At 35.4% G+C, this 128,195-nt stretch overlaps 7 protein-coding genes, 1 long non-coding RNA gene and 3 other non-coding genes across 12 annotated transcripts; 5 read left to right on the top strand and 6 right to left on the bottom strand.

Annotated features, from left to right (window-relative positions):
- Positions 1-24,559: 24,559 nt before the first annotated feature.
- LOC145582704 (uncharacterized) lies at positions 24,560-34,737 on the bottom strand. Its single transcript, XM_081639705.1, has one exon. It carries the CDS (start codon positions 34,715-34,717, stop codon positions 29,402-29,404), a length of 5,316 nt encoding a protein of 1,771 aa, XP_081495831.1. The 5' UTR covers positions 34,718-34,737; the 3' UTR covers positions 24,560-29,401.
- LOC145583693 (small nucleolar RNA R71) lies at positions 34,224-34,330 on the top strand. Its single transcript, XR_014100292.1, has one exon. It is a non-coding gene; the product is annotated as a small nucleolar RNA R71 (small nucleolar RNA).
- A 455-nt stretch (positions 34,738-35,192) lies between the features above and the next one.
- Positions 35,193-48,683, top strand: LOC145582703 (uncharacterized). The gene has a single exon (XM_081639704.1). The coding sequence runs from the start codon at positions 36,979-36,981 to the stop codon at positions 42,448-42,450; it is 5,472 nt and encodes a 1,823-aa protein (XP_081495830.1). The 5' UTR covers positions 35,193-36,978; the 3' UTR covers positions 42,451-48,683.
- On the bottom strand, positions 37,522-37,628 carry LOC145583692 (small nucleolar RNA R71). Its single transcript, XR_014100291.1, has one exon. It is a non-coding gene; the product is annotated as a small nucleolar RNA R71 (small nucleolar RNA).
- A 640-nt stretch (positions 48,684-49,323) lies between the features above and the next one.
- LOC145582705 (uncharacterized) lies at positions 49,324-55,510 on the bottom strand. Its single transcript, XM_081639706.1, has one exon. It carries the CDS (start codon positions 53,747-53,749, stop codon positions 49,484-49,486), a length of 4,266 nt encoding a protein of 1,421 aa, XP_081495832.1. The 5' UTR covers positions 53,750-55,510; the 3' UTR covers positions 49,324-49,483.
- Positions 53,100-53,206, top strand: LOC145583691 (small nucleolar RNA R71). The gene has a single exon (XR_014100290.1). It is a non-coding gene; the product is annotated as a small nucleolar RNA R71 (small nucleolar RNA).
- A 1,714-nt stretch (positions 55,511-57,224) lies between the features above and the next one.
- Positions 57,225-65,360, top strand: LOC145582700 (histidine kinase 3-like). Of its 2 annotated transcripts, XM_081639702.1 has the most exons (12): positions 57,225-57,360; positions 58,052-58,518; positions 59,188-59,469; positions 59,647-59,816; positions 60,761-60,973; positions 61,168-61,354; positions 61,447-61,498; positions 61,586-61,815; positions 61,930-62,028; positions 62,308-63,431; positions 64,032-64,395; positions 64,854-65,360. In XM_081639702.1, exons 2-11 carry the CDS (start codon positions 58,099-58,101, stop codon positions 64,288-64,290), a joined length of 3,036 nt encoding a protein of 1,011 aa, XP_081495828.1. In that variant the 5' UTR covers positions 57,225-57,360; positions 58,052-58,098; the 3' UTR covers positions 64,291-64,395; positions 64,854-65,360. The 2 variants fall into 2 exon arrangements, with proteins under 2 accessions (XP_081495828.1, XP_081495827.1); XM_081639701.1 differs by having other exon boundaries at positions 57,260-58,518.
- A 4,705-nt stretch (positions 65,361-70,065) lies between these two features.
- Positions 70,066-72,880, top strand: LOC145582701 (nuclear transport factor 2B-like). Its single transcript, XM_081639703.1, has 2 exons — positions 70,066-70,492; positions 72,617-72,880. Exons 1-2 carry the CDS (start codon positions 70,199-70,201, stop codon positions 72,689-72,691), a joined length of 369 nt encoding a protein of 122 aa, XP_081495829.1. The 5' UTR covers positions 70,066-70,198; the 3' UTR covers positions 72,692-72,880.
- A 1,583-nt stretch (positions 72,881-74,463) lies between these two features.
- Positions 74,464-77,552, bottom strand: LOC145581618 (uncharacterized). Its single transcript, XM_081638634.1, has 2 exons — positions 77,208-77,552; positions 74,464-75,190 (listed from the first exon to the last, which is right to left on the bottom strand). The coding sequence occupies exons 1-2, from the start codon at positions 77,382-77,384 to the stop codon at positions 74,723-74,725; spliced, it is 645 nt and encodes a 214-aa protein (XP_081494760.1). The 5' UTR covers positions 77,385-77,552; the 3' UTR covers positions 74,464-74,722.
- A 2,017-nt stretch (positions 77,553-79,569) lies between these two features.
- Positions 79,570-100,927, bottom strand: LOC145582699 (calmodulin-binding transcription activator 4-like). Its single transcript, XM_081639700.1, has 13 exons — positions 100,713-100,927; positions 98,638-98,763; positions 98,441-98,556; positions 97,704-97,792; positions 97,236-97,281; positions 94,083-94,515; positions 86,211-86,362; positions 85,382-85,466; positions 85,059-85,261; positions 84,069-84,742; positions 82,199-82,775; positions 81,297-81,593; positions 79,570-80,053 (listed from the first exon to the last, which is right to left on the bottom strand). The coding sequence occupies exons 1-13, from the start codon at positions 100,720-100,722 to the stop codon at positions 79,949-79,951; spliced, it is 2,913 nt and encodes a 970-aa protein (XP_081495826.1). The 5' UTR covers positions 100,723-100,927; the 3' UTR covers positions 79,570-79,948.
- A 14,543-nt stretch (positions 100,928-115,470) lies between these two features.
- On the bottom strand, positions 115,471-118,365 carry LOC145581617 (uncharacterized). The gene is made up of 2 exons (XR_014099651.1): positions 117,579-118,365; positions 115,471-115,876 (listed from the first exon to the last, which is right to left on the bottom strand). It is a non-coding gene; the product is annotated as an uncharacterized LOC145581617 (long non-coding RNA).
- Positions 118,366-128,195: the final 9,830 nt, after the last annotated feature.

Here is a 128,195-nt window from a genome sequence, read left to right as displayed (position 1 = left end):
CTTACCATACACCCGTCTCATAAAACTAATGTCGATTTTTAAGCTTCTTTTAACCCTCCTTAATGGAGATGATATTTTTTTTTTTTTTGGGAACGTGTGGGGCCTGAATAATTAAGTTGGAATTAGTTCTGAAGGCTAATCAATCCCAAAATATTTTTGACAAGCAAAGTAAGTAAGTGGGTCGCAACTCGAAAGCCCATCACCTCATAATTTTGAGGAAAGGTTTGTTTTCCATGGCTTAATGCTATTCTAATGATTGGACTGCTTAGCTGGATTACTACACAACAAGTTCTCTCTTTCTTTCATTATTATTTACACCACATTGATATTTGTATGAAGTTATGAATAATATGACCCCATCAATCACCCACCTCCTTAAGTTTATAATACTTCGATTACGAGGATAAGTACTTCATAGTTCACGAGTTTGAGCCTTACTCTGAAGCGTTGACCTATATGACTGATCTAGCTAATTTGTAAGAGGCGACTTGTTATATTTTTTATTTTATTTTTTTCCATACCAACACAATATGTAGTATATGATATTAATATACAATGATTATATTAATAGTAATATGATACAGTTTACCATCAAAATTGACTACGCTACGAGTTTAATGCTCTTAGGTGTTGAGTCCTTGTACATCTTCGATAGTGGGTCATAATCTCTGGCTTTTACACATGTTTTCTTGAACATACATCCTACCCAAATATTGCTTTCCTATAGTGGCTCGCTTTTTTTTTATTTTTTTTTATTTTTTTGATGGTCTTATGTAATTGATCAAAAAGAAGTTTATAAAGTAATTAGTAGCACTCTTAAAACTCTCATGTTTAGGGGATTGGGGGATAAAGTGTGGTAATGTTTATGGTGTTTTAAAAGCAAGAATGGAGGCAATGGTACTATCGATATCATATTAAAATATATCGGGTATCCTCAAAGAACGGAAGAAGTAATAAAAATTGGTATGGTTTAGATTGAAAAGTGTAAGATGATATTTATATCCCCTAAAATAAAAAAATACACCATTTTAGTCTTTTAGTGATGATCGAATTAACCTACCAAGCCTCACCACAAGTCCGTAACGAAACGTCGGTACAACATCGATACATAATAACATAATTGTTGTGATATGGCCTATACCCCAGTTGGCCAGCTCCACGAAGAAATAGAGTACTTGGTGGCCTATCTAAACATCATTAGACATTAGCCAAATTAGTCAAGATCCATGCTAAACTTTGCGTGAGCAATTTATTGGATAAACCTTATACGTATGTTAAGCGGAATATCATTACTTGATTTATTTTAACTTGTTTGAATGTCATAGTAAATTCCACCATCTAATCAAAGACACATGTTAATTATTATATTAGTTTATAATTAAAATAAAAAGTATACTTTAGTCATCATTAAATTTGCTTATTCCATACTTATATGAAAAAAAAGAGGCTTTGAATTTGATGCTCTAATTAAAATAATATAATTGAAATTTGCTTTTATACCCAACTTATATGAATTTTCAATATTAATATCAAATATCTTATTAATACAACTCTTGGTTGCCACTCATGACTTAACAAAGCACCTAATTGCTTATGTCATATGTAATGTACTTAATTTTTTTTAATTATGTTTGGATTAATCAAATAAATGTCATCTAATAAGTTTGAAACTTTTCAAAAGTGGGTATTGGAGTATGACTCATCTAAGAGAATGATGAGTTACTCAAGTATACATGACATTTTATATGTCCCCATCATCTACTATGGCATGCGGTGCTTAATCGGGTTAGGCAATGTCCAAAGGAGGGCCATCGTTGTCTTTTAACACTTGTTTTCCTTTCTAGCTCAGATAAATCGATAAGTTATTCGTAAATTATATGACAACCTTGATGATATGGTGTTACCTTAAATTACTGATCATTCTGCAGAAGCCTCCTTTTTACGCCTAAGCCTTAACAAAAGCCGATAAGAGCCTCCCTAAATCAAACTAGACACTACTTCTAGCTCGATATCAATTCTCCAGTTCATGAGTGGAACAATTTAAGACACCATTATTACTTCAATACGAAGGATAAAAAAATTAGAGAGTGAGGGATAGTTCAAGTGGTTAGAGCTTCCCTATCGGTTTTAAGAAATCACTAGATTAATACCCGTGCGATGCACGGTAGTATTAATCTTTTTTTCATAATTATTTTGTGATTTAATATAAAAATGAGGCATCTTGAGTGGAATAAACAAATGCAATACATATAAGAAATATGATAATAAGGCAAAAATTATTAAAACTACAACTGAGAAAAAAAAAAATACTCCGTATTATTTTTGATTAGTTGCATTTAAAATATTTAAAATTGTACATTATATTACATTATGATGCATGTAATTCCCAATAAAACTATACAGTGCAGATGTCATATGGCTTTTTTATTTTTTTAGTTAAAAAAATACTATACAATGTACTTCCAAAAAATAAGCTAAGAATAATTTCTTTTTTTAAAAAAAAAAATTTTAACCTGGCGCCATATATTGTATTGCCGAGATTTTTTTTATTGATAGCTTGACATATGTCCAAAAAGATTGATATAAGCATGACATGTTAGTAATAATTAATAGATTTTGAAGGAATAAATATTTATAAGTTAGTAAAATTATTGCAAAAATATTTAACAGAATACTAACTCAATTATATATTTATTATTTCATAAGGTTTCAAATCAACACCATGAATAGAAATATTTTTTATCCCATAGAACCCCACTATAGAACAACTATATAATGGTAATTTAATGTTACTATTGTAATTTTGGCTTTGTTATTTTATACTCTCCAGTCTCCACATATTTCGAACTTCTAAATTATAGCTTATTCTCCCTTAATTAAAAGGTCACAAAATCTTGTGTAACTATTTTACCTAAATAAAATATGAAATAAAAAGGAATACAATTATTATAAGGATACTATTTAAGATTACGAATAATATATTATTATAGTTGTATTATACAAATATTTCGTAAATAAAATATTAAGGGAGGGGGTAGTTTTGGAGGGAATGATAGTTTTATCATACAAATATTCTAAAAACAAAAGATTTTTGCTAAAAAAAAAGAGGAGGGTTTTGGAGAATTGGAGGAAAAAAACAACACCAAGAAGTGACGCGTGTCATTCCTGGTGTCTGTTTTAGTATTATGTTATTGATGGGATTGATTCTCACCCCGTCTTTTGTGGCTCTCTAAACACCCCAAAAAAAAGGATTAAAAAATTATATTTTTTAAAAAAAAAACATCAAAGTGCCTAATTAGGTTTACTTAGATTAAGTACACTTTCGTATATTGTATATCTAATAACCACAGACAAATCGTAAAATTAGTCAAATTCGAACACCTCAAGGTTTCACTTTCCCCTACCCCCTATACCTAATGTACCATACATTATATATTTAAAATTTTGAACATTAATTAATAAACATTAATATATACTTGTACATGTGAGGTACTTGCTAACGTATATGGTATGATAATTTGTTATAAATAATCTATGGAGTAAGTCTAAGGTTTATTTGTTTATTACAACAAAAACAATTTTTACTATTTTAGGCCAAAACCACATATATTTTGAACATGCAAACATATAGTAAGAGTTAAGGAAGTTGTTCTTGAGCCGTAATATTTGAAAATAAAATTAAATAAATAAATAAATAAATAAATATATATATATATATATATATATATATATATATATATATATATATATATATATATATATATATATATATATATAAGGAATGAAATTAGAATACATCAATGAAGGCGAAGTTCCACCAAATATCACGTGGATGAATGTCTTTCACTCTTAATGGGTATGAGCCTACATATACATTATCTATGACCCCACTTATTAATGCATTAATTTAAGCTTAATCATTAAACTAATCCTTACTTGTACATTGCTTGCATTTTACATTTTGCATGTTCTACTTTTTTAATTTTTTGTTTGTTTAACTTCCTCATTAGATCTTTACACGCATAAATCCCATCCAACGGGTTGTACTATAGATGGGCCATCGGTTTTTGTTGGGTTAGTCCCATCTATTTATGCCTATTTTAACTTTTTGAGAGTTTATTTCTCTGTTTTGACTTAAGCCAGGTTTAGTTCACGTTATTTTCACTTATTTTAAAAATAAAAAAAAAGTTCAGGTCAAATCAGAAAAAACATAGTTCAGCTTAGATTAGAGTAAGGACATGTTCTCTTCAGCTCCAATCAGTTCAGTTCAGTTCAGTTCCTAATTTCCTTCTTTCATAAATAATTCATTTCATTTCAGTTCAGTTTAGTTTAGTTCAGCTCCAATCAGTTCAGTTCAGTTCAGTTCAGCTCAATTCAGTGAATCAGAACAGGCCCTAAATAAGTTCAGATCAAATCATCGTTTTATGTACGGTTTTATATCGCTACATATCTTTAATTTCATGATTAAAAAATTATGAAAATTACATATTAATAAAACACACATTTATAAAAATCTAACAAAACCTCACTTGATATATTTATTCTTTATAAATTATCGTACACATAAGGTTAAATAAAGGTCAAATCAGACAATCAGATCAGATCATAACAGATTAGATCATATTGGATAAGCTAAATTAAGGTGAACTACACAAGCCCTTGTTTCATACAAAAACACTGAAATTATTCACTTATATTTTTTTTATTGTCCTATTTGAAAAATCTTCTGGTATTTCGATGGAAATAGAATTATACTCAATCTGTTTCAAAAGATACTATGTATGTCCTATGTTAACCAGATACATATATCAATACAAAATATAATTTAATTTGACCAATGTTAATAATCTATACATGTATAAAATAAATACTCCTGTAAATTATAATGATGTAAATGCTTATTAAAATCGTTTCAATATATAACCTAAAGTACACTAAGAGAAACTGTGCCAAATTTCTACATCCAAATTCCAAAATAAATAACTTCACATAGAATAATATTGAATACACGTAGGAAGAGCATATTCCTTTCTAGACGGAACAAATCAAAATAAAGTATGTTATGATTTGTCCTTGATTCCACTCTAATATGAATTAGTATATTATATTATCGTATGTTTGGTGTACAATGCTCTTAATAAGATCGATCCTTTGACATTTGTACTTCATTTCTAATTTGTAATTAAGATATTGAAAAAGTTCAAGCTAGCCACTTTAATTTCAAAACTTTGTTAACTAATCCTTTATGCATGCATGTACATGTACTTTAACAGATACGGCATACGACATACGAGTAGTCTTCTTAGCTTGAATACTACGTGTATAACGTATGTATAATTGTATATTCTCTTTATCTCTTTTTTTTTTTTTGTCTTATTTGAAAATTGGAAATTCTAATACAAATGGGATATAATATTTTAATGATACATCCTTTTTTAAAAAAAAAAACATATGATACATAGATACGATGCACATGTACCATATATATGAGAACTTTCTTGACTCCATCATTTCATTTTATTTCCTATAATTTTTTATAAGAATTTTATAATACTTAATTACAAATATTTTAACCAAATTAAACATGTTTGATGAAATTGGTGGAAAACTTACCCTGTAACTTTGAGATCGGTCGGTTATAAAATCGAATTCCACCAACTACGAGCCTATTGTGATTTACTTAATTAAGCTGAACCCGAACTGAACTGATTGGAGCTAAACTAAAATGAACTGAAATGAATTGTATATGAGAGAAGGAAATTAAATTAGGAACTGAACTGAACTGATTGGAGCTGAATTGAACTGAACTGAAATTAAGCTGAAGAGAACAGTACATTTGCTTGAGTGTAGGAAGATTCTCTTACCTCCTTCCCTCTTTACTCTCAAACATGACCTGCGAAGCTGAATTAGTTTAACCTGGAAGAGGAAGATAAAAGGACTATTTTTTTTTTTTAGATTCAAATGAGGAAATGGGTATCCAAGAGAAGAAAAAAGAAACAACAAAAAACTACAAGCACACGAAGAAAAAACTACCTATGGAGGGATAAACCGAGGCATAGCCACACCTCTAATATCCTCCTCTAAAATACGACTAAGTTCTACTGGAACATTATTACTAAAGCAATCTAATTGAGAGTCCTGAATTACTCCGCGGTTGGCCAACCAATCCGCCGCTCTATTTCGTTCTCTAAAAATGTGAGCCACCGTGACTTGCCATCGATCATCACATACTAGCTTCAAGCATTGTTGAATATCATACACACATTCACCTCGTCTGGCATCTTTGTTTTGCATAGCTTGGACTACCGCCAGATTATCAATTTGAACTTCAAGCTTGTCGATTTGGAGGTTTTGAGCCAATTCGAGACCTCTGACCAATGATAATACTTCAGCTCTGTATGCCGAACAATACCCATAGTTAGCTGCAAAAGCTAGTACAAAGTTACCCGCATAATCACGAATAATTCCTCCCCCTCCAGCTGGCCCCGGACTGCCTTTAGCCGCACCATCACAATTCAGCACATACCAACCATACGGAGGGGCATGCCATGTAATATTGGCTGGCACTTTGTATCTTCTGTGAGCTTGTTCATCCTTCGAAGAATCCCAGATTGCCCTCTTTGCTTCATCATACCTGACTTGTAGAAATGCTCCAAAATCTAGTGGAATTTCATTCCTTCGATTATATACGAAGCAATTTCTCCATCGCCATATCCACCATACCGTGACACCGAAATAGGTAGCCCAAGATTCATCACCCTTCAAAGTATCCTCCCTTGCATTTTCCGTAATCCATTCTTTGACATTGCCTCTGAAAAATTTGTGCATGATTGAATCATCTACCGTTTTCTTCCAAACCATTCGGGCTGCAGGGCAATCCCTTATGATATGCAGTGTGCTTTCCTCATTAGCCCCACAAATATAGCACCTTGGGCTATCAGTCATCTTCCTCTTGAACAAATTCAAGTTTCCTAGCACTCTATCGTGGCAAGCCAACCACAAGAAGGCTCTAATATGCTGTTGAACAGGTGAGTGCCAAACCCCATCCCAGCACTCTTCATCAAGCACATCAGTTTCGTGCTTCATAATGCTCACCACTGACTTGATCGAGAATTTTCCCTTATCTCCATCCTTCTAGTACACCAAATCCCCTAAAGATGGGTCAGCACGTACAACATAGTTTTGAATCTTTTTTAGTACACTCTGATTAAGATATGGGGCGAAGGTGCTCCATCTCCAACCTTGACCCTCCTCCCACATGTCTTCAACCGAAGCAGCAGTTAATTCAAGAGGAATTGGCTGAATTACCAGTTGGCTAAGGGGCTTGTCTGTTGCCCATTTGTGTGACCAAAAGAGGGTAGACTTTCCATTGCCAATTGCTACTTTGACACCTTCACCTAGCACTTTGGCATTCTCGGTAATCCCACTCCATACATTCGACATGCCTACCTTAGGTTCAAACATGTCTAAGTCACAACGCCCCTTGCAATATTTAGCTCTCAAAACTCTTGTCCACAAAGCGTTGGGTTCGGATAACATACGCCACCCAAGCTTTGTTAAGAACGCAGCGTTAGCCTGTTTAGCCGAGTAAATACCAACCCCTCCTTGATCTTTAGGCCTTTGCAGAACTTCCCAAGAAATAAGATGTACTCCCCGCTTCTCATCATGACCTCCCCAAATAAATTTCCTTGTTTTTCGATCGATGTCTTCACAAATTGATCTCGGGATCTTGGCAGATTGCATTGAGTAACAAGCCATTGTCGACAAGGTAGATTTTGCAAGAGTGATTCTACCCGCAAGAGATAAATATTTCGTCTTCCACCCCGATAGTTTTCTATCAATTTTTTCACACAAGTGGTTAAACGTATCTCTTGTGACTCTGCTAGTAAGGGTAGGCATACCCAAATACATGCCTAAATCTGTCGTGGCTTCCATCTGTAAAGCTGTACTTATTTCCCTTTGCGCTTCATCATTCATATTGGCAGAGAAGTAAACTCTTGATTTCGAGAGACTCACCTTTTGGCCAGATGCTCGACAAAATCTATCCAAACAGCATCGAATATTGTCAGCTTGCTCTACACTAGCCTCCGCAAAAAGGATAATGTCGTCGGAAAAAAAAAAATTGGACAAGAGAGGACCATCCCGGCTTGCTCTAATCGGTTTCCATCTCTTATTAATGATCGATTCCTCAATCACTTGATAAAACCGCTCCATACACATCACAAATAAATACGGAGAAAGAGGGTCACCTTGCCGAACTCCTCTACTAGGCTTGAAGCTTTTTGATGGTTCACCATTCCACAATACTTGCAAAGAGGCTGTGGTTACACACTCCATAATAACTTCAACCATAGTTATAGGAAGGTTCATTTGAATCATAGTATCACGAATGAAAGCCCAACGAAGTCTATCATACGCCTTCTCAAAATCAATCTTGATTGCCATGAACCCTTTAGCTCCTTGTTTCCTTCTCATGGTATGAATCACCTCTTGAACAATAACAATGTTATCCGTTATTTGCCTTCCCGGAACAAAACTAGCTTGAGTATTGGAAATCAACAAAGGGAGGACCTCTTTGAGCCGATTTACTATTACCTTGGTAACAATTTTGTAGGCTACATTACATAGCCCAATCGGACGAAATTGAGAAGCTAGTTCCGGGTTTTCAATTTTCGGAATTAGGGTGATTAAAGTCTCATTAAGCTTTTCAGGAATTCCATTCCCTTCCAAAATCGGCATTATTGTGCTATAAACTGTACTAGCCACAACATCCCAATTTTTTTGATAAAACAAAGCTTGAAAACCATCGGGACCGGGGGCTTTTAGTGAACCCATCTCCTTGCTTACAGTTTCAATTTCCACATTGGAATAAGGTTTAACCAAATTACTCCATTCGTGAGGTGGTAACTCCGGGAAAATATCTTGTGGAACATCGAAGTAAGCAGGACCCTCCTCTTCCGTGAATAAATTGGAAAAGTATTGGACAATGTGATCTTGAATCTCCAGTTTATCACGAAGCCATTCATCATTATTATTTTTTATTGCATCAATCTTGTTCTTCCAGCGACGAATAATGGTGCTAAGGTGAAAGAATGTGGTGTTCCTGTCACCATCCTTCAACCACTCAACACGGGATTTTTGGTACCAAATCGTTTCTTCACGGTCTAGGATCTCATCGAGTTCCCTACAAAGCCTCGATTCCAGTTTGATTAGACCACGATCAGATTTTTCAGCCAATTTCTTCTAAATGCCCCCAATTCGAGCGAGTAAAATTCTTTTCTGTTTGAAAACATTACCAAAAACATCCCGATTCCAGTGTTGCCGGAAGGGCCTATGAAGAGATTGCATTGGAACGAAGCCATTGGGGGAGATGAAGAGGGGGCAGTGATCCGAATGTATAGCTGGAAAATGATTCACCTTTGCTTGCTCAAACCTCATAGCCCACTCAGTGTTACACATAGCTCTATCGAGGCGCCCACTTCGTCTTGTTTCCTCACTATTACCTCTTGACCAAGTATGAGCAGCTCCCATGAATTCAATCTCTATCAAATCCATTTCTTCTACCCATTCATTAAAGAACCTTGAGCGTCTAGTTGTCTCACAGCAGGATTTATTTCGCTCCGAAGGATATCTAGTATCATTCCAGTCCCCAGCCAACAACCACGGTTTATTATTTGATCGAGAAAAATTTTGTAATTCATCCCATAACTCTTTCCTTTTGGAAGGATCTGGACTAGCGTAAATTGCTGTGAAATACCAAGGAGTACCACCTTGTCGAGAGACATCCATGGTAATATACTGATTGTGCTTGTGAATTGGAGATACAGTCACTACTTCAGGTCGCCAATACACCCATATGCCACCACTAAACCCAATCGCATCCACTCTAGAGTGACCTGTATAACCCAAAATCTTAGCAATTTTCTCTGCTTGTTCTCCACCCATGTGGGTTTCAACAAGCACCAACACATTAGGCTGATTCGATTGAACCAAATCTTTTAGAGTAGAGATGAAGTTGCGATTACCCGCACCTTGGACATTCCAAACCAAGCAGGTTATGGGAAGTGTATCAGGGGCAAGATTAGGAAAGTTATCTTCCATAGAAACAAGTAGTAAGGGAAGACTTGACATATAAGCTTGACATAATAAACGCAAAACGCGATTGACTTCATTGGGAAGACCCAACATCATCACTAGCTCTGGAGGGTTTGAGACCGGGGGCATCCATGATTCTATCCTTATCTCCAACATGTGGATCAGGGGGTTCACCATGATCATGTAAGGTTGCTCCAGGGGTTGCGCCACACTTAGTGTTTTGTCTGGTGGAATCACGAGAGTGATCAGGGAGGGAGTCTGGGACATGAGTACAATCAGAAGGTTGGCTGTCGATGACTTAAATTGGCTGCTCGATGGATTTGTTTTGCACTAGATTTGCATTCGAGGTAGCTTGGTAATTAGCTTGGAAGTCAAAAATAGAATTTTCTTTGCCTTGTGTGGCTTTTGAGGGAATCGAAGGATTTTTGGAAAGATTAGGATTGATTTCCGTTAAGGGCACAATAGTATCTTGTGATTGAGAGATCTTTTCTTGATAAAATTTCTCAGCTTTTTTCTTATTTTTGGCAGAATTTTTATTGGTTCCTTGAGTATCTTTTTTGCTAGAATCTTTGCTGAATTTATCCCAATAACAAAAATACTCTCTTTATTTTTGTTAATATTCTGAGAAGATATATTCAAATCAGCAATTTCCTCAAATTGCTCCTTAATAGTTTCAACTTCCATGTCATCATGATCTCCCAAAACAGAAAATCGAGATCCCTTTCCATGATTCTCTCCACCTTCCTTATCTTGATTAGCAACCTTGTCAGCCTGTTGGATCTCACGCGCCGCCCTGTTTGATTCCACACCAATTCCACCACCAGTCTTATCCCCAGCACCACCAGGCTTGTTCTGTCTAGGTGCATACTTCCTAGTGGGATTTCGAACAAGCATCCATGATCCAAAGTCCTCCTTTTCTTCAGGTCTTTCCTCTGTTCTGAATAGAGGATTTTCTTCAATGTGAACATGATTCTGACCTTCTCCATGAGCAATTGGGGTACATTCATCTTCAACATGCCCCAACTTTCCACACCTAAAGCAAACCATCTTAATTCCCTCATATTGAACCCTCCAAATTCGTCCCTTCAACCAGAACTTGGACAATAATGGCTTCGACAAATCAATTTCCACACTAATTCGCGTGAACTGACCTCTTTCAGCTTGGGCAGTGGTCTTATCAACCCTTAGGACTTTACCAATTTTCGAACCAATTTTATTAAGAAAATTGATATCGAAATATTCCACTGGTAAATTCGGGATACGAATCCAGGCAGTAAGGACCTTGATCGGGGATTCATCCGGGACAAAATTTGGTATCCACTTGCGGATAGTAAGATAATTGTCATCTAATAACCATGGTCCCTGAGTTAGAACATAGTTATAATCAGCTTCATTGGTAAATCTCGCAATATAGTAATTGCAGCCAATATCAGTCAGGGTTAAATCACCTCGAATGTTCCATTTTTTCTTCAGTCTCCTCATTAATCCCATGTATCCCAGTTTTCCACTAAACATCTTGATGATGAGTGAAGTTTTCCATGGTTGTCTCAATCTCCTTTTCTCATCCTTAGTAAGTCTGATAACAGGGCATCGAGGGTCATTCGCAATTTCTTCCGGAATATCCTCATCATCCGATACATCCTCATCTTCTACAGCCTCCAAGATATTCAAGGATTGGTGTAGAGGAGATTTGCTTGCGTCTCCCCTCATCAGATCCCTGAAAGAAATCGGAACCCTAGCGTTGTTCCTTGGTTCAGCATTGAATTCAGAGGAGTGGACTTGGTCAATCTCCATCGAACCCTCATTGTTAGCAAATGAGGAATTGATACCAGTACTCATGACTTTGCGTTTTGATTTCTTTATCGATCGATCCAATTGGTCGTGTTCTTCAATTGATTTTCCAGTGTTTCTTAGGTTTTCTCCGTTTTTCTCCATTTTTTAATATCGTGTTTCAATAGATAAAAGGACTACTTAATTTGCAGTATATATTTTATTAGTTTTTTAGATTAGTTATACTATTATAGACATGGTTTCTAGTCTTCTTATTGAATGTCCTCAATTTTACATTTACTTCGTATTTCACATCTATGCATACCTTTTTTTAAATAAGGAAAAAAATAGAGTTTAATTTGCTCATCTTTTATGTCTTATTTGCATGATGACACTAGGGTTTAAGACTAAGTCACTTTATTGATTGTTAAATTAATAAGCAAGTTTGTAACTGTGCATGGCATCATATTTAAAGTCTTGTACGGTTTACCTATACTTAAAATATTGACCAAACCAATATCCAATTGAAAGTTACAGTGCACCTATAATAAAAATATATATATAAATGTGTCTTATAGAATATTTACGTGATACATACACTCTCCTCCATATGTTTATCACCTTTTTTATCATCAATTTATAACAATAATAATAAAAATAAAAAAGTAATTCATAATAATATTAAAGATTCAAACGCATAACCTTCGATTCTATCACAAAATTTCTTACCACCAAGGTGTGTTGATTGTCATACTTTATGCTCTCTTTTAAAAATAAAATATTCTAATGTAGTGAATGGCAATATATTTATATAAAACAAATTTAACTAAGATAATATTGAGTCATAAATAATGTATACTAAATTACTAATAATGGTTAACCTTAAGTTATGACTCAAGGAATTGCTTGGAACTAAATACTAGTAATTTATAAAAAGTATACAATAAAAGTTGTTCATAAATCATAGTGAAAGTTCATCATATATGCCACATAGCTCTCTCTCTCTCTCTCTCTCTCTCTCTCTCTCTCTCTCTCTCTCTCTCTCTCTCTCTCTCTCTCTCTCTCACACACACACACACACACACACATCATCTCATCCAAATGTTGATTGTGGTTTAATGTCATTCATTACACACATAAACATAGTCGATGCTAGCAAGTTTTAAAGGTTTGAACCAGCCATAAAAAAAATAAGAATAAGGAGATTTGAACACCTAACCTATTTAAAGAAGGATGTATGGTTATATAACCATTTAAGTCAATTATCAACCATGTTATAAATATGAAAATAATTGAATACAATTGCAAATCACAAGGACTAATTAAAAAAGAAAAAAAAAAAAAAAAAAAAAAAGACAATATAAATATTACAAGTAACTTTTAAGTACATATAATCACAAGGTGTAATTAGAGTAGCAACCAGTGTAACGCCCGGATCGGACCAGACACTAGTTGAAAATGAAAAACGAAGTGCGTGCATTTAATAACTCAGGAGCATTGACTGACCCAAAACTAGCTTAAACTAGCTTAAACATAATTTCTTATATATATTTTTCTATATATAATTTGAGATAATGTTACTAATACTCTTTAGCTCAATTTCAATAATAACTAGTTTTTGCCTTTTTGGCATGTACAATGCACAAGTAGTCAGTATCAAAATAAATTAAATGTGATGTGATGAAAAAAAATTGGTGTATTCTTATTAATGTCCTTCAATCAAATGTATACATATACTCTATAATTTAATTTTTTTTTTTTTTTTTTTTTTTTTAAGTTAGGAAATATTTATAAAAATACAATACACTACCTTACACTGATCTGATGAAAAAATTGGTGTATTTTTTATAAATGACCTTCAATCAAATGTATATGTATACTGTATACTGTATTATTTTTTTTTAAATTACAACACACTATCTTTCTTTTTTTTTGAAACAACAACACACTATCTTATACGGAGTAATTTATAAGACGGATGGTACGCTAATACGGAGTATAAATTTAAAATAGAATTCAATGAACATATCTTTATATGATTCCCTAGTAAAAGAGTTCTAAGAATTCTGCATTTATACTTGGTACATTTTTTTGGGCGTAGAGCTAGGTCGGCGTATTGATTAAATCATGTACGTATACATTTGTGATGGTGATCTTGAATGATCTGATAGATGGGACAAATGAAGTTTTGTGAGCTCAAACAATGTATTATTCAAAAATAAAAAATAAAAAAGTATTCATCACAAAAATCTCTGCTTTAATAAAACCAGGGAATAAACGGAATGAACTTTAAGTTTTAATAGGGTTCAAAAAAAAAAAAAATAGAAAAAAAAACTTAAGAATACAAGATATAAGTCATATAAATAAGTGGAAGTGTGGAACAAGCATCAATTCTAAAGTTCAAAGTGCTCAACTTAAATTAGTGCACGTTTATTTAATCCTTTTTTTTTTTTTTCAAATGTTTTAGCGTTACTTTTATTTGTAGTAATTTAAGCTACACTTTTCTTCCCACAAACATGAAGCTTAGAGGCTTGCATAATTAATTTAAGCTACACTTTTCTTCCAACAAATTTAGAGGTGTCCAGGTGAAGTTCAATAAATTCGGGTCGGGTCGAGTCTAATTCTGATATGAGACATAAAATTATTGTGTCTAAATAAGTCGAAATCTAATTTTTTTTATTTTTTTTTTCAGTTTGGGTCGGAGTAGGGTTGATTGAGTTGGTTTTTCATACATTTGCTTGTAATGTGTTAATATAGGTTTTACCCGAACGTCTTGCATTGTTCGTTCATTTGTCAATTAATAATCACTTCTTCTCCCTACTTGTTGCCATGTTTCTACAATCTCCTCCTAATTGCTTTAATTCCCATGCAAATAATAAGTAGCAAGAACATTAAGGAACAGATACAATACCATGTGTAATAGTGTATGTATATCAAGTACAAGCATAATATACTCGTTACTACGTACATTCATCTTAGTACACTTTAATTAAGCTACTGTATAAGATTTAGTACAAACCTTAATCATAAGTGGTCTTTTCATCATGATTAGTTAGTTGCATGTATGGCTTATGTTATGTGGGTCCAATTAGTTAAGCTGGCTAGCACTCCACTAATTAGAGTAGTTCTAATATTAATCATGTGTGAGACAGACTCCAAACTATCTTATAGAATAAGCCAATACTCATACAATTAATATCTCAATTAGTTTTTAAAATACTAAATAAATCATTATTTTATTTTATTTTTTGGTTGGTAAGTAAAAAGGCCCTATCGGATCAAAATCCCTCACTGGTCCTCCCAGCCTGGATTAGCGGGCTAGGCACTTTGAAAGCGGGGGAAAAAATAAAGGAATCCTCACTCCAAAATGTCTCTTAGCGGAGTTTGATCCCACAACTTTTTGATTGTGAGATCAAACATTCCCAGATTTGCTTAGTAATAAATCATTAGTTTATATCATTGATACTTTGAGCATTATGCATGTATATACTTCGTATATAGTTGCATATAAACTTGCATGAGTTAAAAAAAATTAAAAAAAAATGCATGATTTACATTAATTAATTAATATAAGAATTCTCTAATTGAAATCATAATTCGACTAATAATAGATGAAGTTTGTAAGAATTGTAACCATTCTCCTTGAACCACGTGGCAAGTAGATTTTTTTTGAATAAATCAACTTGCATAGTTACGTAGCATTTACACAAGCAATTAGGCTCTCCCACTACTTTATTAAACCTTAGTCAATATTGTTGGGATTTAATTAGTATTGGCATATATCGGTTAATTATAGCAAACTCTTTGGATTATATTAGTGCACACAAGCAGCATAGATGTAAGGCTCGAACTTGTGAACTTAAACTTGCAAGAACACAACGAAAAACTATCATTATAATCGTGTATGACCAATTTGTTAAAGGAAAGTTACACTTTAATAATTTCAATTATGGGCGATTTACTTCTAACAATCTCAACTAAGGTTTATTATCTAGTAATCTCAATTATAGGGTCAGTTTGCCTCCAATAGTCTCAACCAGTCAACGACAAGTTGATGACCAGTTATAACAGGTGACCATGATACATGTCAGCATGTAATTGGTCCAAAATATTTAAAAAAAAAAACCTTAAAATTATAGCCACATCCCCTTAACCTCGTTGGAAAACGGCCGGCTAACCCCACTTAACCACCGAAACGATTGGTCGTCCTCTACCAGCTATTGTCGACCCCGAAAGTTCGAAACCACCCTCCCAGTCCACCTCGACCCCAAAGCCTCCATTTTCTCTCTTTTCTTCTTTTCCGTCATTGCTGTGATTTCTATGTTCATCATCGTGAAGAACCTGCAAGACCAGAGCCACAATTCTCTTCAACGCCAGCCTCAATAATCAATAACAACCTGCAAGTTCAGAGCAAATTGCAATCGCCGGCGGTGAAAGGGAATATTGAGGGGTCTGGTTGATAAAGTAGTTAGCCCAGTTGCTGAAATTGTTGACACCGACGATTGAGTTGATTTGCTGTTGTTGCGGTGCTTCTTGGATGTGCGTCGACGGTAATTGGGGTCGGGGAGGCTGGCTGGGTTATTTCGGGGGTTGAGGTTAGGTCAAATCGGGTGGTAGCCGGCCGGCTAGCTAGTTTCGGTGGCTAAGGTGGTGGCCAGCCAATTTCCGGCATGTTTAGGGGTGGGGTTTTTGGTGGTAGGGGAAGGTGGCTGGGAAATTTAATTATTTTTTTTTTTTAAAAATATATATAAGACTAGTTACGTGTTAACACTTGGCTATTAAATCCAAAAAAAAACTCTATTATCATGTTACTAGTCATTGGAACAGTTTTTTTTCGAGAACTAGTCATTGGAACAGTTGAAGGTAAGCTAATCCCTAGTTAGGATTATTATATAATAAACCTTAAGGCCTTGTTTAGTTCGCCTTATTTTTACTTATTTCAAAAAAAATAAGTTCAGATCAAATCAGATTAGAAAAATAAGTTCAGATCAGAACATCGTTTTATGTGCGGTTTTTTATCGCTAAAAATCTTTAATTTCGTATTGAAAAAAATTGTGAAAATTACATATTAATAAGCTACACATTATTACGAATCTAACAAGATCCCACTTGATATATTTTTTCTTTATAGATTATCGTACAAAGTTTGGTCAGATCAGATCAGACCAGACCAAATTAAATCAGCAAAAATAAGGTGAATTAAACAAGACCTAACTAAGATTTTTAGAAGTAAATCGTCCATATTTGAGATTATTAAAATATATTTTTTCTTTTATTTTATTGACCATTGACCAGCCGATGATATTAGGTCCGTCCTCTATCAACGGTCAACACATGGTGTAAATATGGATTACTCGTGAAAGGTAAAAAGGCGATAAGAGGGATATACACGTCGGATTATCCCAATTGAATTTTGACAGAGAACTGGTGCACTGACGTGTGACGTCGCAATCAAAGAAGAAAGGGATACCCCCCCCCCCCCCCCCCCCCCCACCGCAAAAAACAGTACAAATAAGAGGGGTCAGTTCAAGTAAAGCTGTTAAAGCAGTGTAAATGTTTAGTAGTGATGGCTTAATCATGTGTGCTACTTCATACTCCTTAGTCCTTATTACGAGTACTACCTTGCTTCCAACTTTACACAAATTTTTTTCAAATATTTTGCCCTTGCTTAGTTGCTTTATCTTTGGTTTTTATCATTATTATATGTCAACTAATTAAGGAGTACGGATAGTATTTTCCGATATTGATTATATACCATATCTCTAATGGTAATATAGTACTCTTTCTGTCTTTAAAATATTACCCTAATCAGTAGATCTTTGATAATAAGCTACTTTTTTCACTTTGGTCCGTGTTTATTTTGTATATTTTTCCACTATTTGATCTACTCTTGTCTACGACTTAGTCAATCCATGTGCTCAAGCTTTAAGAAAGTGAAAGTTGAAATACATATGGATCCTTTAGTGAACAAAGGGGCACATGAGTTAGCTAGCTTTGGTTTTTGGTTAGGTTTAGCAATGTTATGTGTCATGGTTTTCCAAGCTTGGAGTCGGGGTTAAGTTATGCCTAATTAGTTATAGGTTGAGAGAAATTAAATGAGCTAAATTCAGTCGAATGGATTAGGCATTCTGAGCCTAGGATAAATAGAGGTCGAAAAATTATTTATTCACCAATTTTAACCAAATTTGAATTAAATTAGAATGTTCAGACCAAGCCAAAGATGATCAAATCTAGTTGTAGGGTGAAGGTAGATCAGTATATGATCCATGATTGCCCCAATGTTGTATTATGAGGTTTAGGTTGAAATTTTGGCTCCAATTCAATACTACAAATCAATCCTACACTAGATCCCCTCGAATGTTAATGTTAATTATATGTATGATAATATATATATTGAATAATCTTTGGGTTATTGTAACTTTTAACACCTGTAAAAAACGAAAAATTTGCTTTTACCACCTCCATTAAATTTTTTTTTATTTTACCACCACATAAAAAAATAAAAGTTGACTTTTACCACTAATAACTGTTAACTAACGGATTTCGTCCATAAATCCGTTAGTGGGGCCTACCATGTCCACGTGTCACCATACTATTGGGTAAAAATAAAATTAAAAAAACCAAAAATATAATGACACGTGGACATGGTAAGCCCAAATAACGGATTTATGAACGGAATTCGTTAGTTGACGGTGATTGGTGGTAAAAGTCAATTTTCATTTTTTTATGTGGTGGTAAAATAAAACTTTTTTTTTATTTTTATTTTTTATGGAGGTAGTAAAAGCAAATAAGTGGATTTTTGGAGGTGGTAAAAATCAAAATTTCCTAATCCTTAGTCATCATTTTTTACTCACTTATACCATAAACTTGAGAATTTTAAATAAAAGTTATCATTGAATTGCGGATGACTTCTCTCCCCCTATTAGCTTGAGTCATTTATGAGTTATGACACTAGTAATTTTCATTATTATAAGTTTGTGCATAGTGGATACTCATCTTAGTGCCAACTTATTTTTTTTCATAACAACCGCACAAATTATAATTATAGCTTTTGTTGGTAACAGTATACAATATTTCTTCATTATAATAAGTCAGAAAATTTGTCAATTACAACTGGTAAAAATACCAATTTTACAAGTTACGACCATTTACGTTGTTTTTTGCAAATTATAACTGAAAATAATGTCATCCAACGTCCCAACATATTAAATTACAAACAAAATCCGACTTTCAACCACTTTCACTAGAATATGATTCCAACTATATAGACTAGGGCTTTTTTTTTTATTATATTTCTTTATATATATATATATATATATATATATATATATATATATATATATATATATATATATATATATATATATATATCATTATTATTAATGACGTTATATTCAGATGAAAATGGTTGGATATTGGATTTTGATTGTAGTTTAAAACATTGGGTGGTTTTTCTAATTATAATTTGCAAAAATAAACTTAAATGGTTGTAACCCGCAAAAAAGTTTTTGTTTATTTTACTTTTTTTAAAAGTGCAAAATGGTTAATTATAAAGTATATTACGGGACAAAGGTAGTACTCCCTTCATGTTTTTAGTGCCCCATTGAAGCTTGACACGCATGTCGATGCAAAACTTTGATCATTATTATCGTTAATTATCAATAAGTATAAATTGTAACAATTAAATATTATTGTAATAATCTACTCATTGAGATGATTCAATAAATATACACAGACTATACTCCAAACTTTTTTTCTTGGAAAATGATAAACAAATATAGGCCTAAGGGCTATGAATAAGGAGTCAAAAGTGGTAATATTTGATAAAATCAAGCATTTATTACATTAATTTGCCTGTGATTTTGTCATGAATTCACAATCCATTTTTTTTTTGAAACAATTATTTCCATTTTAGAAAGTATAATAATGTCTTAAAACTTTTCCAAGAATGTAATCAAATTAAATATATAATATTGTTTAATCAATCTTATCTATAATCCTGAAGTATGATCGATATCAAAAAGGAGGCTATTACATATTTTTTGCATAACAATATAACATTGAAAATAAAATAATACGATCTTTCAAAAAAAGAAAATAAAATAATACGGAGTAATATATTAAAAACCAAACAAAATAAAAATAAAAAAATCAAATTGTAGTAGTCGTTTGAAAAATGACTACCACATTATTTGAATGATATATAATATGATTGGTTTATTTTTTCACCATATAAAATGGTCACAATTAGGGCTTGTTCACATTTATTGAACTGAGCTGAACTGAACTGATTGGAGCTGAACTGAACTGAACTGATTGGAGCTAAACTGAACTGAACTGAGTTGAAATGAATATTTTATGAGAGAGGGAAATTAAGAGCTGAACTGAATTGAACTGATTGGAGTTGAACTGAACTAATTAGAGTTGAACTGAACTGAACTGAAATTAAGTAAATGTGAATAGGCTCTTAGTCTTATTATATCTACAATGCATATATATTTTTTGAAATTTTCAATTCAACATAAAATAATTTTTTTGGAGAAACTATAAAATAAGAATAAAAATTACATTAATGAAACTAAAAAATTAATAAATAAAAAAAATGATGATAATACTATTTTATACATAAAGTAAAGTAATATAATTAATTATTTGAAAAAAAATATATCAATTATAAACTATATAATCATGAAAACATTATAGTAATCATATTTCAAATGACTACTGTAAAATTTTCAGCTTTATTAAATGAATTTGGAATTTTCTACCAAATATTAAACTCAATTCAATTCCGTGTTATGCCTAAACTCAAAATGCCAGCTTTTACACAATCAAATCAAAAATAAAAATATAAAAGCCAAAAAGCTAAACACCGGCACCCTAAGGTGGACTTTAGGTTAGATAGGGAGGTGTTTGTTGCAACTACAATTTGCTTCTTTATTCACTTCTTCTTCTTGACCCTTTTTTTTAAAAAAATCATTAGTGGGGTTTAACCTTACATTTTGAGATGACATCTTGGCTTGTCATTCAAAATGGTGCATCATTAAAGTTTAGTTTTAAAGGGTTGATATATGATTTTGTTATTTTTAAATAAAGATGTTCATTAACATCTCACTTATAAATCTGTAATTCTATAACGTGATTTCCTATCTTTTCGTTTCTATTTGTTTGTCTCATTAGATTTGGCGCATTATTCTTTTATTTAAATTATTGATAAGAAAGAAAAAGATAAATAATGTGTTAGTATAGGGTTTATCCATAGAGAAAAACTAAAGTAAGAGAAAAAAAAAACATTCCGTTTCTAAATACTTGCAACACAGCCTTGTGACACGCACTTTGAGGTCAAAATTATATAATCTAAACAACTAAATTAATCAAAAAAAATTTAATAGATGATACTTAACCCTTCTCTAATCCTAGTGTTAAAATTAATTATATTTTAAATAAGTTTGTTTTTCACTAATCACCTGCTAAAATCACATGTCGAAAGATTGTATTGGAAGTAAAAGAAAATGAAGTATATACGAGAACAAACCTTAGGCCCCTGAGGTATATGTAAAAGTAATCAATTAATTATTACATATTCACGTAGTTCATTAAATAAGTTTTCATTTGGATTTGACACCAAAATAAGGATAGTTGCTAAGTTTGAACAAATAATTGATGCCAATTACAGAGATGAAAATCTAAGAAAAGTGTCATATTTGATGTAGAAATAGACTAAAAAGTTTAGGTGAAATTAGGGTTGGGCACTGGTAGGTAGTGCCTAACTTAGAGCACGTTACGGGCGCAAGGTAGTTTTATGCCTAATCACCAACCATGAGTCCATGAGTGGTGGGCTGCTAGTCGTGCGCAAAACTCTACTACAAGGCAAACTACTAAAAATGATTGTAAGCTCAGTCATAATGGTAAAGGTGTCACAACGACACAACCACGTTCGACCCGATCTAATTAAAAATTCGACCTGAAAAATATCTGATTCAGATTTCGACTTGTATAAATACAATAATTTATCATGATTCAAAAAATCTGACCTGACCTGATCCAAACACCTGAATTGACACATTTAGGCCATGTTCTTTGAGCTTCTGGGCAGAGCAGAGCAGAGCAGATTTCATTATTATTATTATTATTATTATTATTATTATTATTATTATTATTATTATTATTATTATTATTATTATTATTATTATTACTACTACTACTACTACTACTATTATTATTATTATTACTATTATTAATATTATCGCATTATTATTATAATCACTAAATATTAATTATTATTATTTATTATTATTATTAAATATTATTTGATTATTATTATTATTAAAAATTAATAATTATTATTTTTATTATTATTATTAAATTAATAATTAGTATTATCTTTAAATATTAGTTATTATCTTTAAATATTAATTTTTATTATAAAAATTCAATTATTATTTTTACTATTATTAATATTATTAATTATTATTATTATTAATATTATTTTCATTATTTTTTTTGAGAAAATATTATTATTATTAAATATTAATTATTATTATTAATATTTTAATTATTAAATATTAAATATTAATTTTTAATATTATTATTATTAAATATTAATTATATTATTATAATTATTATAATAATTCAATATTAATTATTATTATTATTAAATATTAAATATTTATTATTATTGCTAAATATTAATTATTATTATAATAATTTAATATTAAGTATTATTTTTAAGTAGAGCAGAGCAGATTTCAGTAGAGCAGAGTAGAGCAGCTCTAAAGAACGGGACCTTAGCTGCATAGTGGGGCTCGTTGGCCTAACAAGTACAACCGCATGAGCATCCATGAACTTTGATTTATAAAATTCAATTCTATTTAACACAACAATATTTCCATTTCAACCATCTCAGGCCACCTCCAATTGAAAGAAGCTAAGCACGAGAATTTAAATAATGAAGATAGTTGTTCACATCTATATCTATATCTATATCTATACTTAGTATTTAAAAACACAAACCAAAGTTGCAACATGTCCTCCTCCCCATTTACCTTTCTCTAAAATCATTCTCTTTTCTTAGATTTACATAAAACTTTTCCATCTCCCCCAATTTATTTCTCAATAGCTCTTTATATTCTATAACCTCCACTAATTCAACAATTGATTTTATCAACCTTCTCCTCTTCTCCCTCTATCTTTCAATTTTATTTAATCACATTAGTCATTTAACTCATTAACCCTTTATGTTCCCCAATCTCTAATATAAATACAAAATTTCCACTAAATATTTTTTCCCATCACTACCTAAGCTCCAAAAAAAAAAAAAAAAAAAGTATATATCTCTCTAAATTCTATGTAAAATTTTACTATAATGAGGATGACGATTGAAAAGGGAAAAAAAAAAAAATTAAGCTACAGAAATAAGAGACTTGAAATATGTCAAGAGAAACAAAGAGTTTTCTGTAAGACTATTATGAAATTTCATACTATAACATTGCTTGTATGTCATTGAGTTATTTTTTTTAGGATGAATGAGGAGGGTCATTATTTCAACACATATAAAGTGCACTCTAAGAAAAATTGATTAGGTAAAGAGCTTTTTATTTGATTTAAAAATATAAAATTATGACAAGGTTCGATAGTTAGTTTTTTTTTAATACAAATTATTGATTAACTACCCTTCAATAAGATAATTTGATTAAACAGTTTTTAAAGTCAATTTTTCTAATTTGTCAAATGTTGATGAAAATAAAGTAATTCAAGAAATTTGTGAGTTTTAAGTGTAAATGATAACTTATACACAATCCGTGTGTAAAACGGGTCCAAAAACTAGTTTGATGTTAATAAGTGATAGAGCGTCGCCAACCTATCAAATAATAGACCTAACTCGATCCTGCTAAACTAGTAGCAAGGGCAAGAAAGGGTCGAACCCATGAGAGGCGTTGAATCAACCACCAAATGTTAGTGTTTAAACAAGCTAGATTAAGTCGGGTTTTTGGAATTGGTATTATGTCACACCGATCTAATTCAAATCAATTAATTCTAAGAGGTGATTAACGATATTAAGAAGATCTAGGATATGGGTTACACCGCTCAACTTCATCACAAATAACGATTAGCATACATAGCAATGGTAAAATGGGAGATAAATTAGGGGAAGTTACCTAAGGCACCCTACTACTCTCTCAAGCTAGAGGGATTACTTGACATCAAGAACATAACCTACTCTCGTGATTATGGGCAAGAAACAAGTGTTAAAGCATTATCACGGTAACATACAATTCCCTTGACTAGAAGTTCCTATTCTCATGGCAAATCAAGTCAATTAAGCATAAGGAGCCCTCTCAAGTTCATCTCTCGATCCTTCGTTGAAAAAGCTAGATAAATAATTCAAGCAATGGCCAATTACAAGAATTAACAATTAATTCACTTAAACTCAACTAATTAACATCCCACAATTACCAAATTAATACATGCAACAAGCTATTGGTGACTACATTGAGGGTTCACCCAAACCCCAGAAATTAGACTACTCACAATCCATGGAGATTAAAGCAATTAAGTGTTTCAAGTAATTCATGACCAAATTAAAACTAGGAATTAAGTAGAAATTAACAATCTAAGCATGCAAATAACAATTAACAATGAAGAATAATAAGTATTAAAGCAAGAAAGAGGGAAGAGAAAGAGTAAGAAATGGTTACTAGAAGCTTCAACTTGAATAACAATGGTGGAACTTGTTCTACAAAGATTTGGATTGAAATTTCCAAGCAAATAACTAAAATCTACAATTACAAGCTAGTGTTTTTTGGAGTATTTTTGAGCTACCAACTAAGAGAAATAGATTTCTGGAATAATAATGGCCACCCCCTTCAAAAACGTCCAAAGGGGCTATTTAAAGGACCCCCAAAAAGAAAGGACGGAGAAAACAAGAGAAGTCGCAAAACTGACTCTGCACGGACGTGCCAAATTCTGCACGTCCGTGCAGAGGGTGGCAGTAGCTCGATTTCAGACTCAGGCCAGTCTGCACGGCCGTGCAACATCTGCACGTCCGTGCCAAACTATGCACGACCGTGCAGAATGCTGCACGTCTGTGCTGTCTGGGGCAGAAACTCTCCTTCAGTTTTGGCCGTGCTGCACGGCCGTGCTAAGGCATGCACGACCGTGCAGCCCTCCCTCGGGGCTCTAACGACTCCAAAACGCTTCCTCCTTGCCTCGTGGGTCCCGCATGATGCTCCCCTTGCCTTGCACTCGTCGCTCCATCACCAAAGGTGCTCGGATCATCGTCATTTTCACCTGAAAAGTGCATCAAAAACACGAACACCTCGTGAAGCACGTAATACACAAAATTACATAAAAATAAGGTAAGATAGAGCAAGTAAGTGGATAAAGACACGGAAACAAGCCCTAAAAGTACCCTAAAATCATGTTTGATAACAAGTTATCAAATCCCCCCAAGCTAAGCTCTTGCTCGTCCTCGAGCAAACTAACAATAATAAATAGGAGAGGGACTAAATTGTAGCGAAGAGTGAGAGCAAGGACTATGCCAAAATCGGGAAGCAAAAGCACACTAATCCAAACAATCACTTTTAGCAAAAGTGAGAAGCCGTTTAAACCTATAAGTCGCCTAATAGGACGAGTTCATCTCTCGTGAGGGTTTCCAAAGAGAAACACCCACAACTCCAACAACCAAAATATCTATTTACAATCAAAACATGCTTCCAAAGAAAACAAAAGTTTTTAGCCCAAGTCAACCTATCGGGATGTGAACACAAGCAAGAAAAGAGAGCAATTTGCGGAAATCAAATCATACTAGTGTACACATGAGTTAGAGACCAAGAAGCAACTAAACAAGATTGCAAAGGGACGCTAACTTAAACTTTTTACTAGTTCATTAGAACACACTTAGTCACTCCCAAGTCGTGGCACATTTTTATTTTCGGTTATAAAATAGTGGAGTACAAGTCCACCTCCCAAGATACACCAACAAACTCCTTCCACTAAACTCCACTATGAGATTTTTACAAGATGAACTAAAATATATACATAATGTGGGAGGCGTCCACAAATTGACCTCAAAAGAAAAAGAATTTTTATGGTTTTTTTTTTGATAAAGTTCTTGAATTTTGAACTTTATTTATTGCTCCGCCTTTTTTGACTGTTGAGCGGCATTTTTTTTTTTTTTTTTTTTTTTTTTTTTTTTTTAATAATTAATAATTACTAGAGGATAAAAGAGTGGTTTATTTTACCACTTATTTAACAAGCAATAACCTACTAAATCTCAAGTGAAGCTTCGCTTTGGGAAGAGTGGAGGCAAATCAAGGGCACAAGGGACCGCAAACCAACTGAAACATATCCTACTTCAAGTGTGCTTAGACAAGTTCATGAACTAACCGTGCAATTGAACATTCATCGACTTAATTACAAGCATGCACCTAAGCAATCAAGTTTAATAAACTCCTAAATGTACCGAACCCTTGCATACACTTTCTTTTAAGGAAATCTTACTCATCACTCAACGATCAAGCAAGTAATTCACATAGGTATCGTCATATAGGAATCATTCTTGGGCATTTTTTTCTTTTTCATCATTTTTTTTTTTTATTTATTTATTTATTTATTTTTTTTATTATTATTTTTTTAGCATATATACAAAATTAGAGTAAGAGTTAAATTAAACTAAAAGAGGAGAAGATAGAAACTAAATTAAACTAAAAAAAAAGGAGAAGAAAAATTTGGATTTATGGGAAGATTGGATTTTTGGGTTTGGATTAACGGGAAACAAGCAAGGGAACAAATCAAACAAAAACAACACAACCAAATCACAACCAACACAACAAGTTCCAATGAGCACAACCAACTCACAAGATATCCAAATCACAACCCCCCCCCCAAGCTATCACTAACATTGTCCCCAATGTTAAGCATGAAAATCATAAGGAGGGGCAAAGAAGGAGTACCTCATTGGTTGGGATCGTGGGGGCTTGAGCCTCCCGGGTAGAATTGCCGATAGGCGTTCCGGAACTCTCCGAGGTCCCCACGAAGACCTTCAAAACTCTCCCTCATTTGGGTGAAGGCCGTAGTCATTGTTTCATTCGACCTCCTCACCTCCCCGAACTCGGTTTGGAGATTTTGAAAGTTTGTGTTCATCATTTGGAAGTTGGTGTTCATTTGGTGGAAATATTGCTCGTAGGAGAACGAGCTTGTACCAACTTCCGGTTCTCCAAATTGGAATCCTTGTTGTTGTTGGAAAGCCCCTTGGAAGGATTGCTCTCCTTGGAAATGGTGAGGATGTGGTTGCTCCTCTTGATGTTGTCCATGTGGTTGATGGGGGTGTTCTTGATGATGTTGGGCTTGAGGTTGCTCCTCCCCTTCCTCTTCTTCCTCCTCGTCATCTACTCCACCCGGTTGCCAATTGTAATCCGACTCAAAGATCCAGTTGGATGCGTCGTAGATGACGGTGTTCATTGGATTTGGGAGGTCGGCGTATCGGGCACCACTCACGTACCAAATGAGTGTGTTTCCTCTACCCTGCTCCACCCATTGCATGTTTTTGATTGTGGCTAAATCGATCCTTGTTGAACCTGGGAGAGCCTCAAGACCTGAAAAATCAACCTCAAGAAAAGTAGCAATAAAAGTAATCATGCCTCCTATAGCTATCCCTCCCTTCCCCTTGGCCACGTCCTCTAAGTGATCAACCAACCATGCGCCAAGGTCTAGTCTATCATCCCCCTCGCAAAGATGCCATAGAAAAAGCAACTCGCGATTAGACACAACTCCCGCGCTATCTCCTCTAGCGAAGATAGTGTTAGCAATGAGCCTATGGGCGAGTCTAAAGGCGGGGTGAATGATGGCTGTGGCCTTGTCCGATCTAGGGTCTCTTACAAAAAGTCCGGTAATTTTTCTCCAAAAACTACCGGCTTGGTAATTCCTAGATGGCTTGTCTTTAGGGCCAAACCTTTTTCCTACGGGCCACCTAAAGCAACGGTTTACTTGTTCTATTGTCATGCGGTGCTCATGGTCCATAAGCTGGAAGGTCATGTACCTAGGTGCATTGTTGTTATCCCGATGAACGTATAGGGATGAGAGAAATTCTACGGTGAGCCTTTTATAAGTTAATGCATGCATTTCAAGCCAATAAGGGATACCGGTAGAGTAGAAAATTTGTTTCACATCGTTCTCAACCCCTAATCTTTCCGCAATTCCTTCGTCATAGAACTTAGTTGGTTTTAACTTCCTAGTTACTATTGACTCATGTTTAATGCGGTGTTCATTTTTTTGGTAATGGATTCCAAGGGAAGTTGTCATGGGTGGGACATTGCTAGGTTGTCCAACTTCTAATTGCCTAGGTTGCCTAGGTTGCCTAGTTGAGGTGTTTCGGGTAGGGTTTCTCCTAGACATGATTGATTAAATTATCCAAACAAAGTCCACAAAGCACACAATAATCACAACTTACACAACCAAGGCTCTAAGTCACACCTCCTAAAATCAACCAAACAATAGTCCACAACAATTAATACCAACAAGGTCAATTAGTCTCAACCACCAAACAAGAACAACCAAAACCAATCAACAAAATTTTTTTTTTTTTTTTTTTTTTTTTTTTTTTTTTTTTTTTTTTTTTTTTTTGCTCAAAATCACAAATCAACACACCAAATCAACAATTTCAACCAAAAACAACAAAAAACATCAACTAAAATCAACTAAGAACAAGTAGTAAAGAGTGAGAGTTGGAGAGATTATACCCAATGAATCGTGGGTGTAAAACCCGCAAATGAACTCCACTAACGTTCCTTGTTGTTGATTGAAGCTCCTAGAACACCCAATTTGCCCAAAATTTGAAGATTCAAGAAACCCCCAATTTGATTTTTAAGTTAGGGTTTATGGGGTTTTGATGAATTTGTGGGAGTTTTAGGTAGAAAAGGTTAGTAATTTGTTGTTGTTGTTGTTAGAAAGTGAAGGATTTTCAATTTTTGTGGAAATATTTGAAGATTTGATGGAGTTTTGAGGAGATTAGAGAAGGTTTGAAGGGAGGAAGAAGAAGAGTTAGAGAGAGAGAGAGGCGAGAGGAGAGAGAGTGATTTTTTTTTTTTTTTTTTTTGTTTTGAGCCGTGCAAAACTGCACGTAAATGCCTCTTCCTCGACGTGCACGGACGTGCAGAAACAGGCACGGACGTGCAAGACTAAGCACGGACGTGCCAAATTCTGCACGTCCGTGCAAAGGGAGGCAGAAACTTTCCTCGATTTTTCCAGTTCTGCACGGACGTGCCAACTTCCGCACGCCCGTGCAGTCTTCCAGACCTGCACTTCACGATTTTTTTTTTTTTTTTTTTTTTTTTTTTTTTTTTTTTTTTTTTTTTTTTTTTTTTTGAAGAGAAAATAATAGGGATATTGTTATGAGTTCATAATTGGTGAATATGCGTCATAACAAATCCCATTAATTTATTTCTTACTTCTCTCATTCATCAATTTTTCTCAAAAATGCGCGGGTTGCCTCCCGGAAGCGCTCTTTTATTGTCACTAGCTTGACCATATTTCAAAATCAACCATGAGGGACATCAAATTCATCCAAATGAATTACCTTTGTTTCTTCTTGAACAAAACCATCAAAGTATGCCTTCAACCTTTGGCCATTAACCTTGAATGGTTCTCCTCTCTCATTGGAAATCTCAATGGCACCATAGGGGAAAACCTTTGTGACGGTAAAAGGGCCACTCCATCTTGATTTTAACTTACCCGGAAACAACTTCAACCGGGAGTTAAACAACAAGACCTTGTCACCCTCCTTGAACTCTCTTTTGTTGATGTGCTTGTCATGCCATGCTTTGGTTTTCTCCTTGTAAATCTTTGCACTCTTATATGCATCTAACCTCAATTCTTCCAAGGCATGAAGGTCGAGCATCCTTTTTTCACCCGCGGCTTGGATATCAAAATTTAAGGTTTTGATAGCCCAATGAGCACGATGTTCAAGTTCCACCGGTAAATGGCAAGACTTCCCATAGACAAGCTTGTAAGGGGTGGTGCCAATGGGAGTTTTGAAGGCGGTGCGGTAGGCCCATAAAGCATCATCCAATTTTGATGACCAATCCTTCCTTGACCTATCTACCGTCTTCTCTAAGATCACTTTGATCTCCCTATTTGAAATCTCGGCTTGACCACTTGTTTGAGGGTGGTAAGCCAATGACACCTTGTGCCTAACACCGTACTTTTCAAGAAGAGCCTTGAAAGACCGCTTTGCAAAATGCGATCCCCCATCACTTATGACGGCGCGGGGCACTCCAAACCTTGGGAAAATGACTTTTTTGAACAACTTGACCACTACCTTAGCATCATTTGTAGGAGATGCAACCGCTTCCACCCACTTTGACACATAATCAACGGCCACTAAAATGTATTTATTCCCAAAAGAAGAAGGGAAAGGTCCCATAAAGTCAATTCCCCATACATCAAAAATTTCCAACTCAAGAATATTGTTCAATGACATTTCACTTCTCTTTGTCAAATTACCGGTTCTTTGACACCGGTCACAAGCTTTAACGAACCCCCAAACATCTTTGAACATTGAGGGCCAAAAGAATCCACATTGCAAAATTTTCGCCAATGTCTTGTTACTACTCATATGCCCTCCACAAGGTGAGGAGTGACACATAGCAATAACATCATGAATCTCATCATCGGGGACACACCTTCTAAAAAGGCCATCAACACCTTGTTTGAAGAGCAAGGGGTCATCCCAAAAATATTGATGAACATCATGTAAGAACTTCCTCTTTTGTTGATAGGTGAGGTCGGGAGGGAGTATAGAGCAAGACAAATAGTTTGCGATATCCGCAAACCAAGGAGCCGGAGCTTGAATGATTGCAAACAATTGATCATCCGGGAATGAATCATCAATTGGCAAACCCCCAAGTTCTTCATCAAAGACCGGTAGCCGTGAAAGATGATCGGCTACTACATTTTCGGCACCCTTCTTGTCCCGAATCTCAATATCATAGTCTTGTAAGAGCAAGACCCACCTTATCAACCTTGGCTTGGCATCTTTCTTGGACAATAGGTACTTCAAAGCCGAATGGTCGGTGAAGACTATGACTTTGGAACCCACCAAATAAGATCTAAACTTCTCAATAGCATGGACAATGGCTAGAAACTCTTTCTCGGTTGTTGTGTAGTTCCTTTGTGCTTCATCTAATGTTTTGCTAGTGTAGTAGATGGCATGAAGCTTCTTGTCCTTTCTTTGCCCAAGGACGGCTCCAACGGCATAATCCGAAGCATCACACATGAGCTCAAAAGGGAGCTCCCAATTCGGTGGTTGAATGATAGGAGCCGTGATCAAAGCTTCCTTCAACCTATCAAAAGCTAGCAAACAATCGTTAGTAAACACAAAAGGGGCATCTTTTACCAACAATCGAGTGAGCGGCTTAGCGATTTTAGAAAAATCTTTTATGAACCGGCGGTAAAAACCCGCGTGTCCAAGAAAGCTCCTTACCCCCTTCACATTAGTGGGGGGAGGGAGGCGCTCAATGACCTCAATTTTGGCACGATCAACCTCAATGCCCCTACAAGAAACAACATGACCCAACACAATACCTTCTTCTACCATAAAATGACATTTTTCCCAATTAAGCACAAGGTTCACCTCTTGACATCTTTTCAGCACTTTCACCAAGTTTTTAAGGCATATGTCAAAAGATGAACCACAAACCGAAAAGTCATCCATGAATACTTCAATTGATGATTCAAGCATGTCGGAAAAAATAGACATCATACACCTTTGAAATGTAGAAGGTGCATTACATAATCCAAATGGCATCCTTCGATAAGCGAAGGTACCAAAAGGGCATGTGAATGTAGTCTTTTCTTGATCCTCGGGTAGGATTGGGATTTGGAAAAATCCCGAATACCCATCCAAGAAACAATAGTGACTATGTGATGCTAGTCTTTCCAAAATTTGATCAATAAAGGGGAGTGGAAAGTGGTCTTTCCGGGTGGATTTATTTAATTTTCTATAATCAATGCACATTCTCCACCCGGTGACCGACCTTGTAGAAATGGTCTCACCTTTATCATTCTTGACAATGGTCATGCCTCCTTTTTTTGGAACTACTTGAACCGGGCTAACCCACTTACTATCGGAAATAGGGTAGATTATGCCCGCTTCAAGGAGTTTCAAAACCTCTTTTTTAACAACCTCTTTCATATTGGGGTTGAGCCTTCTTTGATGCTCAATAGAGGAAGCATGTTCATCATCAAGTAAAATTTTATGCATGCATATTGTGGGACTTATCCCCTTAATGTCATCAATTGTATAACCAATGACACTTCTATACTCCCTCAATACAACTAGGAGTTTCTCAAGAGAAGTGTCATCAAGCTTGGCATTGACAATAACGGGATAAGTCTCACTATCATCAAGAAAAGCATATTTAAGCAAAGGGGGAAGGGGTTTAAGTTCAACCTTAGGAGGAGGCGTAGTACTCTCCTCTTTTACCTCCACTTCAAGTACTTCAAACTCCTTTGCCTTGCTATGTAGAGGTTGGTCAAGCAACAACTTGTACCCTTTAGCTTCTTCACCATCATCATACAAGTTTCCCGTGAGGGTTGCTTGTAAAGTATCCTTGCTACCATTCACTTTCTTCAATTCTCCTATGTCTCTTTCAAGAGTATCGGTTCTATTGATTTCCTCATACAAAGGCTTCTTCATAGCTTGTGAGAATGAGAATGAAATTTTCTCATCTCCCACATTCAAAGTGAGCTTGCCTTGTTTCATGTCAATCACCACTCCCGCGGTGTTCAAAAATGGTCTTCCCAAAATAAGAGGCACCTTGTCATCCTCTTCCATCTCCATTACTACGAAATCACATGGTACAAAAACTCTTCCAACTTGTACCGGCACATCTTCAAGAATTCCCAATGGTAATCTAACCGAGCGGTCGGCTAGTTGAATGGACATCCTTGTTGGTTTCATCTCACCAACCTTCAAGTTCCTTGCAATAGAAAGGGGCATCAAGCTTACACTTGCCCCAAGATCACACAAAGCATCCATAGCTTCCATATCACCAATCTTCACCGGTATTGCATAGCTACCCGGGTCACCAAGCTTTCGGGGAAGCTTGTTTTGAATGATTGCACTCACCTCCATTGGAAGGGAGATGGTTGCACTCTCTTCAAGCCTACTCTTGTTGGATAAGAGATCCTTTAGAAATTTTGCATAGGTAGGCATTTGTGACATAGCATGAAGAAAGGGGATGTTTACTTGAAGTCCTCTCATAACTTCAAGAAACTTTGAAAACTTCTCATTGAGCTTCTTCTCCACCAACCTATGAGGGAAAGGAATTGGTGGTTTGTACACCCTCATGGGAGGCTTCTCAACCTCAACTTCAACTCCCTCATCTCTCTTTGTGGCTCCCTCACCACTCTTTTCTTTCTCTTTTCTCTCAACTCCTACAACCTCATTCTCAAAGTCACCCTCATCTCTCACTTCAACTCCCTCATTTCTCTTTTGTGGCTCATCTTCACTCATAACCGGGCCTTCATACCCTCTCCCCGATCTCAAGGTGATAGCCTTGATATGCTCCTTTGGGTTCACTACCGTTGAGCTTGGAAAGTGACCACTAGCATTGGAGGTGGAGCTCCCAACTTGTTGAGCAATTTGAGCCAATTGGCTCTCAATTATCTTATTATGCGCTTGAAGTTGTTGAATGTTAGAGCTCATCTCGGCATTGCTCTTCCCTTGTTGATTTATAAAAGATTCAAGAGCGGTTTCAAGGGAAGTCTTTTGAGGTGGAGGAGGTGGTTGATTGAATTGTTGTTGCCTTTGTTGGTTAGGATGGCGGTATGGGGCTTGTTGATTTTGATGTGGAGGGGGTTGGTTGTAGTTGTTTTGAGGAGGATGGTTATAGTTGGATTGATTTTGGTTGGATGGTCTCCACCCTTGGTTTTGCTTCCACCCTTGATTGAATGGTTGGTCATTCCTTTGGTTCATGACCGCAACTTGCTCCGTGGTAGCGTTGCAATATGAGGCCATGTGATCGTTACCCCCACAAGTCTCACAAGACATAACTTGTGGTTGTTGTTGAGAGGTAGAGGGACCGGAAGAAGATGTCGCTTGGTCTAGCTTGTGAGCTAACATATCAAATTTTGAGGCAATAAGATCTATTGCACTCAAGTCATACATACCCTTCTTCTTTGGTTGGTTCTCTCTTCGATCATACCGGTAGGCATAATGCCTAGCAACTTCCTCAATCATACTTTCGGCTTCTTCTACCGGTAGCTTTTTAAGGCTACCTCCCGCTCCATTATCAAGGTTGGTCCTCGAAGTAGGAGTAAGACCGTCGTAGAAGCTTTGAATAATCATCCATGAAGGCAATCCGTGGTGTGGACACTTCCTCTTGTAGTCCTTGAATCTCTCCCATGCTTCACCCAAGGTTTCATCATCCTCTTGAGTGAAGCTTGTGATCTTCCTTCTCAATTCCGCGGTCTTCTCGGGTGGACAATACTTCCCAAGAAAGGCTTTTGTAACCTCTTCCCATGTTGTCAAGGACCCTTCTTTCACGGACCTCAACCAATATTTAGCCTTGTCCCTAAGAGAAAACCGGAACATATGCATCCAAATGAATTCCTCCGTGAGATTGTTTTGCTTGATGGTAGTGCACAACTCAAGGAAATTGTCTAAATGAGCTAGAGGGCACTCATTTACACTCCCCCCGAATTGTTCACTTTGGATCATCCTTATGAGTTGAGGAGAGAACTCATAGTTGTTTGCATTGGTGGTGGGAAGAAGTAAGCCACTCCGAAGTTGGAATGCATCGGGGTGGTCATAGTCTTGTAGAATCGGTTGTGGTTGATTTTGTTCATTCATCTCTTCTTCAATCTCCAATGTATCCTCTCGATCCTTCGTTGAAAAAGCTAGATAAATAATTCAAGCAATGGCCAATTACAAGAATTAACAATTAATTCACTTAAACTCAACTAATTAACATCCCACAATTACCAAATTAATACATGCAACAAGCTATTGGTGACTACATTGAGGGTTCACCCAAACCCCAGAAATTAGACTACTCACAATCCATGGAGATTAAAGCAATTAAGTGTTTCAAGTAATTCATGACCAAATTAAAACTAGGAATTAAGTAGAAATTAACAATCTAAGCATGCAAATAACAATTAACAATGAAGAATAATAAGTATTAAAGCAAGAAAGAGGGAAGAGAAAGAGTAAGAAATGGTTACTAGAAGCTTCAACTTGAATAACAATGGTGGAACTTGTTCTACAAAGATTTGGATTGAAATTTCCAAGCAAATAACTAAAATCTACAATTACAAGCTAGTGTTTTTTGGAGTATTTTTGATTTGATAACTTGTTATCAAACATGATTTTAGGGTACTTTTAGGGCTTGTTTCCGTGTCTTTATCCACTTACTTGCTCTATCTTACCTTATTTTTATGTAATTTTGTGTATTACGTGCTTCACGAGGTGTTCGTGTTTTTGATGCACTTTTCAGGTGAAAATGACGATGATCCGAGCACCTTTGGTGATGGAGCGACGAGTGCAAGGCAAGGGGAGCATCATGCGGGACCCACGAGGCAAGGAGGAAGCGTTTTGGAGTCGTTAGAGCCCCGAGGGAGGGCTGCACGGTCGTGCATGCCTTAGCACGGCCGTGCAGCACGGCCAAAACTGAAGGAGAGTTTCTGCCCCAGACAGCACAGACGTGCAGCATTCTGCACGGTCGTGCATAGTTTGGCACGGACGTGCAGATGTTGCACGGCCGTGCAGACTGGCCTGAGTCTGAAATCGAGCTACTGCCACCCTCTGCACGGACGTGCAGAATTTGGCACGTCCGTGCAGAGTCAGTTTTGCGACTTCTCTTGTTTTCTCCGTCCTTTCTTTTTGGGGGTCCTTTAAATAGCCCCTTTGGACGTTTTTGAAGGGGGTGGCCATTATTATTCCAGAAATCTATTTCTCTTAGTTGGTAGCTCAAAAATACTCCAAAAAACACTAGCTTGTAATTGTAGATTTTAGTTATTTGCTTGGAAATTTCAATCCAAATCTTTGTAGAACAAGTTCCACCATTGTTATTCAAGTTGAAGCTTCTAGTAACCATTTCTTACTCTTTCTCTTCCCTCTTTCTTGCTTTAATACTTATTATTCTTCATTGTTAATTGTTATTTGCATGCTTAGATTGTTAATTTCTACTTAATTCCTAGTTTTAATTTGGTCATGAATTACTTGAAACACTTAATTGCTTTAATCTCCATGGATTGTGAGTAGTCTAATTTCTGGGGTTTGGGTGAACCCTCAATGTAGTCACCAATAGCTTGTTGCATGTATTAATTTGGTAATTGTGGGATGTTAATTAGTTGAGTTTAAGTGAATTAATTGTTAATTCTTGTAATTGGCCATTGCTTGAATTATTTATCTAGCTTTTTCAACGAAGGATCGAGAGATGAACTTGAGAGGGCTCCTTATGCTTAATTGACTTGATTTGCCATGAGAATAGGAACTTCTAGTCAAGGGAATTGTATGTTACCGTGATAATGCTTTAACACTTGTTTCTTGCCCATAATCACGAGAGTAGGTTATGTTCTTGATGTCAAGTAATCCCTCTAGCTTGAGAGAGTAGTAGGGTGCCTTAGGTAACTTCCCCTAATTTATCTCCCATTTTACCATTGCTATGTATGCTAATCGTTATTTGTGATGAAGTTGAGCGGTGTAACCCATATCCTAGATCTTCTTAATATCGTTAATCACCTCTTAGAATTAATTGATTTGAATTAGATCGGTGTGACATAATACCAATTCCAAAAACCCGACTTAATCTAGCTTGTTTAAACACTAACATTTGGTGGTTGATTCAACGCCTCTCATGGGTTCGACCCTTTCTTGCCCTTGCTACTAGTTTAGCAGGATCGAGTTAGGTCTATTATTTGATAGGTTGGCGACGCTCTATCAAGTTTTTGGCGCCGTTGCCGGGGAGGCAAAGTCACATTGAATAAGTTATTGTTGAATGAGTCTAGATATGTGTATATGTGCATAGTTTTCTTGTTTTATTTTTGTTTATGCGTGTTTACTTTGTGATAGTCATTGCTAACGCTTTCTTTAGCTTTGTTTGACTATGCATGACACGGAGGAGTAAGCAATCACCGCTTATCCCCGTAGATCCGGAGTTGAATAGGACTTTAAGGAACGTAAGAAGGCTCTTACAAGGCACGCCGGAGTTTTCATTAGCCTATACGGATTCCGAATCGGAGGATACATTGGAGATTGAAGAAGAGATGAATGAACAAAATCAACCACAACCGATTCTACAAGACTATGACCACCCCGATGCATTCCAACTTCGGAGTGGCTTACTTCTTCCCACCACCAATGCAAACAACTATGAGTTCTCTCCTCAACTCATAAGGATGATCCAAAGTGAACAATTCGGGGGGAGTGTAAATGAGTGCCCTCTAGCTCATTTAGACAATTTCCTTGAGTTGTGCACTACCATCAAGCAAAACAATCTCACGGAGGAATTCATTTGGATGCATATGTTCCGGTTTTCTCTTAGGGACAAGGCTAAATATTGGTTGAGGTCCGTGAAAGAAGGGTCCTTGACAACATGGGAAGAGGTTACAAAAGCCTTTCTTGGGAAGTATTGTCCACCCGAGAAGACCGCGGAATTGAGAAGGAAGATCACAAGCTTCACTCAAGAGGATGATGAAACCTTGGGTGAAGCATGGGAGAGATTCAAGGACTACAAGAGGAAGTGTCCACACCACGGATTGCCTTCATGGATGATTATTCAAAGCTTCTACGACGGTCTTACTCCTACTTCGAGGACCAACCTTGATAATGGAGCGGGAGGTAGCCTTAAAAAGCTACCGGTAGAAGAAGCCGAAAGTATGATTGAGGAAGTTGCTAGGCATTATGCCTACCGGTATGATCGAAGAGAGAACCAACCAAAGAAGAAGGGTATGTATGACTTGAGTGCAATAGATCTTATTGCCTCAAAATTTGATATGTTAGCTCACAAGCTAGACCAAGCGACATCTTCTTCCGGTCCCTCTACCTCTCAACAACAACCACAAGTTATGTCTTGTGAGACTTGTGGGGGTAACGATCACATGGCCTCATATTGCAACGCTACCACGGAGCAAGTTGCGGTCATGAACCAAAGGAATGACCAACCATTCAATCAAGGGTGGAAGCAAAACCAAGGGTGGAGACCATCCAACCAAAATCAATCCAACTATAACCATCCTCCTCAAAACAACTACAACCAACCCCCTCCACATCAAAATCAACAAGCCCCATACCGCCATCCTAACCAACAAAGGCAACAACAATTCAATCAACCACCTCCTCCACCTCAAAAGACTTCCCTTGAAACCGCTCTTGAATCTTTTATAAATCAACAAGGGAAGAGCAATGCCGAGATGAGCTCTAACATTCAACAACTTCAAGCGCATAATAAGATAATTGAGAGCCAATTGGCTCAAATTGCTCAACAAGTTGGGAGCTCCACCTCCAATGCTAGTGGTCACTTTCCAAGCTCAACGGTAGTGAACCCAAAGGAGCATATCAAGGCTATCACCTTGAGATCGGGGAGAGGGTATGAAGGCCCGGTTATGAGTGAAGATGAGCCACAAAAGAGAAATGAGGGAGTTGAAGTGAGAGATGAGGGTGACTTTGAGAATGAGGTTGTAGGAGTTGAGAGAAAAGAGAAAGAAAAGAGTGGTGAGGGAGCCACAAAGAGAGATGAGGGAGTTGAAGTTGAGGTTGAGAAGCCTCCCATGAGGGTGTACAAACCACCAATTCCTTTCCCTCATAGGTTGGTGGAGAAGAAGCTCAATGAGAAGTTTTCAAAGTTTCTTGAAGTTATGAGAGGACTTCAAGTAAACATCCCCTTTCTTCATGCTATGTCACAAATGCCTACCTATGCAAAATTTCTAAAGGATCTCTTATCCAACAAGAGTAGGCTTGAAGAGAGTGCAACCATCTCCCTTCCAATGGAGGTGAGTGCAATCATTCAAAACAAGCTTCCCCGAAAGCTTGGTGACCCGGGTAGCTATGCAATACCGGTGAAGATTGGTGATATGGAAGCTATGGATGCTTTGTGTGATCTTGGGGCAAGTGTAAGCTTGATGCCCCTTTCTATTGCAAGGAACTTGAAGGTTGGTGAGATGAAACCAACAAGGATGTCCATTCAACTAGCCGACCGCTCGGTTAGATTACCATTGGGAATTCTTGAAGATGTGCCGGTACAAGTTGGAAGAGTTTTTGTACCATGTGATTTCGTAGTAATGGAGATGGAAGAGGATGACAAGGTGCCTCTTATTTTGGGAAGACCATTTTTGAACACCGCGGGAGTGGTGATTGACATGAAACAAGGCAAGCTCACTTTGAATGTGGGAGATGAGAAAATTTCATTCTCATTCTCACAAGCTATGAAGAAGCCTTTGTATGAGGAAATCAATAGAACCGATACTCTTGAAAGAGACATAGGAGAATTGAAGAAAGTGAATGGTAGCAAGGATACTTTACAAGCAACCCTCACGGGAAACTTGTATGATGATGGTGAAGAAGCTAAAGGGTACAAGTTGTTGCTTGACCAACCTCTACATAGCAAGGCAAAGGAGTTTGAAGTACTTGAAGTGGAGGTAAAAGAGGAGAGTACTACGCCTCCTCCTAAGGTTGAACTTAAACCCCTTCCCCCTTTGCTTAAATATGCTTTTCTTGATGATAGTGAGACTTATCCCGTTATTGTCAATGCCAAGCTTGATGACACTTCTCTTGAGAAACTCCTAGTTGTATTGAGGGAGTATAGAAGTGTCATTGGTTATACAATTGATGACATTAAGGGGATAAGTCCCACAATATGCATGCATAAAATTTTACTTGATGATGAACATGCTTCCTCTATTGAGCATCAAAGAAGGCTCAACCCCAATATGAAAGAGGTTGTTAAAAAAGAGGTTTTGAAACTCCTTGAAGCGGGCATAATCTACCCTATTTCCGATAGTAAGTGGGTTAGCCCGGTTCAAGTAGTTCCAAAAAAAGGAGGCATGACCATTGTCAAGAATGATAAAGGTGAGACCATTTCTACAAGGTCGGTCACCGGGTGGAGAATGTGCATTGATTATAGAAAATTAAATAAATCCACCCGGAAAGACCACTTTCCACTCCCCTTTATTGATCAAATTTTGGAAAGACTAGCATCACATAGTCACTATTGTTTCTTGGATGGGTATTCGGGATTTTTCCAAATCCCAATCCTACCCGAGGATCAAGAAAAGACTACATTCACATGCCCTTTTGGTACCTTCGCTTATCGAAGGATGCCATTTGGATTATGTAATGCACCTTCTACATTTCAAAGGTGTATGATGTCTATTTTTTCCGACATGCTTGAATCATCAATTGAAGTATTCATGGATGACTTTTCGGTTTGTGGTTCATCTTTTGACATATGCCTTAAAAACTTGGTGAAAGTGCTGAAAAGATGTCAAGAGGTGAACCTTGTGCTTAATTGGGAAAAATGTCATTTTATGGTAGAAGAAGGTATTGTGTTGGGTCATGTTGTTTCTTGTAGGGGCATTGAGGTTGATCGTGCCAAAATTGAGGTCATTGAGCGCCTCCCTCCCCCCACTAATGTGAAGGGGGTAAGGAGCTTTCTTGGACACGCGGGTTTTTACCGCCGGTTCATAAAAGATTTTTCTAAAATCGCTAAGCCGCTCACTCGATTGTTGGTAAAAGATGCCCCTTTTGTGTTTACTAACGATTGTTTGCTAGCTTTTGATAGGTTGAAGGAAGCTTTGATCACGGCTCCTATCATTCAACCACCGAATTGGGAGCTCCCTTTTGAGCTCATGTGTGATGCTTCGGATTATGCCGTTGGAGCCGTCCTTGGGCAAAGAAAGGACAAGAAGCTTCATGCCATCTACTACACTAGCAAAACATTAGATGAAGCACAAAGGAACTACACAACAACCGAGAAAGAGTTTCTAGCCATTGTCCATGCTATTGAGAAGTTTAGATCTTATTTGGTGGGTTCCAAAGTCATAGTCTTCACCGACCATTCGGCTTTGAAGTACCTATTGTCCAAGAAAGATGCCAAGCCAAGGTTGATAAGGTGGGTCTTGCTCTTACAAGACTATGATATTGAGATTCGGGACAAGAAGGGTGCCGAAAATGTAGTAGCCGATCATCTTTCACGGCTACCGGTCTTTGATGAAGAACTTGGGGGTTTGCCAATTGATGATTCATTCCCGGATGATCAATTGTTTGCAATCATTCAAGCTCCGGCTCCTTGGTTTGCGGATATCGCAAACTATTTGTCTTGCTCTATACTCCCTCCCGACCTCACCTATCAACAAAAGAGGAAGTTCTTACATGATGTTCATCAATATTTTTGGGATGACCCCTTGCTCTTCAAACAAGGTGTTGATGGCCTTTTTAGAAGGTGTGTCCCCGATGATGAGATTCATGATGTTATTGCTATGTGTCACTCCTCACCTTGTGGAGGGCATATGAGTAGTAACAAGACATTGGCGAAAATTTTGCAATGTGGATTCTTTTGGCCCTCAATGTTCAAAGATGTTTGGGGGTTCGTTAAAGCTTGTGACCGGTGTCAAAGAACCGGTAATTTGACAAAGAGAAGTGAAATGCCATTGAACAATATTCTTGAGTTGGAAATTTTTGATGTATGGGGAATTGACTTTATGGGACCTTTCCCTTCTTCTTTTGGGAATAAATACATTTTAGTGGCCGTTGATTATGTGTCAAAGTGGGTGGAAGCGGTTGCATCTCCTACAAATGATGCTAAGGTAGTGGTCAAGTTGTTCAAAAAAGTCATTTTCCCAAGGTTTGGAGTGCCCCGCGCCGTCATAAGTGATGGGGGATCGCATTTTGCAAAGCGGTCTTTCAAGGCTCTTCTTGAAAAGTACGGTGTTAGGCACAAGGTGTCATTGGCTTACCACCCTCAAACAAGTGGTCAAGCCGAGATTTCAAATAGGGAGATCAAAGTGATCTTAGAGAAGACGGTAGATAGGTCAAGGAAGGATTGGTCATCAAAATTGGATGATGCTTTATGGGCCTACCGCACCGCCTTCAAAACTCCCATTGGCACCACCCCTTACAAGCTTGTCTATGGGAAGTCTTGCCATTTACCGGTGGAACTTGAACATCGTGCTCATTGGGCTATCAAAACCTTAAATTTTGATATCCAAGCCGCGGGTGAAAAAAGGATGCTCGACCTTCATGCCTTGGAAGAATTGAGGTTAGATGCATATAAGAGTGCAAAGATTTACAAGGAGAAAACCAAAGCATGGCATGACAAGCACATCAACAAAAGAGAGTTCAAGGAGGGTGACAAGGTCTTGTTGTTTAACTCCCGGTTGAAGTTGTTTCCGGGTAAGTTAAAATCAAGATGGAGTGGCCCTTTTACCGTCACAAAGGTTTTCCCCTATGGTGCCATTGAGATTTCCAATGAGAGAGGAGAACCATTCAAGGTTAATGGCCAAAGGTTGAAGGCATACTTTGATGGTTTTGTTCAAGAAGAAACAAAGGTAATTCATTTGGATGAATTTGATGTCCCTCATGGTTGATTTTGAAATATGGTCAAGCTAGTGACAATAAAAGAGCGCTTCCGGGAGGCAACCCGCGCATTTTTGAGAAAAATTGATGAATGAGAGAAGTAAGAAATAAATTAATGGGATTTGTTATGACGCATATTCACCAATTATGAACTCATAACAATATCCCTATTATTTTCTCTTCAAAAAAAAAAAAAAAAAAAAAAAAAAAAAAAAAAAAAAAAAAAAAAAAAAAAAAAAAAAAAAAAAAATCGTGAAGTGCAGGTCTGGAAGACTGCACGGGCGTGCGGAAGTTGGCACGTCCGTGCAGAACTGGAAAAATCGAGGAAAGTTTCTGCCTCCCTTTGCACGGACGTGCAGAATTTGGCACGTCCGTGCTTAGTCTTGCACGTCCGTGCCTGTTTCTGCACGTCCGTGCACGTCGAGGAAGAGGCATTTACGTGCAGTTTTGCACGGCTCAAAACAAAAAAAAAAAAAAAAAAAATCACTCTCTCTCCTCTCGCCTCTCTCTCTCTCTAACTCTTCTTCTTCCTCCCTTCAAACCTTCTCTAATCTCCTCAAAACTCCATCAAATCTTCAAATATTTCCACAAAAATTGAAAATCCTTCACTTTCTAACAACAACAACAACAAATTACTAACCTTTTCTACCTAAAACTCCCACAAATTCATCAAAACCCCATAAACCCTAACTTAAAAATCAAATTGGGGGTTTCTTGAATCTTCAAATTTTGGGCAAATTGGGTGTTCTAGGAGCTTCAATCAACAACAAGGAACGTTAGTGGAGTTCATTTGCGGGTTTTACACCCACGATTCATTGGGTATAATCTCTCCAACTCTCACTCTTTACTACTTGTTCTTAGTTGATTTTAGTTGATGTTTTTTGTTGTTTTTGGTTGAAATTGTTGATTTGGTGTGTTGATTTGTGATTTTGAGCAAAAAAAAAAAAAAAAAAAAAAAAAAAAAAAAAAAAAAAAAAAAAAAAAAAAAATTTGTTGATTGGTTTTGGTTGTTCTTGTTTGGTGGTTGAGACTAATTGACCTTGTTGGTATTAATTGTTGTGGACTATTGTTTGGTTGATTTTAGGAGGTGTGACTTAGAGCCTTGGTTGTGTAAGTTGTGATTATTGTGTGCTTTGTGGACTTTGTTTGGATAATTTAATCAATCATGTCTAGGAGAAACCCTACCCGAAACACCTCAACTAGGCAACCTAGGCAACCTAGGCAATTAGAAGTTGGACAACCTAGCAATGTCCCACCCATGACAACTTCCCTTGGAATCCATTACCAAAAAAATGAACACCGCATTAAACATGAGTCAATAGTAACTAGGAAGTTAAAACCAACTAAGTTCTATGACGAAGGAATTGCGGAAAGATTAGGGGTTGAGAACGATGTGAAACAAATTTTCTACTCTACCGGTATCCCTTATTGGCTTGAAATGCATGCATTAACTTATAAAAGGCTCACCGTAGAATTTCTCTCATGAGCGTCGCAGTTCATAATTGGTGAATATGCGTCATAACAATATCCCTATTATTTTCTCTTCAAAAAAAAAAAAAAAAAAAAAAAAAAAAAAAAAAAAAAAAAAAAAAAAAAAAAAAAAAAAAAAAAAAAAAAAAAAATCGTGAAGTGCAGGTCTGGAAGACTGCACGGGCGTGCGGAAGTTGGCACGTCCGTGCAGAACTGGAAAAATCGAGGAAAGTTTCTGCCTCCCTTTGCACGGACGTGCAGAATTTGGCACGTCCGTGCTTAGTCTTGCACGTCCGTGCCTGTTTCTGCACGTCCGTGCACGTCGAGGAAGAGGCATTTACGTGCAGTTTTGCACGGCTCAAAACAAAAAAAAAAAAAAAAAAAAAAACCCTCTCTCTCCTCTCGCCTCTCTCTCTCTCTAACTCTTCTTCTTCCTCCCTTCAAACCTTCTCTAATCTCCTCAAAACTCCATCAAATCTTCAAATATTTCCACAAAAATTGAAAATCCTTCACTTTCTAACAACAACAACAACAAATTACTAACCTTTTCTACCTAAAACTCCCACAAATTCATCAAAACCCCATAAACCCTAACTTAAAAATCAAATTGGGGGTTTCTTGAATCTTCAAATTTTGGGCAAATTGGGTGTTCTAGGAGCTTCAATCAACAACAAGGAACGTTAGTGGAGTTCATTTGCGGGTTTTACACCCACGATTCATTGGGTATAATCTCTCCAACTCTCACTCTTTACTACTTGTTCTTAGTTGATTTTAGTTGATGTTTTTTGTTGTTTTTGGTTGAAATTGTTGATTTGGTGTGTTGATTTGTGATTTTGAGCAAAAAAAAAAAAAAAAAAAAAAAAAAAAAAAAAAAAAAAAAAAAAAAAAAAAAAAATTTTGTTGATTGGTTTTGGTTGTTCTTGTTTGGTGGTTGAGACTAATTGACCTTGTTGGTATTAATTGTTGTGGACTATTGTTTGGTTGATTTTAGGAGGTGTGACTTAGAGCCTTGGTTGTGTAAGTTGTGATTATTGTGTGCTTTGTGGACTTTGTTTGGATAATTTAATCAATCATGTCTAGGAGAAACCCTACCCGAAACACCTCAACTAGGCAACCTAGGCAACCTAGGCAATTAGAAGTTGGACAACCTAGCAATGTCCCACCCATGACAACTTCCCTTGGAATCCATTACCAAAAAAATGAACACCGCATTAAACATGAGTCAATAGTAACTAGGAAGTTAAAACCAACTAAGTTCTATGACGAAGGAATTGCGGAAAGATTAGGGGTTGAGAACGATGTGAAACAAATTTTCTACTCTACCGGTATCCCTTATTGGCTTGAAATGCATGCATTAACTTATAAAAGGCTCACCGTAGAATTTCTCTCATCCCTATACGTTCATCGGGATAACAACAATGCACCTAGGTACATGACCTTCCAGCTTATGGACCATGAGCACCGCATGACAATAGAACAAGTAAACCGTTGCTTTAGGTGGCCCGTAGGAAAAAGGTTTGGCCCTAAAGACAAGCCATCTAGGAATTACCAAGCCGGTAGTTTTTGGAGAAAAATTACCGGACTTTTTGTAAGAGACCCTAGATCGGACAAGGCCACAGCCATCATTCACCCCGCCTTTAGACTCGCCCATAGGCTCATTGCTAACACTATCTTCGCTAGAGGAGATAGCGCGGGAGTTGTGTCTAATCGCGAGTTGCTTTTTCTATGGCATCTTTGCGAGGGGGATGATAGACTAGACCTTGGCGCATGGTTGGTTGATCACTTAGAGGACGTGGCCAAGGGGAAGGGAGGGATAGCTATAGGAGGCATGATTACTTTTATTGCTACTTTTCTTGAGGTTGATTTTTCAGGTCTTGAGGCTCTCCCAGGTTCAACAAGGATCGATTTAGCCACAATCAAAAACATGCAATGGGTGGAGCAGGGTAGAGGAAACACACTCATTTGGTACGTGAGTGGTGCCCGATACGCCGACCTCCCAAATCCAATGAACACCGTCATCTACGACGCATCCAACTGGATCTTTGAGTCGGATTACAATTGGCAACCGGGTGGAGTAGATGACGAGGAGGAAGAAGAGGAAGGGGAGGAGCAACCTCAAGCCCAACATCATCAAGAACACCCCCATCAACCACATGGACAACATCAAGAGGAGCAACCACATCCTCACCATTTCCAAGGAGAGCAATCCTTCCAAGGGGCTTTCCAACAACAACAAGGATTCCAATTTGGAGAACCGGAAGTTGGTACAAGCTCGTTCTCCTACGAGCAATATTTCCACCAAATGAACACCAACTTCCAAATGATGAACACAAACTTTCAAAATCTCCAAACCGAGTTCGGGGAGGTGAGGAGGTCGAATGAAACAATGACTACGGCCTTCACCCAAATGAGGGAGAGTTTTGAAGGTCTTCGTGGGGACCTCGGAGAGTTCCGGAACGCCTATCGGCAATTCTACCCGGGAGGCTCAAGCCCCCACGATCCCAACCAATGAGGTACTCCTTCTTTGCCCCTCCTTATGATTTTCATGCTTAACATTGGGGACAATGTTAGTGATAGCTTGGGGGGGGGTTGTGATTTGGATATCTTGTGAGTTGGTTGTGCTCATTGGAACTTGTTGTGTTGGTTGTGATTTGGTTGTGTTGTTTTTGTTTGATTTGTTCCCTTGCTTGTTTCCCGTTAATCCAAACCCAAAAATCCAATCTTCCCATAAATCCAAATTTTTCTTCTCCTTTTTTTTTAGTTTAATTTAGTTTCTATCTTCTCCTCTTTTAGTTTAATTTAACTCTTACTCTAATTTTGTATATATGCTAAAAAAATAATAATAAAAAAAATAAATAAATAAATAAATAAAAAAAAAAAATGATGAAAAAGAAAAAAAATGCCCAAGAATGATTCCTATATGACGATACCTATGTGAATTACTTGCTTGATCGTTGAGTGATGAGTAAGATTTCCTTAAAAGAAAGTGTATGCAAGGGTTCGGTACATTTAGGAGTTTATTAAACTTGATTGCTTAGGTGCATGCTTGTAATTAAGTCGATGAATGTTCAATTGCACGGTTAGTTCATGAACTTGTCTAAGCACACTTGAAGTAGGATATGTTTCAGTTGGTTTGCGGTCCCTTGTGCCCTTGATTTGCCTCCACTCTTCCCAAAGCGAAGCTTCACTTGAGATTTAGTAGGTTATTGCTTGTTAAATAAGTGGTAAAATAAACCACTCTTTTATCCTCTAGTAATTATTAATTATTAAAAAAAAAAAAAAAAAAAAAAAAAAAAAAAAAAATGCCGCTCAACAGTCAAAAAAGGCGGAGCAATAAATAAAGTTCAAAATTCAAGAACTTTATCAAAAAAAAAACCATAAAAATTCTTTTTCTTTTGAGGTCAATTTGTGGACGCCTCCCACATTATGTATATATTTTAGTTCATCTTGTAAAAATCTCATAGTGGAGTTTAGTGGAAGGAGTTTGTTGGTGTATCTTGGGAGGTGGACTTGTACTCCACTATTTTATAACCGAAAATAAAAATGTGCCACGACTTGGGAGTGACTAAGTGTGTTCTAATGAACTAGTAAAAAGTTTAAGTTAGCGTCCCTTTGCAATCTTGTTTAGTTGCTTCTTGGTCTCTAACTCATGTGTACACTAGTATGATTTGATTTCCGCAAATTGCTCTCTTTTCTTGCTTGTGTTCACATCCCGATAGGTTGACTTGGGCTAAAAACTTTTGTTTTCTTTGGAAGCATGTTTTGATTGTAAATAGATATTTTGGTTGTTGGAGTTGTGGGTGTTTCTCTTTGGAAACCCTCACGAGAGATGAACTCGTCCTATTAGGCGACTTATAGGTTTAAACGGCTTCTCACTTTTGCTAAAAGTGATTGTTTGGATTAGTGTGCTTTTGCTTCCCGATTTTGGCATAGTCCTTGCTCTCACTCTTCGCTACAATTTAGTCCCTCTCCTATTTATTATTGTTAGTTTGCTCGAGGACGAGCAAGAGCTTAGCTTGGGGGGATTTGATAACTTGTTATCAAACATGATTTTAGGGTACTTTTAGGGCTTGTTTCCGTGTCTTTATCCACTTACTTGCTCTATCTTACCTTATTTTTATGTAATTTTGTGTATTACGTGCTTCACGAGGTGTTCGTGTTTTTGATGCACTTTTCAGGTGAAAATGACGATGATCCGAGCACCTTTGGTGATGGAGCGACGAGTGCAAGGCAAGGGGAGCATCATGCGGGACCCACGAGGCAAGGAGGAAGCGTTTTGGAGTCGTTAGAGCCCCGAGGGAGGGCTGCACGGTCGTGCATGCCTTAGCACGGCCGTGCAGCACGGCCAAAACTGAAGGAGAGTTTCTGCCCCAGACAGCACAGACGTGCAGCATTCTGCACGGTCGTGCATAGTTTGGCACGGACGTGCAGATGTTGCACGGCCGTGCAGACTGGCCTGAGTCTGAAATCGAGCTACTGCCACCCTCTGCACGGACGTGCAGAATTTGGCACGTCCGTGCAGAGTCAGTTTTGCGACTTCTCTTGTTTTCTCCGTCCTTTCTTTTTGGGGGTCCTTTAAATAGCCCCTTTGGACGTTTTTGAAGGGGGTGGCCATTATTATTCCAGAAATCTATTTCTCTTAGTTGGTAGCTCAAAAATACTCCAAAAAACACTAGCTTGTAATTGTAGATTTTAGTTATTTGCTTGGAAATTTCAATCCAAATCTTTGTAGAACAAGTTCCACCATTGTTATTCAAGTTGAAGCTTCTAGTAACCATTTCTTACTCTTTCTCTTCCCTCTTTCTTGCTTTAATACTTATTATTCTTCATTGTTAATTGTTATTTGCATGCTTAGATTGTTAATTTCTACTTAATTCCTAGTTTTAATTTGGTCATGAATTACTTGAAACACTTAATTGCTTTAATCTCCATGGATTGTGAGTAGTCTAATTTCTGGGGTTTGGGTGAACCCTCAATGTAGTCACCAATAGCTTGTTGCATGTATTAATTTGGTAATTGTGGGATGTTAATTAGTTGAGTTTAAGTGAATTAATTGTTAATTCTTGTAATTGGCCATTGCTTGAATTATTTATCTAGCTTTTTCAACGAAGGATCGAGAGATGAACTTGAGAGGGCTCCTTATGCTTAATTGACTTGATTTGCCATGAGAATAGGAACTTCTAGTCAAGGGAATTGTATGTTACCGTGATAATGCTTTAACACTTGTTTCTTGCCCATAATCACGAGAGTAGGTTATGTTCTTGATGTCAAGTAATCCCTCTAGCTTGAGAGAGTAGTAGGGTGCCTTAGGTAACTTCCCCTAATTTATCTCCCATTTTACCATTGCTATGTATGCTAATCGTTATTTGTGATGAAGTTGAGCGGTGTAACCCATATCCTAGATCTTCTTAATATCGTTAATCACCTCTTAGAATTAATTGATTTGAATTAGATCGGTGTGACATAATACCAATTCCAAAAACCCGACTTAATCTAGCTTGTTTAAACACTAACATTTGGTGGTTGATTCAACGCCTCTCATGGGTTCGACCCTTTCTTGCCCTTGCTACTAGTTTAGCAGGATCGAGTTAGGTCTATTATTTGATAGGTGAGGTCGGGAGGGAGTATAGAGCAAGACAAATAGTTTGCGATATCCGCAAACCAAGGAGCCGGAGCTTGAATGATTGCAAACAATTGATCATCCGGGAATGAATCATCAATTGGCAAACCCCCAAGTTCTTCATCAAAGACCGGTAGCCGTGAAAGATGATCGGCTACTACATTTTCGGCACCCTTCTTGTCCCGAATCTCAATATCATAGTCTTGTAAGAGCAAGACCCACCTTATCAACCTTGGCTTGGCATCTTTCTTGGACAATAGGTACTTCAAAGCCGAATGGTCGGTGAAGACTATGACTTTGGAACCCACCAAATAAGATCTAAACTTCTCAATAGCATGGACAATGGCTAGAAACTCTTTCTCGGTTGTTGTGTAGTTCCTTTGTGCTTCATCTAATGTTTTGCTAGTGTAGTAGATGGCATGAAGCTTCTTGTCCTTTCTTTGCCCAAGGACGGCTCCAACGGCATAATCCGAAGCATCACACATGAGCTCAAAAGGGAGCTCCCAATTCGGTGGTTGAATGATAGGAGCCGTGATCAAAGCTTCCTTCAACCTATCAAAAGCTAGCAAACAATCGTTAGTAAACACAAAAGGGGCATCTTTTACCAACAATCGAGTGAGCGGCTTAGCGATTTTAGAAAAATCTTTTATGAACCGGCGGTAAAAACCCGCGTGTCCAAGAAAGCTCCTTACCCCCTTCACATTAGTGGGGGGAGGGAGGCGCTCAATGACCTCAATTTTGGCACGATCAACCTCAATGCCCCTACAAGAAACAACATGACCCAACACAATACCTTCTTCTACCATAAAATGACATTTTTCCCAATTAAGCACAAGGTTCACCTCTTGACATCTTTTCAGCACTTTCACCAAGTTTTTAAGGCATATGTCAAAAGATGAACCACAAACCGAAAAGTCATCCATGAATACTTCAATTGATGATTCAAGCATGTCGGAAAAAATAGACATCATACACCTTTGAAATGTAGAAGGTGCATTACATAATCCAAATGGCATCCTTCGATAAGCGAAGGTACCAAAAGGGCATGTGAATGTAGTCTTTTCTTGATCCTCGGGTAGGATTGGGATTTGGAAAAATCCCGAATACCCATCCAAGAAACAATAGTGACTATGTGATGCTAGTCTTTCCAAAATTTGATCAATAAAGGGGAGTGGAAAGTGGTCTTTCCGGGTGGATTTATTTAATTTTCTATAATCAATGCACATTCTCCACCCGGTGACCGACCTTGTAGAAATGGTCTCACCTTTATCATTCTTGACAATGGTCATGCCTCCTTTTTTTGGAACTACTTGAACCGGGCTAACCCACTTACTATCGGAAATAGGGTAGATTATGCCCGCTTCAAGGAGTTTCAAAACCTCTTTTTTAACAACCTCTTTCATATTGGGGTTGAGCCTTCTTTGATGCTCAATAGAGGAAGCATGTTCATCATCAAGTAAAATTTTATGCATGCATATTGTGGGACTTATCCCCTTAATGTCATCAATTGTATAACCAATGACACTTCTATACTCCCTCAATACAACTAGGAGTTTCTCAAGAGAAGTGTCATCAAGCTTGGCATTGACAATAACGGGATAAGTCTCACTATCATCAAGAAAAGCATATTTAAGCAAAGGGGGAAGGGGTTTAAGTTCAACCTTAGGAGGAGGCGTAGTACTCTCCTCTTTTACCTCCACTTCAAGTACTTCAAACTCCTTTGCCTTGCTATGTAGAGGTTGGTCAAGCAACAACTTGTACCCTTTAGCTTCTTCACCATCATCATACAAGTTTCCCGTGAGGGTTGCTTGTAAAGTATCCTCGCTACCATTCACTTTCTTCAATTCTCCTATGTCTCTTTCAAGAGTATCGGTTCTATTGATTTCCTCATACAAAGGCTTCTTCATAGCTTGTGAGAATGAGAATGAAATTTTCTCATCTCCCACATTCAAAGTGAGCTTGCCTTGTTTCATGTCAATCACCACTCCCGCGGTGTTCAAAAATGGTCTTCCCAAAATAAGAGGCACCTTGTCATCCTCTTCCATCTCCATTACTACGAAATCACATGGTACAAAAACTCTTCCAACTTGTACCGGCACATCTTCAAGAATTCCCAATGGTAATCTAACCGAGCGGTCGGCTAGTTGAATGGACATCCTTGTTGGTTTCATCTCACCAACCTTCAAGTTCCTTGCAATAGAAAGGGGCATCAAGCTTACACTTGCCCCAAGATCACACAAAGCATCCATAGCTTCCATATCACCAATCTTCACCGGTATTGCATAGCTACCCGGGTCACCAAGCTTTCGGGGAAGCTTGTTTTGAATGATTGCACTCACCTCCATTGGAAGGGAGATGGTTGCACTCTCTTCCAGCCTACTCTTGTTGGATAAGAGATCCTTTAGAAATTTTGCATAGGTAGGCATTAGTGACATAGCATGAAGAAAGGGGATGTTTACTTGAAGTCCTCTCATAACTTCAAGAAACTTTGAAAACTTCTCATTGAGCTTCTTCTCCACCAACCTATGAGGGAAAGGAATTGGTGGTTTGTACACCCTCATGGGAGGCTTCTCAACCTCAACTTCAACTCCCTCATCTCTCTTTGTGGCTCCCTCACCACTCTTTTCTTTCTCTTTTCTCTCAACTCCTACAACCTCATTCTCAAAGTCACCCTCATCTCTCACTTCAACTCCCTCATTTCTCTTTTGTGGCTCATCTTCACTCATAACCGGGCCTTCATACCCTCTCCCCGATCTCAAGGTGATAGCCTTGATATGCTCCTTTGGGTTCACTACCGTTGAGCTTGGAAAGTGACCACTAGCATTGGAGGTGGAGCTCCCAACTTGTTGAGCAATTTGAGCCAATTGGCTCTCAATTATCTTATTATGCGCTTGAAGTTGTTGAATGTTAGAGCTCATCTCGGCATTGCTCTTCCCTTGTTGATTTATAAAAGATTCAAGAGCGGTTTCAAGGGAAGTCTTTTGAGGTGGAGGAGGTGGTTGATTGAATTGTTGTTGCCTTTGTTGGTTAGGATGGCGGTATGGGGCTTGTTGATTTTGATGTGGAGGGGGTTGGTTGTAGTTGTTTTGAGGAGGATGGTTATAGTTGGATTGATTTTGGTTGGATGGTCTCCACCCTTGGTTTTGCTTCCACCCTTGATTGAATGGTTGGTCATTCCTTTGGTTCATGACCGCAACTTGCTCCGTGGTAGCGTTGCAATATGAGGCCATGTGATCGTTACCCCCACAAGTCTCACAAGACATAACTTGTGGTTGTTGTTGAGAGGTAGAGGGACCGGAAGAAGATGTCGCTTGGTCTAGCTTGTGAGCTAACATATCAAATTTTGAGGCAATAAGATCTATTGCACTCAAGTCATACATACCCTTCTTCTTTGGTTGGTTCTCTCTTCGATCATACCGGTAGGCATAATGCCTAGCAACTTCCTCAATCATACTTTCGGCTTCTTCTACCGGTAGCTTTTTAAGGCTACCTCCCGCTCCATTATCAAGGTTGGTCCTCGAAGTAGGAGTAAGACCGTCGTAGAAGCTTTGAATAATCATCCATGAAGGCAATCCGTGGTGTGGACACTTCCTCTTGTAGTCCTTGAATCTCTCCCATGCTTCACCCAAGGTTTCATCATCCTCTTGAGTGAAGCTTGTGATCTTCCTTCTCAATTCCGCGGTCTTCTCGGGTGGACAATACTTCCCAAGAAAGGCTTTTGTAACCTCTTCCCATGTTGTCAAGGACCCTTCTTTCACGGACCTCAACCAATATTTAGCCTTGTCCCTAAGAGAAAACCGGAACATATGCATCCAAATGAATTCCTCCGTGAGATTGTTTTGCTTGATGGTAGTGCACAACTCAAGGAAATTGTCTAAATGAGCTAGAGGGCACTCATTTACACTCCCCCCGAATTGTTCACTTTGGATCATCCTTATGAGTTGAGGAGAGAACTCATAGTTGTTTGCATTGGTGGTGGGAAGAAGTAAGCCACTCCGAAGTTGGAATGCATCGGGGTGGTCATAGTCTTGTAGAATCGGTTGTGGTTGATTTTGTTCATTCATCTCTTCTTCAATCTCCAATGTATCCTCCGATTCGGAATCCGTATAGGCTAATGAAAACTCCGGCGTGCCTTGTAAGAGCCTTCTTACGTTCCTTAAAGTCCTATTCAACTCCGGATCTACGGGGATAAGCGGTGATTGCTTACTCCTCCGTGTCATGCATAGTCAAACAAAGCTAAAGAAAGCGTTAGCAATGACTATCACAAAGTAAACACGCATAAACAAAAATAAAACAAGAAAGCTATGCACATATACACATATCTAGACTCATTCAACAATAACTTATTCAATGTGACTTTGCCTCCCCGGCAACGGCGCCAAAAACTTGATAGAGCGTCGCCAACCTATCAAATAATAGACCTAACTCGATCCTGCTAAACTAGTAGCAAGGGCAAGAAAGGGTCGAACCCATGAGAGGCGTTGAATCAACCACCAAATGTTAGTGTTTAAACAAGCTAGATTAAGTCGGGTTTTTGGAATTGGTATTATGTCACACCGATCTAATTCAAATCAATTAATTCTAAGAGGTGATTAACGATATTAAGAAGATCTAGGATATGGGTTACACCGCTCAACTTCATCACAAATAACGATTAGCATACATAGCAATGGTAAAATGGGAGATAAATTAGGGGAAGTTACCTAAGGCACCCTACTACTCTCTCAAGCTAGAGGGATTACTTGACATCAAGAACATAACCTACTCTCGTGATTATGGGCAAGAAACAAGTGTTAAAGCATTATCACGGTAACATACAATTCCCTTGACTAGAAGTTCCTATTCTCATGGCAAATCAAGTCAATTAAGCATAAGGAGCCCTCTCAAGTTCATCTCTCGATCCTTCGTTGAAAAAGCTAGATAAATAATTCAAGCAATGGCCAATTACAAGAATTAACAATTAATTCACTTAAACTCAACTAATTAACATCCCACAATTACCAAATTAATACATGCAACAAGCTATTGGTGACTACATTGAGGGTTCACCCAAACCCCAGAAATTAGACTACTCACAATCCATGGAGATTAAAGCAATTAAGTGTTTCAAGTAATTCATGACCAAATTAAAACTAGGAATTAAGTAGAAATTAACAATCTAAGCATGCAAATAACAATTAACAATGAAGAATAATAAGTATTAAAGCAAGAAAGAGGGAAGAGAAAGAGTAAGAAATGGTTACTAGAAGCTTCAACTTGAATAACAATGGTGGAACTTGTTCTACAAAGATTTGGATTGAAATTTCCAAGCAAATAACTAAAATCTACAATTACAAGCTAGTGTTTTTTGGAGTATTTTTGAGCTACCAACTAAGAGAAATAGATTTCTGGAATAATAATGGCCACCCCCTTCAAAAACGTCCAAAGGGGCTATTTAAAGGACCCCCAAAAAGAAAGGACGGAGAAAACAAGAGAAGTCGCAAAACTGACTCTGCACGGACGTGCCAAATTCTGCACGTCCGTGCAGAGGGTGGCAGTAGCTCGATTTCAGACTCAGGCCAGTCTGCACGGCCGTGCAACATCTGCACGTCCGTGCCAAACTATGCACGACCGTGCAGAATGCTGCACGTCTGTGCTGTCTGGGGCAGAAACTCTCCTTCAGTTTTGGCCGTGCTGCACGGCCGTGCTAAGGCATGCACGACCGTGCAGCCCTCCCTCGGGGCTCTAACGACTCCAAAACGCTTCCTCCTTGCCTCGTGGGTCCCGCATGATGCTCCCCTTGCCTTGCACTCGTCGCTCCATCACCAAAGGTGCTCGGATCATCGTCATTTTCACCTGAAAAGTGCATCAAAAACACGAACACCTCGTGAAGCACGTAATACACAAAATTACATAAAAATAAGGTAAGATAGAGCAAGTAAGTGGATAAAGACACGGAAACAAGCCCTAAAAGTACCCTAAAATCATGTTTGATAACAAGTTATCAATAAGAATAACATATTAATTTGTTGAAGTTAATTAACAAAGAAGGTGGAATTACGGAGTAGCATTTTTTTTTTTTAAGTATTAGTTGACTTTGATTTAAACTTATTTGAACTTTATCTTCTTAAAATAGTAAAGCATTGTGAAGAAAAAACATCCTTAAATTATAGACTACAAAATATTGAAGTCATTCCCATTTGATCTCTCTTGTGGCCAAACTCAATAAAAACTCTAGCTACTGCGGAGTATGATTTAACATTGACCTCGGTATTTCATTATACTACGTACAATAATCTGCATCCGTCTTCCTCATGTTTCCATCACATATGATTAAAACACATTGTAGAAATGTCATCACATATATGCACATAGATTAAAATAAGGATTTTCAAAGATAGGAGTAAGACCCTGTTAACTTTATCATATTTTTGCTAAAGTGAAATTATTTTTAATGAAGTTAAATTATTTTTAGTGAACTTAAATTATTTTATTGAACTAAAATTATTTTTGCTGAACTGAAATTATTTTCACCGATTCTCTATTATATTTCTTCTTTAAAGTTACTGATTTTTACTGAATTGAAATTATTTTGATAAACTGAACTTATTTTTACCGAATATTATTATTTTAAGGTGAAGTGAACACAGCATTAGGATGTGCAATAAGGTAAGCTACTACACGTCCCCTCCAAAATTGAAGGTCTCTCATATTAATCAATCAAGTAGTTGAATTAATAGTGATGAGTGTAAGTGAAAATTAGAAAAATTAAACACACAATAAGGGTCTGTTCTATTCCGTTCTCCTTATTTTCACTTATTTTAGGCCTAATAAGTTCAGATAAATTCAGTTCAGGAAAAATAAATTTAGATAAGTTCAAATGAAGGGAAAAATAAAATTCCAAGGGTTACTCAATATAAATTTTAATAAGTTTATTCAGTTAAATTAAGATAAGTTCAGATAAGTAAAAATTGGGTGAATAAAATACACCCTAAATTACGAAGTAAATAATCAAAGAGGAAAAAAAAAGGAAAAATTTAATGTAATAAGGCCCCGTTCACTTCACCTTATTTTCGTTGAACTAAAATTATTTTTGATGAACTTAAATTATTTTTATGAAACTGAAATTAATTTTACTAAATTGACTATAATTATTTTTATTGATTCTCTATTGTATTTCTTATTTAAAGTTACTTGATTTACAGAATTTATATTATTTTTACTAACTGAAATTATTTTTACTAAATTAAAATTATATTTACTACGAAATACTAATTAAAAAAAAAATTTATTTACTAATGTTTTTTTTTTTTTTTTTAAGTGATGTGAATAGGACCGCCTAAATGGCTAACCCCGGTGAAACACTGAAAACGGGTACACATATGACATTTGCCACCTATTATTCGTCCAACAATCATTATTATTTTTATTTCAACAAAAAAAAATAAAAATATTATCCATGATATTATCTCTCACCCTCAATTTAAAAATAATTTATTTGGACGTAATTGATATCGATAATGGCTTGTTGCTAGCAGACATTTTCACATCCATATTTATTCTTCTATAAATATAAATAATAATAATCCCTTTCATTTTCATTTTTATTTTTACACTATATTATTACTATACAGTACATAATAATTGTACCACTTTTTAATTTTATTTTCATATCATATGCTTAGTTTTTTTTTCTTATACATTTTTTTTGTTCTTTGATTTTGTAGCAGATTCTTCTTCAAACTCTCTCTCTAAATAATAATACTTCCAATTCTTCTTACCTTCCTTATAAGAGAGAAGAGAGAAAGAGAGGGTGGTACCAATGCTTGATCCTTGGACCTAGACTTCAGAGGTTTCATTCTCTTACCTTCCTTACTTTAGCTTGATTTGTGTAGTTTTCTCTAAGTGTCAAAATCTGCAACAACCCACCACATGTTTGATTTATTGCTCCCAATTTTAGTACCTTCTTTAGGATAAGCTTAAGATTTCCTTGTCAGATTCCTACTTTTTTTTTTCATCTAAAATTTTCTAGATTCTGCTTCAATTTGATCAAAACCCTGTCAAATTTATCTGGGGTTAGCTTGAATTTGTTCAAAATTGTGAAATTTTCTGGGGTTTTTCCTCATATCTTGATATGGGTTGTGGTTGGTTGCTATTAGGATAAGCCCAAATTCTGTTTGTTTGGTAAAGGAAATTTGGAATCTTTTGTTTCTGGGATTCCTTATTTTTAATTTTATTTTTGGGTTTAAATTTGATGAAGGATAAGTTAGCATCTTCTTGTATTTTCTGCTATTTTACCAGTTATTTCTGGAAAAAAAAAGTGGGTGGCTAGCTTAATTTTCTTCTTCTTACCCTTTAATTTTTTTTTTAAAAATTTTATTCCTGTCCCTCTTTTTCTGGGCATTTATTCTCTTCAAAATTTGAATTGTTTTTTTTTTAATTTAATCATCTTTCTCTCTCCTACTTTGGGAGCTGAGATTACTAGTAGTTTACTATACAGTGGATGAGTTTGTTACATGTTCTTGGTTTTGGGTTAAAAGCAGGACATGTACTGTTACTGCTATGTTGTTGGATTATCTCTGTGATCCCCATGAATTGGCTGATTAATGGTGGTGTAATGGACGGCAAGCCTTGTTTGCTTGGCGGCGGCGGCAGTGGTGGTGTTGGTGATGGTAAAGTGGTGGGTGATTGGTGGTCGAATATGGTGTCGAATAGCCGTATGATCCACCATTACTATTACCAATATATAGGGTCAATGAAGTTGAGGAAATCATGGTGGAAGAAGCTTTTGGTTGCTTGGGTAGTATTTTGGATCATATTTTGTTTTGGGGTTTTTTGGTTCATGAGTTCATATGCTGTTGAAAAAAGGAAAGAAAGCCTTGCTAGTATGTGTGATGAAAGGGCTAGGATGTTACAAGATCAATTTAATGTTAGTATGAATCATATTCAAGCTATGTCCATATTAATTTCCACTTTTCATCATGGCAAGTATCCATCTGCTATTGATCAGGTATAAATTCCAATGAATTCTATTTTTTTACTAAATATTTGATGATCTTGTTTTGGTTTTGTAGCTCCATGTTTTCCTAAATGATTATGTTATAAGTAGGAAATTAGGAATTATTGGTGTATTTATCATGCATGTGGGCAAATTATTGAGAATTTTTGCAGTGTATTATGATACCTGAAAATTGAATTTTTGATGGGGGGTTGAGGTTTAATTTTTACTCCTGAAATTGTACTTCTGCAGTCAGCAGAGCTAATGGCCTGTGGGTGTTGTGTCCGTTTGTCGGATTTAGCCTGAAATTGCTGGTATTAGGTCATTAGATACTAACTAAGGTGAACTTGGAAGAGAAAACTTTTCACTTGGGTAACCTGGATGAATAGGTAGAATGAGTACACATTCTTGTATGGTTTCAAAGTTAATCGACCAGCATGTTAATCGATCAGTATATGATCTAAAAATTGGAGTATGCAGGTGATTGGGATAGTTTTTGCCTAAGAGTTTGTTATTGTGGTTGTAGAATAGCTCACTCTGCCTCAGAGCTTTTATATTTGTTTTTTGTTTGTTAATTTGTATATGGTCTTTGTTCCTTTAGGTTAAGTCTGATAGTATGATGTTATGGTTTCATTGCTAGTATTAGACACTCAATACTTAACTAAGGTGAACATTGAACAGAAAACTTTTGCAAGATATACAGAAAGAACTGCTTTCGAACGACCTTTAACAAGTGGTGTGGCATATGCTGTGAAAGTGCTCCATTCTGAAAGAGAACAGTTTGAGAAGCAGCATGGCTGGACTATTAAGAGAATGGATACTGTTGAGCAAGAACCTGTTCATAAGGATGATTATGCTGTGGAAAAGCTGGAGCCTTCTCCTGTTCAAGACGAATATGCCCCTGTGATATTTGCACAAGATACCATTTCTCATGTTGTTTCTGTGGATGTGCTTTCGGGGAAGGTTTGCTCTTATTTATTGTCTTTTCATTTTGCTCATAATTATTTGATGTCCATGATACATGTATATCTTGAACTAATGTGGAGTGGCTGATGCTGGTCTTTTAAACCCAAAGGCTTCTAACTTTCTAAGCAACCAACTGTTTGCCTATCTGATCTCAGTTGTTTTGTATTTTGATAGGAGGATCGTGAAAATGTTTTGCGTGCAAGGGCATCTGGAAAGGGAGTTCTCACTGCCCCTTTCCCATTGCTCAAAACTGGCCGCCTTGGAGTTATTTTGACATTTGCAGTTTATAAAAGAGATCTTCCTTCCAATGCTACCCCAGATGAACGAATTCAAGCTGCTGATGGGTATGCCTACAACTAATAATCTCATACGCTAAATGTAGCACCTTCTTTTCAATTTGTGACTTGAATTGAGTTAATATCAGTTTGTTTCATGCATTGTACTACAAACATCAGATGACTATGCACAACCAGAAGTATGAAAGAAAATTATTCCATAGATGTCTCAAGCTGGAAAGATGATAAATGCTAATTTATTGATAAAATTGCATGACAGTTAACCTAAGCTAGTGCAATTTATCCTTATGATACGTTGGTACTTTTGTTGAGTGGAACAAGGAACTTTTCTGACATTACATAAAAAGATTGCTTCAAACAGGTGAAAAAAAAAGAAAAGAATTTTGCTTTCTATTAGAATGGTTAGAAACTAATGAAGCATCAATACTAACACTGCTTAATATTTTGGTAAACTTAAGGCGTGGTTGTGTGATGCCTTCTTGCTCATAGTAATAGAATTGCATTCTTTATGGCGTGGGGGTTTACAGCATGTTGAATTGAGTCATGGTTGCAATTGTGGCAGCGGCCAAGAAACAGATGAAGTCACATTTGGCTGTAATTTCGCTTCGCATCACGAAATGGCCATACCAAAATTTTAACTTGGTCATTCTAACCACCTTTTTTTTTGCATTTTCTTTTCAGAATTGTACTTCTAGTTGTAGTTATTTGTAAAGAAACTAAGAGGCTCTTGCTTCCATAAACAAGCGTAATGGCTACTAACTTACTATTGACAATGGCGGCTTTAACAACCCATGGAGAATGTTGCTGTGTCATTCTGGAAAACATACTATGTGCCAACCTGTCATGTAGCTGCAATGTGAAATTCCATGGTGTATTGGTCTATATTTCAATCAGTGCCAATGAACCATGTAGGCATGAAGTAATTTCGTAGAGTCCTAAGTTGCGAGAGAGTGAGATGTATCATGGATGATAACGTCCTATGTTTGTGGCAGGTATCTTGGAGGGGTCTTCGACATAGAATCATTGGTGGAAAAGTTACTTCAGCAGCTCGCCAGCAAGCAGACAATCCTTGTGAATGTCTATGATATAACTAATCTCTCGCACCCAATCAGCATGTATGGTTCAGATGTATCTGGTGATGAGTTGGAGCACGTCAGCCCGCTAATATTTGGAGATCCTTTTAGACGGCATGAGATGCGCTGTAGGTGAGTATACATGGTTTCTATATTGTTGCTTGTAAAGGTGTGTGTGTATGCCACTGCAGTTTGCATTTTACACAAGGTGCAATTTCTAGGGCTTCAAGCTTACCTTCCTGATTTGTGAGAGAATGTATTGAAACTTTTGCTATTTGGATAAGACTTCAACTCTAGATTTCATTGGTTTTTACATATTTGTGCAGATTTAAACAGAAACCGCCTTGGCCGTGGTTAGCCATTACGACTGCTATTGGGATACTAGTTATTGCGTTGCTTGTTGGTCATATTTTTCATGCAACTCTGAATAGGATTGCCAAAGTGGAGGATGACTATCTTAAGATGACGGAGCTTAAAAAACGAGCTGAGACTGCTGATGTTGCAAAGTCACAGGTACACAGTTCTTTTTTGTGTAACTCGTATACAGAAATTCATAAACAATTTCTATTGTGTTTAGATCTGATCATGTTTTGATTGTCCTGCAGTTTCTTGCTACCGTTTCTCATGAGATCAGAACCCCTATGAATGGTGTTTTAGGTAATTGTTGTCACAAATGTTCTATGTTATCAACATATTATATGAGCATGTGAATGTACAATTTGAGTAACTCATTTCAAATTTCAGGAATGCTTCAAATGCTTATGGACACTGACTTGGATGTGACTCAGCAAGATTATGTAAGGACAGCTCAAGCTAGTGGAAAGGCTCTTGTTTCTCTTATCAATGAAGTTCTTGACCAGGCAAAGATTGAGTCTGGTAAACTTGAGCTAGAGGCGATTACGTTTGATCTGCGAGTAATTCTGGATGATGTGTTGTCCCTCTTTTCGGGGAAATCTCAAGAGAAAGGAATAGAGGTAACCGCTGTTGAGCCTTTCTACCCTTTATTTATCATGTTTGCAGTGCCCATGTGTTCCATTGAAATTTCTTTCGGGACTCAAATTTAACACTCTTCAACTTTGGTATTCTAGCTTGCAGTATATATCTCTGAGAAAGTACCAGATTTGGTTATTGGTGACCCCGGAAGGTTCCGTCAAATTATGACAAATCTAATGGGAAACTCAATTAAAGTAAGTAACAAGTTACAGAACAAGTTTCCTTTTGTTAGTATAACATTCCTAAGAATGTTTGCATATTATTAATAGGCAAAGTATGGAAATTTGATTTTAATTGTAATGAATATTAATAATTAATACTATGCAAATAAATAAATAATAGCAAAGTTAAGTCAATTCCCTGTTAAATCAGACAAATCTCAGGAGTCTCCTTTAGAATTGTTCATTTAGCTAAAAAAAATAGCATAACTTTGATGTATGATTACTTAGCTTGAGTATTTCTTGATTGTGCAGTTCACAGAGAGAGGACACATTTTTGTGACTGTCCATCTCGTGGAAGAGGTGAGAGATTTTATAGAAGTGGAAACCGAGTTATCATTGAGGAACTCTTTGAGTGGCTTGCCTGTTGCAGATAGACGGAGAAGCTGGGCTGGATTCAGAGCTTTCTGTAAAGATATGCCTAGTTCATTATCATTGTCCTCCTCCAACAGTCTTGTCAACCTAATTGTCTCAGTTGAAGATACTGGTTGTGGCATCCCTGATGAAGCGCAGTCTCGTATCTTCACTCCCTTCATGCAAGTAGGTCCTAGAAGTGGAGGCACCGGGATAGGACTGAGTATAAGTAAGTGCTTGGTTAGCTTGATGAACGGGGAAATTGGATTTGCTAGTGTGCCCAAACTTGGTTCTACCTTTACATTCACTGCAGTTTTTAGCAATGCTAACTCAAGTTCAACCAAAAAACAACCGACGAAAAACCAAAATAGTTCAGCATCGGCTGAATTTCAAGGCATGACAGCATTAATTATAGATCCAAGACAAGTTCGAGTGAAGGTGGCTAGATATCATATGCTACGACTTGGTATCAATGTTGAAGCAGCTCCAGATTTGAACCAAGGTTCTGTTATTATCGGTGCCGGAAAGCCATGCATTGATATGGTTTTTATCGAGCTTGAAGTGTGGAACGAATACCTCAAAGATGACTCTTTATCTATCAATAAATTGAGAATTGTCAAGAATGGGACAAGGCTGCCTAAAATTTTTCTTCTAACGAATAGTATCAGCTCCGTAAGAACTTCAAACTCTGGTACTAGTGATGTTGATACTCCTTGTATCATCATGAAGCCCTTGAGGGCAAGCATGGTGGCTGCATCATTGCAACGAGTAATGGGTTTTGGGAAGAAAGGTAATTCCCCTAATGGAGTGTTGCCGACATTGCCACTCCAGCATCTTCTTCGTGGGAGAAAAATTCTTGTAGTAGATGACAATGCTATTAACCTTAAAGTGGCTGCTGGTGCGTTGAAGAAATATGGAGCTGAGGTGGATTGTGTAGATAGTGGGAAAAAAGCCATCGAGAAGCTTTCTCCACCGCATCATTTCGATGCCTGCTTCATGGACATCCAGATGCCAGAAATGGATGGGTATGTATCTTTCTACTGCAACTATGGATGTCTTTCTTTTTGTGTTAAAAAAAATGAATGTCTTTCTTTTTGCCATTTTGTATTTGAAAAACCAAGCCATTGCTCTATAGTCATACTACTTTTTGTTCTAAGATATACTGTAATTTGTTTTACCTAGTTGATTTGATCCCAAGTCATTCTAAAAATCTAAAATGCCGATGTGATTTTATTTGTAACTATGTAATACCTATACAATATTAAATGCCACTTTACAAGATCGATGCAGTTTTAAGTAAATTACATTACTACTTAACATGTAAGCATTTCGATAGATCAATCTATGTTTTGGATAAGATGAAGAATATTAAGAAAGACAAATAATAAAAGTATAATAGCAACACCTCCAATCTATGTTTTGGATGAGTTCATAGGTGCAATTTGAACTTGACTCTATGCTATATAAATTTTCAGTTTTCGAATCTGAAATATTCAAGTAACTAGTACCATAATGTATCCAGAAAGCTGTTCTGTCGGATTTTCTTACTAGTGGTGTTTTATCTACTACATGCAACTGTTTGTCTGATGTCTTTGAGTCTGTCTTTTCTGAATTCCTTTATGCAGATTTGAAGCTACCAGGAAAATCCGTGAAAAAGAGCACCACATTAATGAGCGTATCCATCGTGGTGAAGAAACTGCTGCGGCCTATAAAAACATTTCAAGCTGGCATGTGCCTATCTTGGCCATGACTGCAGATGTTTTTCAAGCAACGCATGAGAAAAGCCTTGAGTGTGGCATGGATGGATATGTCTCAAAACCATTTGAAGCAGAACAACTTTATCGTGAAGTGTCACGCTTTTTCAATAAGAGTTCGGAGCAATGAGTAAGCCTCTTACCTTCACAGGAAGTTCCTCAGATGGCATAAGCGCAAGCTTCTTGTCTCTTGGATGCTTTGGGCTTCATAAGTGGTCTTCTAATTTGCATATAAGTAAGTTTCCCAAAACACGCCTAGGAACTTGTTTAGCATCCTTGTTCATTTTTAGTTTTGAGTTACTCTTGCCATTATCTGACCACTGAACTTTTATATTTCATGTTAACGGTCACCTAGAATATCAGTATACTATTCCTAGAAAAGATTAAAACACCATTGCAATGTTAATGTTAACAACTTCTTAATCTCTGTGCATGACCTTAATAGACACTTATTTGGGAATGGGACGAGTGTGTTCGAAAACTAACATCAAATTGTATTTAGCAGTTTTCAGTTTTTAATTTCTGATTCTTAAAATTCAGAAATCTTTAAAGTAGCAAGTTTTGAACTATATCCATTCTGTAGGGTTGTGACTTGTGACAGTCTTCAGAGTTCAGATGGTATGTATATTCCATCCATTATTGTATTAGTGTTTATTGCATTCACCAACATTTTCTTCTGTTGATAAATTGCAGAAAATGATTGATTTCAAAATGAGGGATGAGATACATACCATACTTGATCGGTGATGTTTGGTTGCTCTTAGAAGCTAAATTCCTGACACATTTGTAAGATTCTTTCCGACGGGAGACAGACGTGTAGGATAAAATCCCCATGTAAGTGAAGAGCCTTTCTTGAGCCTTTTTTTCAGAGTTCATAGCTCCTCACGATGGGCTTTGAAAGAATTTGCCTGACTCGAGTTTGGTGCCACAATCCTCATTTGGACAGTATTTGTTTGTATCATAGATTAGCGTTTGCACATCAACACAGCGTGTAAAGAATGCGCCATGTATAGATTACTCCAAAAATAAGACTTAGAAATCCTGTCATATATCATCACATTTCCTTCACTCACTAATTGTGATGGGAGGGATTATAGTATTATAATCACCATTTGAATGTAAATTATTGAACGTGTACGCTGAGTATAGTTTGTGAGTTGTATATAATCGACTTTTATACTCTGGTGATTTTCTTCTTCATGTGGTATCAACTGCGTGCATGAATGAGAGATTTGATTCTCAGCTTCTTCGCTGTTAAAATTTACATAATCAAAGATACGAATTCTGAAGGGTTGAAGGATCAAGGTTCTCGACGAAAACTGTCTTGAATGTTGAATGAGTCCTGCATGAATTGATGAACATATGTGCAGCTAAAGAAATTACTGTGGAATATGTTGAGGTCTGTTGAAATTTAAAATCTTAAGGCTACAGTCTTCTTTTCCATTTCTGACTTCTGAGTTCATGGGAGTGTAGAATAGTTGGGCTCGGTCCACGTCTAAGCCCATCAATGGTTTCCTTATTTATTTATTTTTTTAAAAAAAAGTCTCTTTAATCAAATTTAAATGCTCATTTCTAATCGGAAAAATGAAAATAAATAATCCCACTTTTATTCGGTTTGACAATAATAATCCCACCTTTAATTATTACGAGGTTAACCTTTACACCATTACCTTCCTAAACCCTTTTCTTCTCCAACGAATTTTCTTAGACCTCCATTTATACCCCCATCCATAGCCACCACCACATCACAGCCCTCACACCACCCAAACCACCACCCCTAAGACGAAAATGTGTCCTCTCTTTTTTCTTTCCCCAGCAACCACCTGCATCTCCTTGCAAACCCAGCCCCACGAACGGCGGTGGCTTGACCGCTTGAGCCCACCCAGAAACTCCCCTCGCCCTGAAAAACCCTCCCCTAAATATCCCCTTCCCCCGGCCTGAACAACCTTGGCTTCAGCTTTAACTTGTATCGCTGCCATTGATTTCACCACCAGCGTCAACACGACAATGTCAGAACTAGCCAACATTTTCCAGCTCTGACACTCATAATAATAAAATGAACAACTTCAATTAATCCAACAAATTAACTTCAAACTTCTATTAATCCAATAACTTAAGTTCAAACTTCAAAATATTTTCTAGAAAAATGGAATTGAAGGTGAATCTGAACTGGAGAAAAATGATGAAATTAGGAGAGAGAAAATGTCAATGGAACTTGGCTTGTGATTTAACAGGTTTTATGGAATCAACATAAGCTCTAATGGAGAAAGGGGGGATCCATGTGCGAGATAAGCTCCGGTGGGAGGAGATCAGGAGAGTGGAGGGAAGGTGAAGTTGGCTGTTTTTTTAGGGGGTTGTTATTCGACGCCCGCAAATTACTCAAATCGCCCGCAAATTATGAATGAATTTACGTTATTACCCCCAATCTCTAACTTAACCTCTTTCTCTCTCCTCACTTAAAATCACCACCACCACCACCCAACACCACCACCGCCACTGCCACCAACGTAAAACAACATCCACCACTTTAAATCACCACCACCACCGCTTTATTTTTTTTCGCCGGAAAAGTAGACGAACCGTCCTGTCTAGGCGGTTCAACCATGGTCAAACAGCCTAGGGAAAACGGTTTGACCGTGGTCAAACCGCCCAGGCTAGGCGGTTCGACCGTGGTCAAACCGCCCAGGCTAGGCGGTTCAACCATGGTCAAACCGTATTGCCTAGGCGGTTTGACCGTGGTCTAACCGCCAAAAAAAAAAAACGGTTTGACCACGGTCAAACCGCCTAGGCAATACGGTTTGACCATGGTTGAACCGCCTAGCCTGGGCGGTTTGACCACGGTCAAACCGTATTGCCTGAGCGGTTTGACCATGGTCAAATCGCTTTTTTAGGGCGGTTGGAGCATTTTCCGGCAAAAAAAAATTATTTAGTCATCCGCAGTGGAGATGCGACATTTGGGGGGTGGTTATTGGGCGGCGGTGGACTGTGGTGGGGGTGGTTGTTGGGTGGTGGTGGACAGTGGTGAGGGTGGTTATTAGGCGGAGGTGGGCAGTAGTGGCGGTTGTTTGGCGGTTTGGCACTAGGGGTAACATTGTAATTTCATTCATTAAATGCGGGCGATGTGATAAATTTGTGGGCGTCGTTTAGCGATTCACTTTTTTATTACTTTTTTTTTTTTTTTAATTTTTTTTTATTTTTTTTTTTTTTTATTTTTTATAATTTGTAAAATAGAGACCAATTAAAAAACGACACATGTCAAGTGACCTCCCCCAACAGGTTACCAACCTAACAAAACCTGTCAAAAGTGGGATTGTTTTGGAATACATTGAAGGTAGGATTGTTATTATCAGACCGAGTAAAGGTGGGATTATTTATTTCATTTTTCCTTTCTAATAATCAAAACTAGTTTATTATTATTATTATACATAAATATTTTGCAACTCATTTAATACTTGAATTATATATTAATGAGATGACAGAGATATCATGGGTTGCCAAAGTTATTACTGCTATATGGGTTTTCCTATAAGCTTTTTGTGCAATTTTATGGTATGGGCATTCAAGGTTAATCAAAGCAAAGCCTATGCAAAATTGCAAAAAACCATTTACGCGAGTATTTTTGAAGGCTACACAAGAATGCCCACGATGTTAGCTAAAATAACCTCCTTAACTTGTATGTTTTGTTTTCGCCTTATTGAGTAGAGACTAGCCACAGAGCTAGGGAAGGGCATGATATAGTCATTGTGGGCCAATAACAAGGATGGGAAATTGATCATACAGAGATAATGGGTATACCAGAATTGCACATAAGGCTATGATCTCACAAGTTTTAGGCTAGATAGGGCTACTCATGACTAGCTTATTTGATCTCGAGAATGTAATATCATGTGATGATTTCAATTAGGGTTGGTTCAGATTCGAGCTTTAGGTGTATGTTAATTTCTATTGAGTCAAGGATGAATCATGTCAATATATTATCATATTAGAGCTGATCAACATAATAATTAGAGGAGTAAAAAAACTGACATGATGCAACTAAATCCAACCTAACTCGAAAGTGAATTGTTCCATGATTTTACTTGCATGGGCACAATAGTTTGTTATTTTGTATGACTCAAACCGATTCCATTGAACCCGACCTAATAACCCAAATTGTCAAATTAGCACCTCTAGAATATTTCGTATTACAAGATGAGTTAAAAACATACCTCTATCTATATCTTCTTCTTTTTAAATGTATGAGAAAACACTTATGAATAGTGTGAGTACAATTATATCCTTAATTAAAATATTTGTTTGCCTATATGCCCTTATTGATATGATGTTAACTACATCTAAACTTTTCCTTGTGATTTAATGTTTGAACTGGTGTTTGGCCCGGGCGTTGCTCCGGGTGTTACTTTGAGTATTTTTATCATTATTATTATTAAAGAGCTTGAAAGAATTTTTTTATTGTCGAAAATTATAATATTACAATAACAATAATAAATAGTTTTGAATAATTTTGCTTTTATTTCTAATATGTATTTATATATTTATATGCATAGATAGAGCAACATTAGCTTATAGCTTGGATGGTAATAAGTTGGTCTTCATTTAATGAGGTCTTGTGTTCAAACCTTATTAGATGCATTTTTGGTTAACCATGACATGAAACAAAAATGTGCTAAAAATACACATGGCATATTGAATGATGATGTGGCATTATGCTGGTGCAAGAATGAGATACACGTGGCACATTGACATTTTTAAGAACGCTTTTTAATATAGAAGTATAGATATAGATTCTTATGAAAAGTGTTTGGATAATTTTACCATCTAAATGTTTATCTACTTATTTGTTGGAACTCTTAAGAACGGCGTCCAAATGTTTATACCACTAAACATATTTGTTTACATTTAATTTATTAATTTCTTATTAGTGTTGTTAACAATTGAAAATACTTTCTAAACATGACTAGATATGGCACGCATACTCGTCAACTACTCTAGTTATATTCAACCCATATATCCTTAGGGGTCGTTTAATTTGGGGGTATTCATCAAAGGGATTGAGAATCAACTACTCTCATTCCTTTTATTGTTATTTGTTAGGCCATTTTTCCCATTCCCTTTACCCTCTTCATTCCCCTAAATCCTTCCAAGTTGATTCTTCACCCCCTAGGTATTTCCATTCCCTAACCACCCCAACAACACCATAGCACCATCTTACTACCTACCCAAACCATCGAAAAACCCAGCCACCGCACCGTCATTCGTCCCCCCCACCCTTGGCCACACCTCCCCTACCCCTTGACACCGCTCCCTGCGCCCGCACATCTCTCCTCTTCCCGGAAAAAACCTCCCCCAGCACCACAAAACCCTAGAAACAATTCCCTCTCCCCGTAAAACCGTCGGCCGACTCTCCCACCACCCAAAAGCTAGGGTTTTGAGGGTGGTGGGAGAATCGGTCGACGGTTTTACGGGGAGAGGGAATTGTTTTTAGGGTTTTGCGGGGCTGGGGGAGGTTTTTTCGGGGGAGGGGAGAGTTGTGCGGGCGCGGGGAGCGGCGCAAGGGGCGAGGGATGTGCTGCAAAAGGCGCTGAGTGGTAGGGGAGGTACGACGAGTGGTGGGGTGGTTGGAAAAGGTGGGAAGTGAAGCAATTAGGTAGTTATGTGGTGGTTGGATTGGTGGCAGTGTTTCCCTTTGTTTTTAAAACTAATAACATAGAAAATTTAAGGTAATTTCATTCCATTTCCTTTATTTATCCCATTCCATTTACCTCGTGTGAGCCAAACGACCCTTTAATCCTTTTAAAAGCTTGAAATATAATTTTGTCGAACAAACCCTTAAAAAAAACGCGTTGTTTATTTCGCCCCTCATCCGCGCCTGATTTGCCCCCTTTTTCCAGTGGCGTAAATCTGAGGCTACCCACACCAAATAAAAGATCCTTCACTCCCAAATCACACCCTTCGTGATCTTCATTTTTTCTGAGAGAAGAGGAGAGAGAAAAACAACCACAACTCCACTACTCCAGAACCAAAATTAGGGCACAAAAATGGATCCAGATGCAGTAGCAAAGGCATTCGTTGAGCACTACTACTCCACATTCGATTCTAATCGTCCAGGATTAGCGAATTTGTACCAGGATTCATCCATGTTGTCCTTCGAAGGCCAGAAGATTCAAGGTACTCAAGCCATTACTGCTAAGCTTACTGGCCTTCCTTTTCAGCAGTGTCAACACTCCATCTCTACCGTCGATTGTCAGCCTTCCGGCACCGGCGGCATGCTTGTTTTCGTCTCTGGTAACCTCCAACTCGCCGGCGAACAACACGTTCTCAAATTCAGTCAGGTAATTCTAATTCTTTATCAATTTTGTTTATGATACGCTTTTTTTGTTTGTTTGATTGTTGATGATTGCGATTATTCGATTAATTAGGGTTTTCTGCATGTTTTCGTGATTCTTTTTGGTTATATTTACTCATTTTGTGATGGTTTGTGTTTTTTTTATGTTTGATCTGTGTGTTTGATGTTGATTTTCTGAGATTTTGCTGTTATTGTTACGGTAATTGGATGATCAATTGATTACGCTTTGGATATTAGGGTTTTTAGCTGTTCGAGACTTATTTGGAGGTTGTTAGAGCAATCTTAGGGTTATTTTGTACCTGGAATCGATTGGTAGTGTATTGGATTGTGGTTGTGTAGAGCATGTGCTGCACTGTTGGTGTAAATAGGTTCATTATGGGCAAGGTTGAAGAGGAAGGACGAAGGAGAGGGCCGAGGCATTTGTAATAATTGAAAATTTTAAATCAACTAGTTTACTTCATTAATATTTTCCTTCTCATTTGGCTTGAATATAGTAAAGATTGTGTACTTGGAATTGATTGTTAGTGTTTTAGATTGTGGATGTATAGAGCATATGCTGTACAATTGGTGTAAATAGGTTTATTAGGGGCAAGGTCGAAGAGGAAGGACGAAGGAGAGGGCCAAGGCGTATGCATGAATTGACCATTTTGAATCAACTAATTTACTTCAATGATATTTTCTTTCTCATTTTGCTTGAATAGAGTTTTAATGTTCTGTTGTATTTAGGACTGTCCCCTGCAATTTTAAGGTTTAAGGTTTTTTGAACCTTCAAATTGGAACGTTAATGGTGTGACTGTTTCTGCTTATCAAATGTGGAGGATACAATTGGCGTAATTAGGTGTACAGAATTAATTATTTAATTTTGTTGTCTATCTGCACAAATGACTAGGACGCTTTGATGGTCTTTTATCTATTTGGACAACTATAAGCATTTGATCAGTTATTTGTAGTATTTTGCATAATTTCAAGGAATTTTTAACAATTATCACCTACAATTGTTGTTATTTTAGCAATTACCACCTATATATATATATATATATATTTTTTTTTTTTTGAATTTTACCACCAACTATTTTTTAAAATATCAAAACTTCTTGCCTACTTGGCTCTCAACTCAAATGTGACGTCATGTGGGTCCCACTAACTACCTTCACACCCATTTTTCCTCCCTTTCTTTCTTTCTCACTCTATTTTTCATTCCCCCTGTGTTGTACTTCTCTCAAAATTGGAAAAAAACTTCAATTCGTCAAATAATTAACATGAAACGTAATTTAATTTGAAGTTTTTCCCCAATTTTGAGAGGAATACACCTATAGGGGAATGAGAATTTGAGAGAAAAGGAGGGAAATAGGGTGGGTGAGAAGCTAGTTAGTGGGCCTCACATGACATCACGTTTCATTGTCAAAATTTCCTAATTTCAATGTTGTTTACTATTTAAACTACGCGTCCTCTTCTATTGTCGATCAGAGAATCTCATGAAGCAGTGGCTTCCTATTGTACTACTGCATGCCTTTTTACTTAACCAGTTTCTAGAATTATCATCAAGGGTTTTTTATTTTGAAAAGGCTCTAAGATATTCAATAATATATGAGTTCATTGGCTGTAAAAGAAATGGTGTTGTTCTCACCTGCTATTGTTAAGCTTTCTTTGGCTTGGAATTTATATCTGATAAATGATAATCCATCAATCAGAAACACCATTCAAATATTTCAATGTTTCTGTTTTATGAGTTGAAACTCCAATGTGTCCATGGTTTACCAGTTTCTTGATTATTTTATCTGAGTTCTACATTAAGTTAAATTTGTTGAATCTTAAATAGCTAATCAAATCTGTTTTCATAAAGGGCTTCTTTTACTTCCGGAATCTCTGCAAATATGATTGCTGTCACTGAGAGAATCTTGTCTGCTGACTCTTTTTTCTTTGGCTTCTGATTTTTTTTCTTAGTAGTGTTTTGAATTGTTTTTCTATGGGTAACAAGGAGATTGTATAACCTTCACTTGAGATCATTGAAGCCTTGTTTGTTCTCACTATCATTCATGGTTATAACCGTCACTTTGAGGTCATTGAAATCCTGTTTGTTCTCATATCGTTCATGTTTTTTTTCTTCTAGATGTTCCATTTGATGCCAACACCACAGGGAAGCTTTTACGTGCAGAATGACATATTCCGGTTGAACTATGCTTAGATACAGTGATAAGGCTCAGTTTGTCAACAAGGGTCGAAGAAATGTGTGGTCTTTGATTGTCCAAGATTGGTGATTACTATGTTGTAGTTCCATAACTCTTTGGAAACTGGAATTATTTTTGGCTGGTCATGTTTAATCATTGTCTGAATTTGCTTGTTACATTTGTCTTTAAAAATTTGGATTCTGGCATTTGTATGGGCAGTCTTTGGATGTTACGCTGAACGAACACCTCCATTCTTCAAAATTACATATACCAGAGCTATTTTTTTAAATTGTTTTCCTTCAGTCTCTGTTTGTCTATCTCTCTGATAACACATTCGTGTGCTTGTGCCCATACTTGTGCTTTGGCAGGAGCCAAGAGGGGTTGTTGGTATTCTGGTATTGTTTTGTGGATACGGTTGTAGCAGGATGAGCAATGTTGTACGTGCACACACACTGAGAGAGAGAGAGAATTTTTTTTGAGATATTAGAGGATGCATTCTAAGATGTTGTAATGTTTGAAATCATATACGTCTAATATTTGGTCACATAAATAGCTTGTCACATAAATTGTTTCTATCATCTAAATAGCTTCTTGAGGCAGTGTTGGGTTTGTGGGAAGCATTGTGACCTTTTTCTTTTCCGGGTTTGAAAAAATCGAAAATTGTTTTCAAAATTGAGATGAACCATGTTTCGGGCCAATGTTGGTAATTTTTCGAAATTAAAGTGTATGTGTGAGGTTTCTCCTAGGGGTTAGGGTTATATAAGTTGGTTTGGAACAATGGTATGCTTACCAATAGGTTTATAGGTGTATAATGTCTTGAGAATGTGGTTTAGATATGTGGACATGTGACTATTTTAGAAATAAATATGTTACCACTAATAGTGAGATCGAGTTGCTAGAGATGGTTCCAAATTTCCAATGATCAAATTTGGCATCTTGGAAAATTACTAATTTGTCGGCAATCCTTCATCTAAATTTGTGCCGTTGATCATTCCTAAATTCATTACATAAGGTGGTTATATTATCCTACTCTTTTCTTTTCATAATAATCACAATAGTTTGACTAACATGTGTCAATAAACTTTGACCATGAATGTACATAATCATATATTAGTACGAAGCATAAAAAGTTAATATTTTAGGTATATACATAAAGATTAGTGCAAAAATATTTTACTGTGTATGTAACAACATTTGTTTTTTAATATACTGGTAAACAACACAATCAAAGTATAGGACAGTGTAAAAGTCAAACTATTGTAATTATTCTAAAATATCAAATAGAGGTAGTATTATACTATATTGATGGTGTTTCATAATGAAATAAATAAATGGAAGAGAAGTCTTTCTATCTCAATATGGAATAGTATACATAACTTCATAATGGAATAGAACCTAATCTTAAAACCCCAAATTATTTTTTTGTTTGAGACTAGACTGAAGAATAATCATTATTGATATGGAAAATCATCAATATATAAATAAGGGTTAAGAAAAAGTACTATATTCTACTTTATGTGAGCTCTGTTCTTTTTAATTTGACCTGTTTCTTTTATCACGCTTGCTAATGCAAAACTTTAACGATCAATGACTTTAATTCTTCTTAAGTGAAAATTAAAAGTTATATATTATAATAGTACTTATTGTGACAAATTTAAAAAGACCCCACATGAATATATTTTTCCTTACGTATTATTCACAAAAGACGGACAAAGGAGAGGTGATAAACAATGTAAAAGTCAAAGCGGGTTAAGTAAAAAACAACGGAGAAACTATTACGTAAGGACCATATCTAATGTGCACAAACAATCCTTCCTTTCCTCAATCACCTTATTCCCGCGTCAAAGCAACCCCCAAACCTCAAAAAATGCTCAAAACTGGCACTCCCTATAAAAATATTGAAGTGAACTATTGATCATCAAAATTTAAAAAGCATACAACAGTTTCTTTTGAGCAAACTAAGTTTGATGTTTTCGTAACTCAATTCACAGTGAAAAGCTTTACACTTAATCAATGCGAGAAAATTAAAAAAAGGAAATGCAAAACTGTCATTCACCGTCCCCATTTATCAATCCTGCAATATCCATGCTGGGAAGTTTAAGAGGGTTCTCAGACGTCTCTCTCCCATTTACCTTAGCAAGTACAGAACTTTCATCTGCTTCTTCCTCTTGAAATGCGCGGCGTTTAACCATTCCGGTAAACATTTTCCCAAGAGATTTAAATGGATTAGAAAAGCCAGACTTTAGCTTTAGTAACAGGGAGACCTCAGAGACTTGCCAAGCAATAGTGAGAACAATAAGAGCTGAAAGTAACCAATGTGTAGTTCTGTTCTGTTTATTTAATTTTTTCAATTCTTTAACTACATCTTCTGCTTCAACCGCTGTGTTTTTCTTAGAAGCCTCACTTTCATCACGGCTCTTTGGTTCTTCTTCACTGGCTCTACCTGAAGGTACCTCCTTTGGCTCAACTGATAGCTCATTTTGGTTGGTAATTTCATCTTCTTTCATGGTTTCCAACTGTTCATATAAAACAAATAATTAAAATTGCCTCTGAATTTTTTTGACAGAAGTTATCATTATATGTAGTAGTATGCAAAATCTTCCAAATACAAGAACGTAGACTGATATGTTCTCGAGAATCAGCAATATTTGCAGATTACAATTACCTGAAGCCTCTTAAGTACTACTAGAGTTATTTGAATAACTATCACAATAATGTACCACCACAGGACCACAGCAATCTAAAAGTACCATCATATAAGAATGTACGACCACAAGATTTTAGAAACACTAGCACAAATTCACTGCACCACCAAAAACATGGAATTGGACTGGTTCCGTTGATCCCAGAGATAAACTTGAAGTTCTGCACAATTATAGTAGCCGCACACATTTCTTACATTTAGGTAGCCTATTTATCTCCTACCACCAATGGATCATCCAGATTTTGCAAGCTTAACAGCTTATTGAGCATACATAGTAAGACTATCATCTATCACTAGGTTCATGACAGACAAGAAGCATTGATCTATGGTTTTTCAGAAAAGAAGCCTCAACAATCTACATTGGATGTGCAACTATGTTCACTCCCTGGACCTCAGACTATTATACAAGCTCGTATTAAATGGCAGAAGTTAAACAATTCATACACAGAAACCAATTATACCATATGTCCACTAGATATACACAGTATAATTCTATTTCATGTCCCACCCTACTTCAAGTCTGGAGCAAATCAGTTTTCTATTCCATTATGTGTCTCATTGGCTATCCCAAATATTTGTCGTCCTGCTAAATCACAAACTTACAAAAACAATGGATGAAATGGATGCATCATAAGGAATGTGGTACATTAACACACAAAATAGGGCAATATATAGGTTATATGATCTGAATTTTAATCAATTCTAAGCCATCATTTAGATATCCCAGCTTGCTAAGCGCACTTACAGGCTTACAGCAGACAGATCATGCAAAAACAGTTAATAATATGCACAGTTCAGTAGTCAGACTACCACATAAAACCTATATTCAGCTGTATAACTGATGAATTCAGAGAATTTTAGCTCAGGCACTTTCTAGTACAAATACATAGTCATAGTTTTGCGGTCACACATCATCCAAACCACATCACAATCCTAGCTTTTGTAAAGAACTTCACTACTGTGTAGCAGCCAAGTGGCCGCTGCTGACTCAACTGTCCTTGACTAACACCAATCAACCTAAACATAGAAGCATAAGAACAAAAATGGAAAGTATTGCTAGGTAAAAAAAACAAATTAACACCTTGTTTTAACGTTAGCTATCGTTTGACTAACTAATACTCCTCTGTCCAAACTTAACAGTCTAGTCTCAGTCACACATAGGTTATTTATCACACTATCACAAAACAAATTACGAAGTAGTTGTATAATCCTCTCTCCACCACTCCATTCGTGAAATGGTATGTTCGATAATAATAAGCTAATTAAAAACTATTTTAGGAAATGTAATAACTTTTTTGTAACATGTTATGTGAGTATATGACAATTAATTCCGGACCAAGGGAGTAATTATGTCACTAATGGATCTTCAAACGAGTAAAAACTATTTTACATACTCCGTACTTCATACTTCCTCTGTTTCTTATCAGCCGACACGTTTTTATAGTCACGTTTATAATTACACAAATTCAATTATTAATATCTTTAATTACCGATAAGCAAAAATTATAAAAAATTGATATTTTGAAAATATATATTGAATCTCACCCGACTATATTTTTCTTCACATATAAATCACAAAACATGGTCAAATAAAAATGTATAAATAGTGCTAAAGTCAAAACGTGTTAACTAATAAAAAGCGGAGGTCATACCATTCATTTCACACACATAATTCTAATCTAACTGCACTTTATCAATCCAGATTTATGAAAAATTGCATATTCACATATATATCAGAAAACCTATAATTCATATAAATTACACTCCATAAATATAATACAATATAGCAAATTATATAAAATATCAACAATAATCCGAATTGTTGGTACCTGAGAAAGCAGTTTTACGAGGAGCTGGCGTTCGCCATCACTGTCGTTTCCCATGGAAGTTTCTGTAGCTGATGATTGTTTGGATTCAATAAATTGGTGAATAGTTTTCTGAATTTCATCAATATTTTTGCTGGTAATTGCTGAACTTTCCATTTTTAGTAAGGATTGATTTATCATGTAATGGGAGCATTTGAGAATTTTGAGGATATTTTAATTAATTGGGAGGATTTCTAAGTATCTTTTGTGACTAAAAATTGACAGATTTCATACATTTCGGATGTAATTTGACTACTTCTTTCTTTCCCAATTATTCAATTAGACAAGAGAACAAGACAATGCCATTTTTGGTATTTTATTTAGATTATTATTAATCATTACGAAATTGAGATATACTCGCAACTGTTTAGTTATGTATTGCCTCAATGCCTTGTGACACATTTCGATTAAAAAAAAAAAAAAACACTAAACTTTAATTGTATATAAAAAGATAAGATTGGCGATCTTAAAGGGCATGTTCTAATTTACTGAACTGAACTGATTAGACTTGAATTGAACTGAAATGAATTGATTGGAGCTGAACTGAAATTAAGCCGAAGAGAGCAGGCCGTTTGTCATACATGTTTAGATTATTACTCCCTCCGTCTCCAAATGATAGTACCCTATGGCAAATTTTAGTCCCAAAATGTTCACCCCATTTGCTTTTTCCAACAACCATTAATACTACCTTTGTTTCTTATTATGTGCAACAAAGGAATATTTAATGTCTCACAAATAATACCCCTTTATTGCACATAATAGAAAACGGAGGTAGTATTAATTTTTTACCAAAATTCCCTCCAATTTGCAACAATATTTGTGCATATTTAACTTTCCCATATACTTTTATTACTTTTTCTCTCTACTTTTTTACATACCCAATGTTAATTTACTTTTTTAATGTACTTTTACTATTCTTATTCATGTTTATTAATTCCCGTGAAAAATGCCCATAAGAAAATATTAAAAGGAGAGGGAGAGATTAATAATTTAACCAATATATTTAATAATTATATATTTATATGCGGTTGTTATTTTTAAACGAAGATAGATTTTGTTATGAAATAAATAAATAATAGTATAAATGTAACAATATACAACAAATTTTTAAAAAGTCACAAAGGACAAATGATGAATACCTTATATAGGTTGGATACCTTCCATACTTTAATCATCTAATTTTGTTACACTCCGCATGAGATTGAATTTAATGGAGAGTTGTCAGATTTTTTTTTTTAAAAAAAAGGCTTTCATGGCCACCTGTTTTTTTTTTCTTCAAATTTCTAAAGTTTCTTGTTTCTAGGATAGAACACATATTCTATTTAAAAAAATAAATAAATAAATAAATAAAAGGATAGAACACATATTGTAAAGTTGAATTCTCTAAAGTTTTAAATTCAAAATAAAGTTTTTAAAAAGCTTTTTACTAATCTTAATCGCGGCATCATTTTGTTTTTGTAAAAAAAATAAAAATAAATCGTGGCATCATTTTCATCGGTGAATGGGGATGATGATGTTTTTATTGCATGCTTGTGTTTGTTTTTTTATACTGTTTTGTCGATATTCGAATAATAAAAAGTTTAAAGGATATTCCCTTTCCTTGCCCGGAGTAGGAAACTTCTCATATGAACGAAAGACTGTGGACTTCTCCGGTTGCTTGCGGAGTAGGAAACTTCCCAAAGAGGAATACAGGTCAAGTAAAAGAAAACGAAGGAAGCACTTGTATATAGAAATCTATTCCGTATTTGCTTAGCTAACTTTCTGATGTCTTGAACTTGGTTCGCCTGCCATTGGGTGTGTTTCCAGTTCAATATCGCTCTTGCTGGTTCGTTGTCTAAGCAGCCTCTCTTGAGGATCATATTGCGTTCTCTTGCATTGGCCAATTCGTCCATCCAATTCATATAACTCTATGCCTGCATCACGGTATTGGCAAAAAATCGGCTTCCCCCCTCAGGATGAAGGCCTACCCTGCATTTCTGCTGCACATGAAATAGCAACTCTCCATTCACCCGGCTTTCTTGTATTAGGATCCTTCCATACTGGGGAGATGAAGCCACAAGAGTTTGCCTGAGGACCAAGTATGTGACGTGATTTCTGGAATGAGTTGCACTTTGACCCATTTTTGAGACGGAAGTGTACCTTTATTTTATCTATTCTAAACAAACAACTTTTTTTTTTTTTTTTTTTACAAGGAAAAGGCAAACAAATAATTTGAAGTGGCATTCGATTGTACAAGCCAGTAATGTCATAAAACAGAGTTCGTATTATGAAATGCAAGTGCTATGGTAAGATAATCAACATGATCAGATTCGACAAGGTATAGAGATGAACAGAAAGCTCTGGAGCACATGTTACAGCACTCTTTCAAACTGTCATGCAAACTCAGTTCACTAGCCAATGTCAGGTGAATGAGAATGCACTTGGTTAAATATTATTAGACCCACAATATCATATTATTTACAAACATTTACATCAACTTATGAATATCCCGACTTCCTGAGCAGTAATAACCCATATACTGAAAATTGGTAGCTGTAAAATTTAGTATATATAATTGATATCTAGATGACTAGAAACAGCGCACAACACAACACAACGGCTATCTATTCAATATATATACCTTGACGAGACCAAAGTAAAGTAATACTGAATCCAAACCAATCTAGTAGCTTGAGTTAGACCAATCTTGTACCTACAAATGTGAATCAACCAGAACTTTCAAGGAAGGTGAGGATATCATCATTGTCCATGCTGGAAACACCATCTTGGGAACCTGAAGCCCCTGAGCTTGTTAGGAGTTGGACCTCAGCCTGCAATAAAATGAATAGACATTCAGAGCCATATACAAGTTGGACCAGTGGACCTTTGGAAGCTCTTTTCAGATACAGAGTCCTCGTAAAATATAGAAAACTGCAATTACTGAATAATAGGAAAATAGTAGTAAGGTAAACTACATTAAATATTGCTCCATCCATAATTTTGAACAGTTTATGTGCAAGAAACCAAAAAGAATAAGTTTTAAGCTCACTTAACGCCTGCTTGAGCACCAAAAGTGTTTGCAGGACAGAAGCTTGGTGTGCAGACAAACAGCTAGTCAGACAGTGAGGTCACACCTTAGAACATAGTTGCTCAAAGAAGTCAGAGGAACATACATGTTAATTGGGGAATTTTAGAGTGAGGAAAATTGTGAACCGTGAATGGTTCTCCACTTCTCCAGTAATAGTTTTAGTGGAGGGGTAATATAAGCCATATATCAAGCTAAACGGTTGAGATGTGTTTTTAGTTTTCACGATAAGCCATAAGGCTTGTTTTCAGTACAACCTTCCCATATAAAGTATAGCATTTAAAGTAACAAAAAAGGCTTATATTGCATATAAGATAAAAATAAAATAAAATAAAAAAAACTCAAATTGAATAATTCAAAGTATAAATTAATGTAATCCAAATGAGCTCAAGCTCAAACTACACATCCACATCTAAACTGCTCAACCTCAACCTAATGGCTAGGCCCCGAGTACATGATCAATTTTGAAAAGCAAAATTCAGATCCAACTAACTGAGCTGAGACTCCCCCCCCCCCCCACCCTCTCCCCTCCTACCCTCTCCACGTTTCAAATTTCACCTCCTTTCTAATCTTTTTTTTTTTTTTTTTTTTTTTTTTTTTTTTTTTTTTTGACAAATGCTTTCTAATCTATGTTATGTCTCACTAAACTTCATCAGATGCTCATTCTCTAATTGGATATTTTACTAGTTTTTCCAAGCCTAGCATTGGTTCCCCCATAGGCCCATAGTACTTCAAAAAGGATCAATAGCTAATAATGAGATTTGGAATTTGGGAGTACAGGAGCAATCACATAAAATTAAATCATCCGCAAGAACCTAGGCAAAAGTATAAGAAATGCCTTCATTTTGATGGTAGGCTACTAGGCTAAGGAAGCAAGGGATAAAAAAACTATCTCGGAAAATGAGGCCATAATGACAGCAACTAATTTTCACAGATTATATATGTGAGAATACATTGGACATCAATATGATATTCAGCAGTATTATTACCATGGCTTCTTGAGATCTTCCAAGCATGCGAAGATACTGTTGGCGGGCTTCTGGAGATTCAACCATGGATAGCACTCTTGTGACAGCCTCATCAATAGCAACATTGACCTTTTCTTTCCGGAATACCTTAATAATGTCATCATCTTCTTCGTCTTCGTCAACACAATCCGACTCAGGTCTAAATCCTCGCAAACCAACTCCTTTGCGGCGCCAACGCAGTATAACCTTGTCTAGAATACCAACTGCCCAACATATAACCTTGTACTTCTTTCGAACCTGATAACCTCTCACATGTGCCTGCCAATAGCAGAAAATAACAGGATATAATAATTCTCAAGGCATAGACATTAGAATAAATTGTAAATGTAGTTCCAGCTCTAACCAAGTAAGATTGATGAAAATGGTGGAGAACTCATCTTGTGACTTTGAGGTCACAAGTTGAGCCTCAACATCTACTTGTATTTGGAACTGGGGTTTCCCTTACCTTCTCCCTACTTTCAAGTGTTGCCTATGAGAGGTATCAGTTCAGTCAGATCCTTCTTACCCAAAAAAAAGTTCTTCCCTTCCCTCTGACCCCAACCCAAATCAAAAGAAAAGTATAAACATATTGGACGTGACATGGTTATCACATACTGAAAAAACCATAAAAATATTGAATATATAGATTTCTCTCCCAAGAAGGCAAAAGATATTCTAGGATAGTATGAAAAGAAGGGTTGAGAAAGAATGAGAGCAAGAATAAAGATGTGGAGAAATGGTGAAGGGACTGTTCAGGAAAGACAGTATTAGCAGCATAACAAATCACTATTTCTACAGAATTATACAGTTGGTTTTCCATATAGATGACAGTGTAGAAAGGAAGTGCTGAAATCTCATGTCATGAAGTGAAAGCAGATGTGTACCTGTATCTTCACAACTTTTTGGCGCAAAGTCAGAAAGTCTTTCCGGCCTTTCCAACCCCGATAGTTCTTCTGAATAGATAATGCAGCTTTTTGATGGTCATGCAAATTGTGAAATGCCAATTTTGAAAGACCTTGAATGTCATTTATAGTGAAACCATACTCATCAACATCAGCAGCAACTTCCGAGCTAGGCCTATGTTGCCTTTTTTTGAAGGAATGGGCACGAAAAGCTGCTTGGATGCGTGCAGCAGCCTGAGCTGCATTCCTAACTGCTGCCAAGGTGTGTTTTAGTGAAAGTTGATCCTGATCAGTTGAGTTAATGTTGTCCTCTGAAAGGTTATTAATATTTAATTCAGCCTCAACATCAGCAGAGCCTTTGGAGAGTTCACTTTCTTCCAGGTTGAGGGACGAGAGATGGCTAGTTAGCGCCAATTCTGATAAATAACCAGCAAGTCCCTTGTGCCCACTTGCCGCAGCAATGTATGCAGCATTTCTACCAGTTGGATCATGTGTACTTGGATCAGTCAATGCCACAGCCGATGCTCCCAAAGCAACAAGAGCAGCAACCATTTTTTCTCTGTCATGGAAACAAATTGTCTAATGTCATTGCACAATATTCGAAAGTATCAATCCAACAGTTAGGGATTGTAAGCATAAAAAAATATAAAATAGAAGTGAAAGCTTCCAATCCTTAATTCTCATATAATGTTCCACAATAACATTACTCACAAGAGGCTCCTTTATGAGATTATTAGAGAAATAAATTCCAGATCGATGCATGGGCGCATGGCAACCTGGCCTTGAAAAATTAAAAGTGGCATACACATCTTGACCACCAGTGAGAATCTAACCTATTCTATAACCAAAAGGCAGAAAAAGATATGAAAGCTATCTGTAGATTTAAGGACTTTATCTCAGACCCTACTCAAGCATATGGTGACAACATTACTTCTCCTTAAACCTACAGCATCATAAGAAAGGTTAGGAGAGAAGATTTGACTATTTCTTTTCATAACTTGAAAAGCTTACCCTGGAGGGTTCACCAACTTGCGTCAGTCATCTCACAAAATTAGTAAAGATATTCATAGTGGTATGAAGTTTTCAACAAGCACTTTGAAAGTAGCTTGGTCAAAGAAGCTTCTGACCTCATAAGAGTTTAAGTAGTCAAGCCTTTCAGCTTAGGATTCTGTGTATTATTAAAGTACCAATTCCTAGTTCTCGTTAAAAAAAAATAAAAGATAAAAAATAAAAAAGATAACAATTCCTAGTGGAAGCACAAATATTAACACATAAACCTGCGGCTAGAATTCTAATTACCTGATCAAATTCTAAGGTACTGATACAGTCCACAACCAAAAAAAAAAAAAAAAAAAAGAAAAGAAAAAGAAAAAGAGGAAAGTAAGAAAGACTTCGCTAATATTATTTTGGATTGAGGCATAAGAAGTTTACTTTCCATAATAAATGCCACCAAAATTTAGTACGATTTATGCATAAGCGCATAACCTATAAACATTCCCCTTTCAACCCTCTTCCCCACCCCACACCCTTCCCCCACCCCCTGCCCCCACCAAAAAAAACAAAAAAAAAAAAAAAAAAAAAAAAAAAAAAAAAAAAAACTTGTACAGCCAATTGCTATTTCCGGAAGTTAGCCACAAAATAAAATATACACATTTTGTCAAATGTCACCCGTTAAAGAGAAAAACCTTAAATTATAACGGAAGTGTATGATAACATATAAATTGCAGTCAATCCTAAGTTCCATAGTCCAATCCAGATCTTTAGAATAAACCACTTTTGACATTTTGAAAAGGGAGCATTTAAGAACACTGTTTATGAAAGTGTTATAGTGGGCCAAGAAAGTGAGATTTACCTTCCAAATCTAGCAGCCCAGTGTAGGGCAGTCCAACCATTGATATCACGAAAATTTATGCCAACTCCACATCCCAAAACTGGGTTCAAAGCCCACTCATATCCCAACCCAGCAATCATATGAATTACTCCTTGTTCCTTTCTTGACAAGAAACAGTCACCGCGTTCCCTTCCTTCCATGGACCTGGAGGAAAGCCATTGCTGCAATTTGTCCTTCAGAAGTTGTTGCAACACCCAATCAAGGGTGTCACTTGAAGAAGCACCATCGACCAGGAGACCTTCGATGATTTGATTCCACATATCATCATCAATCTTTTGTTTATCAAATCCCAATTCATTGTTTTCTCCGTGTTGGGCAGGTGGATTTGAGAGAATCATCTGCACCAATCGGACGAGTAACAACATCTCATCTGTACTTCTAGTTATTTCTCCTTCATGTTTATTGCAATGTACACAAGTAGTAAGCTTATCGCGGTACTCAAATTCTCTAATCTCACTGCAGGACTCTCGATTCCCAGAAGTGATGCAGAGGGTCACCTTTCCTGATGAATGTGGAGGAGCCTGGCAACTAAGGACACCATTCTGGACAATTTGCAGTGGAACTTCAACATCACCAAACATGCAAAGCCATTCAGATTCTGACGGATCACAGAGAAAAGACCCAATAATAATGACCTGCATCAGAAAATAAAAACTGCATGATTGACAAATCAATCTGAGAATTTATGCAGCTATAATTAACAGAATCACTGCAAGCAAAGATATGAAATACTGTCATACACACACGACTCCCTCACCTACTGTAAAATAAAAGGAGGAAAAACAGAGAAAATAAGGGGAACAAGAAATTAGAATGAAACATTCCAGAAACCAATATATATCAGTTTTCCAGCTTCATGCAGCACTATGATTATAAAGCACAAATAAGTGATATCCCCAAGTCAAATTGTCATTAGCATTGAAGAAGATATCATGACAGCCTCAAAAGTACCTTAGTAGAATCATCAGTAAATCCCGATTCTGGAGATATCTCTCGAATGGTAAATCTCTGCTCCTTTGCAATTGTCAAGCCTACATCAGAGTCAAGTGATAATCCGAGATTTGGATCAAGCAACATGGTGGATAACTTTGGGGTGGAGGAATATATTGAAGAGGAATAAGCTAGGATATCCGTATCCTTGGCAGCTTCAGTCCCTATTTCATCAGTTGTAAATAAAAAGCGACTGTTAAACAGAAATACTTATTCACGCTCTATAATGAATTAAGATCCATGGGAGGGACCTATACAACTTCGAGGGTTAAAAGAAAATTTACATTTGTGAGCAATATATGCCTCATAATCTTGAGTTTGATGGCTTTCCTGCTCATTTGGCCTCGCAGAGGAAGATGGTTCATTTCCCTGGCATGTGATTATTCCAGATATGTGTAAATAAACAGACAATATAATCCATGTTTAAGCTGAAATCCTACAGCATATTAGTGGCTTAGAAAGAAAATTAAAATGAAAAAGACTGACTGCACATGATCACATACTGCAATAAAGTAACTTGTATTCTCTCCACTGCGCAGAGTATAAAGTAACAAATTTAAACACCACCCTCCCTCTAAAGAATAAAAACAAGGAATCGTTCTAGACCTTATGTTATCTGTCCTAAATCACTTTCAATAATAAATAAAATAAAATGTGATGAGTTATGACCAAGGAATTTTCTATCCACTTGCCATAACATAGTTAATCCAATAGTTAAATGAAAACAAATCATGGCCTATATGATAATAGTATTTTTATGAAAGATGGTCAAGTCAACTGTTTTATAGCAATTCAAATTAGTATAAGAACAGCAAAACTGATGAAAAACCATTTCAACATGCCTGGATTGAGTAGTAGTAAGTAACCAACATCATTGTACTTTCCTGCATAATTACTTCTAGTCATACTGTAATTACAACCTGATGCAGGTGTTACTAAGGTTGCATCATGTCTACAGCTTTGAACAACTCAGGCCATCGCTCAGAAACCATCAATCACACTTCTCAAATCTAACCTAAGAGTTTTTTTTTTGAAAAAAAAAAGGTACCCAAAATATAATTTAAAAAGACATGTAAATGAAAAGACAACCATCTTATATACCTATGAACTTACATTTGCAATAACAATGTATGATTTCTCCCCTTCTGCCTTCTGATTAAGGGAATTCTTGGACGCATTAAAGACATCATTCCAGTATAAAGAATCATTATTTTCAATACTTTGTGCCATGCCAGGAGTAACATGGTGATGCACTTCATTGCCACCTAAAAATCAAATAAATTTCAGTGACTAATTTCTCTTGATTACTGCATCTACCAATCTAGTGAATAGAAGCTTGGACACAGCAAATTAATAATACAAATGTTCACCAATATCTGCAAAATAATAAGATTTGCATCATAAGCTCTTAGAATTAAACTTTACACCTTAAAGATCGAAATTTGGCCGAATAATTTCTAACTATTTTGTTGCAAGACATGTTTTTTTACTAAACAACTCCCTCCATTATAATAGTTCCAAACTTTTCTCATATAACTGTCGCAGATAACTCTAGGATATTGACTTTTCTTACATACAATGTATTGAAGGAAAATGCGTGTTGGGATGCATAACCCCCCCACCCCCGCCCCTCCTCTTAATGTTGCAATATTCAGGGAGCGAAGGAATTATATAATTATAAACATGATCATGTAAGATCTTCTTAGATTATTTTCAAGATGTAGTTTCAAAATAGGAAATTTTCATAATTTTTTTTACACATAATTAAAGACAATGACAACCAAATCTGTAAAAAATTTTGATTTATTATTTTTCCCAAAATTGATCCAATTGTTCATTATAAAGCCTACAATTTTACATTATTTTCAAATTTGCCTACATAAGGAATGAGGACAAGGTGCTTCCCATGGACTCCATGGTATCCTATGAGGCCACTAGAGTGGTGGGCACTATCTACTCTACCTTAACTTCGCCTATTACGGATACATCTCTTGTCAATTTGTCATTAACACAACGCCATTAAGGGCCTTTAAAGATAGATCAATGCCATCTCAGATATTTTTGTAGCTCAGAGCAAAAACTAAAAAGGGTCCCTTAAACGACGGAGTTGTATTTCATAAATAATATTTCCTGAATTTTATATTAAAACTTTACCAAAATTACAAATACATGATAGTCATTTGAGATTGGGCTAACTCGCTCTTTTTGCTAACTTTTTTTTTTTTTTTTTAATGTTTTTCACAATGCAACTCATCTTTTCTCTTATGCTTCATAATTTTTTTAAAAAAAAATTATGAAGCATAAGAGCAGTGAAGGATTTTAAGGGATATAGTTATAAAAATTGGGAGGTGAGAAATGGAAAGTAAATAAGGTGAGAGACTAAGAAAAAAAACTTGAACTACACTTAATTAATTTTTATTTTCTTATGGGAGCTTGAATGACATCTAAAAAAAACAAAGTATGTCTTTTTTATTTTTGCTTTGCTTTTTTCAATAGTATGTAAATTAGACTTTTTTTAATTAAAAAAAAAAAAAAAAAAAAAAGGGATGTGGGGCCCCTCAAAGTAGGGGTCCTGAGTAAATGTGCTCACTATGAGCCGACACTGAGATAGATAGTGGCATAAAAGGTTCCAAATAACCTCCTATGATCCTGAGAGACACCTCCTGCATCGACTTAAGTTTTGGAAATTCACATAATAGATCCAAAATTGTGTTATGATAGTAAATGGCAAGGTGCTTCTCATTGACTCCATGTGACCACAAGATGCTAGTTGAGTGGTTGGAACCATCTACTCTCCTTCTTAACTACTTCCTCCGTTTTTTTTTTTTAGTTGACACGTTTCTTTAGTCACATTTTTCAATGCACAAATTCAACCATAATATCTTTAATTACCGATAAGCAAAAATTATGAAAAGTTGATATTTTGAAAATATATATGATGACGAATCTAACAAGATCCCACATGACTATATTTTTACTTACATATAACACCAAAAACGGTCAAAGGGAAGTGTGTGAATAGTGCTAAAGTCAAAACGTGTCAACTAAAAAAAACGGAGGTAGTATTAATTTAGTCTATTACGGAGACATCCCTTTCCAATAACCAAGGACATGACTTTTATGTATGTGACTGAATAGTAGGTATATATGTTTCCAAACAACCTTTTGTGAGCCCGAGAAACACCTTCTACATCCACTATTGTATGAATATAAATCATAAAATTAATCAGAATTTGTGTATAATATCCTTCAATTTAAGAGGATTGCAATTTCTCAAAAGTCAAAATGATAGAGGACGAGGTGCTTCCCATAGACCCACAAGAGACCAATTGAGTAGTTGGAACCATACATCTGTGTCTTAACTATCAACTTAGCATGTACCACATATGTCTCTCATCATTGAATTTATTATACACGGACTTTTATATGACATATTAGTGGACATGTATGGCTCCAAACAACCTCTTGACTCTTAAAGACCCAAAGACATACCTCCTACGCCCACTTTAGTTTTGAATAAATTTATGAAATTAATCCAAATTTGTGTACTATAGCCTACATTATTAAAAAGAGGAAAGGATAGAAGACGAGGTGTTTCTTATACCTCGGGAGGCCACAGGAGTGGTTGGAACCATCTACCTCTAAACTATGGACACCTCCTACACCTACTTCAGTGGTTATTACAACCTTTAATTTTAGAGAATTTATAGAATTTTCTTAGAAAGGAAAGGATGGAGTATTGCATCTTTCCTATGAACTCCATGAGAAACCAAGGAGGCTACTTGAGTGGCTAGTACCATCAACCGGCACTTAACTATTAATTTAGCTGGTTACAGACACGATTCCCTTTCTTGACTTATCCCGAGCTTTTATATGACTAGATAGTAGACACATATTGTTTCAAACAACCTCATATGACCCACATACACCTTTTACATCCACTTTAGTTTTGAAATCCTGATCCAAAATTGTGAATAGACTAGACTTTTACGTTTATTTTAGAACTTTTCAAAAAGGATAGAGGACGAGGTGCTATACATAGACTTTAAGATACTTCACAAGGCCCTTATGGTTAGAACCATCTACTCTTCCTCTAAACAATATGTTGAGCCAGTTTTTATAAGATTGAATAAAGGGCATATGGTTCCAAAGAACCTTTTATGACTCTGAGAGTCACCTCCTACGTCCACTATAAATCATTAAACAGTTCGCAGAATTGATCCAAACAATCTTTTATGTCATTGAGAGACACCTATGTCCCCTTTAGTTTGTATTATTTGTCCAAAATTGATTCGATGTTGTGTGTTATATAGTCTACAATTTTATACTTTTCTTGTTTTTTAATAAGAGGCATTTGGACTTTCATGCTTGCTAATGCAACATTTTAATATTTTTAATCATCATTTGGCAAAAATAATAATTTTTTTTTTTTGATATTTTAAAATTGTAGATCAAGCCAATTTTAACAAGACTTTACATGACTATACTCTTCCTTGTATAGAAATCACAATTGATGGCCAAAGGGTATTAGGTAAATAGTGTCAAACTCATAGTGTTGCACTTACAAATAAGCATAAGAATTATTATTTTAGAATTTTCTTAGAAAGAATAAAGGACGAGATGTTTTCCATGGCCTCTATGGGACCGGGAGGCCGCATGGGTGGTTTGAACGAGCTAATTTGCCTTTTAACTACTCCTTTTGATCCTTTTTGTTCTTCAACGTTTCTCGATTAGGAACATTCAAAAGTTCCACCCATTTAGAGCTTTTCCATAAATGATAAGTGCCATTCAAAAGTCAAATGGGAGCTTGTTAAAATAATCTAATTTTTATAATTTTCACAAATGCACAATTAGAGATATACACGGTTAAAGTTATGCATTGGAAAACGTAAAAAACAGAAATGTTGCAAGTAAAAAAAAAAGGAGGAATACTTCTATTTCAAAAAAGAAATGATAGAGGACTAAGTGCCACCCAATGAGGCCACTCCAGTAGTTGAAACTATCTAATTTGTCACTTAATTGTTAGCACAATGCTATCCCGGACTTTTATAAGAAAAGAATAGTGGACATATGGTACAAAAAACCTTCTGTGACCTTATAAATACCTCCCACATTTACTTTAGTTGTGAAAAAAATTCTGAAATTGATCTAAAACTGTGCATAATAACCTCAGGTTTACATTATTTTAAAACCTTTCGAAGATGGAAAGGATAGAGAAAAAGATGTTTCCCATGAACTCCATGATACCCTGGGAGGCTACTAGAGTGGTTGAAATATAGTTATGGACACATCTCTTGTCATTAGGCATATACGATTACAAACAAACTTTTATGATCCCGATATACACCTTCTACACCCACTTCAGTTTTGTAAAAATTTCCTGTACAGTGGGCATATATGATACCAAACATTTTTTGTGACCAAGAGAGACACCTACATCCACTATTGTTTCAGAAAAACTTCTGATTGATCCAAAACATGTGTACTATATTCTTCTATTTCCATATATATTAGTACTACAAAGGACAGTGTCTACCGATGACTCCATGAGACTTGGGAGGCTACTTAAGTAGTTTGAACTATATAACATGTCTCTAAATTGTCAACTTAGCCTGTTACGATCACATTTCCCGTCATTGACTAAGGCCTTCTCATGTTTATGTGACTAAACTGTGGGTAAACAAATGATTCTAAACAATATTCTGAAAGCAGAAAGTAGAAAGGACAGATTACGAAGATGCTACCCATGTAATTCATAAATCATGATATCCAAGAAGCCACTACAATAGTATAACCATCTACTCTTCCTCTAAACAATCAGTTTAGCCTCCTACAGACACGTCTCCTATCAATAACACAAGGCCATCTAGAGCATTTACAAGACAGATTAGTGGGCATATATGGTTCAAAACAACCTCTTATGACACCAAGAGACACCTACTACATCTACTATAGTTACGGAAAATTTCCACATAATTGATCCGAAATTGTATATAAACTTCAATTTTAGAGAATTTTAATTTTTTTAGAATCGGAAATAATAGTTGCCGAGGTGCTTCCTATAGGCTATGTGACCCCAAGAGGCTATTTGAGTGGTTGGAACCATCAATTCTTCCTCTTAACTATCAATTTATCCTAATATGGATATGTCTCCTTCCATTGACTTGACATTCCGAGCAGGGTATAATTCCAGACAACCTTTTATGACTCAAGAGACATCTATTACATCCACTATATTTTTTAAAAGAAATTTCTCGAAATGATCTGAAATTTCGTATAATTCTTCAATTTCAGAAAAAATTTGAATATGTCAAGTGTCGAAATGATAGAGGCCAAGGTAATTTGCCAGGATTCCAAACGGCCTAAGGAGGCCATTTGAGCGGTTGTAACCGCTTAATCTATCCCTTAATTATTAGCTTAGCATAATATGGACACATCTCCCACTATTGACTTCTCAAGCTTTTGTGTAATGGCATAGTGGGCACATATAGTCCCAAAAAAACTTTTATGACACTGAGAGACTCAGAGTCACCTCCTACGTCCACTTCAGTTTCAAAAAAATTTGGCGAAATTGATTTGGAGTTGTGTAATTTCTCACACGTGAAAAATAGTAGAGGACTAGGTGAATCCCAAGGACTTCATATGACCTTGGGAGCAACTAATTTGACATGTATCTATTAACTTAACCTATTACTGAGACATTTCCCGTCATTGACTAAGGCATTCTCGAGTCTCGACTTTATGTGACTAAATAGTGGCCACATATGGTTAATGTGCTTTTCTAACTTACCAATGGACAAAGTTTAGTCATCAATGTGTATTTTTAACTTCCCAAGGGACTCAAAGGACCTGTTTTGAGGCCAAATCAATTTAAGTCATGCCTTGGCCCATGAGTTTGCCTCATATTGTCTTATTTAGTTCATTAACAGAGCTATATATGCATGCGTGAATTTTAGAATGTATGTAAGCCAATTAACAATAAGAAAACCAACATTTAATATATATTGTAGAATGATTTATGATTATCCAACCATTATTTTTCCTTTAGAAGTACCTAAACCAATATATAAAAACCCTTATAGGTTTCTTTAACAAATGATTAATTAAAAATTAAGAAAATTGACGTTAAAGGATCTATAGCAATGCAATGGTGTGATTTTTGGTGTCAAACAAAAATTTATAGGTTTGGAAATTGTTCATCATTATGACATTTGAAAAGGATAAAATCCAAACATCTTCCCAAAAACAAATGCGACCCATTCCCTATCTTTCTTTATCTTGAACCTCTCTAAAGGTGAGAAGAAAGTGAAAATATATTACACAGATTTCTAAGGCATAGCAATTACCTAAGCAAGCCACCCAATTTGATGCAACCCATATTTGCTCTTGAAAACTTTTAGCCAAAGCGACTAAGATTTAGAAGGAAAATGTCATAACCATTTTACCACAGGTCCAATAATATTTTACACCATTTTCCCCAATCCTAAATCTCACTCGCTTTCAAACAACACACCAAACTTCAAATCACTAAATGAGCTTTCCTCATATCATTAGGGTAGACCACAACCTTACTTGCAACTACCACCAGAGTTTGAATAGAGAATATCCAAAAAAAGTATTCGAGGGAAGCTAGACAAGCATGGTTGAATTAGCGTTATCCTCGCAACCACAAAAAAAGTATAACCTCTTTCCTAAATTTCTTTGAAATCCTCATTAAAACCGGTTCCTAGAATGATTCCAAATGTGGATTGCCTCTTAACGCAAATAACTATGACTAAACAGAGAACAGACTTCGTTGGTTTGAGCCTGAGAGACAATGACCGGTGGATGTGAGGAAAGTGGAGAGTTGGGACCATGTGGGTTTTAGAAGAGCCCTAAGGAGGCAAAGATGGCTTAGATGGAGGGAAAAAAAACGATAACAATGAAACTAGGTTGGCATGAATATATAACACTAGGCATAAGTGGATGGAGGAAAAGGATTTTTTCTGGATAAGGTCATAAGGAATAATCAAATAAAGACTAGCGTCATCCAGCGATATCACGCCTTCAAGGTTTTAGTTTTATTATCGTGCACCACCAAGCCCACCTCCTCATTTGGCACTGAGACAAGTTCTGAGATCGCAAACTGATCTATATTCCTCCACCCCTAAACCAAAGAAGATCGATCATACACTTCTCAAAAGTTATGTATCATATCTACTGTGAATGATAAAGCAAAGGGCATAACAATGGATGAAAAGAATATTAGAAAAAGGTAAAAGAGCTTTTTTACATGGAAAATAAGTTGAATCCTGTTACCTTTTTTTGGGATAAGTAATAATCAAGGCTTCTTTGCTTAAAGCCCCTAAGACAATTTTTTAGTTGTAATCCTGTCAAGTCCCAAAGTCTCAAAAGAAAAGTCTGGATTTCTATTTTGTCAATGAAAGATAGCAGAGAACAACAGTGAGAACAATAAAAGTTGAGCATAGTATGCTCGTAAAGAGCCCTTTCTACCTCTCCCCCCCCCCCCCCCTACATATTACCTATTACAATGATTATGTTGTAGCCTTAGCATGGTAGATCAAATAATAATTTAAATTCTAGTAGAATACTTTAAAAGTGCCATAAATAGCTTCACAACTACACCAGGATCCTCAATCCTCGTAAAAAGTGTATTACTTTAAAAGAAGATAACATCAGTAGTTCTTCATTTAACAACCTTGGAGTTGGTAGATTAAAAGGGTCATGGAACTCCAAAATTAAAAATTTATAGAAAGGAACTCAATCCTAAGGGAGGGCCAAAATAGCCCAACCAAAGCTCTTGTCATTTGATTTTTGGTGCAAAAGCCGTTTATATTATGACTCACTCTCACTCTCATGTAGTAGGATCGTCCATAATCAAAGAGAAGGCCTGAAAAGCCTTGCTGCAGTAGTCTAAACATATTAAATGACACAAAACAGCCTGAAAGGAAATCAAATATTAATTTACATTAGAGAAGTTTGTACCTGAGTCGTATTGTGATAAACCATTTGAATTAGACGACACTCCAGCATACTCACTGTCATATTGATCATCCAGCGTTTTATATATGTCTGCATCCCCACCTTGATCATCAACTGGAGTATAATCTTTGAGGATGTCATCATCCAAGCTCAGTTGCACCTCTAGTCTTCGTAGAGCCTGGCTAACCTCATTTTCAGGCAACATACTCATATCTTCAGTTATGTTTGACCCATTTAAGTAGTCGAGTCCTTTCCTCGCAGCTGCATCTGAACTGACTTCAATGGATCCAGGGCTCGCGTGACTCTGGTATGATCCATGAAAGTCACTCAAACAAGACGATCCTGGGTTTTGCATAGTGTATGCGCTGGGGCTCTGACTGTATGTCGAAGATGTTCCCGGTGACAAGTCTGCGACAGATCCAGAACTAAGCTTCCCCTGCAGCATATAAATGAAAGGACTTGTATAAAGTAGCTTTAACTTTTTTTCACAAAAAAAAAAAAGGTCTTAAGTTAGAGCGTGTATCCATGCCCAAGCCGTGGCCTAAAGGCTACAGCTATTGTTTGATATTTCAGCCTGCAGACAATTAGAGGGGTCCGGATTTATCAATAATGGGAGTTGGGGGCATCAGCTCCTTAAGAAGAAAAAAGAAATCTGAATCCTCCCTTTAATCCAAAGTGTACATACACCTAATTTCTTATTATCCAATAAAATGTCATTGTTAAATGTTAGTATGTTACAAGTAAACTATAATATCTACATAGAATTATAGGCCACTTTTCAACCATCAATGCAACATCAAACGTCTTCATACAATACCTATGCAAATTTATTGAATTAAACCAAGTTCTTAAATAAGTTTTCCTCCGTTACATATTGATGATAAATTTATATTCTCAAACTCTTCTTCATAGATTTATTTTATTCCACAATGTATCCCAATATGTTCCACTCATGAAGCCACTACATCCTTTTCTAGAAAAGAAAGTAGCACATGAGGTTACTTAAATTACTTCTTATAAGATTCTAACAAAGAGAATACTTGTAAGATTCTAAGAAATGGAGTAGCACATGGGGGTTGCATTCGTTTCTACCCTGATTCCAGCTAGGAATATCAAAATTGAAACAGAGGGAATATTGAAGCACCAAAAGAAAGAAAGAAAGAAAAAGAGCCTCCGTTTACTGTGTCTTACCTCACGTACAGTTATTTGTTCAGGCATCCCTCAGCTGTTATTGGGTGATAAGCCCCTTTTTGTATTTGGTTTCAATAATATTTTCTATATTTAGGTTTAGTTCATATAAATAATATAGATGGTCTCCCAATTTGTGAGAGGTATCTCTTCTCTTGAGTGTTGTTAGGTCTCACTAGTGATTAGAGTTTTCTTTGCTCCTCTTATTGTTTCGAAATGAAAATTTTCCAGAAACTTGGTTTGTAAAGGGTATGATATACGATTAGTTTATGACATAAATATCTCATTTTAAACAACCATTGCATGTATTGTGAGGTCTTTAACTTATAAAGGATGTATCCATGCAAAGTGTTTTATGGGAAGACAGAACCCATGGGCATGTAGCTGTGCTAGAGTATGAACATTTTTTAGCATGTTATAGATGTAATGCTTATGTTAGTAGTTTAAATTTACTTTCTTTTATGAATTATGTTCATTGTATATGTCAAATGGCGATGATAACTTTGAAAAAAATAATAATAAATAAATAGTAATAGTAATAGTAATAGTAAAACCAATAACAATAACAATAACAATGACAATAACAGTAATAATAATAATAATAATAATAATAATAATAAAAAAAAAGCATTAAAGTAGAATGCTGGGAATCTAAGGAGCACATTAAAACGATGGAGGTTACGGAAATGCGCATGTTAAGGTGAATGTGCGGGAACACTCTAAGAGATAGAATCAGATTTGAGATTATTCGCAAGAAAGTAGGCATTGTAGGTAAACTAAGGGAAAATCGTCTGACTGGGTTTGGGCATGTAAAACGGAGACTCGAGGGTTCACCGGTACGAAGAGTGGAAGAGTGGGACCATGGAGGGGTTAAACGAAGGAGAGGGAGACCGAAATGACTTGGTTGGAAAGAGTTAGAAAGGATATGAAGTATATGGATTTGCATGAGGATGAAGCATTGGGTCGTAAGGGATGGAGGAGGAAGATTTTTGTCGATGACTACACGGAATAAACAAATTTGGTTCATGTAGCTGACCCCAATTATGGGATTAAGGCTTTGATTGATTGATTGATTAAAGTAGATTTAATGATATATATTATTTATCCACCAAAGCCATGAAAAAACTCAATGCAAGAAAGTTCCACCTTGATTCTGGACACAACTGTCAAACCCAGAGCATAGTATAAATTTGGAAAAGCCATTAGCACCAGAAGCAAATAAGGAAAAGCCATTTAGCATATGAGGCCTTGGAAGTTTTCAAAATCCCACTGGCCAAGATGTCAGAGTCATCAAAGATCTAATAAAACTTCTCAAGTTCAAAAAACAAAATATAAACAGTGAGGAAAATGGGCTATGATTGATTAAAAACATTCAAATGTTAAATTATGGAGAATCTAAACCAGGGGCGAAGCCAGGATTTGAAAACCGGGGAGGCCGGGACATGACCTATATATATATTAAGAAAAAAAACTAATTCTAGTTGACTTATATATAAGCTTAAAATAAATATCTCTATAGAAACTTCAACAATAAATTCTTTTCTGTAAGTTGAATTATAAAAAATAAAATAAAAGGTGTTAAATTAGTGATACAAGGTAAGAGAGCAAAAATAAAATAAGGCCATGTGCAAGGGATTAGCATCGAACCCATGACTTGGGCAATCAAGAGGTACTAAAATAATCATTGCAACCAACTGAGCTATTAATTCTAGCTGACAAATGCTTGCAAACATTCATGTTAATATATAATCCAGGGGGGGCCTAATACAAAAATGTAAAGAATAGGGAGTTGGGCCGCGGGGGGCCGGGCCTCCACCACCACCCCCCCCCCCCCCCCCATGTGGCTCCGCCCCTGATCTAAACACATCATGAGCAAGTCGTTGGACTGGTGCCTAGAAAGAATCAAGAACTGACATTGGCAATAGTAAAGAAAATATTGAATTGAGTACATCATGCTTCTTGACTTACCTCTGTGATCTCTCTGTAATGAACAAGAACAATGTGCTCATACTCCCTACAAAAAAGAGCATATACTATTTAGACTATGCGAGTACTTAAGCATGTACATCCTATCCTTAATTAGCAGTATCACTGGCACCAGTGGATAACTCTTTTACAAGGGGAAAAAAAAAAAGAAAAAAAAAAAAAAAACATTTGTTAATATATGTCACACTTATTTGATACAGCAAATTATCAGAGCTTATCTGCCCAATTAATTGGTCCACTTAGGTGATTCAACCTAATGTGCCCATTATACAAGGAATGGCCGAATTGGACATAATTCCTTGAGGGGCTTCCCCGGAAAAATTGGTAAATTTAATTCTAGGTGAACCAAACAGATGCCTAAGAGAGATGGTTGGCTCTATTTTTGAAATGAAAACTGCAGTGCATGCATGGAAAAGAGATCAGAACAGCAGAGGAATCAAGTGAACTCACCGGTCCAACATCCAATAACTTCGCCGTTGAAATTTCGGATTATCCTCTCCATGGGCATAGTAGCAATTTAAAGCTTCAGAATTTCCAACCTAGCCAAATAAATGACATTTAAGCCTCTAATATCCAGAACACAGACAGGATGCATCTTGAAACTAAGCACATGCTCAAAAATATATACTACAGTCTACAGTAATAGTGGATGATAACCAGCTTAATCAAAGTCTAGGGGGGTGGTAACCCAAGGCTCAGCATCATTAGCCTTGTTTTGTTTACTCTCCTTTTAATCAACCAAACCCCACTATCATATTTTATACGCTCTATGTAATCAATCAAATCCCATAATCTTGTTAATTTTATTCACCTTTATTCAACCAAAGCCCACTATCTTATTATTCTATTCACCTTCTTATAAATCTGTAAAAAAGGCAAAAGGGACTTTAATTTGGGGACAGAGAGAGTATAAGGATTTTTATTGAAGCAACTTTTTTTTTTATTCGCTCGATAAAAAAGCCATCGGGTGAAAAACATAGCCTCTGATGACCTCTCAAAGACTCAAACCCAGCATATGATCTCTGCATGTAGCAGCTGATTCTTGCTTAACCTACATGAGGAGGTTGCTCATTCTCCATATAATTCAGTGATTCAACAAAAATCTTTGAGCATAATTTCCAGGTGAAGAAAAGGTACACAGCCACTAGTTTCATCAACAAAAAAAATCACAACCAACCAAAGCAAACCTTGAGACGCTCATGTGCTTCCCCAACAGTTCTGCCATCCTTCTTCTTTCGCCAATTATGGCCATCTTTCCGAAAAAACCTAAGAACCCTCTTGTTGAAAAGAAATAAAGAGCCACCTGTCCAAATTAACATCAGTACAGTCAGGTCAAACAATTAAAAAAAAAAAAATGCACTGATACAGTTACAGTAGAGCTTACTAGATGGCTTTTGAGGAGCTTCCTCAGTTATCTTGTAGTTTTCATGATTCTGTAAAATGAACAGCACTTCTGCAGGTTTTAGCCAACGTGTCTGAGCTGCTTGTAGTAGTTCTTTTATATCAAATCCTGAAAGTACAAACAAGACATATTAGTGTCCACCAGTAGCTCATTCAACATCCAATCAGAACAGCTGCAGTTACGTTGATTGCTTGATATCTAAATGACCAACAAAATTCCATACTCCAAACGATAATAATTAATGCCAAATGTTTCAGGAGATTCATCCGAAAGTCGTTAGCCTAATTAGGCAAAGGGAGGAAAATCACTAATCTCTTATTTTTGAACAAATAAACAGCTGGTACGGTTGCCTCTCGTATTTTCTCTATGCCAAAGCTTTTAAAGATGTACTCCGGACCATTAGACACGGGTAAAGTACAGCTAATTGTTAGTCTAGGTCTCCTTCAAATTACTTATTTTCAAACAAACTTGAAAAATCCTTACTAAGCATCCCAAATTTTAAAAGATACTTGCCTTTGAGAAGCGCTGCTCAAAAATCCACTTCTTTCCCACTGGCACTAAGTGAATGCTGTCTAGGATGAAAAAGATGGGCAAATACATTGACAAATTCGACATGGGTTTGCTGTTATGCTGAAACTATGGCAAATGCCCCAAAAATATAAGAATCTTTGTTTAAATTAAACTTTGCACCTATATGTCCCATGTAAAGTGGAAACATACAGGTCACTTCCAAAAAATACTAGACATTGTAAGCCCCACAAAGTAGTAGCCGAAATTCTCATAGCCTTCTAGAGTGCCTAAATCTGGTAAGTTAACTAGCATGAAGCTCCACTTACTCGAAGGGGCTAGGTAAACAGCTAACCCTTGTAGAAAATAGAACTCCCAACAAGTTATACTCGTGTTCCTGTCAACTAAACAGTTTCAAGTTTCTACTTTTAAAGATGTATAAGTTTATATGTCACAGTATGTCAACTAAATGACTCCCAATTGACACATGTAAGCCTTTGAGACACATCTTTGACCTACATTATCTTTTCACATTATTTGGAAAAATAAGTACCCATAAGACCCATATTGACAATTACAGGACTCTTTGAACAACGGACATAAGGTTATGAATATGGAAGAAAAGGATACACTATTCAATTTTAAATAAGAAGGCAAAGATGTGCTTTACTGCTTTGAACATCTCAACAAGTTATGACCAAATTGTTTTCAATTTGACTTAGACTGTCAATAATTGTTGGGTCGACATCCAAATACATGGGAAGTAGAAATAATACTTCAAGATTTGTTTAGTAGACATAAGCGTAAAAAGTCCAGTAGAAAGTTTTACTTGCCAAAAAACGGAGAAAGTTGCTTACCCTCTCCCCATCAAACCCCCCCTCCCCCGAGCAGTAACTAGAAATCCCCATGGGAATTTCAGATTCCTGCAGTCAACCAAGCAATTTTACTCATTTCTCAGGAAGTGACGCTCTCTCTAGGAATTGCAAACTAACAGCCAGTTTGACCTTCGGAAATCAAAACACTATTACAATCATCGTGCACAATCAATCTACCCACATCAAATATTTCTTTAATTCCAAAATGTCAACATTAACTATTTACATTAATATATCTCCTTTGCTTCAAAAGAGTTACTACACTTTACTTTTAAAGATCAAACTTCACAAAATTGAAGTACGGCTTCCAATAGGAATAATGAATAATGAATAATTCAAAACCCCAATCCTCTTTTGAGCATGTTTTTCTGTATTCCTAAAATATACGAAGTACAAGTGTATTTTTGGGTAAAAACACTATATTTGGGGGAATTTTTAAGTTTTCACCCATAAATATCAAAATTATACCTAGAGAATGTAACTTTACACGAAAAATTCAATTTTTAAATCTTTAATTTCATAATATTCCCACAAATTCACAATTACAATCAATAACAACATATAAAAAAAATAAAATAAAAAATAAAATAATAATAAAAAAAATACATGCAATTCGCAAAAATTACATAATTATTATGAGAAATGTGAATAAATTGAAGACAGCAGAAAGCATACCAGACTGCATGATTATGAATTAACCCCGAACGATCAAATTCAATACAGAAGCTGAGTATAAATTTATGTTTTCATTCGGAAAAAAATCGAAGTAAAATTGAAAACCCGTTGACTAAAATTGCAGATCTTTTGTGAATTGAAGAGAAATCAATGAAATGGAAACTGGGTAGGAATGAGATTGACTGGAGGAAGAAAGTTGTTGGGTGAGCACTTGAGTAGACTTCGTGAGAAATTTCGTCGAGTGATTAAAGAGAAAGAGAGTGATCATGTAATTAAAAAAAAAAAAAAAAGACATGACTACAACATGAGGATTTTTTTTTGTTTTTTTTTTTTTTTGGATTGGATGCACGAAGCATCGTGCTTCGTGCATCCAGTTTTGTTTTAAAAAAAGGCGGAATGAACATATAGTTGTTCAATAAAGAATATTTAGTTGTTTTGTAAACTATGTCTGTCAAAATTGTACACCTTTTGTTTTCGTCAGCCATCTTGAACAATTTTGCACCAAGAAGTTCGAAATTCACGATTTTTTTTATTAAGGTTTGATGAACTTGAAATGGTTATCAGTTTTTTCTTTTTTGGGAGAGAAAACTTCTAGAGAGAGTGTGTAGTTTGAAATGATTTGAAATTACTGTATGGTAAAAAAAATAATTACTATTTATCTTTTTGTTTTTTTACAAAAAAGAAGCTCAATATAACTCGTGTACATTAGAATTGAAGATTATGTTGTTTTCTACAACCATGTACATTATGATACAACATAATGTACATTCCGCAGCGAATGCACCATGCAGATCCTGCATCCGCCTGTAGGAACTACAAATTGGTAATTTGTGTTGTCATAATCGAGAACATAGGACTTGTTCTCTTCACCTGAAATAAGGAGATATCTATACTAATCTATTAGAAGGTGTTCTTAATAATGTCAATGTATCACATAGTTCTTTTTTTATTGTGTCACGTCATCTTTTCAAGATCTCATTCAAACCCTCAACCTCTTATAATAGAAATGACTATTTAACCATCTAAGTCAGTTATTAACTATGTTATTAAAATGTAAAAATTTACATAGTATGTAAGTGCAAATTCATAAATAAATAAATAAGGTACTCAAATATATAATAACCCAGTTTTGGTTTGACAATGACAATTGTATTTTGAATAGTCTTTAAACAATTTATCGATTGCACGTCTACAATAGTAGCAATTTAGGGTGATGCCCAGGCTACTCATTAGTAAGAAAATTAAAAGCCCGTTTAAAATGAACTTGTCTAAATTGTGTTATGTCATCGTAATTGAGGAGGCGTAATATTGCATTAGCCCGCAACATACTTTGTATCTTTTTACTACGTGTACACTAGTTAATAGATTTTTTACGAGTCGTTATTTCACAAAGTTCAAAGTTAAATTGATAAAGAAGAAGAATAAAATGTAAATATCCGTACTTTATAAAAATAATCTATGAATTAACAATCATAATAGGTGCAACCATAAATAAAAGTCAAATCAAGAACAACTAACAAGATATTCATTATGCTTGTATATATCAAACCATGATAAGGACTTGAGTCACTTGACACACATTGAGTACAACATTATCAATTTATCATACATTATGTTATTGTTTGTACCTATCAAGGATTTTATATGCTTTACAATTGTGATGCAATTAAAATATGCTTAAATCTTTTAATCATAAACTCTTTTTTATAAGTTAAACAATTCAATTTAGTCATAAAGTTTAAAGCCACATCCTATTACTATGAAACACAAACTATTGCGTCAGTTTGGACTAACTAACTATTTCGTCAGTCCATCGAGTTTTTGATATCCTTTAATACCTGGATGATTCCTCTATTAGATATATGATATTATTGTAATCCCCCGTATTTTTAAATATTTTATAAATGAAAATTTATTTTATTTATATTATTTATTTGTATTTTTCCGGATTTTATTTTAAAAAGTTTCAAATTATTAATTTGGGTCGAAAATTATTTTAGTACAAATTATTTTATGAGCTTTCATTCTACAATCTATGCCATACAAACAAAGCCTAGTCCATTTCATTTACGTAATTGGCCTATTAATTTTATGAGGCCCAATACTCCTACTTACCCTACAATTCTCTCCCCTATAAATACCCCATACATCCCCAAAATTTTCCCCACACAAAAGGTTAGTCTTATTTTCTCCTTTATTTTATTAATTTGTGTAATTATAATTATTGATTTATGGGTTTTGATTTTATTGTTTGAAATTAATTTAATTAGTATCAAATTGTATTTTGATGATTAAACTTTATAATTTCAGATTTTATAAATGTCATAATTTTCAGATTTTGTAAATTTTATAACCTAGGGTTTTTAATTATTGAAAATCACGATTTTAGGGTTTTTACGAACAATTGATTTAGGGTTTTTATAGTAATGATGTTTGAAATTTTGGTGATTATAAATACTGATTAGTTTAACTTAATCCCAGAATATTTTGAACACGTAAATTCGTGTTTTAATTATTAGATTTCCATTCGTTAATATTAATCCCGTTTTAATCCCGATTAGGTTCTGAACTCTTCCGATTTTGATAAAAAAAAAGTAGTGTTTTCCATGTGGAAATAATGTTTTAAGAGGTAGTGAGCACCGCCCTCTCGTGGCCAAATTCAGCCTTTAAATATGATTTTCGGGCAGTTTTTTATTTTTAACGAAATTTTTTTATGCTTTAAATTTTATCCTTGAGTTTTAAAGGGTTTTTGATTAGTTTAAAATGCTGAAATTTTATTTAAAGTAGTATAATTGTGATTTTAATGAAAGGGTGTGATTACCCATTAAAAAGGAGTTTAATTAGGGGTTTTTAAATAATTTTCAGATTTTTTTTAAGTAGTCTAAAGTAAATTTAAGTTGCTGGAAATTTGGTTGAGTATTAATTTATTGTTATTGGTTGTTCTCTAGGAAGTGATTATTCCCTAGGAGACTTTTGAGTGATTAAAAGTGGCACAAAGGATTGTTTATACGAGGTACGTACATGTCTATTTCGTTGTAAGTAGTATCATGTTTAGGTACCAAAAAGAAAGAACTTAGTTTCACGTTTAGAGAACACTTGGATGGAAATTGTTTGGTTATACATTTAATTAATTCATGTGTTTATGTTTATGAGACATGTTTTGGTGAATTGATTATGTTTGTATGGAATTATGGATGCAAGCATGTTGAATTATATTGGATTAATTGTTTGTATGGAATATTGATACAAGCATATTTTTATTGGATTGGTTTATTAACTACATTTGGATTATTGAAGGATTGGAGTTGAATGGTTTAAGTGGAATGAATTTATTAATTATTCCACAAGGTTATTATTATTTTATTTATTACTCAAGCATGACTTGTTAGTATGTTGAGTAAAAGTGGATTAAGCCAAAATGGCTAGGTGGGTTGACTATGTTCAACAATTTTGGATAATTTGGAAGTTTAAAGGAATTAAAGGTCAATTTGTGATGTGATCACCGTTGTCCTAAATAAGATTAAAAGTGAATTGATGTATGATTGTTATGTATGGTCTACTTGAATGAGTCGACTATTAATTAAAATTGTAATTACGTAAAGTAAAACAAGGATGAGCAATAAAATTCTGGAAAGTGTGCACTTCTAGAGTATTGACAATTATGGGTTGGGGTACACGGTGGTAGCCCGTGGCTTTCCGAGGCGTGTTTGATCAACATGTCTTCTTTTCTTTTGATATTTACATTTTTTTTTATAATGAAAGTTAGATGGGATCCTAGACTAACTTTGTGAGAATGGAGTCGCGCCCATTCTTGCATTGCGCTAAACTTTTATTTTAAATGGTCATTTGGGACCAAAATGATTTGGTGGGTTGGACAACCTCGTCTATTGCTTACTCCAAATTAAATTAATCAAACTAAATATAAAGAGTCAAGTGTTTGGAATTGGTTACTAAGTATGTTGAGTTAATTGAATTGTTTAAGTGTGGAGTCTTGATTAATGAATTCGTTTTGTATGTTTATTTACTTTAATTAATTGAGCATGTTAGGTTTTGCACGTTGTAGCTTGTATGTACTCAGCTTTGCTGATTGTGTGCTTTTGTGTGTGTTTTCTTTTGGTCATGACCTTCGCCTATCAATGACCCTGTTGATGATCCAATTATTACACTTGTATTATTGGGGAGCAGTATTGCACAGGTTAGCTTGATGATGTGAGGTTCGGGGATTTGACATACGCATTGTCAAGGGATTGGTGTGATTGAGAGTATTCGTTCTTTGTGTTGAACTTATCTATGTTTTACTATTTCAAATACGTTTTGGGATTTTAAATATTAGTTTGGTTTAATTAGGGCCTTTATGGTTCAATTTGTAAGCTTTGACTTATTGGTTTTCTAAATTATATTATTTTAAGATTTAAGTTGAATTTCCGCTGCAATACTTTGATAAAGCCTTAACGTTTTAACACGTGCCAGTAACATGCCAATGGTTCTTCACTATTTTATTTAAATTAAGTGGTTTGGAAAAAGGGAGAATTATTGGGGTGTTACAATTATGGCTAGATGATATCCTCTATTGGCTATATGATATTATTTATGATTGTGTCTATAATATCCTTTATTGGTTAGATGATATTCTTTATTGGCTATATGATATCATAGCTGGATGATATATGCTCTATTGGCTATATGATATCATATATAATTTTTTTCTATGATATCCTTTATTGATTGGATGATATCTTCTATTGGCTATATGATATCATTTATAATTGTGACTATGATATCAGCTATAGGTTGGACAATAATTTAAAATTTTAAAAATTAATATAGTGGAAATACTTCCACCATTAGCTGTGCAATTGTATTGGAGTATTCCTTATGGACTCCGAAACAAACAGCAATTTCGTCAATAAAAAAATAAAGATTATGAAACCCAATTACTTTAACTAACAATTCAACAAGATAACCCAATGGATTAAAGTTCTCATCATCATCTTCCTCCTTTCTCATCGGCTCCGGCGGAGGACATGATGGTGGTTGAGGTGGAGCCGCCGTCGATTCTTCTCGTTTTTATCTGTAGTCACATAAAGCTCTCATTTTCGACGGTTTCCGACGTCGATTCAACTCTACTAGGCATTTAGTTATTGGGTATCATTCTTAAAATCCAATTTTTGATGATGCATTGCAAGCTAGAGAGAGAAAGTGAGACAATGAGAGAGAAATTGAGGTGAGAAGTAGCATTGTAGTAGCACTAAAGAAAGGTAAAAAGGGTTGTTGCTAGAGTAAAAAGGTAATACCTTCTCTACTATGAAATTACTCTTAGTAATTTTTCTTGTAATTTTATAAACGTTGGAGTATTTCTTATTTGTTACGTGAATTATTGTATTTATTTTATGGACTTGCTAGCATTATTTCTAACAATGCAAAATAAAGAAAATAAAGCTGGAATTCCACTAGCTTAGGGAACAATAATTTGGATTAATCATTTCCACAAATATAATATGCTTGGATCATGCATGTCATGTGTGAAATAGAACATAAATTAGTGGTGTTTTATTATTTGAAGATCAATAGTCCAACTACTTGTTAACTAAATAAAAGACAACGATATATTTTCTAAGCACAAAGGACAAAAAATTTGACCAAAAGAAACTTATTTTGCATTAAATTAATATCCATCATCATGATTTTCTTTTATAACCCTATTAATAATTTGAAATAAAATATTTTAACCTTAATTATATGAGTTGACGCCTACAGTTTTATTATGGTTTATTAGTTGAACAATCAAGTTAGGAGGGTTTGGTGGATCATGAAGAAAATTACAGTATTTTATAATATCTGTCAAAAAAAAATTAAAAAAAAATTGCAAATGTGAAACACATGCATTATTGACATTAGCAAGGGATTATGCAATGTTAAAATAGAAGTTGCAATATGAAAGACTAGCATTGTTTTTACACAAAGTCTTATATGTGACTAAGTTGTCTAAGCACATGGTGTGACCACTTTACATAATCACATATAAGTCAGTTAATTAAGTAATAGGGGGTTACGGTGATGAGCAAATGAAATTAGCTCAACATAATTGCGTTATAATGAAGAGAAGTTATAAACCAAATCACACAATTTACAAATCAAAGTGGTAGAAATTAATAACTCATGACATGGTTACAAAGCCAACTGATTATAGCTAATCCTTTTTTAAATTACATTAATAACTACTTGCTGAATTCTCTTTTTGACTAATTGTAATTACACACGCTCAATTATTTACAAGAAGCAAAATAGAATTGTAACCATAATTTTTGTTAGTGACTGATTGCGGAATGACTCAATGAGAGAAGTGAAACTCATCTTCTTAAATCTTAATGTAGCTCAATTCTCTTTTAAAAAAAAAAAATAAAAAAAAAATAAATAAAAAAGCCAAAAGCAGTTGTATGGAAGTGAAATTCTTGATCCACTTGTTATTTATAGGAGCATCAATTGAGATAGAGGATTGTTCTTAGAGATGTACTTGGTGTGTTGATATTTCTTTATCTGCATATATGATCAGAAAAACAAATGCTTGTATTAGACTTACTTTCTCGGGCTCGTGTCAAGTGGTCAAGTGCTAAACCTATGCACCACTTAGCCCAATATAATCAACTTACATCCTCTTTATTTTTATCCATGTGGGATAAACCACATACATAACATTAAAGTCGGAAATAATTCCAATGTAAACAAGTCACCTTAAAATTATTTTATGATCAATTATACATAATTTAAATCTTTGAAGATGACATATCGAATTATCGCTACATCATAATCCTTAATCTACTAAACAATGCTTTTTCAAAATATTAAAGTTTGAGGTTGAGACAATTTAGGATATTTGGGGTATTTAGGATCTTCTATTCTTTGCAAAGGTAGCTTAATTGTTGTTGTTTTTTTTTTCCCCCTCCTAAATGACATATACCATGGTTTTCATCATTTCATGCATGCAATATGACAGATTTGGCAAGTGGGGCGGCAACAGTGAATCAAAGATAACTTGCTCCATAAAATCTCCTCATTGCTAAATTTGTAATCTTCTTTACTTCTTAACAAAGTTCTCTACCATTACTTAAACCCCTTCATTCTTCAATTCATAATCATCCCACAATTTATTAACACCAATTTTATCAGCAAATTAAACCCAATTAAATTAATTAATTAATTTAATTTAGCAAAAAATAAATAAAAATGGGTCACAAACATGGTCATGATTGGGGTCCAGTGTTCATTGCAACAATCTTGTTTGTTCTTCTATCACCAGGGTTGTTGTTTCAAGTGCCAGGTGGCAAAAGGTGCATTGAGTTTGGGAGCTTCCGTACTGGTGGGGCAGCTATATTGATCCATGCTCTTCTATACTTTGGCCTTATTTGTATCTTCTTGATTGCCCTTGGAATTCACATGTATTGGGGTTGATCCTTTACAATTGCATTCAACCCATATTGTTCCTATCTTTATTTTGTTTTCTGTTTTGGGAGGTCGGTCGAGTCTTCTAGTTGTGTTGATTTCTATTTTAAATCGAGGAAACCACTCTTTTTACATATTATTATTATAATATGTTGGAAAAATACACGAGATTAATTTTAAGAGGATGTAAGAGAGTGGTGGTTTAGAGACACTATGTGTGTATCTTTTGTTATTGATCAAGTTAATTAAAAGACTATTTGTCATTGTTTTTTAAATTTGTGCACGTTTATTACTAGCTTTTATTACGTCAATTTATAGTCATTATAATTTTGTTGGCTTTTCAACTACATAATGGTAGCAAAGCCCCACGAATTTGAACTATTACTCAAATCAAAGATATGACTTGCTACCAATGCATATTTTTAATGAAATGAATAACAAAGGGGATCAGTCAAACCTCAAAATTAAATGCGTTTAAACTTGATGTTAAATACTTTGAATCCTTTAATGCTACAACTATTAGTTTAAACTTATTGAGGGTTTTTTTTCCCAAAAAGTGAAATTATGTACAAAATAATTACTTGTACATATATAATTACCTATTCTAATTTTGAGCGTCCATATATATGAATATATGATAATAAAACATGAACTATTATCAATTAGCTTAATCTTTTAAAAGGTGTGTTTAAACATCTAATCATTATTTAACTCTCACTATTAAATTTTAGCAGTATAATTTCTGAACATAAACTAAATTATATGGATGTTGCCATTTAGTTAAAAAATGCAGGACTCCAAGCGCATACGGTATTGTATTCTCTTGCAAAATACTTCATACATCCTTAGTCATATTTATTGTACAATTACAATTACAATTAACACCAAGAAAACTAATTTCCTTATTGATATTACTAGTGTTTAAGTGCTTTTACTTTTTTGACATTTTGACTAGTGGAGTAGCGGGTCTATATTACTCGTATTTCCTATCTTTGAGGCTACAAATAAATTTAACATTATTTTTTTTATTATAAATTACAAATAGGCGAGGACAAATTATATTTGCGATCCATCTATAATTTCTACATTTTCTCTACAATTATACTTTAGTTTCAATATCTCCCTCTCAAAGGTCTTGAAGATTTATTACTAACAAACAAACAAAAGACAAAAAAAAAAGACAAAAAAAACATAAAAACAAAGTTACATTATTGAACGATTATCTGTACGACTTTGTCTGTTTTTGAGATAATAATAATAATGCTCATCGGAAACGGATCAAGTATGAATCTAGTTGTCGAGCAATTGTAAATGGATTCCTTCCCTTCTCCTTTTCTTCACTTGGGGAATTAGACAAAGAGGTTGTTGCGTTGCTGAAGCGGGTTCAGAAGTTCTCGACGACTCAGGATATCGGGGCTCGTGCTGCTGCTCATATTTTTACTAGGATAGATTTTTCTATAACTAGAGAAGTGGGGGGCCCAGATTGTATCTCGGCTTCCCACAATTTTTTTTTGTAGGTTGTATAACTTTATCTGTTTTTGAGATATAATAATAATAATGCAACATTGTAATTAACAATTTGGAATCTATTAAAGCCTTGATGACTAAGACATCTTTAATTGGTCACATTCCTTTCTTTGCTACCACATATGCTAAGCATGCCAAACACGCTAGTTACCAGCAACTACTAATATAAAAACACTAGAGAAGTTTAATTTGGTAACTCTAGTACGTACATTCCTAGAGCAAGCTAAGAGAGAGTACGTACATACAGTGTGTGAGAATGGCAGATTGGGGGCCGGTTGTGATCGCGTTGGTGCTATTCGTGTTGCTATCGCCGGGGTTGCTATGTCAAATTCCGGGGAAGGGAAGGATGGTTGAGTTTGCTAACTTGCAAACAAGCGGCGTTTCCATACTTATTCATACCATAATCTACTTTGGCCTCATTACTATCTTCCTTATTGCTATTGGTGTTCATATCTACACTGGCTAGTTATAAAGTCTTCAGCTTAATTAATTATAATATCTTGTTACTAATTACTATTAATTGTGTTATTCATTTACATTTTTTGGGTGTTCTAATTGTAAGTTTGGTTATTTTGAGTGTGCTTATTTATCAATACAAGTATGTATCATGCACTATTGCACGTGACAACTGCATACAATATTTATCAAGAGTAATTAGCTAAATTATACGATGTACATGTTTTGCCAATGTATGTGATCATTGTTAATGTCAGTTATTCAATTCTTTTCTCAAGATTATTATGATGATGTTGATTTTCATTGTCTCATTATGTGAAGTACAATGCTATTTCAAGGTCTCAAGGTTGCTTTCTTTCTTATACCACGTATAAAAATTATAATATATCAAGGAATTGAGAAAATACAAGTTTATCATAGGGATAATAATGTACTTTCAAGTGAGCTATCAAGGGTTATTTAGTAAACTTACTCCCTCCAATTAACTTGAGGAGTTAACCAACGTTAAAGCCTGTTTTCTCTCTCCTTCATTCTCATTTTCTTCCTCTTCCCAGCTAACTCCTCTACTCATTGTTAGCAGCAGTTTTATTTTTTTTTTACTTGGTAAAAGCTTGGCAAAATATTTTAATTTCACAAATGACTGTCATTCTTTCATCTTCTCTCTCCAGGGTATTGGTATTTTGGTAGTGACAAAAATAGAAAACACAATTATAATTCAAAAGATATACTCCCTCCGTCCTCAAAACTTCGACCCTTTTAGGTTAATTTCGCAGTTATTAAGAAAATTAAATAAAAAAAATAAAAACATATTGAAAAGATAAATTTATATGGGGTTTGTAAAAAAGTAGAAAGATAAAGTATTAAAAATACATGAAAAAACAAAATTTTATACAGGGAAGCTAATTTTGCACAAATATTATTGTAAATTGATGGGTCGATCATCAATAATAACATAACATAATACTAAAACAGACACCAAGAATGACACGTGTCACTTCTTGGTGATGTTTTTTTCCCACCAAAACTTTTTTCTTTGTTTTTTTATTCACTTACTAAAAAAAATATTCATTTCTTTATATAATTGTGATACACTTCCTAAAAAAATATTCACATATTTTTCATATTTTTATTGTATAAAATATTTTTCTACATCTTTTAATTTGTTTTTTTTGGTGTTCTACCTTTGGTATAATTCGGATTCAAAGCTCAATTCTGAGTATAAATTAAGATTCAAACCTTTTCAATTTCATCTAAGAATATGAGGATTATTTTTTGGTTGATTTTGAATTAACATTATAATTCATTATAACATTTTGTTAAACTCATGCGTGACATGGGACTTAATCTAGTTTGGGACTAAAATTAGGCCAAAAAGGTCAAAATTTTGGGGACGGAGGGAGTAGTAAAATTATAGTATGACTTGTTAATAATAAATTCATAATCATATTACTGCACCAAAAACAATAAAGAATCAATTTTATGATTCTACAATAAGGTTCCAACACTAAACCTCTTAGAAGAAAGATAATAACCATCTAGGCTAATTGCCACTTATGCTCCAATTTTGCACACAAATAAAATAATACTATACTACAAAAGTATTGAAAACACATACTTCACTATTAAATGTCTTTTAAAAATTAACAGTTGCAAAATTACAAAAGTAGCAAACCGGAGCAATGCCCGAGTCATTCACTAGTTTAAAGGTTAAAAGAGTGAATATTGCTCTCTAATACAGTACGGAGTATAATAAAATATGGAGATCGTGGGGTAGGAGGAAGAATAAAAATTATAAAAAGCAAAAGTAATTGAGAGAATTGAAGGTGAAAGAATATGAAATTAATAAAATATGAGTTATGTTAAGTCTACTAGGTGAGAGAATTGGATTAAATATTATAAAAGATTTCCAAATAAGTAAATGAAACAAGTATTTAAAAACGGCCGAAAAAGAAAAGTGGAACAAGTATTTAAAAATAGAGGGAATAATAGACACGTGAATCATGCATGACAATAATTGTCCCTTGTTTGCAGCAATGTAATCGTATTGTATTTATTCGTATCAATATCCATGTACAGAGATCTACATTTAATAGGGCTGAGCAAAACTATCTGAAAATCCGAAAATCCGATGATCCGATCCGCATTCGATCCGAAAAATATGGATACCCGATCCGAAATAGATTTCAAATCGGATATCCGATCTGAAAAAATCGGATATTGGATATCCAAATTTTAGATTTCGGATATCCGATATCCGAAATCCAAAAAATCACTTATTGTTACGCACTATGTTTTGGTGAAGAAATGCTTCCCTCAAAGGCCCAAGGCCCAAACCAACTAACCCTAATTCCCTCAAAAGCTCCCCCCAGCTAGAGCTGTCAATTCGGGTAAATGGGTCGGGTTTGAGTCGGGTTTGTGTGGGTCGGGTCATCTCGGGTCGGGTCAATACGGGTTAATGTCAGGACCTATGTGGGTCGGGTTCGGGTTGGGTCATGCTTGAGTCGGGTCACGTGGGGTCATACATCTTTTCGGGTTCGGGTCGGGTTTAGGTCGGGTCAATAAAAGGTCGGGTTACATTCGGGTCGGGTGAAAAACAAGTCGGGTTAAATTCGGGTTTTTACGGGTTTAAATGAGTTAGGGTCGTGTTTGGGTTCGAGTCGGGTTCGGTTCAAGTCAATTATTTTCGGGTTATAATCAGGTCGGGTCATTATCGGGTTTGAGTCGGGTTCGGTTCAAGTCAATAATTTGCGGGTCATAATCAAGTCGGGTCATTATCGGGTTTGAGTCGGGCTCTATTCAAGTCAATAATTTGTGGGTTATAATTAAGTCGGGTCATTCTCGGGTTCGGGTCGGGTTCGGTTCAAGTCAAAAACTTGCGGGATATAATCTGGTCATTTCCAAGTCGGGTCATTCTTGGGTTCAAGTCGGGTTTAGTTAATAATTTGCGGGTTACAATCAAGTTGGGTCATTTAAACTTGTCTGGTCATTCTCGAGTTCAAATTGGTAAGTCAATAATTTGCGGGTTATAATCATGTCGGGTCATTTCCAAGTCGGTCTCGGGTGTGGTTCAAGTCAAAAATTTTCGAGTTATAATTAGATTGGTCCTTTTCAAGTCTTTTTATTCTCGTATTATAATAATCAAGTCGGGTCATGTTCGTATTCGGGTATCAAATATTGGATTAATAGGGTTTAAGTTTGATATCAGGTCGGTCATATTGGGTCCAGTTACATTTTTTTTAATTTTTTTTAATTTATTTAAAACTCCAAATTAAATTACGTAATTTAAAAAATTTCCAAAAAAAAAAAATATTAAATAGACATGTGAATAATAAAATTTGAATTCCCTTTAAAAAAATAATAATAATAAAAAAGGCCACTTTTGTTTTTTTTTTTTTATTTTTATTTTTTTGTTTAATTTTTTTTTTTTGGCTGCTGTCCAGTTCAGTTTTTCTTTGACGAGGATTATGTAAGAGATAAGTCAAGTAAGATGAGAAAGGCCACTTTTGTTTTATAATTGGAATCCATGTTAATAAATTGAAAAAAAGCCTGAAACTCAATAGTCAATACGGAGTACTCTTTTTATCCTAAAAATTCCTAAATCCTAAAATTCGGGTTAGTAATAGGTCGAGTTTAAATTCGGGTCGGGTCAATAACAAGTCGGGTTGAATTTGGGTCGGGTCAATAACAAGTCGAGTTGATTTCGGGTCGGGTTTGTAACAGGTCGGGTTTAAATTCGAGTCGGGTAAGGAACGGGTCGGGTTGAACTCGGGTCGGGTTAGTAACAGGTCGGGTTGAATTCGGGTTTTGACGGGTTAAATCGGGTTTGGGTCATCTCGGGTTCGAGTCGGGTTCGGTTCAGGTCAATAATTTTCGGGTCACATTCGGGTCGGGTCCTCTTTAGGTCGGTTCATGGTCGGGTTCGGGTCTCAAATACTCGGGTCAACTCGGGTCTAGGGTTGGTTTCAGGTCGGGTTAGGTCGGGTTCGGGTCACCATTTTTTTCGGGTTCAGACGGGTTAGGGTTAGGGTCGGGTTAGGGTCGGTATTTCGGGTCGGGTCAACTTTTGACAGCTCTACCCCCAGCCCCTACCGCCTCTTTTCTCACCATCTCTCTAACTCTCTCTCTCCCTTCCTCATCTCTCTCTCTCTCTCTAACTTTCTCTCTCCTTCCATTTTCTGAAAGTTAAATCTCAATATCTCAGATCTTATTAATAGCTAGTTTAGTAGTTTTTAGTACCTTAGCTGTTTCATTCCTTCAGTTAGGCACCTTTGCGGCTTCAGTGCTTCACTCACTTGTTCAGGCGGCTTTGCGGTTTCGCTTGTTCTCACCGTTCATTCAAGCGACTTTTTGGTTTCATTTTCACCGTTCGTTCTACTGTTATGAGAATCGTGTGAACGGAGAATAGACATCTACGTTTATTTACAGATTATTCATATAAATTAATTTCGTTTTTCACGATTTCTTTGTATATGACTCATATTTTTCCGAGTACTTTGATTTCGATTCTGATTTGTTTTTTTTTTTTTTTAATTTTTTTTATTTGGGTTTTAATCATTTAGATTTTGGAATTTGTGGGATATTTAGATTCAAAAATTTGAAGAATTATATACGAGTTTGTTTTTGTAGTCATGAATGTTAAGATACTTGACAAAGATGAAAGGACTCTTTAAGTTCAATAAATCAATTTTCCTTTAAAAACCAAAAAATAATTAAAATTTGAACAATATTATCAAATTCATCGGATATTGGATATCCGAACTATCCGATCCGAATATTTCAGATATTCGATTTATCGGATATCCGAAAATTTCGGATCGGATACGGATATCAAATATTTGAATTTTCTGATACGGATATCCGATCCGAAAATGAATGTCGGATCGGATATCCGATCCGTGCTCACCCCTAACATTTAAGCCTCTGATAAGCTGTGGACTGTGATCACAGACAGGCCAACAATGTCAGGCAGACGAGCTCTGCTAATACAACGACGATTACATGATCCAAGTTACAGAGCAACCGAAGAATGTGCAGCTTGAATAAAATTAGAGTTGATCATGACCCGAGCCAAGACCAAAAATCAGGCCTTATCACCCTGAAGCATCAGGCTGAAATAGGCAGTGCAGCCTGGCCTGGATCAGACCGGCCATACAAAGATCACCTCTAATATCATGGCAATAATGGCAGCTATGACCCAGTATAAAACGCGGTTTTATTAAATATGCATACACATTTCATGAAGTTACAAAATAAGTATATTAGTAGCTCGCTTTCAGTGCATTCTTTAATTCTGTAACCGTGTTCTCTCATTTCGGAAATAAGACCGGAAGCCATATACAGATATAAAAATGCCCCATGGCTTTAAATTTACACATTTGGGATCATCATAGAGAGCAGCATGGTCATGATATGAAAATAATAATTTCAACACAAAAGAACCTTCATGTTCTCTACATTACTATAATATCCACTGTAGTAGGCAACTGTCATAACCTAAAAACAAATTTGTCCCCAAACCCCCCCAAACAACTGAATGAAGAAGCCACATATCCACAAGTTCCATAACAATCTTTAAAGCCAGTTACCCGCAGACCACATTCCAATAGCTTTTCTGCTCATAGCAATTCCTTAGTATATCAAAAGAGAAGCCAAGGATTACGAATGTCCACCTTCTCTATTGATGCTATAGTGCCTCTGTGCTTCCGCGAAATCCTATAGCCATCTTTACATGAATTTCCAGGCTGCATTAATACAGATTACGGGGAACAAATGTTATTACTATTTTTTTTTCCCAATATTATTGTAGATGTCAAGGAAACTAAAAAATGACAATACTTTAGTCAACATCAACAAATAAATACAGCATGAATCCACAAATTACACAGATAAATCACTGCTTCATACTGGTTGCTCGACATTAAAACAAGGAACAGAACTCAACCAACACAATCATAGTCAACTTCAACTATTGATTACTTTATTTGTTTAATCAATATTGGGGTTGTTAGAAGTTAAGCTTCAATTAGTTGCACATCATACATGACAAGTGGATGTATTATGGCACATTTGGATAAAGTTTGTGACGCTGTGAGATCTGCAGCACATATCGTTGAATGATTAATAATTTTCCATTTTTTGCATTCTAAAAAGCAAACTTCTAAACGCTTGAGAATATGATATCTGTGTGACAGCTCGTGAGATCTGCAGCATTAATCATCAGCTACAAGGATAATCAAATATATATACTCTTAGAAAATTCTACTCTCCACATACATAAAAGATGAATCTAAAATCAACAATCAAACAGCAATCCAGAAAAAATTGACGTGATATTAATAAAAACCATAACTGTGACTACATTTGATGAAGACTAACTAGCATATTAGTTCATCAGCACATTTACCAGGAGTAAGGACTTCATCAAACGAATACACTACTAGAACAATATAGTGCCAAAGCTTTGCTAAATAGGCACATTGCCCCACAAACCAGAAGATTGAAAACAGAGGTTAGTGTTGTCTTATTGTGGTGTTCTAAACCACCAACATTAAGGGAAAGTTTATAAAGCAATAATAAGACCGTGTTAACCTGGGAATGTAACTATATGTAAATAATTAACCTCAAGGATACAAGTTCAGACCCGTAAAATCGTAAACCCTTCATTCAAAAACTAGGTCATGCAAAACAATTTACATTATCTAAAATTGTAGCATAAGATCAAAATGAGCACAAATTTCAAGATTCCCACAAGAAAAAAAGGCATGTGGTTAAATGAACTCTAGAATCTGGATGATGACAATTACCAACTAATTAATTCATGGTTGTTCAGAGGATAATGACAGGAAACAGGACAAGGCTTTTGATTAAATAATTCTACACTCTTGTCACAGTTTGCCAGTCAAGAAAGATACCAACAAGCAACTACATGTATTCAACCTCCAAGGAATAAACTTGTATTTTATGTTATATAAGAATTACTAGAGACCAGTTCAAATTCTTAATCACTGAATTACTCATTATAAAAAAATATATTAGTACAATAGACAATAGTACATGCCCATTATTCATCCTTAAACATTTCCCTGTTTATCAAACACATGAAACATGCTAATACAAAGTCAAAATGCCTTTATTTTCACCACCATAAGCAAGAACACACGTGTTTACCATCACTTAAAAGGACTACCAATCAGGCAATCACATTCAATCAACGAAATGCAATTCATATCAAATTCATAAATTATTACTCGTATTAGAAATATAATTACTCCGTATTAAGATTATTGCAGTCAAAATCATAAATTTCCTATACAAACATAAACAAGACCAAGAAATACAACAATTACAGCCAGCAAAATTAAATTTTGAAGTACCAAAAAAAACATTAATCATCATTAAATTAATTATGCAAATCAAAACTGTATGATGATAAGAAAAATATACCAGGAATATCTTTCCGAGGGGAAGACGGAGAAGAAGGCGGGGCAGAGGTGGCGTAACAGAGAAAAGTTCGACCCAAAACCGAAATACTGGTAACCAAACCCACAAAATAGAAGACCATAACAAGCCCAATAACCCAAGGTAACAACATGAAACCAATGAAGAAGGTAACCGATCCACAGAGCATCAAAGCCAGAGAAATCCCCAACATCAACGACGCGAAACCCGCCGGCGTTATCTGCGGCGGAACCCTAACCGCCGGCGCCGACGACGACGACGGCGGCGGAGAGTAGAGATTATGGTCGGAGAAATTGAGCGATGACGGTGATGGTGGGTAGCGTAAGATGTTGAGTACAAGTGAAGATAATTCGTACAAAACCCTAGATTGAGGTTGTTGTTGTTGATGATGATGATGGTGGTGGTGTTGATGATCTTGTCTTCTCATCATATTGAAAATTCAAAAAAAAAAAAAAAAAAAAATTAAAGGAAGAAAAACCCAAAATTTGGATTGAATATAATTTTTTTTAAAAAAATTAAAAACCCTAGATATATTGGGGGAAAAATTGTGGGAAAAATTGCTAAAATCGAGGTAATTGGATAATGGAGAAGTTTGAGGGAAAATCGGTGTTACAGGTGGAGAGGTGGGGTTAGGGAGAAAAAAAGGGAGAGTTTTTGAGGAGAGAGAAAATTTGTTGTTAGAGAGAGAAAGTTTTGGGGGAAGCTTATCTGGTAATGACGAAGAGGAGGGAAAAGGGAACAAGGAAGAAGAAAGGAGGTGCTGCTGTGTTAAGGTGGGGGCAAAAAGGGCAAAAGTGATGTTGAATTTTATTCAAAATAATACACAAAGTAATTATACATCATCTAGTCGATGTTTGATGCTAATAGGAATTTGACTTATTAGTTGTTATACCGAAAGACCTTGTTTTGTTCGTTTTATTTCAAGTTAATTTAAAAATTAATAAATAAGAATTAATTTTAGAAAAGTTGAATAAAATCATCAATACTATTATGGAGTACTAAAGTAATCACCAGGTCCCGTCAAAAAAAAAAAAAAAAAAAAAAAAAAAAATCACCAAGAATATTCTAAAGTTACACGTATCACGTTTACATTAAAAAAATTCCCGCCAAAAACTTTTTATTTTTCTTATTATTTTCTTAAAAAATAAAAAGATAATTGATAAAAAAAATAAAGAATATACAGCCTAAGTAATAAAATAATAACAACAAATTTAAATAAATAAAATATTAAAAAATATACACATATAAATATAATTTTTTTTCTGTGAATATCTGAGCGTTGCTCGGGCAAAGAACTAGTATACGTATAAAGTAAGATGAAATAAGTAGACCCAATAATTCTATTAAAAAATAAAAAAGACCCAATAATTACACAAATTCTCTAGAAAAGTGGTGTAATTTATTGTAAGACGAGTTAATGTTATCTTAAAATTATTTAAAGTTACAATAAAATTAACGTACACCAGCCTTACACAAGACTTATTACAATAACTATACTTTGTAAAATAGTTCTTGAATCATATTCTAATATGGAGTACTCCCTCCGTGTTTTTTTTAAGTGACACACTTTCCTTAAACGGCCGTTTTTATTTTAAGTGACACACTTCCTCTTTTAGGAATTCCTTACATTTTAATAATATATCTTCACCCCACTATCTCTTACTTTATCATTTCTCACTTCTTTCATGGTCCCCACTTCCTCTCACATTCTTATACTTTATCATTTCTCACTCCTCCAACATACCCCACTAATATCTTATTTTATTAAAGTCAATAAAATCTCCTAAAACTACATGTCGGTCAAAATGTGTCACTTAAAAAAACACGGAGGGAGTACTAAAAATTCAAAACATTACACATTTAGTATTTGAATAAAAAAATTTAAAATATTTTTTATTAAATGTATGTGCTACTTTAAAAATAGCATATAAAGTCACGAGGTAGTTAAAAATAATGTATGAGGGCCTATTCTTTTCACTTATTTCAAGTGCAATAAATTTATATAAGTTCAGTTTAGGTGAAATAAGTTCTATAACAGTTATCCCAAAGTGTTGCAATTAGCTTAGAGCTTAAGGACGTATCCGGCAAAATATAGTTGTGAATGTAGCTGTTAGATGAGTAGGTAGTTGTTAGCTGTCAACAAGCTGTTAGCTGTGAATATAAATAATTTAAGTTTAAGTGTTTGATAAAGCATCGGTTGACTAACTGTTACTTACAAAAAGCAATATTTTATTTTTAAAACTATAGATTAAATTTTCAACAGGAACTTCAAAAGGTACCTCTAATTTCAAAAGCTAATATTTCTAATTTTTGATAAAAGCTATGTTCACCACTACATTGTCAAACACTAATATTTTTAGTTAAGTAGTGATTAGACTTGTTTAACTTAGTCAAACCACTAACAGCTACTTAAGAGTTATTCAAAAGCTAGCAATGAACGCGCCCTAAAAAGGTAATTATCCAATAATGAAGATTTTATCAGGAAGCAAACGTGGAGGAAAAGGCGGGAAGACGCGAGGGGGAAGGTAGCGTGAAGAACACGCATAGTTATGATTGAAGAAGAATGAACAGTTTAATAAAAAAAAGAGGTTGAGTAGTCAATATTAGAGAGAGAGGGTGTGGGGTCTACTTGACGTGGACCTTATCTTTGTGTATAATGTTTATTACGTTGGCTTTTTATTTTATTTTTTTAAAAGTTTGGTTAGATTAGATCTTGTGGTTGTAAAATGGGTTCTTGTTAGAGATGAGATGTTATGGAGAGTTTAATAAACTTGTTGCACTTTCCCTAGGAAGAAGAATGTATGTAAGTTGGCCCAATTTGTTACACTAAAAGTGTTTTTAAAATATTTGATCCATATGATTTTCCCCTATTTTTGAGGTAAAGTGAGATTAATGAATGATAATGTAGATCAATCATATGACGTGGGTGCAAATAAAAAAGTTGTACTCCCTCTTCTTTTTAATTGTTACATTTTCATTACCACATAATTTCATTTAATTGACTTAGGTACGTGAAAGTGATAGTAAGGTATAAAATAAAGATTTTGAGGTTAAAAGTTTGTAAAAAATTAATATATGTAAGAGAAAATAAATAATTTGGCCATTTTCTTTTGAGATTCTAATCAGGACAAAGCATAGTAGGAGTTAGTAGAGCAGAGCAACAACTTACAACACTACAGTGCATAGCAGAGCAGATTTCAACAAAGTATAGTAGAAACTCAAAAGAATAGGGTCTTCCTTTGATTCTTTATACTTGAAACACTTCACTTTTTACGCTTGTCGATGTATGATTTCAATCGTTAATATATTTAATTACCAATGTGTAAATATTATAAACATTTTATATTAAAATAGTATAAATCGAGACAAATCTAACAAGTTCTCACATGACTATATTTTTACATAGCTATAAATCATCTGAGCTATTCAAAGTGAAACACATAAATAATGTAAAAGTCAAACTGTTGCAAAAAAAAAAAAAAAAAAAAAAAAAAAAAAAAAAAAAAAAAAAAATTAGTAGTGGATTTGAGTGGGATTATATGAGAAGAGAGACATTCTTGAAATACACTTTTTTTCCATAAAAGAAAAATGTAACACTTGATCAAATGTAGATAAGGAGGTATCAAGCACTAATTAAGTGGAACGACCTATAGTGGTAGGCGAAGAAAAAAGGTATAGCGATGAAGAGTCAAGAGTGTGTGACTTTGATTTGGTGAGAATATTAAGCTGGTTAGTAAAAAGGGAAAAGATTGAGGATTACAGAGACGCCAAAGATCAAGCTAGGCTGTTTTCATTTCACATATTCTGATCTAAATTAAAAAATAATAATAATAATAATAATAATAATTTGGTCAAATTTTGACCTAATTTGTACACTAAAATAAGTTGATATCCACTAAAATAAGTTGAATTAAACATGACCTAAAAAGTGAATAAATTGAATGAACTAGCGAATAAATTCAAGTAGAACAAGTAATAAAAAAAAGAAAAAAAAAGGAGAATATATGGAATGAATACGGTGAGAATCTAAGTGTGGGATAACTAAATGTTGTTTGGTTTGTAACATGACATTTTCTAAACTCAATCCAATTTCATTTTATATCTAATACATCAATAAAGCTTTTTAAACATAATTTTTCCTAGTTTTTAATCACTCTCTCACTTCACATTTTTCTTTGTTGCTAATGCAATCAACTCGTGAACGTACTAAACATACTCGTATTTTGATAGAATAAAGGAGTGTAACTCCCTCACAAAGTAATAATACTCCTCCCGTCCTTTAATTACCATCTCAAATATCTTTTTTTACTATGTATATTCATTTACTCGAATATTCTTTTTAGTACTACCTCTGTTTCACATTTTTTATAACTTTAAAGGGTACACAGATTCCTAGGTAAAATTTGTTTGTGAGTGTAAGATAGAGAGAGAAAAATAGAAATGCATGTGACGATGAGAGAGATATAGAGAAATTACAACCTAAAAAGGAAAGAAAACATTAGTTGCAAATAATGTGTAGCATCCATTTTTGACAAAAGTCGCAAAAAATATGAAATGAAGATAGTAAACAAAGTCCTACAATTTCTTTTTATAATTCATTTTCTAACTCTTGTTCTAAATGACCGTTTTACTTACCAAATCAATACTAACTCGTGTTCTTAATGGTATTATTAGTTTTAATGACTAACGTAGTTAACATCAGTAATTTGGACATTTTATGCCATTTTTATTAAATTTAAAAGTATATGGTGAATTTGAAAACTTTTATGTACTACCTTCGTTTCATATTATCTGCAATGGTTAGATAATTTTTCTCTCTAGTTCATGTCAAATTATTGCAAATAATATGAAACGAAGGTAGTATATACGATTAATAAACGACGATGATAAAACCGAAAACAAAAAGGAAATAAGACAAGACATGTCTACTTGTCTAGTGGACAAGTGCACCATCAAAAGCAATATAGTTACTCAAAAATTTAGACTGCAATGCTATGGTTATTCATGAATATACAGGGCAGGATATTTAGAGTTAAAGGAAACAAAGCTGTTAATTCGTGACTCATACTGTGGGGTCCGTATCAACTATCAAGGGCATCGATATTTGTGTGATTGTGTGCGTGTGATGTGTAATGATGGTTGGGCATTGCGTCAATGAAATTAGGCGGTCCAATGAGTTAGCTTATCCACCAATCGTTAGTTCGGCCCACAATCAAGCCCAAGGGCTGTTCTGTCTTTTTTTATTTTTGGATTTAAACTTATTATATCAATTAATAGGAAAGCTTACGCGCGCAACGCGCACGACATAATTAGTTTAAATGATCGAGTTATAATAGTTTGTTATGATACCTTACATAGATACGGAAATGTAACACTTAAAAATATATATACACTATTCATATTTTAGTTGTAAGCTTTTTTGTGTTGTAATATGGGTTTTGTTACGAGGTATAATATATATATCCTCCGTCACTTTTAGTTGCAACACTTGAAATTATATATACACTATTCACATTTTTATGACCAATCTTTATTTTTATTGACTTTTTTTGTTGTTGGGCAAAATAGTCATGTGGGATCTTATTAAATTCATCTCTATATATATGTTTTAAATATTTAATCTTTAGATTTTTTACACATCTATAATTAGAGATACGGAAGATCAAAATTATGCATTGACAAGCGTGAAAGTTAAAATGTTGCAACTAAAAATTAACGGAGAAAGTTTTAAAAGGAAAATGTCTAATTAGGTGATGAGGTAAGTAAAACACAAGAGGGAGTGATTTCGATGGGTTCGTGTGCGTGAATGTTTTTTTTTTTTTTTTTTTAATTTAAGAAAACAGTAACAAAGTGGATTTTAGCCATCACCAAACGCTTTAATGGAGGACTCATTTGTTTCAATGAGGAGAGAACACGAGAGTAGGGAAGTAAAGAAGGAAGGAGAGAGAAAAAGGGGGTTTGAAAAGGTTGGAAGTTGAAAGGGAAGGAAGACTAAAGAGGAGAAATAAGTATGAGAATCATAAAGGCCATAAACACACTTAATAAGTTAATATGACATAAATGGGTATATTAGTAAATAAACATTTTAGGGGTAAAAAAGGCATCACACTATTCATAAGAGTTCTTTTGAACTTTTTATAAGTAGGAAAAACCATTTTTTTTTCCTTTTCTATCCAAACCCCCTAATGATCATACCAATAAAAAAAAATGAATAAAAATAAAAAAAAAAAAAAAACTTTTTTTTTTTTCCTTTTCTATCCAAACCCCCTAATGATCATACCAATAAAAAAATGAATAAAAATAAAAATAAAAACTTTTTATTTTTTCTTTTTTTTTGTGAAGAAGAGGGGCAAGCCCCAAAAGATAAACAAAAACAAAGCTCACAGAGCTACACCAAAAACAAATAATAAAAGACAATGAAAGAAAGAAAAAAAAAAAACTACAGTACTAAACTACTAGCTAGCTAGGTCGTATTCCCAGGAACAAGATGAGGCCAAACCACCCCTCAAAGGTCCTCCAATATAACCGCAATAGTTGTGACGAAGGTATTTTAATCTGCTAGCCAGTTTGCCGCTCAATTTGCTTTTCAGTAACAATGAATAAATCTCACATCTCAACCATCCCGACTCACAAATGGTATGGTATGATATGAATATAAGGATAGGTAAAGGAACATTCCTCCGCAAAAAGACGAATCAGTGAATCACCACCTCGGAGTCTACTGCAACCAACACTTTCTAAAACCCCATTCCAAGCCACAGCCAACCCACGCATAACTGCTAACATCTCAGCCTTTGTAGAGGAACACACTTCACAATTTGGGTTAGATTGGTAATTTGGGAATAGATCATTCTATTTTAGTCGGATTAAGTCACAATTTAAATCCCTTGGGAGATAGATCCAAAGTACTGCAGTCGACTAGCATGAGCGCTTGCAAAATAATGGAGGCTTGTTGGAATACTTGCCTTCGATGATCAACCAGTGTGTGGAAATGTAAAGTTCAGAGAGAGAAAGTAGAGATAAGTTAGAGCGTTTTTTAGGCAATAGCCTTGAATGTTGTATTGAACGAACCTGTTCTATCAAATTAATTATTGAGGTATTTGTAGTGTTCTTGTTTTGCTTGCACTAAAGTATCTATCTATATTTAGTATTTAAAAACATATATCACATATTTTTCACATGACACATATCATCACAAGTCACTCATTACTCCATATGTCGCATATCACCTCCCTTAATATTTTTGTTTAAATCTTTATTCATTCTATAACTTGCAAATTCAAGGAAGAAAATGAAGTGTTTTATTTCTATCATAATTAGTACACATTTCATAAACATATGAATTATAATAGAAATTGTCTTTTCATTTACTAGACTTAAAATATAACTTAAACTAATATGTCATTTCATATCCCACAATATAATCTTCATGTATTTTTACCTGACCAAATTCCTTCATCTTCTTTGATGGTTCTACTCTGATTTTTTTTTTTTTTAAGTTTTAACAATGAAACAATTACTTCGTATATTATATCAAAAGTTTCAACTTTTGAAAAGTATACCTATATATGAAAATAATTAACCCAAGTAACAACTTGTGCATCGAACGGGCCTAAAGGCTAGTTGTGCCCTAAAGAAACGAGTCTTGATTGGGTGCCCAATACGTGCCTGACATGTGTCATGGGCACACCGATTTTTGAGGTTTAATAAGTTTTAATCAAGTATAATATGTTCCAATCAGGTCTAATAAGTTTTAATCAAGTATAATATGTTCCAATTAGGTTTAATCAAATCTAATAAGTTCCCTTCAAATAACTTCATATCTAATAAGGTGAAAATACTACACTTTTAAATAGTATCATTTTGTAAAACGAAATTTTCAATTGGATCAATTTTATCAAATACTCCCCCTGTTTTTTAATAGTTGCAACACTTCAACTTTACGCTTGCCGATGCATGATTTTAATTGTTAATATCTTTAATTACCAATATGTAAAAATTATAAACATTTGATATGGAGTATTAATTAAAATAGTGTACATCGAGACGAATCTAACAGGTTTTCACATGACTATATTTTTTCTCTATTATAAATTATCAAAGTTTTTATTTTTTATTTTTTTATCAAATTTAATCAAAGTAAAACACATAAATAGTGTAAAAGTAAAATTGTTGCAACGATAAAAAAACAGAAAAAATATAGTATATAAAATCCACAAAAGTGTTTATAATACCTTGACCAAAGTTAAGCTGTGTAACACCTCCCCCATCACCCCACGTGAGCATAAATAAGGTAATCGCCATAAACAGAAAGATGGTAGTGCTGAGTGCCGACTACCAAGCAAGTAACAACCAAAAAGCAGGGACAATTGACAGTTGTTGCTCTGCAACCTTGACACTAAATCACTCATTAATAGACACATAGCCAAACACAACATGCAACACTTTCAATTTTCTAGATGTCGACTATAATCATTTAACAAATTTATTATAATCTTTTACTTTGTACTACGTATTTATTCGAATGATTCTCTTACTAAAGTTTACTGTTAAAGTTTAAAACTATAAAAGTGGTATGTTTGTCCAAAATCTAAAAAAAAATTCCAATTTCCAACTATGTATCATCAACTTTTCCAGCAACCCATTATAGAAATGCAAGAACATCTTCAAGATATCACAAATTGCAGTCTTCAAAACTAATGTAAGCTCGTTGGTAATGTTTTCCCATCTCCTTCTCTTCCTTTAGATCATCACATACATGCATTCTACTTTTGCTATAAAAATAAATTATTATGAGAATAGATCGTAGTATAATCCTGATTGGCTTAGCTGGTAAAGTGTTTGAGAATCGAAACTATGGTATCAAGATTGAGTCATGTCTACATCACTCACCCTCATTTTTTTTTGGTGATCCTACGTTACATTTATTGTTATTGTTAAAAAGAAGCTAGAAATTCCATGTACTAGGAGGCCCAAAGATACAGATCTGAAGTTTGAACCCAATTCCAGCCCTTTTGAAATCATGATGCATTTCATACTCTCAGTCCACACATTTGGTATTCATTGACTCATTGTAGATTTATAGCTGCATTTTTAAATTTTTTTTTTTTTTTGGATTTGCTTCTTATTCAATGCCTAATATATTTTTAAACATTTCCTCAAAAACAAACATGCAAGCATAAATTGGTATAAGTGGTATTCATTGTAGGCTACTAGGCTTTGTTAAGATATAAGAGAATGCACCCTATCCAAACATTCCAATGTTTACATACACCCAAATGATAATATTTTCGGATTTAATGAAAAACTCATCTTGCCAACTTATACTTCCTCCGTTTTTTTTTTATTATTGCACCATCGGGGTTGGGTACAAATATTTTGGTAGTGAAAAAAAGTAAGAGAGAGAAAGGTAAAAATACAAAATTGCCTATGTGCATATTGATAAACTAAAAAGTAAGGGTGGGTATTTATAGTGTGAACACAAATAATTTTTTTCCTAAAGAGGAAATGACGCAATATTTGTGAAACTTCCTAAAAAGACAAGTGGTGCAATAATAAAAGAATGGAGGAAGTATTATTAAGGAGAATGATATTGATGATAGATTGACATAAATTACATCCATTTGTATGTGATTTTATGAATTCTTAATTTAATTTCATTTTACGAAGTATATTTAATGCTTATATAGAATTTAAAGGCTACATATATTATTATTAATTTTTTTTGAAGAAATATCATTATTAATATTAATTAATCCATTTTTTTTTGACGAAAAGAAAAAGGATTTCATTAATGAAAGATAGCCAAACGACACTTACAAACAATTCCTAGAAAATCTAAAATTTCAACACAAGTACAAATCACCTTAGAACTAGTTACATCGCAGATTCGATCAACGATCGCCTTAATAAAAAACTTCGTCCGAAGCAATACAATATGTGAGTTAGCACTAATTTGGCTTGAGATCTATGGATGAGTAGTTTTTGGGTGAAAAAACTCATATGACCTTGTAGATACTTTCGGAGACAATGAAACCCTAAATGTTCAAACTTTAGCACACGAACTAACCCTAATTGAATAAATATCATTATAAAGATGGGATCCATTTATTAAAAGCAATTAAAAAGTTTTTTAGGGCTTATCACCGGTGGAAATCCCTACAAAAATTTACAATTGAGATCAGAAGAAAAGAGGTGAAAGAGAAAGAGAGAAAAGAAAAAGAGTGAAGAAAAACCTTCAAAAAAAAGCAGAAAAAAAATCTAACAATGAAGGCTAGAAAAACCCTTCCAAAGAAAACCCCAGAAGGAACCAAAAAATCTTTCCATGGAAAAAACCTAGAAGAAATTTAATTAATCTTATGTTAATTAAGATGACATGCTAAATAAATCGGCAACACGTGTAAATGTATTACCCTAAGTACTTGCCTTGTTGGACAAATTAAAAATAGAGCATCACCGTCTCACCGAATACAAAATAAGTGAATTACTGAATTACCATTATCGTTGGATTCGTTTCCCATGCAATGGAACACGTACCAAAAAAACTAACTAAAGTGGTGACACTTGTTTATTTAATAATAACCACCAGTGTACTTGGCACCA

The sequence above is a fragment of the Chenopodium album genome, chromosome 15 (assembly GCF_948465745.1).
Source record: "Chenopodium album chromosome 15, dcCheAlbu1.1, whole genome shotgun sequence".
NCBI lineage: Eukaryota > Viridiplantae > Streptophyta > Magnoliopsida > Caryophyllales > Amaranthaceae > Chenopodium > Chenopodium album.
The sequence above is the reverse complement of the archived record's forward strand: the minus strand, read 5'-3'. Positions and strand labels throughout refer to the sequence as shown.

Excerpts from the sequence above, each read along its gene's own strand:
- LOC145582699 (XM_081639700.1), bottom strand. Across the intron at positions 85,467-86,210 it reads CATACATTGTTATTGCAAAT|GGAAATGAACCATCTTCCTC; the intron begins GTAAGTTCATAG and ends ATCACATGCCAG. Across the intron at positions 85,262-85,381 it reads GGCATATATTGCTCACAAAT|GGACTGAAGCTGCCAAGGAT; the intron begins GTAAATTTTCTT and ends CTGATGAAATAG.
- LOC145582701 (XM_081639703.1), top strand. The coding sequence starts at position 70,199 with ATGGATCCAGATGCAGTAGCAAAGGCATTCGTTGAGCACTACTACTCC. Across the intron at positions 70,493-72,616 it reads ACGTTCTCAAATTCAGTCAG|ATGTTCCATTTGATGCCAAC; the intron begins GTAATTCTAATT and ends TTTTTCTTCTAG.
- LOC145582705 (XM_081639706.1), bottom strand. The coding sequence starts at position 53,749 with ATGACACGGAGGAGTAAGCAATCACCGCTTATCCCCGTAGATCCGGAG.
- LOC145582703 (XM_081639704.1), top strand. The coding sequence starts at position 36,979 with ATGACACGGAGGAGTAAGCAATCACCGCTTATCCCCGTAGATCCGGAG.
- LOC145582704 (XM_081639705.1), bottom strand. The coding sequence starts at position 34,717 with ATGAATGAACAAAATCAACCACAACCGATTCTACAAGACTATGACCAC.
- LOC145582700 (XM_081639701.1), top strand. The coding sequence starts at position 58,012 with ATGAGTTTGTTACATGTTCTTGGTTTTGGGTTAAAAGCAGGACATGTA. Across the intron at positions 59,470-59,646 it reads TGGATGTGCTTTCGGGGAAG|GAGGATCGTGAAAATGTTTT; the intron begins GTTTGCTCTTAT and ends GTATTTTGATAG. Across the intron at positions 62,029-62,307 it reads TAATGGGAAACTCAATTAAA|TTCACAGAGAGAGGACACAT; the intron begins GTAAGTAACAAG and ends TTGATTGTGCAG.
- LOC145581618 (XM_081638634.1), bottom strand. The coding sequence starts at position 77,384 with ATGATAAATCAATCCTTACTAAAAATGGAAAGTTCAGCAATTACCAGC. Across the intron at positions 75,191-77,207 it reads TCGTAAAACTGCTTTCTCAG|TTGGAAACCATGAAAGAAGA; the intron begins GTACCAACAATT and ends TTATATGAACAG.